This window comes from Netta rufina (assembly GCF_964035555.1).
Source record: "Netta rufina genome assembly, chromosome: 7".
Lineage (NCBI taxonomy): Eukaryota > Metazoa > Chordata > Aves > Anseriformes > Anatidae > Netta > Netta rufina.
In genome coordinates, this window is record NC_140130.1 from 8,490,134 (window position 1) to 8,605,001 (window position 114,868).

General features: G+C 43.3%; 1 protein-coding gene across 2 annotated transcripts; it reads right to left on the reverse strand.

Moving 5' to 3' along the window:
- Positions 1 to 24,772: 24,772 nt before the first annotated feature.
- On the reverse strand, positions 24,773 to 107,533 carry RNLS (renalase, FAD dependent amine oxidase; the record flags this gene model as incomplete). Of its 2 annotated transcripts, XM_084290037.1 has the most annotated exons (7): positions 24,773 to 25,113; positions 31,459 to 31,634; positions 48,056 to 48,229; positions 105,480 to 105,638; positions 106,815 to 106,957; positions 107,231 to 107,324; positions 107,422 to 107,533. In XM_084290037.1, 7 exons carry the CDS (start codon positions 107,531 to 107,533, stop codon positions 24,961 to 24,963), a joined length of 1,011 nt encoding a protein of 336 aa, XP_084146163.1. In that variant the 3' UTR covers positions 24,773 to 24,960. The 2 variants fall into 2 exon arrangements, with proteins under 2 accessions (XP_084146163.1, XP_084146164.1); XM_084290038.1 differs by lacking the exon at positions 48,056 to 48,229.
- Positions 107,534 to 114,868: the final 7,335 nt, after the last annotated feature.

Genomic DNA, 114,868 nt, shown 5'->3' on the forward strand with positions numbered 1-114,868 from the left:
CCTCTCATGATTCAGAATACTCTACCACTTGGTCTCTGTGTTTAGCAAGGTCTTGCCCTGCTGAGCTGTCTCTTCTGCCTTCCCTAAAGACTTTGTGCTGCTCTCATGGATGGTGACGGTCCCACTTCTGCCTTTTCTCCAAATTTTGTATGTAACATGACACTTCATTTTTTGACTTTTCACACTTAAGCAGCTGGTGAAGGTTTCCTCCTACCCTGGAGCTGATTATGACCATGTGCCCTTGTGCCTTTTGCCTCAGCCTCTCTGGTGACTTCTGGCATGCCTGTACCTTGGAGAATATCATCTCAAAACTTCACTTGCTGCATATGGCTTTGAAGGGTTCTGTAAAGCCAGTATCTGCAGGATCTAGGGAGTCTGGGGAGGTGGCACCATCTGCAGGTGTTGGGACAGGATTGCTGTGTGAGAGCTTGGGTTATGATAGAGACAGCTCTACTACCCTCCTCCAGGATTATCACTGCACTTCTCTCCCAGTTTGCACCAGTGGGTTGGAGTAAGACAATCACCTTCCCCTCTCTGTGCTCCTGCATTTGGTGAGGCTCCTTGGTGGTGCACCAAAGATTGGGAGGGAAGTGTTTTATTGCCTTCAAGGTTTTTCACCTGTTTTTGTTGCCTAACTTTGATAGAGAGGATTTTGCCCACCATTGCGAGTTCTCATGAATGAAGTCTGAAGGACTTCCCAAGGAGATGTAGATATCTGCTTACTGCAAAAGGAGCATCTTCCATGTCTGTTTGGATAAAGGGTAGAAAAAATCCTCAGTTCTTCAATTGACTTTCTGGACAACCCATGTACAATTGACATCTCCTGTAACGCCACAGAAGGAAGCAACATCTCTGACCTTTCCTCCCCACTTTGTCTGGCTCTATGTCTGTCAAAGATCTCTTGTCTGCTTTTCATAGTGACAGAGCTGCATCAGATATGCCCACCAGAGTCACTGGCTGTTGACCAGCTGTATGTTCATTTCACTTGCCTGCAAGCTTGGAGGGGTCTGAAGATGAAGGCAACAGGCTGTAACTATCTTGGATACTGGATTTTACTGTGGATACTGGATTTTACTGTGTCCTTACCTTGATGACTGGTGAGCAGCTGGACTATCCAAGAATGAGGAGTTTTGGGCAACTGGGCAATGCTCACAGTCTTTTTCATCTCGCTTTTGTGAGATTGATAAATGTCATGTGATTCACTGATTCCTGTGAAAGGATAACTCTTGGTCTGAAGGAGAATCATAGAATCATTAAGGTTGGAAGAGACCTTCAAGATCATCTGGTCGAACCACAACCCTACTACAAATGTCACCCACTAAACCATGTCTTAAAATTGTGGTGGAGCCCAGTTGTTCTCAGGAAAGTTCTGTAGAAATCAGTTTCTTACAGGTTCTCAGATCCTGCTGTTCCCATTAAAGTTCATTTGACATAAGGCAGCATGGTGAGAAATTTCCTGGACAAATTACAGAATCACAGAATGTTTGAAGTCAGAAGGAACTTCTGGAGGTCAACTGGCCCAACCCTTGCTCAAGCAAGGCCACGCAGAGCAGCTTGCCCAGGACCACATCCAGAAGACTTTTGAAGATTTCCAACTTTTGTTGATTTCCACAACATCTCTGGGCAACCTTTATGTTAAAGAAGTGCTTCCTGATGCACAAGAGACCTCTTGTTCTTCTTCTTGTCATGTCACTGGGCATCACTGAAAAGAGCCTGACTCTTTGTGCCCTCCTTTCAGGTGTTTATAGACATTGATGAGATCCCCCTCGTCTTCTCCAGGCTAAACAGTCCCAGATCTCCCAGCCTCTCCTCATAGTGGAGGTGCTTCTATAGAAACTTTTTTTCTAAATCATTGTCCTGGTTTCAGTTAGAACAGAATTACTTTTCTTCCTAGTAGCTGGTGGAATGCTGTGTTTTGGCTTAGGATGAGAAGAGTGCTGATAACACCCCGATGTTTTAATTGTTGCAGAGCAGTGCTTATACCAAGCCAAGGACATCTCAGCCTTTCGCTCTGTCCTGCCAACAGGCAGGCTGGGGGTGCAGTAAGAGCTGGGAGGGGACAGACCCAGGACAGGTGACCCAAACTAGCCAAAGGGGTATTCCATACCATCTGACGTCATGCTAAACAATATATAGGGGTGGCTAGCCGGGGGGAGGGGGCCGGACTGCTCGGGGTTAAGCTGGGCATCGGTCAGCGGGTGGTGAGCAATTGCATTGTGCATCACTTGTTTGTACATATTATTATTATTTTCCTATTATCACCATTGTATTATTATTATTATTATTATTGTTATTATTATTTTGTTATTATTATTTTCCTGTCTTATTAAACTGTCTTTATCTCAACTCACGGGCTTCACTTTCCATTTCTCTCCCCCGTCCCAGAGAAGGAGGGGGGAGGGTGAGCGAACGGCTGCGTGGTGTTTAGCTGCCGGCCGGGTTAAACCACGACAATTCTATATAGTGGTGACCACTGTAGGAATCTGTGCTCATCATTGAAATAAAACTCAGTTATAAACAACATAAGCATTGTAATAAATAATATTATTTGGAAAAAATAATACTAATCGAAGTGTCCTGAGGAGGAAGTCCAGTGTGCAGCTTGCAGAACAATTGGTTCCTTTGCAGCTCTCTTTCCCAAAGCCTCCTTCCCTCCTGGAGTCAGCCTCCCAATGCATCCCCATGGCTAAATGCCCAGGGAAGCCAGCAGCTCCGGGGCAGGTTCTTCCATTGCTACAGGAGAGTGCAGAATTCATGTCCATGAAGCACACCAGCAGGCCTGAGGTGTCTGAATTACTTTATTAAACCTGTATCTTGTCTCCATCCAACCCATCAGACCCATAGAAACAATCCTCAATGTTGGCACCAGCAGAAGGAGGAGACAGAAGGAAACATTTAGCAGCTCCTTGTCATTAGCAAAAGGCTGATGCTGTCCATAGCAAAAGGCTGATGCTGTCCATACCAAAAGGCTGATGCTGTCCATACCTTCACAGAATCACAGAACAGTTTGGATTGGAAGGGACCATAAAGATCATCCAATTCCACCTTCCCTTCCCTTCCCTTCCCTTCCCTTCCCTTCCCTTCCCTTCCCTTCCCTTCCCTTCCCTTCCCTTCCCTTCCCTTCCCTTCCCTTCCCTTCCCTTCCCTTCCCTTCCCTTCCCTTCCCTTCCCTTCCCTTCCCTTCCCTTCCCTTCCCTTCCCTTCCCTTCCCTTCCCTTCCCTTCCCTTCCCTCCAGCATGCCAGCTACGCCACTGAGTAACATCACTTGTCACTGGTCTCCACCTGGACATTGAGGTGGACAAGCTAGCTATAAAATACTGGTCTAATCTCCCTGGGCTGATATTGCTTCAGTTTAGTTCTAACAGGTTTATCACCCCCTCAGGAATGGAGACCAAACACATGGTCTCCTTAATCCAGGAACCATGAAGTGTCCAAACTCAGCATGACCTAACAGATAGAAGTTTCCAACTGTCATTGCAGTTGAATAATTGTTAGAAATGTTCATTAAAAAAGGTTTGGACAAGGACATGTCCCTGGCTCAAAGGGGTCTAGGAGATGCTGGGGCCAGATCCTGCTCCCAGGGGAACAGCAAGAGCACTGGAGGCACCAGCAAAAGCTGCAACACAGAAATCACTCTTTATTAGGATCTAGGCTTTTCAACACAGTCAGTAGCAACCTGGAAGAGAAGAAGTTTGCTGCTGATGCTCTGTTTTGCATGATATCAATGCTGTAGGACAAAGGTGAAGGACTGTAGATCCAATAAGGAGGTGCAAAGTGATGCACACAGGAAAAATAACCTGAATGCCACATATGAGATGACAGGGTCTAGCAGATTATTGGCATTCCAGAATGAGATCCCAGTGCTTTTATAGATGTCCTGTGAAAACACCAGTAGCATCAGAAAAGCCAACAAAGCTTAGGAAATCATCAGGAAAGGAAAAAATAATATAATGACACTGCACCATAATTCCTCCATACTCTATGTGTTTGGATGCTGGGTAAGGTTTTGGTCTTCCCCATCTCAGAAGGGGTAAAACAGAACTGGAAAAGCTTCAGGGAGGATGAAGGATGTGGAATGGTTTCTGTAGGAGTGACTGCATATGCCAGTTCTGTTTGTCATATATGCTGACTTCAACTGATGGTAGGTTCAGACCAGAAAAGAGGAGTGGTTTCCTCTCCAGACTCATGGTTCCCCTGCAGGGTTCCTTCATGCACAGTTTTGAGAATGAAATAAGTTTTTGTGAATTCGAGGTGGGGGGGGGGGGGGAGAGGGAGGAGAAGAGGGGGGTTGGGAGGAACAAGTTCATGGATGAGGAATTTGCTGAATGATACTGATCATTCTTCAGATGACCTATTGCATAAAATCCCTGAATATCAAAGTACCAGAAGCTGTGAGAGCACCCTGTGGTCTTCCACAGGGAAAATTCCCTGTGTGGTTTTCTTATTCTTATGCTCTTCCCCATATTTTTGGCCACAGTTCAAGACAGTATCCTGGGTTTAGTGGATTTCAGCCAACATTTTCATGTTCTTCTGACACAGGAAATCGAAGAGACATTCCCTTGTGAAGACGGATGTAATGAGCAAGGCATTGTGCACGAATGATTTCTGTTTTACATCCTTATTCAAGCTAAACATTTAAAGATGAAGCCCAGAGTTCAAAGACTGAAGGATGGAAAAATTAATTGTGTGGAAGTATAAGGAAGCATTACGTTTCAGAAAACTCATGTTATTAGGTTTCTCAGTAAAGGAAAAAAAAAAAAAAAAGATATCTCACATTCAATCATTTATGAACTGAATCAGTAAGCAATACTGACAAGACAAAAGTCACTTGCACCAAAATGCTGTATAAGCAAAGAAACGCATGCAATTTTGCAGTGTGTTCACAGCATGTTTTGCCAGCAGAAAAGGGTCTCAGTCTTCTGGGTGATTCACTTGCTGCAATTTGGCTTCACTTCAGGGGTGAGGGTTTCAGAATTACTCACAGCCATGCTAACGAATCGGAAGTCGTATAACGAAACATGTTGCAGCTTTGCCCCCTTTGAACCCACAGACGTTCTGAGCAGATGACTTAAAAATGAGACCTTGCCACTATTTTTTTTTCCAGCTTGATTCAAGTTTCCTTCCAGTTTTGCACTAGTCCTTACTTTAAACTTATTTGTTTGCTCATGGCTGATATGAACAATGACTCAATAAAACAATCTCAGTGCTTCACTGTGAAGAGGCAAGTGGGCTTTAATTATTGATGATACAGTGCTTTTAGTCACTACCCAAGCCTTGCCAGCAGCCACAGAGATTTTTCCGTAATACCTTAATGCAGAGTGTTGGGGGCATGGCCTGAATGGGACACAGCAGAGCAAACCAGAGGGAAGCATTTTCTCTAGGGCAGTGTTGCTCAAACTTCTAACAGGTGTAACTCCCTGATGCATTTGGATAATGCTTTCAGACATGTGGTCCGTTTTTTTTTTTTTTTAAGGTGGTCCTTTGAGGAACCAGAAGTTGAACTCGATGATCCTTGTGGGTCCCTTCCAACTCAGGATATTTTATGATTCCCATTTGAGTCTACAGATGCTTTTGCCTCCCTACCTTGACTTTCTACCTAAGGAAGAAGTATGGTAAATGAGAAGGACATGTATTTGTTGGTAGGAGATGGGAAAAAGTGATGGTCCTGTCCTGAACTGCCTGGCTGGTGTGAACACTTGCAGCTGGGAACTTCTCATTGCTTTGCTGCAGAGGAGTTTGGTTTCTGGCCAAACCCAAGAGTACTAGAAACACATCTCCAAGAGATCTTACTCTCAAGGGAACATCATCATTAAGGTCGTCCTCGTTGCAGTGGGAGAAAACAGTGGAAAACCATTACATTCAATTTGCTCTAACTGTACAGAAATGCATTCCTCAATGTGCTTTTATTTCATCTTTTCTGTATGTACTTAGCTAGCTCTGACTTTTACAGTCCTGAGATAACTACAGAGAGCCAAGTGGTGCTACTTTTTTATGATCTTGAGTGTTTTCAGTACAAGCTCAATGCACATTTGTTGTTAGAACTGCATATATATGTGTGGAAGCATGCTGCCTTTCCTGAAACTAGACTCTAACACAAGAGAGAAGAAAAACAAAACAAAACAAAACAAAAAAGCCCTCAGGCAGTCTGTATATCTAAAACACTTATGAAAGGAAAGATTTTAGAGCCAAATTCAATTAATTTTAAAGCCTCTGAATGTGTTCTTTTTCCTTCCACAACTCTGTCATTAAAAAGCTACTATGCAGCCTGCATGGAGATGGATAGTTTCCTAAAGGAGTAAAATGTTTGCCCACCAAATCATCGAATCCTCCAGCAGAAGCTGGAGAGGTCAAAGGAGAGACTGCCTACACTATGGTAGAGATCCTGTTGGCATAGTTGCCTCGGTCTTGCAGGGCTGGGAGTTGTGGTAGAAAATACCTGCTGGGATCTAGTTCATTGCACATGGGCTTGCAAGATAACTGTAGCTGTGAAAGCCACACAAAGCTTCTCTGCCTCACCAAATTCTGTTTCCAGGGGTAGATGCTGAGCCCCAGGGCATATCACATGAAGTCACCAGCCTGGTGCATCTCTCCTGCAATGGGGAGGTGTGGTGACAGCAAAGCAGCCATGTAAGGTTTCCTCCTGTAAGGTTTCCTCCAATTGACTTATGCTTTACTATCAGTGAAATGGAAACAAGAGGCTTTAGGATGAGTTGAAAAAGGTTGCCATCCCCCTGTACCTGCCAATTCCTAGGCACTGCTTCCAGATCGCAGCACAGATGTCACATCTTCATGCTGCCTTCATGGATGGTGACTCCTCATTAGATCTGGCTGGAGCTCTGCAGGCACCAAGGCGGTGTGAGGCTCATTTTTGCTTTGGGTTGTTTTTCTCAGCATTGCAGTCATCTCTTTGTGGTTATTGAGGAGGATGAACAGCTCTTGCATGGGAATATAGTTTTCTCCTTGTCCCTCACAGGACCACTGGTGACAGCCTCTCAAGTCCTCATCTTTTCTGAGATGGGGAGGCTTGGCATATTTTTCTCCAGTTTTCAACTACATGACCACCTTTGTTTGTTCCATGGAGCTTCCTTAGCCAAACAAATATTTTTATTAATACTCATCAGCAAAAATATAAACAGATAATGAATTATGTCCACAGGCTCTGTTCTGATTATTTGACCTTTAGTTTCTATTGACAACAGCAAAGTAAACAATATCTGTAGTGTCTCAATGCTGATTTCAGCCAGGAATAAACAAGAACACAAAATGCATACTGTGAGCTATAAGCTATTGAACCAGAGACCTAAAGCCATCAAAACTGGCAGCTGCACTAAAAGTGTCGATGCCAAGGGAGCAATGATTGTCCCTTGCAAAACGTTGCTCTTCGCTCATCCAGGAGGCAGGGATGGGATTGATTAGCATGGATCTACCTAGTGGTTATACTCTTGAAACATTTTTAAAAAGCGCTAAACTGAACTTGAGACAAGCATCTTCCCTCCTGACCATCAGGTCAGGTTTTCAGATGAACTCTGGAGCCAGCAGTTACTTTTAGGAGAGTAAATGGGAAGTGATGCCTGTGAAGGCACCTTCTGGGTATCTACATAGATAAATATCCTCATCTGAACACTTGGGTAGACCTCGTGGGCTCTGAGGCTGTCATCTACGATCCCTGAGGGCAAGACAACACTGTTAAATGTGTAGTCAATTCACTGATGTCCCAGCACTCGCACTATAGTCACACAAGGTCAAGCTCTGCCCCTGGGTCTCCCCAGCACACCCAGAGACAAGTGGTGATACCAGGCTAAGAACTGAAGACACAGCCTAACCAATGATCAGAGAACCTCTAACAGGATAAACCAGAAGGTGCAAGGCTAGTTTTCTAAAAACTGTTGTGGAGGATCGCTTTGACAGACCAGAGGTTGAATGTTAATGGAAGTTGGGGCCTTGATAAATAAAATAAAATAAAATAAAATAAAATAAAATAAAATAAAATAAAATAAAATAAAATAAAATAAAATAAAATAAAATAAAATAAAATAAAATCACCTTGTTAAGAAAAATGACCTATGATTGAATTAAAACAGGATGACAAAAAGCATGAGGGCCTTTGTTATAGCTGCAAAGTAGCCAGCAATTTATTGGAATGTTTTGATTTCACCATGTTTTTTTTTAAGAAACTAATGCCTGTTGCTAATCAGATTTAGCTCTGCTTTGGGCAACAGGTTGGACTAGATACCTCCAGAGGCCATCTAGCATTAAATGATGATTATTAGGCAAGTGTTTTACCTACAGTACTGGGCTGGCTCACAGAGGACTTTAGACTCAGCAACCGCTTTCTGCCACCTTGTTTAGTTACATATCATAATTTAGGGAACTCAAAGCTACAGCTTTTCATAAAATCACAGAATCATTAAGGTTGGAAAAGACCTCCAAGATTACCTGGTCCAACCATCCCCCTACCGCCAATATTACCCACTAAACTATATGTATGTCCTTGGGCACCATGTCCAACCTTTCCTTAAACACTCCCAGGGATGGTGACTCCATGTCTCCTAATTTCCAACCTGAACCTCCCCTGGTGAAACTTGAGGCCATTCCCTGTAGTCCTATCACTCCTATCACATAGTCCTATGAGAAGAGGCCAACCCACAGCTCCCCACACCTACCTTTCAGGTACCTGGAGAGAGCAATGAGGTCTCCCCTGAGCCTCCTCTTCTCCAGACTAAACAACCCCAGTTCCCTCAGCCAGTCCTCACAGGACTTGTGGACCAGGCCCTTCACCAGCTTCATAGCTCTTCTCTGGACTTGTTGCAGGGCCTTGATGTCCTTCTTGTAGTGAGGGGTCCAAAGCTGAACACAGTACTCGAGGTGTGGCCTCACCAGAGCAGAGTACAAGAGGACAATCACCTCCCTGGTCCTGCTGGCTGCACTATTCCTGATACAAGCCAGGATGCCGTTGGCCTTCTTGGCCATCTGGGCACACTGCTGGCGCATGTTCAGGTGAGCATCGACCAACACCCCCAGGTCCTTTTCCTCTGCACAGCTTTCCAGACTCCCTACCCCAAGCCTGTAGTGTTGCATGGGGTTGTTGTGACCAAAGTGCAGGACCTGGCACTTAGACATGTTGAACATCATCCCCTTGGCCTCTGCCCATTGACCCATCCTGTCCAGGTCCCTCTGCAGGGCCTCCCTACCCTGTGGCAGATTGACACTTCCCCCCAACTTGGTGTTCTCTGCAAGCTTATTGAGGGTGCATTCAATTCCCTCATTTCCCAATGCTGAGCTTCTTGAATGAAGTCCTGTATGCCTGCCATAGAATTTATGGGAGAGAGCTGTCTCTGGCTGTTGCTCTGAAGAAACCACAGCTCCAAATTCAGCTCCTTCAGTGGATAAATGCAGAGCTTGTCAAAATACCAAGTGAGTGACCATCCTTGTGCTGGCTGGTTGTGGTGGTCCACTGAACGCATACAGCACTTCCAAGTTTACAGTATGAGTCTATGCCTTGGGTCTTGTTTAATTTTCTGACATCTCAAGACAGTAATGTTTGCAATACTTCACAATTTTGCTACAATAAACAGACACTTCTAATGCTGGAATGAGAAAAAAGACTTGTGGGAGGTGAGGGTTGGAAGCCCAGAGCTCATCTGCCAGCACCACCCATGGAGAGCTCATTGTGTAGGAGCCGTAATCCTGTCAACCAACTGGTCCTGGAAGGAGCTAGGCCAGTAATGGACTGAAGTGGGATGAACAAGAGACAAGCTGGGGCCTTGTTTGGGCTCTGCAGAGTGGCCTCTCCAAAAACACTATGTCCACAGAGACATTACTGAGGATCTCCCTACCAAAAGATCTTCGAGGCAGGATGGTATAATCTCCTCCTTATAGTCAGCTCCTGAGGAAATCACCCCTCCTGTGTCTGAAATGAAGGGCTCTCCAGCACCTGATTACATCCACTTTCCTGAAATGCAGCATTCAAGGTCTTTGCCCCAAGCTAGGCCAGAGATTCCCAGTGATTTTTGTGAGCTGCCTGAGGAAAAAAAAAAAAAAACTTTTTGGTTGGGTCAAAGAGGTCAGTTTTCATTCGTGTCATCATAAGCACAAGCCACTCTGCTCTTTTTCTTTTTGAGATGAAATAACCGATATTAGTTTTTAAAGAGTAATTGTTAAGGTTGATATGCTGTCTTGCAGCACGTGCATTGCTTTCTGAGTTCATGTTCCCCAGGAGTTTGTTCCATATTTTTTTTTCCTCTGCCTTTTCATACCTTTGTGTCAAGCAGAGGCAAAATAAGCAGAGTTGGGTTTCAGGGTAATCTTTAGAGCTGATCAGAAATTTTCCAGTAGAAGCAATTCCCATGCAACAAATAAATAAATGTCTATTTGATAAACTTGAAAAAATTTTCAGAGGGTAAATCCCAATGGATCTTGCTCTGGAGCAGTGGCTGGCTGCCCAGCTACCCCAGAAGGTGGATTTCCACCAGAACCCCCCAAATCCCCTCCAGCCCCTGGGACCCAACTGGGCAAGAGGGACCTTAGTCCCCAGTTTTGGAGCAAAGCCAAGGGAATCAGTGATTCAAGAGGCTGGGGAAGGAGCTGGGATGGTAGCTGGGAAATAAGTTCTTGACTGCTCCAGGGTGGACAGCCAAGGTGTTACCCACTGCAGGCAGCAGCCCCAGGGGATCTTGGAAAAAAAAATAATTAAAGAGTTAAAAAATTAAACAAAACAAATAGAATCGGTAGGTTTGACTTTTCCACCTAATTGCAAGTCCAGCTGTGTGTTTCAAAGTACTGTTGGTGGGTATCCAACAATGCCTGTGCTGAGACGAAGCAGAATTCATCTCACCTTGATGGTTTTGATGGAGCCATGTTTTCCTCAAGCTGCTGCAATCAGCCTTGATCGATGCAGAACAACAGTAAGTGCCACAGGTTGTTATGCATTTTGATGCAGGTATTTCTTAGGAATAAGTCTCAGGACACTACATATTTGCAGACACCTCTGTCCAAAACCCACTCTAAACATTCACACAGGGATTTGCTGGCATTTCCCAAAAGCCCTTAGTAGGGAGTTGAGGGATCCACAGGTTTGAGGGTGCTGTTAGATAAATAAATGTCTCTTGAGAGCCTTCACCTTCTCCCAAACCCACCCACCATATGTCTTGGGTGTGACTGCTGTGTCCCAGGCATTTTACCCCATGGAGGGATTATTTGAAAGAAGAATGTGGGCAAAGGATGTTTGTGCCTCTGAAAGCCAAGGTCTGTCATGCTACACGTTATACGCATTTCCAAGAAGAGCTGCCCAAACCAAGAGGAACAGCCGTACATGTATGTTCCTATGTCTCACAGCCTGGAAAGGGCAGCAGCAAAACTCACTATTCTGTGTCTGAGGTTTGCACTGCATTTCAAGAAATGGCTTGGATTGGTTTTAATAGTATTTTAGCCTGCTTGGACAGTGTTACCTCTTCCTCTGAGCTTTCTTCCTTTCTGTGTTGGGAACTTTTCTGCTTCCACTCCCACCTAACCTGTCTCACATCTCTCTTTAAAACACAGCTCTGTGACGGCATGCAGAGCAGGGAGGTAAAATTCCAGATCCCATTGCTTTATAATCAGGGAGAATAATGTTAATTCACAGCTAGTCCAAAGAACCTTCAAATGCCAAAGAACCCACAACTAAAGTGAATATCTTTGAAGACTGTGCAAAGAGCCCTGATTTTATTATAATGATTGCTATTATCGAAGAATAATATGCACATCTCAGTTAAATGTTCTTATCTGAACCAAGGAAGACTAATTAACAGGCAACTCCATGCCTGATATAGTTGGAGGGTTACAGTAGCTGCCTGTGCCACACTGACCTTTTGGTAGATGTGAACTGGCTGGCTCTCCCGTCCCTCCCCCACAGGCTGGGACAGCTGTAAACATCCCCATAATAATGAGACAATTGTAATATCCTATTCATTTTCCATTAAGAACCAGCTCAGTGAAGACCTAGGTGGCCTGAGGGGCTGAGCAAGCAGAGCCTGTCCCTGCCCTCCTGCCACCACCCACTGCTACTTACCCTGGGACTGGAGACACCTTGGGGTGGAGATCTCCTGTCCAAGCCCCTTCTCAAAGCCTTGCCAACACCACAGCTCCTCAGGGCTGTGTCCCAGCACACTGGGGCTATTCCTGAAGATAGAGATTCCCTGCCCACATGGGAAATGCTGTTTCCTCAGGGCTGTGTCCTGTGTTGCAGCTTGTGCCGGTGCCTCCAGTGCTCTTGCTGTGCCCCTGGGAGCAGGGTCTGTCCCCAGCATCTCCAAGATTCTTTCTGCACCATACTGCCTCTTTGCCTCTCACTAGCTTTCCCCTGAGCACAGGAGAAAAGTGTGGGGAGGAGGACAGGAAGATGCTGACGTGTGTGGATGGATTTCAGTTTGGACACAGTCCAGAAAGGAGCACCAAATATTAGTAAACAGTGAAGGAAACATTTATGTGTTTGGTGGTAACTCCACTTCTCTATGGCAGCAAGCTACAGTGTTTTTTTCATTAGAGAAAAAGACCTACTCAGTTGCTCTGCTTAAACTGGAGCAGCTCAGAGCCTGAACCCCTTCAGATCCCAGCCATCAAATTCATTTCTCTCTCCCTTGGGACACATCAGCAACTCCTGATGATGTCTGTGCAGGGAGCCAAGTCCTGCAGAGCAGAGGGTGCATGCTCTTGTCCAGGGACTTACAGGACCCTGCAGCTGTCTCCAGCATCACTATAATGATCTAGGCTGAAAAGGAAAGGGTCAAGATGGTTGGCCTATTTTGTTTCTTGAAAGAAGATTATGAAGCAGTTTTCTTGCCATGTGCTAAAGAGGGACTTACTGCGTGCCGATGAGATCTTTAAAGCAATGAAAAAGGGTAAGGGTCTAACTAGTCCTGGAGGTTCAAGCTACACCACCTGTAAGGTTAGAAGTGAGACCCAAGAGTGATTCAAGCACTGAAACAGGCAACTGAATGATGTTTCACAATTTCTCAACATCCTCAGATCAACCCTGGAAACTTTTCTGAGAAGAATAGACACTAATCTTGCAAAAACTAGGGGAAGTATAATGGCACATGATTTTGGAGAACTGAATTGATGGCTCCTTCTAGCACAGAGAAGTAAACCCTATGTTTCTACACTCTTCACTGACTTTCCCTCAACAAGATCAAATTTGGGTCAGTGGATGGTACATGGTCCTTGGTGGTACATGTTCACAGACCAGTTTTGGAAGACCTCAGCTGGACACATGTCCCACACAGGCCCTGATGGATGTTGATGGGATGGAGGTGTCCCCAGCATCAAGAAGAGCAAAACTGAGAGAATGAGGATCAAAATGAGACCTGAAAACAATTTTTGATGAGACAGCTTCTATACTGGACAAAATGCTTGCCTGACCAACAAGGAACTGCAAATATGAATGACAAGAAGAAAGAAGCAGCAGGATTTGCTTGATTTTATGCTAAAGTTTATGAGATGGTGTGAGAAACCATATGACATAATAGTCTTGCTTGACTTGAAATGTCTGATCTTAGCATAGCTTATTAGCATGTCTATGGCTTAGCATTGCTAACTCTGTAATTTCAATGCACTCTCCAAATAACTGATTTGTATAGCACTTAATATGCTAGGAACTGGTTTGAGTCAGAGAAGTGATGTTCAAGGTAAAAATTCTTATTTAGGTAAATCGTGAGAGCTGGACCACTCTGGTTGTCCAATCATGTGGCTGCTTGTCCACACATCAGCTTGCGGATTTGAGGCCAGAGAGCAGCAAAGTGTCATGTTCCACAGGTAAACCAGTACTCGGCTACCAGCTCAGAGCAGTACAGAAGATTGGGAAGGTAAAAAGCACACTAGTAAAACATCATCAATGACATCTGCAATAATAATTTTGAAATGCTAATGTACCCTGCCTCTTACACTAATTTGCTTTATGTGCTGCCTAATCCAGCTTTTTACCCAATAGTGTATGTTATGAAAAACTAAAGACACACATTGAGTTGCTCTTTGTCTTTCTCAGGTATTTGCAAGTTATAGCAGCTAAGAATGAGAAGGGAGGGCAGCATGGCATGATACTGATGAAACAGGGAGAGTTTATGCTGGGCAAGCTCTCCTGGTCCTCTCTTAAGCATACTACATTGTGTTAGGATTAGGGTTAAAATTAGGGTAAGCAATGCTTTCATAGTATGACAAGTAGATTTACTCTAGATGGGACCTATGGAGGTCTCAAGTCCAGCTCCTGGTCAGATCAGGGCTAAATCCAGAGTTAGACCTGAGTGAGGTTTCTTTATAAATTGTCCAGCTGAGCTTGTCTTCATTTCTGTTTTAAACATTCCTTTTCATTTTACAGGTTGAATGTCTTGCTTGCGGCTGTGATCTGAAAGAGCAACAAGAGGTGTTGTAGCCATATTTCGTTTAATTTCATGTGGTTTTCCCAGTCTTGTCAGGAGTCCTGTCCATGTGAGAGAGCAGCTAGGGAAAGGAAGAAGATGACTGAATGTTTTCTGGTTAAATGAGTCCTGCAAGTCAGGAGGGAGAATACAGCAAACAACGTTGTCTTGCAAGGAATTAGCTTAGTGAAATAAACATCTGACCTTGTCCAAAACCAAGGCAAAAGCCATAGACCATCTTGTGGTGGAGAAGATGGGTGCCAATTCTGAGTGCTACTTGGCAGTGAAGAAGTTACTGGATCTTTTTGGAGAACTGTCCTGAGACTATCGAAGTTACTGGAAGGCCTTCTGTTATCCCCAGCAACAGAAGATGCTTCCTTCTATTTGATTGTAAGCATTTCACCTAGCAGTGCAGTTACAATGGAAAGCCTTGGTAAGTGGAACCAGGAGTATACTTGTAGATGGATTCCACCCAGTTGAACCCATGCTAGTCCTAGGAAGAACCTTTGCAACATAAGTTGGCAGAGGCATATGGGCCAGTAGGAGCCTTGTTCAGCAGGTTAGGGAAGGTTTCAACCCTTCTTGTTTCTCCATAGTCGGTTTAGATGACCAAAGCCATCAGGAAGGGGCTCAACTCATAAGGTGAAAGGTAGAAGCTGACTGAGCTATGGAGCTAGGCTTCTTCAGGTGAGAGGAATCACCTCAAATATACACTACATCTCTGGTGATGCTAAACGATATGCACGTGAGGTCCTCACTGACCCATCAGTCTTAGCTGTTTTGGTTCCTGTGGATCATCCACCTGTTGGGTCAACCACACTGATACACTGGCCATGATGCAATTATCAATAGTCGTTAACAGTAATTACTCCACTGTTGTTGTTACTACTAATAGTGATAATAGTAATAACAGTAGCAATAATGGCACACTGCCATTATTAAAGGTGCTACTGACAGCCACCTTTGTGGCTGTTGCACTTATGACTCCTGAAAGACCTCTGGGCTGGAGAGAGGGATTGTTTTGCCCAGTGATGAACAACATAAAAAGGATAAAGCACACAGCTTCCAAAAGAAAGGGCTCAGCTCTGCACACGTGGGCGGCTGAGATGTCTGGAAGAAAGACTTCAAACTGACACACATGGTATCTATCAGTAGGATGGAAGGATTTTTCCTTTGCAATTATCGCTCCATCCCTACATGCACTGTCAATATGAACAACTCTGGGGTGGTATGCATGTAAGCTCTGCTTGCTTGCTGACAGTTAGACTTTTCTCCATCTAGGATGTATTCAGGTGTGTTATCAAACAGATTTACCCAAGGCTGCTGGACTGGGTTGCATTTCATTTTTCAAGAAGGAAGGAAGGGAGCTACTGAATCTACTTACAAGCCAAAAAAATTGTACATTGGCTATTAAGGACAAAGTACACCATTGGGACCCACAGTGTGCCTCTCTCTGATGTTTACCACCAGGTGTATAAGATTAGTGATGGTTTAGAAGATGCCATCAATGCTGCTAACAAATGACATGTCCCTTTGGGAACTACTGTCTCCAGTGAGATGACATCATGCAAATCACCTCCAGCTTTTGCCATTTGAACCTCCTTCCTACACCCTTGTCCTACCATTTCTGGTTTATAAAGATAAGGGGCTTTGGGTGCAGAGAAACTGCTAGAATAGCAGCTCTCCCCCACCCCACCTCCTGAAAATACAGCTCCTTCCTACTGCTTTGGAGCCTGGCTCCATCCCGTAGGATGCCTTCACAGAGTGTGGGACTGCAGCTGCCCCTGCAGCTGCCTGGTCCGCCTTATACTTCAGCTGGGTCGATGCATCTGGATCCCTTTTTATGCCTTTCCCTAATGTCAATGTTTTGCTTTTTTATGAATCACAAATAAAGAGGAGTGTGGCACCTGAAGTCTCAGCAGTGCCTGAGAGTTGACTCTTCTCTGTGGTTTTATTTCTACAGCCAGCACACAGCTGTCAATGGGACCACCACCATGGTGGAATTAGATGAAATACTGCAATATAGCAATTAATGGGCAGAGGCCTGTTACCTCCTTCACTTCTGGGTCTGGGTTGGCCAAGTGGAGCAGGACCCATCCCATGGGGCAGGGTGCTCTGAGTGACCCTCCAAACTGCAGCTGGAGTGCCGCAGAGTGAAAGAGATGGATGCAATTTGGGGTTCGGCACCTTATCAGTTTGCATGGGTGGGCAGAGCACAAACAGCATCACCTGGAAGTAACAGCCTAAGTAGATTAGGAACAATTCATATGTGTAATGGGTTAGACTCCCCGTTTCCCTTCTGTGGCTTTTCGTAATGCAAGGAATACCTGCAGGCTGTCTTAGACCTTAGTGTGCTCTGGTTCAAGTATGTTTTGTTTGCTGTCCTCACTTGGTTGGCGTTGGGAGACATTGCTCTTGGGAGGTGGAAACACCTTCTCATCCTGGGCATCCTTCATCCCAGGAGTAAGGGATTTTGAGTGTGCAAGCTGGCTGCCCTGAAGGATGTCCACAGGAGTGTTTTTATCATAAACCACCAAAAATCAACCCAGAACGTGTGGACTGGTTGGGGAGAGAAAAGCCCTGCTGACCACCCCACTCTGGATGGGTCCAAACAGGGTTTTGGGAAAGAGACAGAAAACACAGCACCCACAAGGGAGTAAATCCAGAAAGGAAATGTGGCTTCCAGAAGCTGGCCTACTCACCAATCCAGAGACACGAAGCTAACACAGCCTGAGGAAATTCCTCACACAGCCTCCCCATATCTGTGGCTGGCCAGGGAAGTCAATGCTTGGATTTATGGAGCTTTGCTGTTCGAGCTCACCTCTGGTTCACCTGGCACAAGAAGATAAGATTGCCAGTGCATTTCAATGAGGTTTAAAAATAGTTTTTACCCATCTGCTCCGCTTGATGGGCTTAAATGCAGCTAATGAAAATGCGCTAAGACATAGATGGAGCCTGGCTCTTTTGCTAGCAATAGTCAACTGGGAATAAGAGCTACTTCCTTATAGCAGATGTGTAGCTCAAAGTTCACCATAAGTGCATTCATTTCGAGAGCACAGCGCACATTTTTCTGCAAGAAAACTAGGCTTAGCCCTTCAAGAGACTACAGAACAACTGATTTTATTATTCAAACAATAAAGAGAGTGACAAAATTAACTCTCTGGTCACTCTCCTAGTGGGGATTTGTTTAATACCCTTGGGTTTTGCATATATGTTTTGCTCATCTGTATTCAGATGAGCAAAAATCTGAGGATGTGGAAAATCTGAGCATGCCATCCAGTGTCCCGTCTCTGCTTTTCTCACTAGTACATGAGCTAAGTATCATATTCCTTCAAAAGTCATTCATTGTGCTAAGGCCAGGTGGAGCACCACGCTCCACCACCAAGTCCTCTGTGTTTATGCTGCATCAGTGCATGCAGCTGGGGGTTTTCATCTACAAATAGGACCTCCAGGTAAAACCAAAGCAACAAATCATGCTTCTTTTTTCTTCTTCTTCTTCTTCTTTTTTTTTTTTTTTTGTTTCCTCTTTTTTCTTTTTTAAATTACCCATACATACAATACTTGCAGGCAAGTAGAGCAAGAGGAGAAGTACCATGAAAAACAGGTATTCTTAGATGTCTTTGAGGAAAGAAAAGAAATTTAAGGCATGGATTACTTTCCTACAACTGCTAGCAAACAAAACACTTCAACTTGTAGCTATTTGCTACTTGTTTGGTCCCAAACCATGGCAGCTGCTTTGAGGACTGTGAGAATAGACGAGGCTGAACACAGTACCAGTGACTGGAAGGAAGGAGGTTTGACTCCCGGGGGGATGGATGCATGCAACTCCATATCATGGGCCCACCTGGCTTCATGTTGCTGGCTAGCCATGGTACTGCGATGCCAGCTACAACACTGGTAAGTCACGGTCCCTCCTGTATGCAGCCATGCACCTCCACTTGGGGTGAACGGGGGGGCAGGTACCTTTGCAGAGCAGGAGGGGTGCAGGGAGCAGACAGATCCCTTGAATTTGCTGTCACTGTTTGCAGCACATGGTCCTGGAGATGCAAGTGCAAGGAGCCCTTTTGAACAGCAAAACATCTGGAAGTCACCTCCAGCCAAGTTCTGGTTAGAAAACCTGATTTTCTCCCTAACCCAGAGCTGTTACATTCTACAGCCCCTCCCCCTCCCTTGTCTCTTCCCCTTCCCAAATCCTCCAGCCAGGGGACACTGCCTTAAATCCTGGATCGTGATACATTAAGGGTTTTGTTTATACCCGCTCCAATTCTTTGTGGTTCACTTTCCCAAGCTGATCTCCAAAACCTTCTTTTACATAAAAGGAGAGAAGTCTTTGCAGTGCCCAGGTGTGCTAAGAGAGACAGCAAGGGTGCAGGGTGCTGACATGCTGTGTTTTGGACCAAAGTTGCTCCACCAGCTTCATAGAAATAGCACTTATAATTAAGTGCTGTTATAATGGTTAATTAATTATAATGGTTAATTAATTATAATGGTATAATTACTAAGGCTATTATAATGTATAACTTATAATAGCCTTTAACACATCTTTGAGTAGCTGGACAACAAAAATCCAGCAGTAGATCTCTGTACCAGTAATGAAACTCAGTGAGACCCAGCTTCTTCTGCAATGGGGAACAGCCACACACATTTACTGTTCACCCAGTGGCAGATGCAAACTGAGAGGCTACATTCCACTAGGTTTTGGGGAGCTGGGCTGGGATTTTGTGTACAGGCCTGCACCTGGGAAGGAACAACCACATGTATCAGTACAGGTTGGGGGACGACCTGCTGGAGAGGAGCTCTGAGGAGAAGGACCTGAGGGTCCTTAGCCAGCAGTGTGCACTCATGGCCAAGAGGGCTAATGGGATCCTGGTGTGCATTAAAAGGAGCATGGCCAGCAGGTCAAGGGAGGTGATCCTCCCCCTCTACTCTGCCCTGGTCAGGCCTCACCTGGAGTACTATGTCCAGTTCTGGGCTCCCCGGTACAAAAAAGACAGGGATCTCCTGGAAAGAGTCCAGCGGAGGGCCACAAAGATATGGGGCCTGGAGCATCTTCCCTATGAGGAAAGGCTGAGAGACCTGGGTCTGTTCAGCCTGGAGAAAAGACTGAGAGGGGATCTCATCAATGTATATAAATACCTGAGGTGTGAGAGACAGAGGGATTTGGCCAACCTTTTTCAGTGGTTTGTGGGGACAGGACAAGGGGCAATGGCCACAAGATAGAGCACAGGAAGTTCTGCACCAACATGCGAAGAACTTCTTCACAGTGAGGGTGATGGAACGCTGGGACAGGCTGCTCAGGGAGGTTGTGGTCTCCTTCTCTGGAGATATTTGAGGCCCGTATGGATGCCTACCTGGGCAGCCTGCTCTAAGGAACCTGCTTTGGCAGCGGGGTTGGACCTCTCTTGAGGTCCAACCCCTTCCAATCCCTTCAATTCTGTGATTCTGTGATTTTCTGTGTGCTGATAAGGTGGTGAATGAGGAGGGCTGATCTTATCCCCTTCCCCTCTGCCACAGTGAGGAAAGTATCTGTCAGGGCAGAGGCTGTGACCTATATGCCGGTGCTGATCATCACTTGTCAGCACTTCTTTTTTGGGGCTGAAAAGGGCAGAGGATGGCCAAATTTGCACAGGGCTCCATGCATGTGCTGTGAGCATCAAGCCCACGACCCAAAATGCACCAGGGAAATGAGATCTCAGCCCTTGCAGCAAGGCTTCAAAGAGCTTGATGTGCGTGATCTCCTGGAGGAGAGATCTGAGCGGCGATAGTGCTGAGAAAGGAAGGATGTTTCGGCACTGGCACAAGTGAGGGAGGAGGTGCCACTCATTTCAGCAGGAACCTGGTGCTGAAAACATAATTTCAAGCTCAGCTGTGGTTTACTGCAGTGTCCTTGTGACTGGCGGGGTGCTTTGTGGCCAGCACAGCAGGGAACAGGGTCACCTTCACACAGCCAGGGTGCGAGCAGGCCCAAGTGATGCTTGTCTGTGCAGCTCCACCAGATCCTCCAGATCTTTGGAGCCATCAGAGAGGAGGGTGAAAGCCACAAGTTGCTCAGTGCATGAGGCTTTTCCTTGCTGGGTTTCCATATATTTTCTTCCATGTAAGGAACATTTCTCAGCCTTTTCTGAAATATAATCTGGACCCACCTTGGGCTGGAGTCAGAATTCTGTCCTGCAATGGCTGCATCCCAAGCTGCCCTCATGGGGGTCATGCTTGGTAAGGACCCATTTGCTGTCCTGTGGCTGCACTGGGAAACACTAGCAGTATCACCACTGCCTGGCCTGGAAGGTGAAACCTAAATATCAGAGTTAAGCAAAATCCTGACGCGGCTCACACTGAGGCCACGTGGTGAGACAGGTGGAGTGGCAGCAGGCGGCTCTGGGATTTGGGGGTTTCAGCTCTGCCTTGCAAAGCAGCTTACAAGCAGCATGTTCAAGCTGGAGTGTGGATTAAAGGCAAAAAAACAGCTTTGTCCCCACAGAATCTTGGCATGCCGGATCAATGCACTCACTTGTCAGCTCAGAAAGTGCCCTTGTGCCCCCGAGAGCTCCAGGGCTGCTGACCCCTGCATCAGCCTCCTGGTTGTGCTGCATTTTGCAACACAGACTAGCCAAGCAATATATCCCAAGGGCAGGAAGACCATGAGCAAATCTTGGCCTCCAGAAAAGCAGGCCTTGCTCCAGTGGCTTTGGCTGAAGGGATGTTTCACAGCTCAGTGCTATGGGAACCCACTAGGTATGTTCATCTAGGAAGTGCCTCCCATCTGCAATCACCTTTTAAAAATTAAACAACAAAACAAAACAAAAAAACACACACAAAGAAACAACAACTAAAACAACCAACCAAAAAATCCTAAGTCAACCTCAATTTATTTTCATATGCGTGCACAAAAACACAGCCTGGTTCATTAGAGACATGCAATTTGTGAACCAAGGAGCTGGGCACCTATCACCTCTTCCTAGCTCTTTTTAGAAATGGGCTACATTCCTACAGACTGCATCCATCACAGCATCTTTGTATCTTCCCCAGGGGTGCACAGTGTGTTTTACAGATCTGAGAGAGTTATTCTAACTAACAGCCACCTCTGTTAGGTGCAAGCACAGTCACAAGAAGACATATACTTTTCAGCCTGGCAGAGGCAACCCCGGACAGAGCAGCTGGGATAGAGTTGCCCCAACAGTAAGCCAGGTGTGGGGACATGTCCACTGGCCATGGCAGAGTCCTGGCCTTCAGGAGGTCTTCAGAAGGGGCTTACAGGCTTGGGCTATTGAACACATCCACAGCTTCTCACCTGAGAACTAGTCCAGCCTAGAGCTGAATGTTTTGCCCCCAGGCTCACCTCTTCCCACCACAACTTCTATGGTGGGGGCTATCTGCCCACTCATGGGACACCAGACAAGCAGATCTGTCCTTGCTGGAACTGCAGATGTAAAGCTGGGAGCGATGGAAGCTCTTTAAGCATGCCATTAACATCACTTCTTGGGGACAGGCTTTGTGGCACTGGTGGGCTCAGCCAAGTGATGTTCTCTGGGTGGAACTTAAAGCAACTGTGAGTTAAAAGGCTTCAAGCATTTATGACCCAGTCTTTCCCTGTGATGAGGAAGACAATAAAGCTGAAATGCTTTAATTCAGCTGAAGTATTTGGGCTACTGGAAGGATACATTTTGATAGATTGGCATGCTATTGGGAATGCTGGGAGCAATTAGCCTTTGTTGCTCATCATGATTCAAGTTCAGTCAGGATTCTGGCCTTAAAATCTCTGAATCTGTGATTTGTTTATTATTGGGTATTTCAAAGTCTAATAATGACCAAAGCTGTAAGATTGCTGAAAGGATGCAGTCAGAAACATCTCCACTTATCTGTCATTTGTGGTATTTAAGTGTGCTTCTATTACCATAGCACTGTGAATGCATCTTTACTCCTTGAAGCATGCCTCTTTATGAGGCAGCTAGAGGAACAATGTAGCATTGGGTCAAAGATGGCTTATTTTCTGTTTTCTGCATGTCACACACTTTTCAGGATTAATCTTTATTTGGATTTTCAGTAGTTTGACTCAATTCCATTCAAAATTGAAGGAGGGGAAGGAAGTACAAGTTTAGTGTGGTTTAATGCAAAATCTCTGTGTATTAAGGCTTGGATGAAAGGATATTGGTGGGATGGGTCCCCACTAACCATCACCATCATCACCACCAGCAACAGCTGGCCCCACTGTCATGGTGGCACCTTCCAGGGGAACTGAGTACCCAGTGGTAAATCCTCTTGTATGGTCCAGCACCACAGAATAAACGTTTTTCTTTTGGCAACCAATTTCTGGAGGATGCCTAGGCCTGGATGGAAGCTGAGGAGCAATCTGAAAAATGTGGCTTCATTGTTTTTGTATGCCATCCTCAGTGAGCTATGGTTCATTAATTAAGGTTTTCCAGCACTGCAAAATCAAACTGCTTCAGCTTGGACTTTGATTGCTTCTGAGCTCTCACTAGATCAAGCCAGTACTAAATTCCTCAGCAGATTAGATTTATTCCATTACCATGTGGCTCTTCTTGGCTACCTTCATCCTTGGAAGACAGGAATTCATGTGTTCTTGTAAAAAATTTGTGCACATAATTGCTCACCACTCTTTCATGTTTCTGAGCAACACGCAGTGACGGAAACCTAAGGTCTGGAGCTGATTGATGCCTACACAATAATAAAATGTAGTTTTAAACTTGGGTTCTGCAAGGAAAGAAGAAATAAATCAATAAAACCAGCTGGTGTCATGAAATATCTTTCAAAGATATTTTAAAAACTAACTTAAACCTTAAACTTTGGTTTCACTTAAAATACTCTATTAGAAATGGTCAAATGCAGCAGGAAACTACTGTGTTCAGTTGCCATGAATACAGGACATTGTATTTTTGTGAAATGTGGGTATTTTAGAAAGAGAGGCTTAACTGTACTTCTCTAATGGATGCAGGGTTAAAATTTTGCCTGCTGTAAATAATATTTTGATAATTTTAGTGCTGGAGTACAGAGAGGTGCTGAACTTGTGATGCATGACTGAGGAGGAAGGGCAAGTTAACATCAAATTTAGAATAAATGATTTGTTAATTTCTAAGCACTTTCAAAATTAATTTCCCAGAAACACAGTTTCGCAGCTTAAAACTTGTAACTGTGACAGATAGTATTTTCAACACAATTACACTTGCTGTTTATTTTAGGATTTCAAATCAAATTCCTTGTTCATTCATTCATACATGTATTTATGTTCTTCCCTAGACCTGCCCCTGTATTTCTACACCAGTTTTGCAAAAAAAAGTATAGAGCTTCTAGAATTCACCTTATTTTCAGACTGACTGTTTACTTTAAGTGAGTTTTTACGGTGGCAGTGATTTAATTCTAAGCCAGAAATGTCCGCAGGTTTCTTATTAACATGCTGCCATGGAATACACTTCAATTACTTCTCCTCCTCCTCCTTTGCCAGAGAAAGCAGCCAACCCACCTTCCACATTGGCTACGCCTACCTGATTGCTCATTCACCTGGAGGTAGGAAAAAGCTGCTCCTCATGCAGGGCAGCCTGGAACTGCAGAGAGCCATAATGCACTAGTAATGCACTCGCCACCTGGCAAATACTGAACTATTTAAAGTGCATCTCTTTTCTTTTACTTTTACCTTCTTTTATCTTTTACTGTGTTAAACTTGTGTTACAGCCCAGATGTCAAGGTAAGTCCCAAGATGCCTTGGTACAGCAGCCCTATTTCTATGAGAGCATTAGAAACATGCACAGCTTCTATTTCACTTTATCTCCATCCTTTATTCTTCCAGCACTGCTGGGCTGATGTTGCTTGGACCACAGCCAACACTGGTACCGTCGTTTCAGTGGCACATCATTTCCAGCAGCAGCATCAAGCTGTTGAAATAAATCAGCTCTTCCACCACCCTGCAAATGGGGCTTCAGAACACTGAAGGTTAAGAGAGCTGAGTGGCAGAGAACTACAATCCCTTACTTTTTTTTTTTTTCTCCAAGTTTGCCATACTTGGAGAAATAGACTTTGAGTAGATGTTGTTAGACTTTGTGGAGGCTTTCCAACTTGAGAAGCATAGCAAGGCATGCCCCATCACTGATTCACCATGGCCACACCTGTGACCACTGCTGATCTGCACTGACAGAAATGACCACGTCTATACCTCTGATCAATCGCACATGTTCCTTCTTTTCATGTTCAGAGCTCCAAATACTCAGAACAACAGCGAACTTTGTAGCTCCATGGGTTTTTACGCTCCTTCAGGTTGGGCTCTTTTCCTTTACATTATTTTCGTATGCTGTAAAAGCATCAGGAGATCTGACAAGGCTGCTGGAACTTAGTGGCTCTGACTGGAGATTTCAAGCAAAGTAACCACTCATAAAGCACATATCCTGGAAAATTTAATTAAGTTCCATTCCAAGCATTATTACAATACACCAATACATCTTCCTTTATTACTTCATTAATTTCTGCAAGATAGAGGCTAGTGGTGTTAATACTAAACTAGAATGCAATCCATCATAGTTAAATCCATCATAAATCTAGACTATGTTTAGCAGATAACTGTAATTGTTATAAATGAGACTTCACAGCCTCTGCAAGACTCATGGCAGAATCTATGCAGCCATCAAAGTTGGAACAAGTAAATCCATCGCCCCCACAAATCAGGAGAGGTTGAGTATGAAGAATCATGTGTCCTGGACAATTGGGCACAGATTTTGTAACCTGAAAAAGAAAAGCATATAGGAGATGGAAAAGAAAGTTATTTTATTTATCTGAATTCCATGCCAGAAAAAATAGAAATATTAAAGAGAAATGAGCCTTCATATGAAGCACTCCTTCCATCCAGATCTTAGTTTCTACCATTAACAATCAAAGTGCTGTAGTAAAATATTTATCTTGTGTATTTAAATAATTAGAATAAAACTTTCCTGCATATGGAAATTTTACAGCCCTGTCCTGTCTTATTCTCAATCTGTTGCAGAAGAAATAAAGCCTGATCCTGGACAGACGAAGTGTGGAGATCTCTAAGCCAAAAGGAATGATGGTTACTTCCAACTTATCAATCAATTCCACTCTTGATCAAGATTTTGACCTGCTGGCCTCATGGCCTGAACTGTTGTTAGCACACATAAAATCAATACACTGAGTAAACATAAATTCTGGGGGATTTGACTACTGTGTTTCTATAGATGTTGTCTTTATCTGCTTTCTCTAAAGTTGAACTAACCGGGGCTTTGCTGTTCTTCATCATCTGAGAACACAGCTGCAGGAAAATGTGCAAGTGGTAATACAGCAAAGACATTTAATTCAAATAAACCAAGTCCCCTGCTCTCTAAACTCACAAAAAGGGCAAGCATGGGAATGAGGCACTAACAGTACCATGTTGGAAATCCGGTCAAGGAAATTCATGGGCCAGATCTTGTGGTCCTACAAGAGACAACAATCATGACACAGCAGCATAGAAAAGCCAGTGGATTTTTATGTTATCCCATGGAGCTCTCTTGATTTAGAATCACTGTGATGCCATGCCATGACTTAATGGACAGCAGGTCAGTAACAATGAACCACAGAGAAGCCAACAGAGACTCACATAATCTGCCTCTGTTCCTTTTCCCTATATATTTGCTCTCTGTTGGTTCTCCTGAGATATGTCGGGTGGGATGGCAGAGCTGGAGAAGGAAGAGGAACCTGCCATTTCTGAGAGAGCCTGCAACACAATCAGCTTGACCAGATGACCTTCCCAGATGGGAAGTGAGGTGGACTTCAGTGGAATGACAGTCATGATAACCTGTCTGTGCTCCATGCATATGTCTTGAGACTCTAGCTCTCCCGCGTTGATCTCCTCTTTTATTGGAGTAGAGTAGCACTAAAGCTTTTTAGGTATCACCAGAGATACAATCAACACTTTGTAAATAATATGATGACAAGTTCTGAACAAGGTTGCTTTGATAAATATTTACAGAATCACAGAATTTCTAGGTTGGAAGAGACCTCAAGATCATCGAGTCCAACCTCTAACCTAACACTAACAGTCCCCACTAAACCATATCCCTAAGCTCTACATCTAAACGTCTTTTGAAGACTTCCAGGGATGGGGACTCCACCACTTCCCTAGGAAGCCTGTTCCAATGCCTAACAACCCTTTTGGTAAAGAAGTTCTTCCTAACATCTAACCTAAAACTCCCCTGGCGCAACTTAAGCCCATTCCCCCTCGTCTTGTCACCAGGCACGTGGGAGAATAGACCAACCCCCACCTCGCTACAGCCTCCCTTGAGGTACCTATAAAGAGCAATAAGGTCGCCCCTAAGCCTCCTTTTCTCCAGGCTGAACAATCCCAGCTCCCTCAGCCGCTCCTCATAGGACTTGTTCTCCAGGCCCCTCACCAGCTTCATCGCCCTTCTCTGCACCCGCTCAAGCACCTCGATGTCCTTCTTGTAGCGAGGGGCCCAAAACTGAACACAGTACTCGAGGTGCGGCCTCACCAGAGCTGAGTACAGGGGGATGATCACTTCCCTAGCCCTGCTGGCCACACTGTTTCTGATACAAGCCAGGATGCCGTTGGCCTTCTTGGCCACCTGAGCACACTGCTGGCTCATATTCAGCTGACTATCCACCATCACTCCCAGGTCCTTCTCTGCCTGACAGCTCTCCAACCATTCCTCTCCCAGCCTGTAGCTCTGCTTGGGGTTATTGCGCCCCAGGTGCAGGACCCGGCACTTGGCCTTGTTGAACTTCATGCAGTTGACCTCAGCCCATCGGTGCAGCCTATCCAGATCCTCCTGCAGAGCTTTCCTACCCTCAAGCAGATCGACACACGCACCTAACTTGGTGTCATCTGCAAACTTACTGAGGGTGCACTCGATGCCCTCGTCCAGATCATCGATGAAGATATTAAAGAGGACCGGCCCCAGCACCGAGCCCTGGGGGACGCCACTAGTGACTGGCCTCCAACTGGACTTGACTCCATTCACCATGACTCTTTGGGCCCGGCTATCCAGCCAGTTTCTAACCCAACGAAGCGTGCGCCAGTCCAAGCCAAGAGCAGCCAGAAAAATTTTTTTAGAGCACGAACGCAGACCCCCACTACCACAAATTATGCAGTCGAGTTTCCCGCATTTGGGGAAATCGCAGGGGTCAGCACACCCGGAGTGCAGGGGACGAGCCTCGCCCTGGGAAAACCACCTGCCTGATCATGGTGTCTCCCCTGCCAGGTAAGTATATTTACTTACCTGTATTTAATGTCATTCTCAATGCATGAACCGTATTTATTTAAAAAATAGTATTCCAGGCACTATACCCTTGATTAAACTTGTATTTGTGTATTTGTGGAGTGGCTTTTCTACAATTTAACAGACTTCGCTTTACCAATATCTATTAAGCTGAAGCTACATCTAACTCACGGAGAAAAGATCTCTTTTCAGTATTGTACTTTATGACAAATTTCAGCATGTGTCAAACAGCAGAGTAAACGCACAAAGCACTTGTGTTTTAACCATGCTTTGCTGTGTCACGTTCTCAACTGTTTCAAACCTATGTACAAAGACCAAATGTCCACATTGTACTAAGTCAGTACATCCTAGAGCAGCACCGATGTATCTCAGAAAAGAGGTAAGGTAGCAGGAGCAGCACTGGTAAGCATGACACCAAAGCAGGGTCAGTCAGAGAAAAAAAAAAGGATGAGAAGATGATGGAGAACTTGATGATGTAGTGATAAGGGGAGGAAGGTGGGAATTATGACAAAAGGAATGACAAAACAAGACCCATAAGGATGAGATGTTGAAATAGAAGAAAATATCTAGAATGACAGAAGGAAGAAGGAAGCACAACAGTAGGGTAGAGTAGAAACAGAGATCAAACCAAAGAGATCATATAGCATGATATGGAGAATGCAATTTTCTTTCCATCGCTCCTTTATTTTATGCCTTATTTTTGGTCCAAAGATATGTTTTGGATTCCTGTGCAGTAAACCATTACCTTGTCTCATTGTGCAAGCATTAAGTCCAGTGAACAAGATCTGGAGTCCAAGATATCTTGTTGAGCCCAGGGAATTTTTCCATTGACTCACATGTACATTACCATTGGCAAGAAAAAGACCCAGAGCCTGAGAGCTGCCATGGAAATCAGTGCAGTACCAAAAATGATTCTCACTAAAAAAGCATTAGTTTTAGCCTGTATGCATATGCATATGTAGAGAGGAAATGTGAGACATAATGCACAGGTGTACATTGCCAACAGCAGACACTGTGAGTCTAGCCAAGTCTAACCAAAAATCCCAGACAGCCATAAATGCGGGGGAACAAGAAGCCAGCAGAATGGATCCACTCTCCCAGCAGCAGAAGGGTCACAAACACGGACAAGGAAGACATGCAGCATTACAGAAACTGAAAGTAGCAGGGAACTGAATTCTAGCCACTGCCGTGCTTCTAGTTGCCTTTTCCAAGAACACATCATCTGCCAAACACCCACATTTATGTTACTGGCTGTACTGTGTGTTACCAGAATGTTAGCATCTTCTTTAAAGGAAGAAAGTACCTGAAATGAATTTGTAGCCAGTTGTGATCCATTCATTCATCAATTACTCAAGTTGATGGAGGAGTCTAGTTGTGTACTGTCAATCTGGGAAGAGATCTTCTTTCTCTAACTTTACATCAGAAGCTAATTTATGCCTACAATTTTCTATTAGATTGAGGGCACAGAGAACATATAATGAAGAGACGTTTAGCAGGAAAAGGCTTCTGGAGTGTTCTTCCGTCTTTAATACCCAATGCTTTTTCAATGCTGGCTGTACTGAACAGTTTCTGATTTGTTATACTGATCAAAGGATCGATACTTTCAAATCTCAGACGGCATCTCTTTGCCTGTGTGGCAAGGCTATGCTCAATATAGTAATATTATGCAATAATAGTAATATAGGAGTAATCATAAATAGAGTGACTAGGAAGAGGAATGATTCTATCCCTTTTTCGAGTTCCTCTAAAGGTGCTGTACAAAATGAATTCCAAATTACCGTCAGCTATACGGCACAGCCTGTTCCATCTCCAACATTGGAAGACTTCAATGCTCAGCTAGACAAAGCCACGGTGGAGATTAGATCCAGTGTTGACAACAGTTCTGCTTTGAGCAAAAGTTTGGACTAGAGACCCAAAGAGATCCTTTCAGAGGTCTTCTCTATAGAGGTTCAATTTCTGTGATTCAGTGTTTTGCCAATCTCCCTTACAAAGTGACTGTCAAAGGAACATGGTGACTAGGAAGCTGCTGGCTCTGAATGCTAATAGTGTCTTATTGCAATTAAAGCAGAGGATACAGAATTGCAGCTGTGCTGCTAAGTAGTGTCAGTAGAAGTTTGGAAGTCCTAGTCCCTCATCTGCCATGGATAATTGTAATGTCTGTGCTTTAATCCCAGGATTATGTTTGGTGATGTGAAAGATGCTACAGATGGATTTAATTAATAAGCAGGATAAATCCAGTCTGAAAGAGTCAGGGGAAAGGTGCACCCATCTTATCAGTTTCCTTTGCTTCCTCGGCAACAACTTTTTATAATTGAAAGTAAAGATAGCTGTAAGAGAAAAAGGGAACTCTGTCTCAGATATTTAATTTAGGCAGGGATTATTTTATAGGGTCCCCACCTGGCAATAGATATCTTTTGTTGAGAAAACTGATCTGACCTATGCTAACTTATTTGCAACCTAGGATATGTTCACATTCACCCACCGAGTTAAAGATTGGTGATACAGATATAAAACACATGCAGATGCTGAAATGGGTGATTTTGATTAGTAGCAGCATAGTATAGTAGGCAACAGTGGCAGAAGAAACTGGGAAGAACAGTAAGTTGTACAGTGTTTTGGTGTTTGAGAAAATAACAGATAATTGTCCAGCAATATGATGTCTGAATCTAATTTTTAAATAGGGGAACCAGGACGCATACCTAGTAATTTAGAAAGATGACAAATTTGAAGCAATTGTGGAAAATAGGTGTTCATTCCTGTTCCAACTACCTCTAAAAGATGAAGCAATAGGTATAAATGTATAATAAATGTTCTCTGACCATAAGGAAAGAAATTAATTTGCTATGATTCAGGAAGCATAGGTGTTTGATGAAATATCATTGTAATATTAGGAATCTAAAACATGAAAGTATATATTAAGATCATCTTTATACGTCAACTGATAACAACTCCTATGTACTGAGAAGTAATTTGCAAACTACCAATACCTAACTCACAGAAAAATAAGCTTTGTGCTAATGAGACCAGGCTCTTAGATTGGATGCAGATCAAGGGGTATGAGCTGACTTCACAGCAGTCATCTACAGTATCTTTTCCAGACTTCATAAAATGAAAAATTTTTAGGGAACTGTTTTACGTAAATATTTTGCATCAATTTCCACATTCAATTTCACCAGTGTAATTTAACTTAAGAGGCTTTGGGTAAACATGTAGATATACTCCAATACTTGAGGAAATTGCCAACTATTTCCTTGGATTTTTAAGAGAAGTCTGTAAAATATACATATTTTGCTATTATTACCCTTAGGTAGTTTACTTTAGAATACTTATTGTATAACATACTGTTGAATTGAACTGGGCCAAATAAAATAATAACAAATTTGGAGTATGTCCAAACACAAGAACTTCTGCTACTCTGTGGTAGGGTGGGAATTTTGCTAATAGTATCACATACTTTCGGATGCAGAAGAGACAGACTTAGTCATATTCTTAAATACCAACAAAAATCCCAGTGAAGCATGAGGGATTTGCTTCCTCCCTGTGCACTGCTCCCATTCCAATTTATCAGGAGTGTTGCAAACTTACCACTAAGCCAGGTCCACTATGTGAAAAGATTACTAGAAATGGTTTGGCTGTACCTGGCCAGCCTTGAATGCTGCTCAAGGCTATGTGGAGGAATGCAATAAGGATATTGAATGACTATATCCTTTCTTCTTGCTCCCTGAGGATAAAAACCACTGGACTGTAGGATGTCCTGTTTCTTGTGATGCCCTCAAAGTCTGTACTATGGCATTAACCAGGCAGCACCCTCCCAGATGCTTGTTCACCCATGGGTTACCTGTGAGTATCTCCATTTCTGACACTTGACACTAGCTGGTTTGGGCAGAGATGGCATAATGCTTTCCAGGTGGCTGAGAATTAACTGCTGTACCTCTGCAGGGTCTGAATCCAGGTGCTCACTCCCAAATGTCACAGTTGTGTGAACTACAACTGAAGGTCCAATTTCAGGAGACTCTGGAATAAAGAAGAGAGAGACTTTTGAAAGATTACTCATTAATATTTGTCTTCCCTTGGTACTGCCCATTGTGCCTCTAGCCTACAAGTCACTAAGAATCTGCAGTACCACCCTGTTCTTCCAGCTGCAAAAACACAAGGAATAACAACACAAGTTGTTTGCGAGAAGTACAATGAAGAAATCCAGGCTTTTTGAAGAATTTGCAGTGGTTTTCTCATTGCAGTAATCCTGTATGTTCCTAGAGGAGCCCCAAGGTACCCCCACACCCCATAGCTAGCAGCTGGAGGAAGCAGTGTATGAAGTGAATACACTGGAAGCAAACTCTTCCTTTCCCCCATAGGTCTGACATCGGCACAAAGGCTTAAAAGACATCAGGGTGGCAAGGAAGAGACAGTGACAACAGGACAGAGAGTCAGCATGACTGTGTGACCTTGCAAATACCATGATGTGGCTGCCAAGAACTTGGGAGATCCAGCTGGCAAGCTGGCCAAGTCCTGGCCTGGCTTGAAACCAGCCCGGCAAACAAAGTGCCACCAGACTCCTCCTGTAAACTGGGATCAGCAACAAATTAAGATTAAGGCACTGGATGATGCTTTGTTTTGTTTTGTTTTGTTCTGAGATGAAAATGAAACTCCAAAATGACAATTTGAAATTTTATCTCAGAATTTTGATTTTTTTTTAAATTTCCTTTAAAAGGGTGCAAACAGGCAGGAGAAGGTGCGCCATGCTCTGAGCACTACCATGTCGCTGTCCACTTTCCTGCTCCACTCCCTACCAGCCAGCAGCAGCCGCACAACTCAGTTTTCACTAAGGGACTTCCAAACTGCCTGAAGTTAAGCTTTGTGATGGAGCCAAAGCATAAGGAACTGAAAGCCTGTTGGTACAGACCCACCACTTGAGCATGACCCGTTCCCCTGTGCGCTCTGCTCCCCCTGAGTCTGCTGCAGGTCATGGAAGCAATCAGGGCCAGCAGGTGAGGACAACAACGCTGCAGGAGACCAAGGCGTTACAAGGGGCAAATCATCTCTTCTGCCACTCAGCACAATCAAGTCGCACAGAAAGTATCCTGTAAACAGCTGCTAGATGTATCTGCAGTTACCAGGACACAAAGGAAGCAACCTTTCATGAACAACAATGAAGAAATTATCTCAGACACCTTTAATGGGACAATCTCTACAAGACAGACATACTAGAGTCACGCACATGAAATCATCAGGAGATGAAAATGATCCTTAAGGCAAAGGACAAAAAAAAAAGTAGTGTTTGTTGCATTATTGTGAAAAACATCTGCTCACTCCATAATTGGTTGCATATTGGCCACGCAACACAATTTACATAGTTGAAAGGCTACAATAAAGCTAATACTTTACTTTCAGGGATGGGAAGAGGGGAAACAGAAGCCAGGGCAGGTTGGCTTGATAAATCAGTGCTTCCTCTTGGCCTGCCCATGTGAACCCAATTTTAGTTTTGTTGCTCTAGCAACTACCAGGACATCAGCATGTGGTCTACAAGCAAGCATGTCTACATGCAAGTTTTGGCGAGCATTAAAGCTTCAACACAATTTCTCTCCTTGGGCAAATACTTGCAAGTGAGCAAAAGTCAAAGAAAATAACTTATCCCTTAAAAATACACCTAGCTGCAGCACAGGGGGAGGAAGCAAAGGCAGTTCAAGTGCTATTGCTAATCCCAGCAGACCTGGAGATAGCTGAGATTAGCGATAGCTTCGTTATTGCTGGGGTAGGTAGTTTATGGGTTCTCTGTAGCAAGCTACTTCTGTCCACACCAGTGTGTTGGCTTGTCACCTTGCAGACTTGCTCATTCATGCTACAGTCTCTGTACCTTCCCTTTTCATGGATCTCCTTTATAAGATCCAGACAGACACCTCCTGCACCGTGAGCAGAGTGGGAACATGATGTCAGTCATGGCCATGACTGGATATGGCTTCCTCTAGTCGATGAAACTCCTTGATATTTAAAAACATGTCAAATCATCTATCTTTCCAGCAATAAAATTGATTAAAAATAACACAAGAGCATGAGGACAGCCAATAAGAGAATTTCCCTATAACATGGGATTTTAAGGCTCGGTGATTTCGCTGTGCCAAGGCACTATGAAGGCCCAGAAGATCCTTGTGTGAGTCCTTCCTGCTGGGACTTTTCCACTTTGAATGAGACAGATGCATTTGGAGGAGCAAGGGCATGACCTGGATTCTGCTGTATTTCAGCTGAGGGACTGAATTCACAAAGCTGGTAGTTAAATTAAGTGATTCCCTCTCACCCCATTAACCAGAAACACCCTCCTTTGGAAAGCAGAAAGCCTTTTCCAGCTAAACCTTTGTTTGAACTACCACATATTCTTAGAAAATATATTTCAGTTTCAGCAAATGAGCACTTTCTGACCAAAGAATCCACATGGAAAGAGGCAGTTGAACACTTTCCAACCAGTTCTGGCCATTGCATATCAGGCTTGATCAAAATCTTTATGTTTAATTTGTCAGTGAGGATATACAGGCTTCCTCCTCCAAGAAGACAGCATATTCCAGCTTTTAAAAGCAACATTAATTTCCTTCTCTGGAAAACTTTGGGCTGATCATTTCAGATTACACTACAGAGGCACAGCAGGACTAAATGCCAGCATCACAACATGAATGAAACTGATGGTTTTCGCTTCAACTGGAAGGATCCCTTTATTGAATCTTTTTCTTGGGTGGGCCAGCTCAGCCAACACTTACTCTTGAGAACTGGGAAAATGTGGGAAAATGGGTAGGGAGCTGTTTCCTGGTTGTGGTCGGGAATATATTGTGAGGCCACATCTGAAAGCACCAAGCCGTGGTGCTGCTTTTTCTTAACATTCTCTTTTTCCAAGTGAGGCACTTGTAAGAGTGCCTCAATTCAGTTTACAGGCTCTACTTTCAGCAGGTACCGCATCTCTTTTCCTGAGTGGTTTCCTGAAGCATCCAGAGACTTTTAGTTTGTTTCCTATTTTAATAGAAGAAATAGAAGAAATAAGTCTTAGCCATCAGGGGTGAAAAGGCCCGTGATCTCCAGATTTGGGATGAGGCAGAGCAGATCAGGGCACTAAGACTATATAGTGAAACAAGGTCTACCCTTGCCTAGAAGCAGAGACTCAACCAAAGAAAGCATCTTCTTCTCCAAGCTCTGATGAAGTGATTGCCTAACATCCAGCCTTAGACTTGTCTTTCAGAGATTCCTCCTGCCGCCCTCAAGCCTGGTTTCATAGGCTAGAACAGGACATACTTCTGTTCACATCAGCTTTTCCAAATGTCTGGAAAATCCACGGGAATGCTACTCCCGTGCAGTCTGTCCTTCTCATTTTCAGATGGAAAACAGGTATTCTAAATCTGACATTTCTACACAGAGACTGTCAGGGACAGAAGACCAAGTGGGGAAGCCCATTGGGTACCTTGGGATTTATTACAGTGCACATGGTGTTTGGCAAATTCTTCCACACAAACTTGGTAAAAAGGCTCATTAAAAGATGTCTAAGCATTTTAATAACATAAATATTCATTGCTTGCTGTGACTTGTTGTAGCCAATGATTCTTGGACAGGGCCTGCTTCTTCCAAATCTCTCATCTCTTCCATAGCATGTACAAAACAAGTTTCAGGAGAACAGGCAGTTCGTTGAGTTTTTAATTCCTCCTTCAAGCTACTCATAGCTTGGAGAGCTTCCAGAGGCCACTGAGTCACAGCCTTCCAGTACTGAAATGCGCAGACTGCAGGGGTAAAGTTTAGCCTCAAGACTTTTTCTTTTCTTTCTTTCTTTTTTTTTTTTTTTTTTTTTTTTCCTACAGAAATGCTGGCTAACAGAAAAGTTTAAAATAGATTTTTCCCTGAAAGCAACAGGGGTATCTCAGCCTTGATACCTTAGAACTCTCTGATCAGGTATGAATGACTGTTCAGCTGTCGCAGGAGTAAAACTGGCACTTTCCTCCCAGTGTGTTTAGATCAGGCTGCAACAGCTAGTTTAAAAACCAAGGTTTCTGGCAGGACTTTTCCATGAGATTTTAATTTTCTTTATTTGTGGCAAGAAGCTAGCAGTCCATGGCCATGCTAGCAGATGATGAAGTAGCATGGGAGATGTAGCAAGCCAGAGAACTCTTGGCAAAGTGAGGGGTAATGATCTGAAGGCAAATGGAAGCAGCATAAAAGCTTTTATCTGCTCCCAGTTCTCCCCCCTCTCATCCCAGCTGCACAGCAATTAATCTGATCGGTTGATGTGGTAGAAGGCATAAGACACTGGGTAGATCAGAGCTAGAGTGAGACAGCAGAGTTGGCTGGAGCTTATGCCTACTTAATTAGCAAGCAGCCACTCAGCCAGTGTTGGCAGAGTCCTTGCCATCCAGAGTTGCTGAGGGATCCTACCAAAAACTCAGTTGCAGAAAGCTTGTGCCTGGTGCTCCTTCGTCCACTGCACAGTCAGCCCAACAGGGTGTGCACCTGCCCCAGCCACTATGGCCTGTCCCCACTCACTCACAGCAGGATGAAAAGGACTTTATTTGCACAGATCCCCTTGAGGTTGCAGTCAGGGAGGGGAGTGCTGGCAACATCTCGTGCAGCTGCAGCAACTTGTGCCCCAAGTTCAGACTCTCCTCTTCCCTATGGCATGTGGAAGATGGAACGCCAATACTACAGGTTTTCTTTGTTTTGGTGTTGGTTTTCTTCTTTTCAGCGTGGATTTCTTTTGCTCTGCTGCATCACACAGGACCAACACCAAGAGATGAAAAGTGAAGAACATAAACACTTTCATGCTTCCATGTAAACAGAAAAGTACTGTGTGATCTTTGGCATATTGCCCTATCCAGCCAGCGTTCTGTCTGTGACAGTGAAGTTGTCACAGAAGTTACTACGTCCCTGCCAGGCCCTGCAGCAGTGCTGTGGCTATGTGGACCTTGCAGATTCTGAAGCTGCTGGCTCATGGCGATGAGGAGAGGGCCAGAGCCAGCCTCTGATGTGGGATACAGATTTAACAAAATCTTCCTCCTTGGGACATCTTGACCACCATGTTTTGGCTGCCATCACAACCTACCTGCAGTCATTCTGAGCAGCCTGCAGGGCTGAACAGAGTAGTAGGAATGAAGAACAATTCTCTTTTTTTTTGTCTCAAAGTCAACATATGAAGCTCCACCAGTCCCCCAGAAGTTAAAGACATTAGGGGAGACACTGAAGCACTTGTGACCAAAGTACAGCTGCACTATCAGCCTGACTAGCAGTATTTTCTCCTCTTAGCAATGGATAATGGATAATATGGCTTCTCTGAAACCATATCCATGGAAAAGGAGAAGGGATGAATTGAAAAGAAAGGAGATGAAAAAATAAGTGAGGAATTGAAAAGTGAGGATCTATCTGCATCTTCCACATCCTAAAGGGAAGGTGACAGAGAACACAGAGACAGACTTTCTTTAGAAGTCCAAAGCAAAAGGACATGAGCCAATGGGCACAACTGCAACAAGAGAAAATCCCAACAGGACATGAGGAAGCAGCACTTCCCCATGTGACTGGGGCTTCCCTGGCCCCAGGCAGCGTGGGGTCTAAATCCTGAGGGACAGCCCTGACTCACCTTGACATGGCCCTAAGCAACCAGGGGAGTAGAAGATTGCTGAGCCTGGTGGGATTGTGAAATCTCTGAAACCAGATGAGGAAGGGCACCAACATGTAGTAGTGTGAAGTACAAACTGCCACAGGTAGAGGACATATCAGCTATCTGGAAGGGGTGTCAAGGACAGGAAGCATGTAAGAAATTAAAACTCACTATCCACTGCATTTCAGCCAGTTGTAACAGTGAATTAAGCACTATCAGTCTGTCTGTTTTGAACTCTCGAGGGAAGCTGGTGTTCCTCCACAACCTGGAGATGAGGGGATGGGTATTTGTTTGGCTAGCAAGCAGGAGAGGAAGGCCATCACCTTCTTGATATTTCTGGACTGTCTCTACACTCTTCATCAATTCCCAGCTGGAGAAAACAAATGCTATGGAAAGAAAAAGAAGAACTGACTGCTGACAGGGAGAATTCATGCAGTATTAAGCCTGCTAGGAGTATAATCATCCAGAAAAATATTGGGGCTAATAAAAGATGCTCTGAAGAAGAGGACAGAAAACAGAGCCCAGTGTCATTCTCCCAGCACAGTGCTTGTGGCTTGTGTGTCAAGAACATCTGGGGTTAGAAAGGTGGCTTCTAGCTCTGAATAACACATTTAATGCAGAACAGTAAGATGAAAGAGCACAGTATCCTGGGTGAAGCTGCTCAGCAAAGCTGCTCAGGCTAGAAGCATACCTGTCACTATTACGATAGGATAAAAGACATGTCAGCCAAGACCCTGCACTCACTCTGTACTGCAGGATGGTGACAATACGAATAGCCTGTGGTGCCAAGTCCTCCCACAGAAACCTTGTTCTGCCCTGGGAAACATTCACATGATATTAAAGGCATCAAGTCAGCTCGTGCAGTGGCCATGTCCTCCTTATCATCAGTGTCAGGGAAGGAAGGGGTTTAAGATGAAAAGGGACACAGATTAAAAGTTTGCTGAGAAAACCAAACCAAACCAAACCAAACCAAACCAAACCAAACCAAACCAAACCAAACCAAACCATAAACATCCCAATAAAACAATGCCACACAACTTCTCAGAGAAAACCTAATGTTGACTACGTTGTCCACCGAAATATATACTCTCCCTTGTAAAATACAAAAGCTACTTCTGTGCTGTGTAATTGACGAATCCAAGCCTAAGTCAGGGTTCAGAGTCCCTAAATTCAAAAGACATTTTAGAGATATAGGGCAATTAGCTGTGATCCCTAGGATCAACAGAGGCTTGAAGCTGAATGCTTCTTTAGCTTAGAGAACATTCTCACAGCCTGAAAGTTGTAGGATCGACTTGGCAAGTGGTCAGCACAGCCATGTATATTGTTCTGGGAGTGTGATGGGTCAATAAGCAACCACAGTAGGGGAGGATTCAGTGGGCAACACGGATTTCTGTGCTTCAGGAAGAGGGCAGAGCATGGTGCTCCTGGGACTATTTTAATTGTAGAGGGTAACTTGAGAACCATCTGTCTGCCCTTGAGACCAGCAGTGAAGACTTGGCACAGATGGAGAGCAGCAGATACCACTTCTCTTACCATCTCCTAAGAAAGCAGAAGCCAACTGCATTTATCCAAACAACTAAATTCCAGGAGTGAAAATCATGTCTGCAGCCCATCAGGGAGCATGTCTCACAGCTACTGAGCTACAAGACTTCGAAGCAAGAAACCCTGAACCATAATAGATGCAGCCGCTCTCAGTATCCAGCAAAGTGCCATGGACGGGGCAGACCGAGAGGCTGACCAGCCTCATGCCTAGAAGTAGTTGGGCTAGCCTGGGACGAGAGCACACTTGAGAGTGTGAGGCAGCATGTGCTGCAGCTGGTTGGACTCGCTTCCCAGTTAATGTATCAGTATGTTCAGTAAATGATCACCAGAACACTGCCACAGAACCACAGGATTTAGGTAGGGAGGGACCTCTGGAGGTCTCTAGCCCAACCTCTTGCTGAAAACAGGGACAGCTTCAAAGTCATACTGTATTGCTACAGTTCCAGGGCTCAGTTGAATGGCTGGGAACTCTTCCAGCACTGGCATGAACAGCACATTGCTCCTTCCTAGGGGATCTACATATGTCGGTTTACAACCTAGTCTGCAGAAGAGATCTGTGTATGGATGCAATAGGCATACATCTTCCACAGGAATGTTTTCTTCCTTCCTAGAGGAAGAGTGTCAAGTATTTTTCTCATATTCCTGCCCAGTGACACAAAACCTAGAGTTAAAAAAACAAAACTTGTTTGCTTCCTGCCCCTAAGGAATTTCTAATTTGCCTGGGGGGATGTGTTTTGCTATCCAAAACACATTCTCATTCTATATAACATGAGGGGAAGGGAAAGGGTTTTATCATTGCCGTGTCAAACAAACCCTAAAAGCTAGGCTGTGAAAAAGTGCATGGAAATATTGTTGGTCAGTGCAGAGAGCAGCAGACAAGCTGGGCTCCTTCGGATACCGGAGTGGTATCCCTGCTCCCTGGGAGGGACCAGCAGGATGAGTTTCTCTGATGGAAGAGAAGTCTACAAGCAAGCCTCATAAAACTAGAACCAAAATGAAAAAAGAATAGTGAATAATTTCAGCACACCTAGAAAATAAGCAAAGAGATGGAGATTTCCTTTCAAAATCCTACACTGCTGTTTTGCAAAAGAGACAGATTCCTGAGTTATCCTTAACAGTTTTCATTGTTTGTATGGCCCCTTATTCTCCATGGAGTAGAATCTGCTGCAATTCGCAAGGCACAGCTTGGAGGACTTCCTTTAAAGAACAGCATATATTATATTCAGAAATTCAGCATTTCATTTGACTTACAGATCGTTTCTCATTAGTTTTCCAAAAACATGCAGGGTAGGCAGGGGATTACAAAACAATTGGCCAGGTAATAAGTGTAAAAACCTAAATAACTCTTTAACGCTACCAAACTCATATTTTGGTACTGAGAAGATAAAGGAATCTTTATTTTAAATTTAAAAAGGATACTCAGGAATTACACTGATCCTGAAAACCTGTAAAATAAATCTTCCCTCTAAATTATATGACCTCACAATCCTTACGCAAAAGAAGTAAGGGAACTGCTTCCATTGTTGTGCGTCATCTATCTTTAGTCCTTCAAATGCAAAGAGATGCAAAAACTACAGCATTGCAGAAATGAGGTTTGAAATAAATTATTTCATATACTGAAGAATTTCTACCGTCCCCCCGACCAGTTATAAATATTGTTGGGGTGTTTAAAGCAGCCAATCACACAAATATTTAATATTCATACATACTGCATAGGGAATTCAACATACACTTCTTGTAGGCTCTTCTTTATGCAACTTTAGAGCACATTACATCTGTGGATGGAGACACAGTTTTACGATCAGCTGCTGAGATCCTCAGATGATGCAAAAAGCCTTCCTTCTCAGAGGCCTGGTAATGGCTTATAATGCTCCAAATTACACTGCTAATGGCAACATCAGAGAAACAGCTTTGTTACTGATTCCTCTGCATAAACTGGGAAGAAAACAGATGTCACCCATAGCTATCAGCAAGGAACTAGTCAGAGTCATGACAAAGCCAACTGATGGCAGCACTCAAACTGCAGCCACCTCCGAAAGACAGGTGCAGCCATCTTGCAAAGCCAGCCCTGGGCTCTCTGTGCTGCAGGGAAGAAAGGCAGGGGAAAGGGCTTGTATTTCTGGAGAATTACAGACCTGCCACTCTGCCCAGCCATTTGAAACTCACCGCCTCTGGTATCAAATTGATCTTGCTGAGGATGTGCCACACTACCCTGTATGCTGAGGATGTACTCCTCATAAGCACTGCATTCACCTCTGATGTGCAGCAAAGCTAATTTTCATCTTAACACTGAAGTAATAGAGGGATTGATGCAGGCAGGCACAGAAGAAATCCACACCACTGAATATACAGGGACATTCATGCATTAAGGTGCTGGCTCTTTGGGAAGGATCACTATCCAAAAAAGCTCAGCTGCTTCACCCAGGACACTGAATTCCGACATAAATCTGATTTCTCTTGCTGAACACTGACATTTTCATTGTTACCATCATCCTCCTCAGATGAGGAAGGCTGAAGAATGGAGGAATGGGGTAATGATGAGTGAGTGGAACATTTTGCTAAAAGATCAGCAATGGCACTGAAAAAACAGTGAGTGAAAAAAGTTATCATAGAATCATAGAATATCCTGAGTTGGAAGGGACCCTTAAGGATCAAGTCCAACTCTTGACACCACACAGGTCTACCCAAAAGTTCAGACCATGTGACTAAGTGCACAGTCCAATCTCTTCTTAAATTCAGACAGGCTCGGTGCAGTGACCACTTCCCTGGGGAGCCTGTTCCAGTGTGCAACCACCCTCTCTGTGAAGAACCCCCTCCTGATGTCAAGCCTAAATTTCCCCTGCCTCAGCTTAACCCCATTCCCGTGGGTCCTGTCACTGGTGTTAATGGAGAAAAGGTCTCCTGCCTCTAGACACCCCCTTACGAGGAAGTTGTAGACTGTGATGAGGTCTTCCCTCAGCCTCCTCTTCTCCAAGCTGAACAGGCCCAGTGACCTCAGCCGTTCTTCGTCCGTCTTCCCCTCCAGGCCTTTCACCATCTTCGTAGCCCTCCTCTGGACACTCTCCAACAGTTTCATGTCCTTTTTATACTGTGGTGCCCAGAACTGCACACAGTACTCGAGGTGAGGCCGCACCAGCGCAGAGTAGAGCAGGACAATCACCTCCCTTGACCTACTAGCGATGCACCCCAGGACACGGTTGGCCCTCCTGGCTGCCAGGGCACACTGCTGGCTCATATTCAACTTGCTGTCTACCACGACCCCCAGATCCCTCTCTTCTAGGCTGCTCTCCAGTGTCTCATCGCCCAGTCTGTATGTGCAGCCAGGGTTTCCCCGTCCCAGGTGCAGGACCCGGCACTTGCTCTTATTGAACTTCATGCGGTTGGTGATCGCCCAGCTCTCCAACCTATCCAGATCCCTCTGCAAGGCCTTTACACCCTCATTCCAGTCCACAACTCCTCCAAGTTTGGTGTCATCAGCAAACTTGCTCAAAATACCTTCTATTCCTACATCCAGATCGTTTATAAAAATATTGAAAAGTATTGGCCCTAAAATGGAGCCTTGAGGGACCCCACTGGTGACCGCCCGCCAGCCTGACGCAGCCCCATTTACCATAACCCTTTGGGCCCTGCCCGTTAGCCAACTGCTCACCCATCGTATGATGTTTTTATTTAGCTGTATGGTGGACATTTTGTCCAGTAGGATCCTATGGGAAACCGTGTCAAAAGCCTTGCTGAAGTCCAAAAAAAATCACATCAGATGGTTTCCCTTGGTCCACCATACGGGTGATCTTATCATAAAAGGAAATCAGGTTAGTTAGGCAGGACCTACCCTTCACAAACCCATGCTGGCTGGGACCAATGACTGCTTTGTCCCCCAGGTGCGCCTCAATAAGTTCAAGAACCATGATTTTACCAGGCACTGACGTGAGACTGACAGGCCTGTAATTGCTAGGGTCTTCTTTCTGACCCTTCTTGAAAATCGGCACAACATTTGCCAGCTTCCAGTCTACCGGGACTGGAAGTTGTTGCTGTTCCTCTTATTGAAATGTTCTGCAGGTCAGATCAGCTCTTCTAGATGTGCCCGTCTTTGCAGATGGGTGCCAGTAGCTCCTGGAGTGCCTCCAGAAACAGCAGCTTATGCTGGAAGCAAAGTTATTGCAGAGATGAATAAACTCACCACTGTGAAAGCCTGCTTTTACTGTTTCTCCAAAGAATTTAGCCTATTGGTCTAAAAAGATGGAAAATGATGTCTGAACTGGCCAAAGCAAAGACGCATCCATTCTGATATGCTTCTTCCTGCAAGGGCCAATAGTGAACACATAAAAAAGAGAGTAAGAAAAGCCAGATGCAATGTGATTTTTATTTTTTTTTCTCTGGCATTGTCTCTTTGTTACTGACAATGTGCAGCTGGAGATTTTCTTGCATCTCAGATAATATCTCCACTGTTGTGTTTAATGGGAAGTACCTGATGGTTAATAGCATTTACCAGTATTGTCCACCTCAGCTACCTGATTCTAGCTGTGCAGAAGAGGAGGACACAGCCCAAAGGAGAAAATTACCCATCCTTTCCTCACCTGGTCATTTCTGTTGGTTCAAAGCACCAGCGCTGAGAGCAATGAATATGTAATTATAATTAAATTATCAAATAGCTATCTGCAGTACCTTTGATGGTTCCAAAGGAAATTCAACCAGAGTATTTGGGACATATCACTAACAACTACCTAGAAACTACTAGAACATCAGTGTTGACACATACCTTTCTCATTGAGATTTCCCTCATATCATGGGAGAGATCTGTTTATACAAGTGAATTTTTCCAAGAAGAGCAAATTGGAACAAACTGGGGCCAGCAACTGAAGATGATTTCTCTCCCGTAAGGCCCTCCTCCTTGTGACTTATAAACAGTCAACCAGACTCCTTGACTGTGGTGTCTTTCGTGGTGAACTTGAGTTTTGCAGATCTGAACTTTGTTCCAGGAAAAGTAGTACTAGGGTGAGAGAGCAGTGCATGTTAGTTGGAGCAGTATTAGTGGCTGTGAGCATTCCAGCTGAGCACAGGAGGATTGGAAAGCATGCCTGTATCATGCTCAGTAAGGATGTGCTGATATACAGAAATGGAGCAATCACGAGAAGAAGCAAGAGTGGTCACCAAATTATTCACTTTTCTTCAAACACATGCATGGCTCTGCTCTTAATGGAAATACACAGACTCAGGCACTCAAACCCTATTAGACAAATTGGGCAAGGGGTACTGAACATGAAATTTACTTATTCGTATGCCATTATCACAATAACGTAGAGGAACGCAAGGTCCTGTGTCTGTCAAAGGACAGCCCCATGCAACAAATCACAGAATCATAGAATTTCTAGGTTGGAAGAGACCTCAAGATCATCGAGTCCAACCTCTAACCTAACGCTAGCAGTCCCCACTAAACCATATCCCTAAGCTCTACATCTAAACGTCTTTTGAAGACTTCCAGGGATGGGGACTCCACCACTTCCCTGGGAAGCCTGTTCCAATGCCTAACAACCCTTTTGGTAAAGAAGTTCTTCCTAACATCTAACCTAAAACTGCCCTGGCGCAACTTAAGCCCATTCCCCCTCGTCCTGTCACCAGGCATGTGGGAGAACAGACCAACCCCCACCTCGCTACAGCCTCCCTTGAGGTACCTATAGAGAGCAATAAGGTCGCCTCTGAGCCTCCTCTTCTCCAGGCTGAACAAGCCCAGCTCCCTCAGCCGCTCCTCGTAGGACTTGTTCTCCAGGCCCCTCACCAGCTTCGTCACCCTTCTCTGCACCCGCTCAAGCACCTCCATGTCCTTCTTGTAGCGAGGGGCCCAAAACTGAACACAGTACTCGAGGCACGGCCTCACCAGAGCTGAGTACAGGGGGACGATCACTTCCCTAGCCCTGCTGGTCACACTGTTCCTGATACAAGCCAGGATGCTGTTGGCCTTCTTGGCCACCTGAGCACACTGCTGGCTCATATTCAGCCGACTATCCACCATCACTCCCAGGTCCTTCTCTGCCTGACAGCTCTCCAACCATTCCTCTCCCAGCCTGTAGCTCTGCTTGGGGTTATTGCGCCCCAGGTGCAGGACCCGGCACTTGGCCTTGTTGAACTTCATGCAGTTGACCTCAGCCCATCGGTGCAGCCTATCCAGATCCTCCTGCAGAGCTTTCCTACCCTCAAGCAGATCGACACACGCACCTAACTTGGTGTCATCTGCAAACTTACTGAGGGTGCACTCGATGCCCTCGTCCAGATCATCGATGAAGATATTAAAGATGACCAGCCCCAGCACCGAGCCCTGGGGGATGCCACTAGTGACTGGCCTCCAACTGGACTTGGCTCCATTCACCACGACTCTTTGGGCCCGGCTATCCAGCCAGTTTCTAACCCAACGAAGCGTGCACCAGTCCAAGCCAAGAGCAGCCAGTTTCTTGAGGAGAATGCTGTGGGAGACGGTGTCAAAAGCCTTGCTGAAGTCAAGGTAGACCACATCCACAGCCTTTCCCTCATCCACCAAGCGCGTCACTTTGTCATAGAAGGAGATCAGGTTCGTCAAGCAGGATCTGCCTTTCATAAACCCATGCTGACTGGGCCTGATCGCCTGCTTGCCCTGCAAGTGCTGCGTGATGACTCTCAGGAGGATCTGCTCCATGAGCTTCCCTGGTACTGAGGTCAAACTGACAGGCCTGTAGTTTCCCGGGTCTGCCCTCCGGCCCTTCTTGTAGATGGGTGTCACAACAAACCATTCTGGAAAGATTCTTCTACAAGTTATGGTGGATCCACCACTGTATTTAAGCCACCAATGATGGCAAATCACATGAGAAGCACAGCCAGCAGATCTCAATTATTTATCAACCCTCTCTACTTGGCATCCACAAAGATGTACCTGCAGTGCTGTGTCCAGATAGTCCTTATCCCCTGCAGTGAATGACGATGTGGAACACTGAACAAAAACAACATGAAGAGCTCCCAAGGGCTGGAGCACACAGCCTAGAAGGAGAGATGATGAAGGGAGCTGGGCTTGTTGGACCTGGTTGGGGGAGGCTGAGGGAGCAAGGGATCTAAGAGCAGCTGCACTGGGTTTATGTGGGGAGAGTTTGGTAGCAGGAGTGCTGCAGGGGTGGCCTTTGTGAGAATAGACAAGGAAATCTCCATGTTAGAGAAGAACCAGCTCCACCCATCTTCAAAATGGACCCATCACTGGCCCGAGCTGTGCCACTGAGTGATGTTGGTTGTGCCTCTGGGAGAGCAGATTCAAGGCTTAAAAACATTGTGCAACAGCACAATGCTGGGAGGGATGAGTGAGAAAATGTGAGAGAAACAGCCCTGCAAACACCAAGGTCAGTGCAAAAAGATGACAGGAGATGCTCCAAGCACAAGAGCAGAAGTTCCCCTGTGGCCTGTGGAGAGGAGAGGTCCCTGGTGGAGCCGGCTGTCCTTCTGCAGCCCATGGGTCCCATGGCAGAGCAGATCTCCATGCTGCAGCCCGTGGAGGAGCCCACAGTGGATCAGGTTCGTGGCCAGAGCTGCATCTCATGAGGGACCCATGCTGGAGCAGTCCTGTGCTGAAGGGTTGCACCCTGTGGTACAGGCCTGTATAGAACAGTTCAGGAAGGACTGCATCCAGTGGAGGGACCCTACAGTAGAGGATGAAGTTTAACAAAGGAAAACGTGAAGCCCTGCAACTGAAAGGGGGCTGGCCCATGCAATACTACGTGCTGAGACTAAGGGAACAGAAAGCAGCTCTGCAGACAAGGACTTGTTGTCCATATGGTTCAGAAGTCATCAGCGTGCCTTTGCAGTAGTAGTACTGCAGCCCCACTACATCTCCATCCCTGAAGATATTCAAAGGCCAGGGCCTTGAGCAACATAATCCAACTTTGCAGTTGTATCTAACTTCAAACCTTGAGGGGAGGCAGGACCAGACAATCTCCAGACAATCTTCCAACCTGAATCACTGCAATTCTGACTGGCAAGGGCATTCGACATAAGCTGCAATATCCACAGGCTGACCCTTGGGAAGTTCAGACTGCAGATGAAGAAACACCTCTTTCCCCAGTGGAGGTGCAGCCCTGGGAAAGGTGCCCAGAGATGTGGGGTATCTGCATCCTGCTTTAAAAAAAAATAAAAAAATAAGCTAGACGAGGTGCAGCTGCTCTGATATTGTGTTCGCATGGTCCTGCTCTGAGTGGGAGAAGAGATTGCTCTCATCATGTGTACCCAACGCCTGAAACAGCGTGCGTGTTTGGATATAAGGGTGACAGGCACGGTTTGCAGTGCCCTGCCAACAGGTACTAACACCACTGGTGTTTATGGACTACAGTGAATCCTGACTGAACAAGGAAGACTAGAAACAGAAGTTTCCTAGGTCTAACTTGAAACATGCTTTAGCACAGTGAATTTCATAATGTGTAAAAACTATCCCTTGCATTAAGCAGCATAAGATTATGGAAATCTTTCCTTAGTCTGTGGCAGTGCATCATAGCACTTCAAAGGTGGAGAAGTTTTCATCCCCACTTCACTAATGTGGCTAAACTTGGTAACCATCACAATGTGAGCAAGTAATAGAATTGGGAAGAATTTTAAGTTCCTAACTTACTTGATTAAACTCAAATGCTAGCAGATATTCCTGAGATACTCTATGCCAACATACTTAGCAGACTGTTTAGTATCTGAAGTACATTTAATAAATAAAACATATAGCTATTTCACTGCCACCTTCAAGAAACAGATGAGAAGTGTCTGAGTTGTGGGATGTTCTCCAAACTTTACCGAGCAGCTGTACAACGTGCAGCCATTTCAAGGATTTTCCGTCATTATAAAAGCAAACTAGCTAACTGTGAATTAGGCTGAACAGCCTCAATTATATAACTTGTTACTACTTCCAAACATGCTCAGTGGAAAGAACAGGAGTTGTAAAGTAATGGATGACGGGAGATAAATTGGCATGTATGTGAATCAACGTTTAAACAAAGGAACTCCAGTTCTTTCTTGGAATAACAACATTTTGATGTTTTGAATCCCCTGACACTGGTTTCATAAATGAAGTAACGTAAACCATGTGCTGGGTGATGATTTTCTGAGGACCTTCCCCTTTTCATTGTGTATTTTATTACAGGCCAAATGTGACATAAATTGCTATCCACTGCAGCTTGGAGTTAAATACTTGCTCTGTTCAGAATAGCAACACTCAATTAAACAGCATTTTTCATGATCTACACCCTCTATTGTCACTATCTTTAAAGGAAATAATGGGAGCACTGACCTATATTGCGTTTCTTATTATCGATGGAGATGAAGCGTATGCAGGGATTATCGGTGATGTACTTTGCAGCCCAGGGGACATCAATACACACACCAGCTTCATAAAAAAGTCCCAGAGCGTAGCGGGATGAGTAGTTTGTAGCTTCCAGTTGCTGCTTTTGCCTTTCATTAATTACTGTGGGAGAAACAAAAACAAAAACAAAAAACCAAACACAATTCAGACAATTCCTTTTCTCTCAGAACATTAAATGTATGAATCCTGTGGTTAAGCTTACTCCTTCCTGAAAATGCCCAGGCTGCTAAAACAAAGAATCTAATACTAAGCCTAGTGTTTTGCAATACTTTTTCTGGGACACCTCTTCATGAAGTTTTAATGGCACATTATGTAACATAGCCCCTTCTGGTGCAATCTTCCTCCATCTGGTGGTGGTTGGTTGGTTGGTGGGTGGAATCTCTCCACTAGTCACCTCTGATTAGAAATTTGATGATAGGTGACTTTTTCTCAAATCTTTCCTCAAAAGGTGAATACATATTTCTTGGTGGGAGTCAGAGGTCACAGTTTGTCCCTACTACATAAAGTGAATGCACAATTTCATCAAAAAATCATAGAATCATAGAATATCCTGAGTTGGAAGGGACCCATAAGGATCATCAAGTCCAACTCCTGGCACCACACACGTCTACCCAAAAATTCAGACCATGTGACTAAGAGCACAGTCCAAACGCTTCTTAAACTCCAACAAGCTCGGTGCAGTGACTGCTTCCCTGGGAAGCCTGTTCCAGTGAGCAGCCACCCTCTCAGTGAAGAACCTCTTCCTGATATCCACGCTGAACCTCCCCTGCCGCAGCTTGATACCATTCCCGCGGGTGCTATCACTGGTGACTAAGGAGAATAGAGCAGTGCCTTCCCCTCCACTCCCTCTCGTGAGGAAGCTGTAGACCATGATGAGGTCTCCCCTCAGCCTCCTCTTTTCCAGGCTGAACAGAACATAGCACTCTTGAATTTCTGGGAAAAATAGTCACCCTGCAACTTCTATGTTGCAATTCAAATGAAGGAAAAAATCTCTACAGCATAGCACTTTAGCACTGTATTTTTGGATTATAGTGAAATATCCAGACTATTAGAATATTAGTGATTGAAAACAAGTGAAGAATTTATCCTAAATATATATATATATTCAACACAGTATCTGTCTGTGGGGACAACCCGACAAAGTCTCAGAAAGGAGAAGACCTCACAAAGGGTTCAAAGTGAAGTCCAGTTACTTCAGCTGAAAGCATTTTAAGGTAGTTAAGAAAATTTCAGAACAATTATGAATCCATTTCTTCATGTGATTAACTCTCCTATCTTCAAATTACAGTAAGATATGCTTTTTGCTTCAATTTTCTAGTCTCCATAAAACACTGCCCAAAGTAGTTTTAGCCCCACTGTGCATTCAAATACTCTTTTATTTCATGCCAAAGAAGAACACTTCAGTTTGACCAATCGTGGAGTTAGGTACCACATCTCTCTTTGTACTACAACACGGATGGCCAAAGCATCTGAGAGCTGGAATAGCAGAGGCAAGAACACAACATCATGGAGGTCTCACACTCGTACATGAAACTACAATCCCTATCAGCTTGTTTAGAGATTCAATATCAAGAAACAAAAGACCAATCAAGGTGCTTAATTTGATGTGAAATTTAGCCAAGCCTGACATGATGAATGTGTTGTATGATGAAATTAACAACTGATGGCTATATCCACTGGTGCACTTCTGACAGGCAGCAAACCACATAGGGAATGCATCAGGGATCAGCCCTGTCATGATCAGGGTTCTCGTGAAAATGTCTGCACACCCAAACAACGGCTACATGCGTTGAGGCCCTGCTTCAAGGACATGGTTGAGCATTGCTCGTTGGTGAGAAGTAGAGAGTAATTTCTTTCCTCTGTGCTTCCACATGGCCTTTTCTTTTTTCTTTTTTTTTTTTTTTTTCCTGTTTCCGCTTTCCCTTTAGTTAAATTATTTAATAATAATGTTCTCTTGATAATTATTTTTCCCTTAATTAAATTATCCCTATCTCAACCTGTGAGTTGTTTCTTTCCTTTTCTTCTTCCCCTCCTTTTCTGAGGAGAGGGAGTGAGAGAGCGGTTGTGGTGGAGTTCAGCTGCCTAGCAAGGTAAAACCACCACACGTAGAGAAAAGTAGGCTGCTCATGGAAGCAGCTGAGTCACCATCCCTGGAGATACTCAAAAGACATGTAGATGTGGTGCTTAGGGACAGGGGTTAGTGGTAGACTAGACAGTGCTAGGGTAACAGTTGGACTTGATGTCTTTTCCAACTGGATGTTTTTGGACGTCTAGTTGTTGGACTAGAGGTCTTTTCTGACCTAAACGATTCTATGATTCTGAAGTCCCATGCTGGGTAACTGTAGTGGGTTTACATGGCAAGGTTTTGGTAGCAGAGGGCCATAGGGGTGGTTTCTGTGAGAAAGATCTAGAAGCTGCCCCATGTTTGGGAAGGGCCCCATTGTTTTCCAGAGCTGAGCCAATAAGCGATGTTGTTTTGCGCCTCTGTGAGAGCATATTTAAGACGGGGAAAAAACCACTGCACCACACAGCAGCCGGGAGAGTGAAGGGAGTGAGAAACAGCCTTGCACGCGCCAAGGTCAGTGTAGAAGGAGGGGGAGAGGTGCTCCAGGCACCAGAGCAGAAGTCCCCTGCGGCCTGTGGTGAGGACCATGGTGAAGCAGGATGTCCCCCTGCAGCCCATGGAGTACCACGGTGGAGCAGGGTTCCACGCTGCAGCCCGTGGAGGAGACCACGGTGGAGCAGGTGGCCCTGCACCGACGGAGGCTGCCGCCTGTGGAAGACCCCTGCCAGAGCAGATTCCGGGCTGGACCTGTAGCCCGTGGAGAGGAGACCACACAGGAGCAGGTGACCTGGCAGGAGATGCTGCCCGTAGGGGAGCCAGGTTGGAGCAGTTTTCTCCTGAGGGATGGACCCCGTGGTACGGACCCATATCTGGAGCAGTTCTGGAAGAGCTGCTGCCTGTGGGAAGCCCACGCCGGATCAGTTCATCAAGGACTGCATCCCGTGGGTGGGACCCCACAGCACAGGGGACGAGAGTGACCAAGAAGGAGAGAAGAAGTGCTGTAGACTGACCATAATCCCCATTCCCCTGTTCTCCTGCGCCGCTCGGGGGGAGGAGGTGGAAGAGGGTGGATGGGGGGGAAGGTGCTTTTGGTTTCTTTCCTTTGTTTCTCACTTCTCTAGCTTGTTAGTAATGAGCAATAAATCTTACTATCTTCTTATGCTGAGTCTGTTTTGCCCGTTACAATAATTATTGCGTGATTTTCTCGTCCTTATCTCAACCCTTGAGCCCTTTTCACATATTTTCTCCCCATTCCTCTTTGAGGAGGGGGAGTGAGAGAGCGGCTGTGGTGGAGCTCGGCTGCCCACTCAAGCGGAACCACGACAGTAACTAACATGGTCCTCAAGGGGGACTCCATCCTTGGGTACTGCTGCAACTTGCCAGAACCTCTGTGTTTGGAGCCGTAACGTAGGGACTCCTGAGTCATGCCATGCCTGCCAGGGGCAGGCATCCAGCAGTGCTGGCATAGTGTTTTCCTGTGGGATGCACATCTGAGAATACATTCATTCACATTGAGAGGTCCTTGCAACAATTGCCACTGAATTTAAAGCCTACACACCACTGGTCTGCATCAAGGTCCATTCCCACTGCTACTGGTGTGCTTGCTTTTCAAGCAGCATCAAGGCTGACTCTCTTTAATACTGTAGAAAACATGGCAGGGGTCTGGCTGCTGTTTTAACATGCAGGGGCTGTGTTTATACTAATAAATGTAAAGAGACCGTTCTCCAGCACCTGATAGCAAACTCAAGGGTGCAGCCATCTCAAACTGGCATGGCCACATCCCAGCTTCAAGTTTGCTGGCACAGACACTTGAACAGAGCATATCATAGAATCACAGAATCATAGAGTCATAGTCATAGAGACATAGAATGACTCCGGTTGAAAGGGACCTCAAAGACCATCTGGTTCCAAGCCCCTGCCATAGGCAGGGACGCCACCCACTAGATCAGGTTGCTCAGGGCCCCATCTAACCTGGCCTAAAAAACCTCCAGGGATGGGGCATCCACAACCTCTCCGGGCAACCTGTGGCAGTGCCTCACCACCCTCTGATGGAAGAATTTCCTCCCAACCTCTAATCTAAATCTCCCCTCTTTTAGTTTAAAACCATTCCCCCTTGTCCTGTCATTATCTGCCCAAGCAAAAAGTTGCTCTCCACCTTTTTTATAAGCCTCCTTTAAGTATTGAAAAGCTGCAATGAGGTCACCCTGAAGCCTTCTGATCTTTTGCCTGAACAGCCCCAGCTCTCTCAGCCTTTCTTCGTTCCAGCCCTCTGATCATCTTCATGGCCCTTCTCTGGACCCACCTCCTTCTTGTGCTGGGGGCCCCAAATGTGGATGCAGGACTCCAGGTGGGGCATCATGAGGGCAGAGCAGAGGGGGACAATCACCTCCCTTATCTACTGGCCACTCCTCTATTGATGCAGCCCAGGATGCAGTTGGCCTTTGGGTTGCAAGCATGCACTGCTGGCTCATGTCAAGCTTTTTGTCCTCTAAAATTCCCAACTCTTCCTCTACAGGGCTGCTCTCAATTAGTTCTTCTCCCGGTCTGTCCTCCTGTCCAGGATTGCCCCGACCCAGGTGCAACACCTTGCACTTGGACTTGTTGAACCTCATTCAGTTCACATGGGCCCACTTCTCAAGCTTGTTCAGGTCCCTTTGGATGGCATCCCTTCCTTCTTTTGTATCAACTGCACCACTCAGCTGGGTGTCATCTGCAAACTTGCTGAGGGTGCACTTGATTCCATCGTCTATGTCATTGATACAGATGTTAAACAGCACTGGTCCCTGGACAGACCCCTGGGAGACACCATTTGTCACAGGCCTCCACCTGGGCACAGAGCCATTGACCACCACTCTCTGGGTATGACCTTCAAGCCAATTCCTTATCCACTGAATGGTCTACCCATCAAATCCATCTCTCTCCAGTTTGGAGATCACGATGTCATGTGGGACCATGGGGTATCTGCTCCATCCCTGTGTTTCTCTAGCTGTTATTTTTTTTCTGTAATGTCTCCACTCTATTCCTCTCCACATCATGAAGATGACTAACCCAAGAGGCAGCTTTCTGCTCTCTCTCTTGATGTGACCTTATGTCAGAGTGCTGTTGATCCTAACTCATGTTCCTGGCTGGTCTCCCCCACCCCATCACCACCTCTGCACCCACACAGGCTTTACCTAATCACCAGCATGCCAGAGGATCGAATTCAGATGCCATCCCAAGTCCCTTCTGAAATAAACCTTGAAATAACCCCCAAAAACCTGCAGATTCATTTCATGAATTCATTTCATGAATTTCATGAATTCATTTCATGAATTTCATTTCATTCATTTCATGAATTCATTTCATGAATTTTAACATAAATACTTTTGGGGACAGAGAAACATGGGGGGCAGATAAAAGCAACGATCCAGCCATGATCCAGGAGGGGAAAGGAGGAGAAATAAGGCATGTGGCACTAGAGGTGGTGGTAGAGTTGCCAGAGGAAGCCAAAAGACAGGCCTGCCCCAGGAGACAAGACTAGCTGATCAAAATGGGCTTTGAAGAAACCACTCTTCCTTCTCTGGTTCAATTCCCTCTCTGAGTAGGTGTGGAGACATCTGCTCCTATACTTAGATCTTTTCAAGGAGGATCCATTCACAGAATCATGGAATCACCAAATAGTTTAGGTTGTGAGGGACCTTAAAGATCATGGGCAGGGACACCTCCCAGTAGATCATTCCTCCTCATGGACCTCAGGAACTGCCTTGAATGGGCTTCTGCAGCGTACACAAACACACACGCTGTCCAAGGAAGAATGACCCCATACAACACACTCAAGAAAGAACAAGAAATGGCTGTTGCAAGAGGTGCTCTTCAAAGACATTTCTTCTCACTTGACCTTGATCATGTCCTAGCTGAGGAACCATCATGTGGACTTCCTGTCTGCACATGTTGCCTGGATCATCAGCGCTGAAAGCCCTTCCATGGTGCATTCTGCCTTCCTCCAGGCCAGCTGCTCCCCTAGGACCCAGCACACTGACATCTCCTGGCTGTGCAGGGACTCCAGTGCAGCCTGGTAGAGCCACCCTGGGCTGCAGCAGAGCACTGGCTCCCATCCCAGCTTTTTATGCCGTTTACTGCTTTTACATTCACCTGGACACTGGCAGCTGTGTGCTTGCAGCCCTTGGCTACTGGGTGCCAGGCTTCCTTAGTGCTGTAAGTCTCCCACAGGCTGTCATCTCCTTCTTCTTCCATCCTTCCCCTCTTCCACAGCTTTCTTTCAGCTCCTGAAGGGCCCGTAATGCACACAGAAACCTTTGCAATGTGGGAACGCATCTGAGATAGATGTGAACTGCCTGGCCTGGGGACTGCATTGCCCAGCAGATGCTGAGAGCTGCCTCGATCCCTATCCCACCCCTGGTCAGCAGCGCATCTTCGCTGCTGCATAGGAACATACCAGTGGGCTAAAATTTGCTTGTGCATGGTTTGTCACATGGAGCACTTCAGCAGGTACAACACAACCTTCACAACCTAAGCATTGCCAAAGCTTGGCCAGCCAGTTGACTCTAAGCAACTCATTTAAGATTCAATGGCACTTTACGGACCTGTCTTCACAGGCTATGAAGTTGCAGAAGATCACTGGGGATAGATGATGAACACTGGTGCAGTCATCAAAGATAAGGAACAATTCCATTGACCTGAAGTACATATGTGCATGTGGAGCTTGGCAGGGGAATGCTGGTGTAAGCAGATGAAGGAAGGCAACAAACCCAGCTGAGCAAGCTCCCAACAGAGGGAAGAAGGGGGAGGGCAGGCAGTTTTCAGAGAGCAGGCACCAAGCACAGTCATGGAGCAGTGACTTGACAGACCACAGGGCTGTGAACAGCTAGGATGGCTTGTTCACAGCAAGGGAAGGAACAGGTTTTGGAAGAAGTCATTTTTTTGAAGTCATGGGGTGATGGAACAGTTCATAGGCTTTCAGGGACAGTGGTAGCTACTCGCTGGTCATGGACAAAAATGAACCACAGACTGGGTTCTCCTCAGACTCAGTTCTGCTCTATGGGACAGGTTGAACAGGACAAGTTGTTTGACACTCAGTGTGGTGGGGCCTGACCCCACAGATAAGCCAGAGACTGAAGGGAACCAGTCCCAAGAAATGGGACGGAAACAAAAAGGTGGTGCTGCAACATTACCCACCCACCCTCTACCCTCTACCTTACACAAGAAGCACACTACACCGTTTTCCTCTCTCCACTTCCACAAACAAGCTTTTGCAGTTCTGGCCAGTATCAATCTGCATTGTGCACATTCAGGTGCACCGTGTCTAAATGTGCATGGAGTCACAGCTGAGTTCAGGCAATTCCCGGGCTGCTTGGGGTGTACCAGTGCCTCCGGTGCTCTCACTGCACCCCTGGGAACAGGGTCTGGTCCCGGCATCTCCAGGGGGAGTTATCTGTGGGGAATTCCCCAGTGCCTCCTCGCCAAAGACACATTGTCCAAAGCATGCAGCTTTATAACACAAAATTAAAAATTTTATTAATTCATTTGCTGATGTATGTTTGCTAACCAATTCACTTAATTATTGCTTAGTTTAAAAAAAAAAAAAAAAAGCCACCCTGTAGTTCACTGGATTCTAAACTACTGCAAATTTACAGGGAAGAGGAATTTTACATAGCTTGAGAAGACAGGCAACAAAGTGATGTCAAGTTTGAAATCAAACAACAAAAACCTGAACTGATTTGTATGATGACTGATGTTTCTTGCTTGTTTCATCCTTTTTATGTCTTAACAAGGACAACAAGTTGATCTGAGGACATGAACAGAGCTTTCATTTTGAATTTCCGTACTTTTATTGGTTTAAATGAAAACCAGACTGTTGTTTTAATGTTGTGTATGAAACCACAAAATAACTATTAATTTTTCCCATTCCAACAAAAATGGTTAAGATGATTTTAATAACACTTTGGAAAAAACAGCTTTCAGACCATGGAATTGTCTAGCATACAGAAGTCAGCCATAGTGATATTTTTAAAGCAATGTATAGAGACATGAAAATTGTACATTTTCCACTGAAAAACTTGGCTACAGCTGCACTGGGAATGCCACTGAAGTAAATGTCCTCTGGAGATTTCATCACATCAAAGCAAGGGGTATGTATACTTTATTTGCTGTTTCTCTAGATGCTGACAGCAGAGTGGGTTACTTATCTATAGCACTCCATAAATATAGCCAGAGCCTTTTATCTGCTGTTCCAGTACTTTACTGTCACCTCACTGCCTCGCTCGTACTGTGGGAAGGAGAGGACCCAGAGATCCCATCAGAGTCAACAAGAAAGAGGAGAGCCAAGGCTTCTGCTGGCAGGCAAGGAATACAGGCACCGTGCCATTCAGGAGTCCAGGACTGAGCCCAGCCTCCCATCACTGAAGCCAGGGAAGCAAAAATAAACCCATCTGTTCTGGTGGCCAAGAACTGATGATGATGACCATGGTGTCACTCTGGGTTGTTCAGACATTTGCCAGGAAATAGAGGAGGGGTTAAAATATGCACCTTTACCTGAAGAAAGGCACTGAAGAAGTGAGGTAACACCTGGAGCACTCACCACCAGAACGCAGCAGGTATCAGAGGCTCTGGCAAGGACTGGACTTGCAACTGCAATTTTAAGCAAGCAGAGACGGGAAAGAGAAACGATGTGAGGGCAAAGGTTTCAGGTCAGTATGGTGACATTAGCAGACAGTTCTCATGAAGTTTCATGTACCTGTTGCTGTAGGTCACAGCTGCTGCAGACAGGGAGAACTGCACGGAAAAACAGATGGTAAGATGAGATGCATTGAAAAAAGACATGTTTTGGAAAGTTTTGCTATTCCTAATTCAATAATTGTAAAAGCTTGTGTATTCTTATCTCCCAATCATGCTACCATGTGACTTCAGATGGGATGCTTGCATCCAGCTCTTGCATGCACATAAGGATGTGAAGGCAAACTTGGGTAAACAATTTGAGATCTGGTTTGAAATACTTCCAGGGTGAGAGGGAAAATGCTCTATTTTGTTTCACTGTCTGGTTTTGTTTGGTAGCACAGAGGATGCTGCAGCCTGATGACTAGCAGTTCTGAAGAAGATGACAAGCAGCCAAATATAGATTCAGCTTTGTCACTTTTCCCGTGTCCTCCCAACTCTGTGCAACTCCTGTTCCACATGGGCCTACTTGTTGTGCTTAAGCCATTCCCACAAGCAGGTGTGTTCTATGGCACCAGTGGTTTCTGCTCAGCAGAGCAATCCTGCCGGGGCTGTAACAAACCAGGAAAAATGAAAATACCCTGAAGGACACTGATTTGTGTCAAGGGGTGAAACAACCCCCAGCATCCATCCCCAAGAATCACAAGAGGCAAAAGGCACTTTTACAGCCACCTTTTACTCCTCTCTGCTTAAGTTTTACTGAGCAAAATTTCAGTTGAAGCTTTGCCAGCAACTGTGGCTTATGCAGTGTCTCTGCACCAATTACCACTTTGAAGTATTTGCCAAGAAATGTCCCCTTCACCTCCTGAAAGGCTCAGCATCAAGGATGGATAGCATGATGCCCCCGTGTCCCAGGAGGAAGCCCCCTAGCTTTTGTCACAGACCTGTCACTGACCCCCAGCTTTTGGAACCTGAGCTTTCCCTTCATGAAGCACAGCCAGTCATGCACAACCTCTGGTCCCCACCTGTGGCTGGATGGCAGAAACAGAAATAAAAATGCTCTGCCACCGTTGATCTCTCTCTCACCTTCTGGAAAAATTTGCCAGACATATAGATTTAAGAAAATCTGCCTAATTTATAGATAATTTTGGTAGGTTTCATATGTTTGCCAGCAGATGGATTAACTGAAAATTGAACCTTTTACATGGAAAAGGAGCCCTGAAATCCCCTAATACTCAGTTTGGCCCTTGAGCATGAAGGCTTCTTCCAACCTTCATATTTTCTATACTTCATTTCTATGAGCATACACTCTTTTCACAGCTTTGCTCTTGATAACCCTGCAACTGATGCTATCCCCCTACAGGTTTTATTATTTCCTTGCCTTGCTCAAGGTTTTATTTGCAGCATCTGACTTACTGATGTGCTGACACAAATCTAAATACATCAATCAGATGTCATCATTGACACAAATATTTTTAACTGTCTAGTGATCATCACTAGTTAAAAAGTTTAAAAGGAAACACTGTGGTTAAACGGTAACATATATTTTTAACCTGGGCATATTCTTAAAGGATTTTAATAGGAGGCTCACAGGCAGCTCAGCTAAGTACCTGGAGATACACCATTCATTGCCACAGCTGACAATGCGCTACCATATCTCTGTTTGGGATATGCATTATTCAGAATGGCACGTTACCATACCCTGCACACAGTGAAGCCTTTTTGGCTGGCAACCCCTTTCCCTCAGCAGGCTTACAGAGACCTTGTACTCTCCAGAACACAAAGGTGCTGCTCTGAGATCCCAGCTGAGTGGGGACAAAGGGCAGACTTCTTAGGCAATCCCCCACTGCATGGTCATTGATGCTGGCACCACGCCACGCCACTGGCCCTCCACCACTGCACTGACCATTTCAAGAAGCAGGCTGTTCCTGCTTTTGTGTTTGCATAGGAGGGAGCAGAGGTTATGAGAAAGACTGTTCTCAAGTTCAGCTGCCTTATCAAACAGCTTGAGATTTTAAAAAATGCATCCTAACAGTTAAATGCAACCATGCCTGTATTTGCATCGAACTAATGAACACGTTGCGATATAGTTTTCATTTTCTTACTATGCTCAGCTTTTGCTAGAATAATCCTGTTTGGATACAGTGCAATGCTTTGTCCTGCAGGCACAGTGTCCAGATTCAGGAAAACAACTTAAATCATTATTTCAAATCACTGCAGACCTGACTGATGTGACAGAAAGCTGTTTTATTTAAAGTGTGTGGCACATGAAAGAAATACGAAGGTGTACTTCGAATGATTATTGAGTGGAAAAGAAAAATGCTGAAAAAAGAGATGGGATAACTCTTTATTAAGCCTCTAATGATTTTGAGAAGAACTAAGAGCAGTCCACCAGCTGCCCTAGAGAAGATGATTAACAACTCACTCATTATTAAACCAAAACCTCTATCAATTTGCATAAGAAACATTTACATTCATTTCCTACGCTGCCACACGCTGCATTTGAGTCAACTTTTGCTACAGTGAAACGGAACTGTATCACTGTTGGAACAGTGGACAAGGCTGGCCCAAGGGCAGGTGGCCAGGTGCTGCTGTCACTTGGGGGATAGGCAGGTGGCAGAGGAGAAGGGATGGGGAGATCCTCCGTGGGACATTTGCTGAGGCAAGGGCAGAATTGCTCTGGGAGCTGATGCGCTGGGGTGTGCGCACAGCCCCAGCTGCAAGATCCTCCCTTTTGGTGCTGCAGGAGACACCAGCAGCTTGCTGCAAAACTGTGTTTGCTTCCCCTCCCCTTAACTCGATCCCCAATTTGATACTAAGGTCATGCTTTCTCCAAAAAATCGCTGATTCAAATCACTAATCCTTTTTTTCCTTTTAATATAATTCATTTTTAAAATTTAACAATCTTCCATCCTCCTGCCCCAGTTTGGTAGCTTGTTCTCAACCTGCAGGCTGCACACACAACTGAGGAGCGCTGCGCTGTTCTCATCAGCCTGTATGCATGGGGTCTAATTTACAGGATTTTAAGCCTATGCTTACATTAGACTATTTTTTGTTGTTCATTTGTATTAGTACTTTTGCATTTGTATTAACGTTTTAGACTTATTCTTTCAATGACTGGGTTGTGAGTGGAGAAGATGATTCTTAACCAATAATCTACACATCTCCTTAGCAGTGCCATGGTAAGCAATACAGGCCCTGAAGATATATACACTACGATGCCACATTCCATTTTAATCTCATGAAACCGCAGCGTATGTGATGTCCACACACAACATATCAGGGAAATGCTACTCACTGCAGTTTATTTTATCAATGGTCTTGATTCATTATGAAACCACAGCGTTTTGCAAAATTAATCACATCTTAGTTTATAATATCAACATCTGTCTAAGATTCCACCCTAGGAAGAACAGGATGTGATATTTATAAGCTATAAAATAAAGTAAAAATGAAGGGGGAGATGACAACTGACTTCACAACCAAACTACTTATGGTTGTATCACCACATACCTGGGGGATGAAAGCCAGTCTCGTTCAAAAATTCAAAATGGTTCGAAATTAGCATGCTTTAGCTAGGAAACTTCTTCCAGATTTTCCTGGAAGGAAGCAGAGAGAAATACCTCTACAGAGCCACCATGACAGACTGACTCCTTCTAAAAGGAAACAGGATACTTGGGGTTTTCCAGGAGACTGGACTTACTTGTAAATTTGAGTCATTTACAAAGAATTCCAAGAAATTAGGCAATAAAGGCCAAATAAAATGTAAATAACACACACACATTGTAAATATATATGTAATACGCATCTACATATACTACACATAGGCACACTCTTGCTTCCACTTTCTAATCATTTATAGATAGCAGAATATATAAGCTATACCATCATATAACTCTCATGAGCATGTCTGCAAACACAGTTTTCATACTACAGGCAGAGCAATACTTACTATGTGGTGGTGTGGCAAAGTCTGCTAGTTTCTGTGACTGACACTGAAGTTGACAGAAGACATCTTTGAGAAGATCAGTCTTATTTTATTCAGTTACCTCACTATAGATTTAAGATCTTATCTTCGGGCTAAGAGACTTGAAAAAGTTTAGCTAAAAAATATAAAATAAAGCTCATTGTCACAATTAGTCTGGATTAATTTACACATTCATCCAGGTTCATCTTCCTGTTGTTCCATGTCATTATAGAGGACTCAGAAGAGCTTTCTTCATATATCATTACAAAGTAGTACACACCGTTCTTTTACTCTCTCATGCCAAAATGTAAAAGCTCATTACTTCCATAATTTGAATCATAAAACATTTAGCAAATAACTTATGCACCTATTGTACACTGCATTGAGCTGCATAATAAAGTGTGAGAGGATTTATTTTCTCGGAGTACAACACTAGTTGCTGAAATAGCATTAAAAGCTTTTCAAGGCAACAAAGAAAAATGTTGGCTTACTGCTCTGTGTTTTGACTCGGATGGAATAAACACATAAATAAATTGAATTAGATCTGCCTGATGTTTGCAGCTTCTGTGTTGCAGCTCCCCGCTGACTACAGTGGAAGACCCTAGTAGCATGCGAAGCTGAAACACAGCAAGCAGAGGCTCACCCACAAGATCTTAGTTCAGACAGAGTCCTTGCAACGCGTTCCTATTACTAACCTCAAGTCAATACCTGTAATACAATATCAGACAGTGGTAATGCATGCTCACAGAATTGTAATGCAGCTCTACAATAATGGACAACAAAGATACATGTATTTCAATTTAAATAAACACTGGATAAAATCCTTTCAGGCATTAATTATTAAGGAAGAATTCAGCCAGCCACTGGAAAGTGACTTAAGATTAAAAAAAAAAAAAATTCCCTCTCCTTTTCAAGCAGACAAGTACGTCTAGTTTATCATCAGGAGGACATAAAAGGAAAGAATAGGCAGAGTTGGTGCACCTCAAAAAAAAACCCACAAGAATAGTGTTCAGCTTACAAAAATCCCCCTGTGGGAGTTTTGAAGGGATTTCTCCCCCATTCAGGCCAGACTCATTAGTAAGTTCCAGCATTACCTCTGTTTAGAACTTTCCTCTTTTTATTTTCTGTATCAGTCCAAACAGCTTTATTGGACTTAAGTTCTTGTACTGGAAGAGAGGTTTATACTTTCAGAGACTGCTAATACTATGCAGCTGTCTCTTCCAGGCTGAAGAATCCCAGTTTATTTAGTGATCCCTTGCAGGGAAGCTGCTCCAAGCCTCTGGTCATCATTCCCTGTGGTCATCAATCTCTGAACCTTTCTGAATGATGAAAACACAACTGCACTCAATACTGAAGATGCAGGCACATCGGAGATGTATATTGCAGCATCATTACATCCTCTTCTGTTCTCTATTTAATTCAGGTTAAACATTCAAACGCTCCTTGGGAGAAGCTAGCTGATATTTTTATTGGACCTCAGGCTCTCAATCAAGTTTGATCATGCTGAGATCAGGTCTCTGCATCTCCATACATTTTCCAGGTGAGGAAACACCATCAGAAGAAACTTGGTCTTATGAAATATGAACAGGAGCCTGAGCAGACACTTCCTTGCCTCTGTCACTAACCTGCAATGTGGCCTTGTGCAAGGCACATAACTTTCCCATGCACAGGTTTTCTAGTAACGAAACTAAAATAATAATGATCTTTCTCATAATGTTGTAGAAATTAATTAATCACTTGCATCTGGACTCTAAATTCCTTCCTAAATAGTATCTGTAGTAGAACTGAAGTAGAAGATACACTCAGGAAGTGGTCTGCTGCCATCCCTTCCTCTTGTGATAGTGGAGCTACAGTTTCCATATATTTTCTACTGCTAAGAAAAGTGTGTTAACTACCAGACCATTTGTCTGCTGCTTTAACTATTTAAGAAAAATGTCTGCTGGGGAACTTAATGACTTTACTCTTCTGTAGGGAATTTTTGGTCATCGATTCTACTGTTACTTCTCAATATAATAGCTTTGTTTACTCATTTCATCGTAAACAGTTTCTTTTCATTATTATTATGACCATAAGTTTCTATCTGCAACATAGTCAAGCTTATATGTTTCCATTCTTCCAGCAGATTAGTTTGGCCTGAAGTTGCTGATGTATTTTATCATCAAATAGGTTACCTTACAGCTCTGCTGGTTTCCACTCTTTTCTGCTGAAGTAAACCTGGACCTACTAATGAGGAACACAATGCATACTGATACATCTCTTGGAAAGGAGAGTTTTGAGCGTTTTTGGATCTAGTGAGAGCAGTGTTCTCCTAAAATGACTCTCCTGATGCATGGGCAGGAGTATCTGCAGTCACACTGACCTTGTAAACCACTTCACCAAATAAACAAACTACACTGTATTCACTGATTTTGCAAAACCTTGAAGTAACTTGGACACCTGACTTTCCTAAGGGATATAAGTCTTGATGGTACAGTCAAACATTTACATTGATACGAACATGATTTAGTGTGTGTTATTTATTAATCTGCAAAGAATTATTCCATTAAGAAGAGGATGGGAATCAGCTGTCTAATCTATTCTTCTTCCAACAAAGCAAGGCAGGGACCAGTATTTAGGCAAACAAAACATAGCAAACGTCCACAAATGAAACGGGATTCTGAAATGAGCCTTAGTATGAAGAGTCCTGAAATCACCCAAGAAAGGCAGATTTGCTGCAAGGACATGTTTTTCCCTGTTTGATAAAGTACTGCCCTCTCCCGTGGTTTGGTGAGCTGGAACCTCAAGAAATAACAAATCATATTGTTCATGTCATCACATGATAAGGAAGGTGTCTACTAATTAAAAGGAAAAGGGATCGTCATTAGAAAGCTGCTGGTGAGAAGCAGAGGAACAGCACTGGCACAGAGACAGTATCGAGGTGCTAGAAAATTCATGACAAATCACACAAATATTTGTAGAAAAAAGGGCTAAATTATATTCAGAGAAAGTCTGTGATTTTCTACTGTTGAGAGAAATCTTCTCATCATGAGCTTAAACACTGAATACATTTAAATGTAATTTAGACTCCCAATGAGGCTTTCAAGTCAATGTTTTCAAAGGCTTACAAATTATTTTAGAGGATAGGCTCATATTCCAATAAGCAAAGACTGAGAGAACTGTGCTAGCCTTGTCAATATGCTTGCTCATAGAACAAGTACTAGGACGATGCAATAGGTTTCAGATGGAAGACAGGAAGACATAAAGCATAAAGTGTGAAAGATTCAGAAGGATGATACAAGGCAAAGACACTATTTTCTCACCTTATTATCAGAGAATGCAAATACTTGCTAAATGTAATCCATCACAGATACACATGTGTAAATGCAATGCCCATACGAGGCCTATGCTAGCACTAGCGGCTTTCTGATAATCGGCACTTTGCCTAATTACATCTAATTGCTACTAGTCTCAGAGGAAGGCTATAATTCACCCCAAACACTTATCACAGGCAGTCAGTAATTTTAGGGGATTGTAGGTAAGGAAACAAAACTGTAACATTTATTCTTTCAGGAAGAAAATACTAAAACTTGCTCTGTAGAGAAGTTATTTTATATAACATACTCTCTGATGGGAAGGTTTGTTTTTAGAAGCTGTCTGCACTGTAATAATTAGTTCAATAAAATTTGGGACACAAAGTTTCAGGAATCCATATCCTGAGATAAAGCTATATAGTATTAGAGCATCACGAGTGATGCTTTTTGTAATCATGTCATAAACATCTACAGATGAAATTTTGGATGTAATTTAAAACTTGATATTAACAATATTATGTACAAAATGTAAAGAATCCCAGTACATTTGTTTTCATTTCAGAAATATTCAAAAAGCTTTGAAAAATAATGCTAATTCACTTGCTGGGGAGGAAGAGTCTATTGGACAATGGGAAATGCCAAGACTTCACAACTACCAGACATTTCCTGCACTAATAATTTCTCATTCACCACAGCTTTCAGAATTCATTCCTCCTTTCTTCTCTAAAACTTTCCCTAGAAAAACTGTTTTCTACTAATCTCACATCAAGTTACATTGTCTTTAATCCCATCCATGACAACTGTGAAATATACAATAAACCCCTTCACATAAGTGAAAAGATGCAGGATGTGAAATGTTACACCATCCATGTGAGATTTGCATTTTTTTAAACAAATATTTTGTGGCTGTATATATATTTTTTGTGTGTGTGTGTGTGTTGTTCATATTTTTCCATGCAACTGAATTAGTTATAGACTTCATGGGGCTTTCCTCCCACGAGTTCTAATACAGCAGAGACTGGAAAAGCTGAAACAAACATTTTATCCTTTTACTATTTTTAGAAGCATATTTGAATTCTTAAGTGCATATTTTTGTAACTAAAAGGATGAGGGAGAGAGGAAAACATACTTTTCAATATATTCCAGCACTGCAAACGTAAGAATCCGATGTGGGGGATGGAAAGGGATTGGAAGGAGAGAGAAGGGAAGAGTCCATAACTGAATAAAGAAATGCAAGTGAGAGAAGTAGAAGAGATGAGAATCCAAGTACCAGGAGGTATGTACAGGAGAAAGACAACATGTATTTACAAGGCAATAGGGGAAGAGCAAAAGACAATGTAAAGCATGGTAGAGATAACAGATTTACAAAGGAAAAAGTTTAAGGAAAGTCACTTTTCCAAAAAAGTAAGGGATTAGTTGAGAAAAATGTGAACTAAAAAGAGGAAAACAGAACTGAAATAAGACAGAGGCAGAACAGAATAAAGGCTCACAACTAAGATTAACAGATACGTTTGTGCATTTCCATAGCAGATGTTCTGTCTCCCTAAATTTAGAAGAGACAACGGGATGAATCCTTTTACTGAATTGGCAGGGTACTTTATTTTCAATTATGTGGTTTAATAATTAAAGTTGCCTTGGCTGGTGATAAATGTCTGAAAGCCTGTACCATATTCTGGTACTTTCACTCTGAGTACTGCGGTTTTTGGAGATACTGCTTAAGCAAAAAGAGTTTTTCTACTTTCTTCAACTGACCTAAGTTTTACAGCATATGCTGGTTTGAGGCTCTGTGCATTTTCTTAAGGTCCGAACTACAGTCACATACCTAGGCAGGCTCTTCAGCTCCTGGTGTTTTCATACTAAAATTTAAAAGAATATTTCATATTGAAGTAAGGGACACAAAAATGTGCTGGTGGAACAGATCTAGTTTGTTGGACACTGTTTGTTGGACACTGTTACTGACAGGAGTCCATATAAATGTAAATATTTATGTAAGGTTCACAGATGTCACAGTGAACTTCAGAAAACGGACAACTAACTTACTTTGTTTCTGCATTTAGCTGAGCCTAAAAACAGTAATCTTTGCCTTTATGTGTCACATAACTCAGGTAAGTTCAGCTAACCACACTGGCCCTAACATTTAATGCATGGTTACCTGCAATTGCAGAAAACTAGACATCACACCCTCAGCTCTGCTTCCCCAAGGATATTCTACAGGCAGCTTTTGCTTACACATGTTGCTCCTCACTAGCTCTGTATTTGGAACTGTCGTGGTTTAACCCGGCCGGCAGCTAAACACCACGCAGCCGTTCACTCACCCTCCCCCCTCCCTCTCTGGGACGGGGGAGAGAAATGGAAAGTGAAGCCCATGAGTTGAGATAAATACAGTTTAATAAGACAGCTCAAACTCATTCTTCTTACGGGTTACTTGATAGAGCGGGTTTACAATCATACTGTAATTTGGGATGTGCATTCTCCAAAACCCCACAACACCTAGGAAAGTCTGTGTTTCTTTTTTGTTAGTTGGTGGAGACATAGCTGTTATTTTGTTGATCATATCCATTGGGATTTGACGACGTCCATCTTGCCATTTTATTCCTAAAAACTGGATCTCTCATGCAGGTCCTTTGACTTTATTTTGTTTTATGGCAAAACCGGCTTTCAGAAGGATTTGGACTATTTTCTTCCCTTTCTCAAAAACTTCCTCTGCTGTGTCACCCCACACAATGTCATCGATGTACTGCAGGTGTTCAGGAGCTTCCCCCTGCTCCAGCACAGACTGGATCAGTCCATGGCAAATGGTAGGGCTGTGTTTCCACCCCTGGGGCAGCCGATTCCAAGTATATTGGACTCCCCTCCAATTGAAAGCAAACTGTGGCCTGCACTCTGCTGCTAGAGGGATAGAGAAAAATGCATTAGCGATATCAATTGTGGCGTACCACTTGGCTGCCTTTGATTCAAGTTCGTACTGGAGTTCCAGCATGTCCGGCACTGCAGCACTCAGTGGTGGCGTCACTTCGTTCAGGCCACGATAGTCCACTGTTAGTCTCCACTCGCCATTAGACTTTCGCACTGGCCATATGGGACTATTGAAAGGTGAATGAGTCTTGCTGATCACTCCTTGGCTCTCCAATTGACGAATTAGCTTATGGATGGGAATCAGGGAGTCTCGGTTAGTGCGATATTGCCGCCGGTGCACAGTTGTGGTAGCGATTGGCACTTGCTGTTCTTCGACCCTCAGCAACCCCACAACAGAGGGGTCCTCTGAGAGACCAGGCAAGGTAGATAATTGTTTAATGCCCTCTGTCTCTAAGGCAGCTATACCAAAAGCCCACCGGAACCCTTTTGGGTCCTTGCAATATCCTCTTCTAAGATAGTCTATGCCAAGGATACATGGAGCATCCGGGCCAGTCACAATACGGTGCTTTTCCCACTCATTCCCAGTCAGACTCACTTCAGCTTCCAATACAGTCAACTGCTGAGATCCCCCTGTCACTCCACAAATATAGATGGGCTCTGGTCCTTTATAGCTCGATGGCATTATAGTACACTGTGCACCGGTGTCTACTAAAGCCTTATACTTCGGTGCGTCTGATGTGGCAGGCCATCGAATCCACACAGTCCAATAAACTCGATTATCCCTTTCCTCCCCCTGGCTGGAGGCAGGGCCTCCCTAATCCTGGTCAGAATCTTCTTCGTTTCTGTGTTTGAAGGACTGTCTGCTGGAAGTTGGAGCAGCAAACTTTTCAGAGAATCCCTTTTTCCTGATTGTTTTCTTTTGCAACTCACATACCCGTGCCTCTAGGGTCGCGGTAGATTTTCCATCCCATTTTCTCATGTCCTCTCCATGGTCTCGTAAGTAAAACCACAGGGTGGCACGGGGTGAGTACCCACCATATCGTCTTCCTTGTGTGGATGAACGACTACCCCTGATAGCTGAGACACTGCTCTGTACAGGTACGGAAGAGAATAATCTCTCTTCAAGTTGGTGAACCTTTTCAGAAAGTTTCTCCCAAGTGTTCTCTTTTGGTCGGTGGACACTGGTTGGTTCAGGTGGGGATGAAGATAGATTCTCTTTAAGTTGGTGGAACTCTTCAGAAAGTTTCTCCACAGCTGAGACGCAGGCTTGTAAGGAAGAGGAGAGACTTTCTTCGTACTGCCGGAGTTGTTTAGCCACTTCATCCACTGTGGGTTCCTCATCCTCTTTCCAGGCCATTATTGCCAATGAGCTGGCATATGATGGTGGTGCACTCCGTACAAACTTCCGCCACATGCGTCGTGTACACCTGACTTCATCTGGATCTTTGGATGTTTGTCTGAGGTCTGGATCCTCATAAATCACTTCCCGTACGGCTAATTCCCTCAGGTACTGGATTCCCTTCTCCATAGTGGTCCACTTGCCTGGTAGACATAAAAGTTCTTCCTTGAAGGGATACCTTTCCCTCACAGCTGAGAGGAGACGCCTCCAGAGGCTGTGAGATTGTGCTCCATCTGCAATTGCTTTGTCAATGCCTGCGTCTCTAGCAAGGGATCCCAGTCGCTTGGCTTCCCTGCCATCTAATTCCACACAATTGGCTCCAGTGTCCCAGCATCGGAGCAGCCAGGTGACAAGCTGCTCACCTATACAGCGACCAAAATCTTTTCGCACATCTCGTAACTCACGCTCGTTTAGGCTTCGGGTAGTTACTGCTGATTTTTCAGCATCCTCATCTTCCTCCTCCAGAACCCTTGATGGCCCAGCGTCGTTGTCGTCTCCGTCGTCTCTATACCTAGATTTGGCAGAAGATTCTCTGCGTTCTAAACGACCTGAATCTCTATACCATTTTTTCACCTTCTCTACAGGGGCAGCTTGCACTGCTACTGCTCGTTTCTCTGACCTTGTTCCAGGGTCTGCCACAGAGGTTGGAATACCCTCTGCAGGGTCAACTTGCACTGCTACAGCTCGTTTCTCTGACCCAGCCACAGGAGCTGGAGCAGCTGCAGGAACCGGAGCTGGAGCGGCTACAGGAGCTGGAATTGAAGCGGCTGCAGGAACCGGAGCTGGAGCGGCTGCAGGAACCGGAGCTGGAGCGGCTGCAGAGTCCACTGTAGGGGTCACAGTGGCCGTTGGATCTGTCACGGGACTTGGAGTGGCTGCAGGGTCTGTCACTAAGTTGATAGCAGTATCCATGGCAGCTCGATAGGCATGAGCCAGGCCCCAGCATGTTACAATGATTTGTGTTACTTTGGAACTGCCAGAATCGCGACACCTTTTTTTTCAAGCATTCTGCCAGTTTTTTAGGATTTTGCAGTTGTTCAGGGGTGAATTTCCAAAACACTGGGGGTGCCAACTGCTCTAGATGCCTGCCCATATCCTCCCATACTCCCTGCCACCCACAACTATACTGCTTCCGGGCAGATCTCCGGATGAGCTTCCTAAGTAGTTGTTTAACTTTAAGCAGAACCTGAAGCGCATTCAGGAGGCAGAACAACAAGACTATGCTGGTCTGAGTATCCCAAGGATATTCAATATCTTGGAGAGCTATTGTAATAAACTCGGAGGATAAGAGGGTGGTGAAGGAGGAAGGGAGAGTGATCAAGGAGGATACAGGGGTGGTGAAGGAGAAAGGGAGAGTGATCAAGTAAGAAAAAATATCTTCCCCTTTCCCCTCCACAGATTGACTCCCTAATGAAAAAAGGCAACAGATATAATTGCTAATAGTTTCCAAAATACAGCTTCCAAAGTATAGAATCGAAGATGTTACTGAGTACAAATACCAGGTTAGAGTCATGGCCAGATATTTCATCATCTCATAAGCCACTGATACAACACACAGTACCATAATGGTCTGAAACCAGGGCCCGGAGAGGATAAACAACATGACAGAGAGCACATACGGAAAATAACGTGCTATAATACTCAATTTGGAAAACAGGCGCAGCACAGTTGAGATTAAAGCAATCAGCATTATGACAAGTGACTATTAAGCAGGTCTAATACTTATACCAATTTTAGTTTAACACACTCTGGTCAGATCTGCCGTTATCTCAACCTTTCGTGCCCCACGTTGGGCGCCAAAAAAGACTGTCGTGGTTTAACTCGGCCGGCAGCTAAACACCACGCAGCCGTTCACTCACCCTCCCCCCTCCCTCTCTGGGACGGGGGAGAGAAATGGAAAGTGAAGCCCGTGAGTTGAGATAAAGACGGTTTAATAAGACAGGAAAATAATAATAATAATAATAATAATAATAATAATAATAATAATAACAACAACAATAACAATAATACAATGATGATAATAGTACTACTACTAATAATATGTACAAACAAGTGATGCACAATGCAATTGCTCACCACCCGCTGACCGATGCCCAGCTTAACCCCGAGCAGTCCGGCCCCCTCCCCCCGGCTAGCCACCCCTATATATTGTTTAGCATGACGTCAGATGGTATGGAATACCCCTTTGGCTAGTTTGGGTCACCTGTCCTGGGTCTGTCCCCTCCCAGCTCTTACTGCACCCCCAGCCTGCCTGTTGGCAGGACAGAGCAAAAGGCTGAGGTGTCCTTGGCTTGGTATAAGCACTGCTCTGCAACAATTAAAACATCGGGGTGTTATCAGCACTCTTCTCATCCTAAGCCAAAACACAGCATTCCACCAGCTACCAGGAAGAAAATTAATTCTGTTCTAACTGAAACCAGGACAGGAACTCAAGTGAAAAGTAAGTTCAGAGGGTTTGTATTGGGTGCCTCCCATTATCAACCAGAAGTTAGCAGACCAGCTGTGTCTGTCATCTTCACAGCTGAGGGTTACAACTGGTAATTGCTTGAGCTTCAGTACTGCTTGTATCCACAGCCTTCAGATTTCCTTGAAAGTTTACAGCAGTAAGTAGTGACATTTAATTTGTTAAGATTTTTTTGAGTTACTCTCTGTAACTTCACATTTGATAATAAAATATAAATTAAACAGAGAAATGATGTCACTCCCTCCCACCTCCCTCAAAAATAAAATAAAATAAAAAAAATACAGGGAATACCTCAGGCTCTAGGAGACATTGTCTGAATTTAAAAAAGAGTCTTTAAAGATTTCCACTGTAACTGAAGAGAAGACTAATCTAGGGAGCTGCTTTTCTTCTCCCAGTGAATATACTACGTGAGTTGTGATTTACTCTTCCAAAGCACAGGACCGCACCAGAGCAGATCTCTTTCTCCTAAAGTATCTTAAAAAATATTATATTCTGTAATTGAATGGTCAGCTCCACCACCAGTCCCAAACAAGTTTTGACTTCATTCTGCATTTGCACAAAACATACCAAAAGGCCAAGACAATAAATGAATAAGCCTTAACAGTGATTTAGATCACTAGCAGATGCAATTGTAAACATACTAAAAATGCAATGAATGCATAAATGTTCCTTTGTATTATGACCCAAATATAGAACAAAAGGAAGAGGACTTTATCACATAAAGATGGAAAACAAAGCACCTTCAAATACAGAAATACAGTACTGAGAAAGCTCTTACTATTTATAAAGACTTGACCAGGAACAAATAATAAGTAGCTTCCATTTGAAACTACAAAAGCAGCTGGCTGATCTCTGTGTGGCCCCTTTGATGCAGACTTTTTAACATGTCTTGGAATTCTAGAGAAACCACAGAGATGTTAAATGGTTTGAATATTGTGCCAAAAGGAAAAATAAAAGTGACTCAGGTAGGGGAAGGAAGGAAGATTGGCCTGACATCAATCCCCAGGCATAGTGAGTGAAATTTGATGTGGAGATCACTCAGTAAAACAGGCAGAATTAATGACAACAACAATGTGACTCCAAAATAGGTCTTCCTGAACAAATCTAACCTCTCTTCAGAGTAACTGTCAAATTAGTTGACAAAAGCAACTACATATTGGCAATATGTGAATCTTTGTATGCCATGTAACTTAGCTCTCTATGCTTAAAAGACAGCATAAATGACACTGAACACTGACAAAACATATGCCAAGTGGGTTAGGAACTGGTGGGCTGTCAGGTCTTGAAGTGCAGCTGTTGGGTATTTCTAGCAGATCTCTACAGAGACCAATAAGAAGCTTAAAAGTATATAAACAATTGCTGAAAAATTAATGGCAATGAAAGTCACTAATGGCAAAGTCTATCTGAGCAGGCAGCCTTGTATGATCCATAACACTATGCAGGAAGCTAGAGTAGGAAGCAGGAGGAAAGCTTGAATTTGTGTACTACATTTATCAGATGGATAGTGAAAAGCTGTGTTAAACTCTACCCTCTGACACCAATCCAGATTTCAATGAGTTAGAAGCCATTTCATGCTTACTCACCTACGCATACACTACTCCTCACTGACTCTGAGCAGAAATTATGGGATGAAGAGTTTTCGAATGTTGGCTTTCACAGAATAGTTTGGGTTGGAAAGAACCTTAGAGACCATATAATTCCACAACCACCCTCCCCCCCCCCCCCCCCCCCCCGCAGCCACAGGCAAGGACACCTTCCACCAGACCAGGTTGCCCAAAGACCCAACCAACCTGACCTTGAACACTGGCAGGGAAGGGGCATCCACAACTTCACTGGGCAGCCTGTTACAGTGCCTCACCACCCTCTGAGTAAAGAATTTCTTTCTAATGTCTAATCTAAATCTACTCTCTTTCAGTTTAAAACCATTACCCCTAGTCCTATCACTAAACTCTTTGATGAAGAGTCCCTCCCCAGCTTTCCTGTAGGACCCCTATTAGGGGCTGGAAGGCTGCTATAAGGTCTCCCTGGAGCCATCTCTTCTCGAGGCTGAACACCCTCAGCTACCTCAGCCTGTCCTCACAGGAGAGGTGATGTAGCCCTTTGATCATCCTCATGGCCCTCCTCTGGACTCGTTCTAATAGGTCCACGTCCTCCTTATATTGGGGGCCCCATAGTTGAATGCAGTACTTGAGGTGTGGCCGAGTACAGGGGGACAATAACTTCCCCAGTCCTGCTGACCACATTATTCCTGATACAAGCCAGGATGCTGTTGGCCTTCTTGGCCACCTGAGCACACTGCTGGCTCATATTCAGCTGACTATCAACCAATACTCTCAGGTCCTTCTCTGCCAGGCAGCTTTCCAACCACTCATCTCCCAGCCTGTAGCGCTGCTTGGGGTTATTGCGCCCCAGGTGCAGGACCCGACACGTGGCCTTGCTGAACCTCTTACAGTTGGCCTCGGCCCATCAGTCCAGCCTATCCAGATCCTCCTGCAGAGCCCTCCTACCCTCAAGCAGATCAACAGTCCTGCCCAACTTGGTGCCATCTGCCAGCTTACTGAGGGTGCATTCAATCCCCTTATCCACATCACTGATAAAGACATTGAAGAGAACTGGCCCCAGTACCAAGCCCTGGAGGACACTTCTAGTGACCAGCCTCCAGCTGGATTTAACTCCATTCACCATGACTCCTTGGGCCTGGCTACCCAGCCAGTTCTTAACCCAATGAAGCATACACCCATCCAGGCCTTGAGCAGCCAGCTTCTTCAAGAGGATGCTGTGGGAAACAGTGTTAAGTGCCCTACTTAAGTCGAGGTTGAACACATCCACAGACTGTCCCTTGTTCACTGAGCACGTCACCTTGTTGTAGAAGAAGATCAGATTTTTCAAGTGGGATCTGCCTTTGATAAACCCATGCTGACATGGCCCGATAACTGGGTTGTCTTTTAAGTGTTGCATGATGGCACTCAAAAGAACCTGTTCCATGAGCTTCGCCAGCACCAATGTCAGACTAACAAGCCTGTAGTTCCCCGCATCCTCCTTCCAGCTTCTTGTAGTTGGGCATCACATTTGCTTGCCACCAGTCAACTGGAACCACCCCTTGACAGCCAGGACTGCTGAAAAAAGGCTTGGTTGATTGATGCACTGGGAACACATAGACCATGCTCTCATAAGGAGAAGGAGTTCAGAGGAGAAACACAGAGTTTGCTGCACTGACATTTACAGCTGTACCTCTAGACAGGAGCTGTGAAGAAGCAGATGCTGCTGCCTCCCACCCTCACCCTACTGGACCAGTCCATATGACCTACATAAGTCAAGAGAAAAACACAACTTCCCTGCATATAACAAAAGACCTAGTATCTAAGCTAGAAAAAGGGATGCTCTATTATCTCTCAGTGATTCTGGTTCTTCACACTGTACACAGTTTGTCAGATGAAACACAGTACTCAATTACTGACTAGACACAAGGCCATATAGATAAAATAGCTGATATTATTTAACAAAACTGCTGTCAAGAACAGCTACCAAACAACCTCTCTTTTAAAAACAGTAACTGTCTGGTGTTAGTGAATAACTCTTAAGAAATGGGCAGGCCGAGGAAATTCCCATTTTGGCAGTAGAGCCATAGTTAAAAAGAAATCTTGTTTATACAAACTTTGAAAGAGAGAGAGAAAAAAGAGAGGAGAAAATAACTTTTATTTCAAAATAAAATATTCAGTGTATCCCAGGTTGTGTAGTTGGTATGGAAATGTGTTGGTAGCAACCTTCAGGGTGTGAAGAAAGGATGTGAACAGCAAACAGCCTCAATGTATCATGGCAATGTTGCCTACTTGAACTTGACCCTCTGGAATTAGTGCAGCCAGGTACCACAGATAGCTTGTTCTTCTTCTCTTCCCAGAACGGATTCACACAGCTTTTCTGCCGTACCACTTGCAGCTTGGCTGACTGGCTAAGGGGAAGACGGGAGCCCACAAGCAGCTACGCATCTGAGTTCAAATACCATGATGCCCAGATCTGTTCGTGCATCAGTGCACAGACCTGCACAAAGCGCTGCTAGCACTGCCATCTGCTGCAAGTGAACTGAATGTCAGCCAAACGCAGCACAAACACAGCTCACAGAACAAAATCACCTTCAGTTCTCAGGCATGGGTGATCACACAGAAAGCTATTAAGGGCAACTAACTATCTTTGCTGTGTGAAGCACTATGTTGTTAATGTCATCACTAAACTTCAGTGTCCCCAACTCCTGGTGAGGCATAAGTGTAGGGCTCTGCCTATCTGCCTTGACCCGATTGTTTTCTTTCTTTTGCACTTTAAAGCTTCACTCACCAGTTACACAAAATATAAAAGTACTTCTTCAGACACGATCAAAGCAGCTCAGAATTTACGATGACTCTTTAAACCTGGATTTAAAAAATAAACTCAAACCAAACCCACCATATGTTGCAGAATAAAAAACTGATACCACTATAACCACATGAAAAATACTATCATGATTCCTGCAAAAATGGTATTTCTATCTGAATAGCTGTCTTGCACAATCAAAGCTCTCTAGCAAAACATTGCCAGAGAAAACTCTCACAGCCCCATAATAGCAAACAAACCTGTGACAGGCAAAGAAAAAGTAAAGAATTATAGTAGAATTATGTCAGCAGATTAAAAATCTTCTGTGGAATAATATTACATTTAAAAAAGACCATGTTCTTGAATAAGCACTACAAAATTGGGACCAAATATCTTTGATTCATAGCAGAAATCCCCTCTGTGGGGAATTCTACTGTGGGAAGTGAAAAAACATCTAGGTTGCAAAGGAACTGCACCACTTCACTGGAAAAGATGATACCCATCACTTCCTCAATAACATTAACTCTGCCATTTTATTATGTCCTATATCATTGTTAATTCATATCTAAGAAGGAAAGTAAGTTTCAGAAGATCTAAAATGAACACACTGAAAGCTGACCAGAAGTGCCACCATGTCTTAAAGTTACTGTTCAGCAGGTTCACTCTCAATCACTAAGAAATGACTTATTTTAGACAAATCCCTTCATTCTGCAGAACCTGAACTTGTCACAAAGGCAGCAGAAACACACTGAGTGAGTGGTCCAGTCTTCTCAGACAATCATTCCACTTCCTTCGATCAACTTGTGTTATGTTTAAATAAAATCCAGAATAAGCAACTAAATGTTATCACGTTAACAGTAAGTTAACAGCATTGCTTTTCAACTTAAATAGATAACCCAAAGTAGCAAACATCTTCTGAAGGAATAAAAACCCAAAGAAAATCACATTCCGTGATTCTGTGAAAATCTTGTTACATTGCAGATCATCCTGCTGGAAACCTACCGGCACAGTTCCTTATCCTAAAAGAATCTCAGAACGATCAGTTACTGAAGGGAAAATCAATTACAGCTCAGTCTGTTCTACAAGAAATCACGCCATCTACCTAAAAACCAGCCCAGCTATCTTCAGTTTGGGAAAAATGTGCCTTTACATCACATGCAAAATCCTAAAATTAAGCAATGCACAGACATCTTCTGTGCAAATGCACAGACATCTTCTTACATATAACATGTAAACAAACAATAAAGACACTTCAGTATTCACACGACATTGAGTTATATGATGACCATAATGGATATATCATGGTTAAAAATATCCTAAGCAACACAGTCAATGCTTGCTGCTTAAATCTGCATTGTTTATTAGACTGAAATGTTTTATTTTTATTTAAAAAAAAAAAAGCTTATACCTATATGATTGAAGAAAGACTTCTTTGCAGCCATACTTACAAAAGAAAAAGCTTTTCAAATTAAGAAAACACTGTAAGGTTGAAGCTTTCCTAGTCCAAGTCTCAGCCTGCAGTAAATTTTGCAGTTGAGTAATAAACCCTTTTAAAATATGGTTTATTATGGAAATACTGTCAGAACCTTAATTAAAGTGGGCGCCACAACACTGGAGCTGCTTACACAATACATGGATTCTGCAGAAAACATCAGGCACTCATTGACCTCTGCATTAAGTGCTTTTATTTCACCATCCCGTTTCAAATGGCATTGTCAATAAAGTCACCTGAATGAGATCACTTCTATATCCCACACCACAGTCCATGGAGTGCTCAACAGAATAAGAGTGATTAACCAGTAGCTAATGTCACCAGCAGTGGTCTGAAACCATGAATGTGCTTAAGTCTCCCACAACAGACCAAGGAATCATTGTTGTCTGTGAAATAAAAAAGGACCTTTAAACCAGACTTTCAGGTCTGAGATTTAATTCAGCTTTGGCTCAAATCTGCTGCAATCACAAAGAATTACACTCTCATGTCAACAATACCTATGTCTCATCAAATTTTAATACAGGGTGAAACACTGGCCTCATTGAAGTCACAGAAAATTCTGCCAATGGCTCAGAGCTCCAGTTTTACCCAATGTGAATTAGAGAATCACCTACTCTTCAGGTGATTACAGCCTTTACAGAGGCTGATAAATAAAAAAATAATCTTAACATCCTCTTGTCAAAGAACTCAGAGACTGTGTATAAAACACGTTTAGTCCAATCAGTACCAGAAGCCGAGTACTCTGGTTTGCCTCTCCCAAGCAGGACTGTTCCCAGCACCCAGTGCCTCCCATCTTACTCCAGCCTTCATTTCGGCATGCGCACCATGTGTCTAGGCTTAATCCCACAGTTCCTTATCCCAAGGCAAACAGGGTTCTTTCCCAGTCAATTATGTTAATTGCAAAAGAACTTGTCTCTCCCTAGGGAAATTGTGGGAAGATGACTACATCATCATGCCAGAGATTCTGGCCACATCCTCAATGCCACTGCAAAGCTGTAGGGAAGGACAGAAAAGAAGAGCCTTTTGCCTCCAGGTTTAACTAACACTGTCACCTGTGCAAGAAAGCTGCTCTAAGGAGGAAAGAAGCAGGATGATGAATGTTGTCTGAACAGACAAGGTCTCTGAACACTATTTTGAAGGTTTTGTTGTGTTTTTGTTTGTTTCTCTTCCAGGCATATTCTCCTCTCAGTTCCTGCAATTGTTATCTGCGCATTAGTAAATGTCCCCACTGCTAACTTCCTTTTGTATTTGGTCTTTTCAAAAGCATTTAAAGAGAGCGCTGGACACCAGTTCTTTTGTGATGAGAAAACCAGTGGTATAAAGTGTCTTGACATTCACGTTTATTCAGTGAAAAAAATGCAGAGTTAGCACATGCAACAAACCCTGTTCAGGAATATATGAAGACAAAGGATTGGAAAACGTCTTCTAATGAAAAGCTCACAAATAGAAGGCCAAGTAATATGCAAATTGCTCTGGGATTGCATATTTATGGGAAACAAACATTTGATAGCTTTCTGCTTTTGCAGACACAAATCTAATGAGATCTAATGGCTAGCTAAGGCTAGACTGATTTAAAGGCCTGACATTTCTAATAGTAAGAGTGTAGTGGGTTTATGTGGCAACGTTTTGGTAGCAGAGGGCCATAGGGGTGGTTTCTGTGAGAAGGATCTAGAAGCTGCCCCATGTTTGGTAAGGGCCCCACTGCTGACCAGAACCGAGCCAATAAGCGATGCTGTTTTGCGCCTCTGTAAGAGCATATTTAAGACAGAGAAAAAAAATACTGTGCCACACAGCAGCTGGGAGAGTGAGAGGAGTGAGGAACAGCCTTGCACGCGCCAAGGTCAGTGTAGAAGGAGGGGGAGAGGTGCTCCAGGCACCGGAGCAGAAGTCCCCTGCGGCCTGTGGTGAGGACCATGGTGAAGCAGGATGTCCCCCTGCAGCCCATGGAGTACCACGGTGGAGCAGGGTTCCACGCTGCAGCCCGTGGAGGAGACCACGGTGGAGCAGGTGGCCCTGCACCGACGGAGGCTGCCGCCTGTGGAAGACCCCTGCCAGGGCAGATTCCAGGCTGGACCTGTAGCCCATGGAGAGGAGACCACGCAGCAGCAGGTGACCTAGCAGGAGATGCTGCCCATGGGGGAGCCAGGTTGGAGCAGTTTTCTCCTGAGGGATGGACCCCATGGTACGGACCCATATCTGGAGCAGTTCTGGAAGAGCTGCTGCCTGTGGGAAGCCCACGCCGGATCAGTTCATCAAGGACTGTATCCCGTAGGAGGGACCCCACAGCATAGGGGACGAGAGTGACTGAGAAGGAGCAGCAGAGAAGAAGCGCTGTAGACTGACCATAACCCCCATTCCCCTGAGCCGCTCCAGGGGAGGAGGTGGAAGAGGGTGGATGGGGGGGGGAAGGTGCTTTTGGTTTCTTTCCTTCGTTTCTCGCTTCTCTAGCTTGCTAGTAATAAGCAATAAATCTCCCTATGCAGAGTCTGTTTTGCCCGTTACAATAATTACTGCATGATCTTCTTGTCCTTATCTCAACCTTTGAGCCCTTTTCATCGTATTTTCTCCCCATTCCTTTTTGAGGAGGAGTGAGAGAGCGGCTGTGGCGAAGCCCACTCGAGCGGAACCACGACAGAGAGAAACAAACCTTTCAAGGGAAAGGAATGGAATACCCCCTGTTCTTCCCAAAAGCCTAACATCAAAAAACATAGCAAACCCCACTAACATACGAAGAATTGTTTCAAGCATTCAACACTGAAGATGTATATGCCAAGACTGGGTATTTTTTACTTGACTGACCCCAATTAAAACAGTCTTCTGGCCTGCAGGAGACTGTTTTATCTGGTCATAGTGGTCCCTCTGGGCTTTCCAATCTATAATCTAATTTTCAATCACAGAACTGGACTACTACATACTCTCCTTGGTTCCATCCTTGGAAGTGTTATGCAGTACAGGATGTGGTAAATGAATGCACATAAAACTTATTTTTAAAGCTGGATGGGTTGAAATAGGGAGGAAAGACTATTTGTGGGTCATTCAAACAAATGTACTGTATTTGTAAATGTAAAAAGTTAGCTCATTGGAAAACTGCAGGAATTGTGAAATGATCAACTTAATTCATAAAGACAGACACAAAAAAAAGTGAACATTTGCTCATTGTTTTCCAGTGTGGCTTCAGAAAATAAATGGTAAAGAACATTTTAATAGTATGTTTCAAAGTCTAGATAAAAACTGTATGAAAAAAACTAATGCCAAATTTTGGGCAACTTATCTCTAAAAAAGTTTTTAATTCACATTCTGAATATAAATGAACGTACTACTGTGAAATCAACAGTCTCCTACTTTTTATATGATAAGCAGACCTCTGTTTATTAAATATGAACCAGCCAAATTTCATTCCATGAGAGCTGTATGTGTAATTACTTTAAGTTTTTCTGGAAGGCAGCATGCAGTTTTCTGGACAGACAGTCATTCTTTTAATCCATTGATTTCTGTACTTTATGAGCTTATGGGTGGGAGCTCCTTTAAAGTTAACAGGAACGAACTATACACACAAAAAGCGCATACTTACAGCCAGACAAACAATAAATAGCTCAATGAGGTCAGTGTGATATTGCAGCAAAGACTTGTCTAGCGTGTGTGCATGTTATTTACAAGTTCAAAAAGTCACATACATTTTTAACAAACCAAAACCACATTATGTCTTTATTACTGTTGAAATTTAGAGTAGTAGCTTAGCAGATGGGAATAAAAAACAAAGTAGAAGTTTACAATGTCCCATGTCTTTTTCTGCATGACAGATTTAAACCCCATGCAGCTCTGTAAGCAGACAATTCCCACTCTTCGTTCATTCAGTCTGGGATTCCCATAAACTACAAACTCCCTCTACTATAACTAGGAGAAACTAAAAAAAAGAAAAAAATGCAAATCACTGCCCAAAACACATATCTGTCTGTAGCAGAAAGGAAAATGAAAATAATTAATCTACTGCAGTTTAAATTACACATAATTATTTTCTCTCACTTCAGTTAGCATAAGAGAAACAGAAGAAGTCCGCCTGCTTTGTGGTTAAGTCGCAATGCATTTCACAAATTCACACAGTTCCTGCAGCAGATTTAAGGCTCACGAGTTCTGTTCATGTTAAATTAGAAATTCCAGTTTTGAAGAAATTAGTAACTCCTCAAAACAGAGAAGTGCAAATGTAGCTGTTTATCCACCCTACAAACCTGTTTAAAATAAATCCAGTTTGTTAAGTAAGGAAAGGAAGTAAAAATGTCAGCATCACCCCTACCACATTTCCTCCAGTGGTGCATGTGGGGAGCACATCAACATGAAAAGCATGCAGTGTTGTCAGTCCACAGAGAACTGTGGTTAGCTGCATCTCTGAAATGGCTGGGCCTGTGATCAGGGTAGGTCCTGCTGTCCCCAGCTCCCGATTTGAAAAGGAAATTTTGCTGCCAGATTGTAGTATTTGAGAAAGGCCCTGGAGGGGGATTCCATGGTAAGGGCCCAACTATACTAAAACGCTGAACAATTTCACAGAGGAAACTCAGCTGCCACTGGGTCAGAGCTCATTCTGGCTCTCTGTCTCACAGGCTTTACATTTCTGGGATATGTAAGAGTAACCTCCACAACAGAATCTTACTGTTGGCCTCATTTCCCCTTATACAGCTGCGTTTCTAGTGCATCCATCAAAAGCTGACCCACTAAAGCCCTCTCTGTAGATGGATGGCTGAATTTTTCAGTGGGGGAGTAGGCTTAACACAACTCTTTCCCCTGTATTTGCAAATGAAAAGGACCATCAAAATGCAATACCAAAGGGCATCACTTCATCTGGGCCTCCATGACAGAAGGAAACAGGACAAAGTAGTAATTAATGGTGGTTTCCACCAGAGCACATCTTCATATTACATCTTCATACTGTCACATCACTCACAGCTCTGGGACTTGCAGGTATCTAGCACCATCTTCTCCAATGAGCATCTCTCTACAGAGATGGCAGAGGTCTTGTATCCTCAGGACCAGCTTCAGAACAGGGGAAACATGCTTCTAATTGAACCAAGCATATGTAAGGAACAAGGCTACAAAGACAGATCACAAATTTTAAACTGATAGTGTTGCCAGCTCCAAAATGAAGCTATTAATTCCCCAAAGAAAAACAAAATGGCTGTTAAATTGCATAAAATCACTGTGGCAGCAGCAGAACTTGTTAATACTCTGTGTGGTATCCTTTATTTTACTAGTGGAAGTTACAGCGATTTTCATTTCCAGTGAACCGTTCCCACTTACCCTACTCTGTACCTGAAACTACAAGTGCCTTTGCTACCTGCCTGGTTGTTTGACTTGCAGCTGGTGAGTCCCCTTGTAGCAGCACAGAAGCAGCTGTGAAACACTACCATGCCCCTTACTTACTTTGGCAAGTTTCTGCCAATACCAGCCAGTCCTGGCAGCTGCTCAGGGATGTCTTAGTCAGTCCTCTCCAGCAGCCATTTCAGCCTGAAAGGTCTGCTAAGGGCTGTCAGAACAAGCCCCAATTTTTTTAAATATATAAAAGCTTGTACTAGGCTTACATTTGAGAAAATATTTCATGCATTCATATTAATCAGTAACTCAAACATGAATATTTATGACATTCCTTTTATTTTTAATTCTTATGAATTGAAGATACAGGTTTTAGCCTGACTGCAAGCAAGACTATAAAAGCACAAAACCTGACAACTGGGGAAGTGATTCAGGCTACCTGAAACACCGCAGGCTTCCCCATGCAACTCTCTGCATGCAACCCACAGTAGTATTGCCAAACAAAAATTAAGACTAAGGCCGACACTCACAGATAACATCGCTGCATCTCAGCTTTGGCATCATCAGACTGAGCACGCCATCTGGCAATTTTTCATCTGGAAGATTGCGCACATCACAGACAATTTTCAAGTTAACATGGATCTGTGTACACATGAGAGATGGAAGAGCAAAGCTGTTCAAAGTTCTTTTTACTTGCCTAAACAGGCCCGTGTTTAAAGGCAACATGAATAACTCTGATGCTGATCTACGTGCAGTGGTTAGCTTATTCTAAAATGAAATCTTTATCCTGATGTGATCTGATCACTGTATTGTTTATCCAGTCATACGGGATTCACTCCAAAATTTCAGATTGTCTGTTCAAAATTACCTGAGTTGAAACTTGCTATGATCACATCTGGTTTACCCAACAGCTGTGTCTTACCAACTCAATTAAAAGAATTAAAACAAAGCCCCAGTACAAACTGAAGTCACAAGTAGACCTCACCTTCAAAACACTGAGCCAGATTTGCCCCTCCCACAGTCCTTGTGCAGCCCAGCTGGAGTCACTTGTATTTCTCATGGTCATAAGGGTGGACCTAAAGGGAGTGCTTCATTTAAAATGGTCTGCAAGTGATAAGCAATAGCTAATTAGTGCCCATCTGATCTGCTTAACAGAAAAACTCAAACAGCTCATCGTATTTGATAGTTAAAGACATTCACAGCCCCTGTTGCAAAAAAAAGCATGATTAGATCCCACATTAAAACAGGATTAAAATCACTTAGCATGTTCTATGTTTTGGGCTTGGCAGAACCTAATTTATCAAAGAGTATGCAAGATTTCCCCTTGCAATTCCCCACTAATTACAAAAACTATGTAAATTCAATTCAAAAACAAAACAAAACAAAAAATCTCTACATAAGAGATTTTGGTTTACTGCGCAGTCAGAGCCCTGTTTTAATTTGGTTGCCACAAACCTGAACTTCTCCTTCTCATCTTCTGGCTTATATCCTGCAAATATGTTCCACTGGCAACCTTGAATCCCACCTAAAAGGGCTTAATTTACTTCTGTTCTCCTTGGAATCAGTGCAGAGAAGAGACTGAAACAGATGAGATATACTGGATAACAGAAAAGGAGAAAGAAAGCTATAATAACATGATTTGTAAGGAACTTTTCATGGACAATCTTCCTATGAGGAACTATTGGCATTCCAGATGTTTCTGTTCAAAACTGTAAGACTGTTAACAGGCAATCTTCAAATATCACACGCACACTTAGCCAACCTTGGGAAATTCTCCAGTGAACTAGTGAGTCTTACAATTTCAAATTTCATATATACAGATATATGTGCATTTCTGTATATATGGACACATATACAAACAATGTGTATATATACGCCTACATATATAAAAACACACACCCATTATATATATACACCCTTAAAAACTGTGCAAATCTAAAGCACGCCTAAAGCTAGTGGAAATCAACCAGGCTTTCTCCAAGTCTTTCCACAAGTAGTCATCAGGGCTCAGGTGCTTTCAAAGAAACCTTTTACAGAATGAGCCTGCTAAGCTGCATCAGATCACTTCATACGGAAGCAGACTGAAAAGTGAAACAAAGGCTTTCTCTGAAATGGCCAGCACACTCCATTTTGCAGGGGTCATTCCTAATGCTCCGAAATTGTGCTTTCCAACAGTCTAAACAGCAAACCTCTGCAGGTACCTTTTCATCTAGATCGCTGAAGTGCACAGTTCTTACTAAGGCTCAAGGAATGTCTGAAGAGGGCGAGAGAAACCAGAGGTGTCTGCTCCCATGCTCAAAGGTAACAGCTTCTAGAGCACTGCTCCACTCCTGTGCTAAATGCAAACTGTCATACCAGCCACCTGAGCTGTACATTAAATCCCTACATACTACAGCCCAGACACAAGTACATTTGAATGATCTATAAAACAAGAATATGCCAGAAAATTACCCACAAACTTGTTTTTGCTCTAGTTTCCAGAATGCATAATCCCTTTATGTTTGTGCATATGAAGAATATGCAACACTCTCTTCAGCGTTCTAAAAATATGTAGAGGAACATCTAGCAAACATCTAGTGAACATCTTCAAATCTTGCGTAAGATTTGTAATCCTAATAAAATTGATGACTCATGATTTGTAGCCTCAATAAGTGAAACTGCTGACATCAAAATCATTGCCAACAGTGAGCTGGCATGATAATTATGCCCATTTATTGTTAGCTAGCCACCTGCCTCCCAAAAATAGAACCAGAGATACGATGTCTAATTAGAGGTGTCTGAATTACCAGGGTTCTTATATGAAAATACTGATGAGAATTCAGCAGAAGGTTTCCACTGCAATATAAGAGTTTAGTAAAATATTCTCTGCAGTATCCAGAGTATTAAAACCTTAATTTAAAGACTGGCCCCATGAAAAACTTACGACTTGCAAGTTTTGCCCTTTGATTTACAGATAATTCTTTCCATTTTGTGTGAGGGTGTTTTAGACACCCTGAAATGAAAATGCATCTCAAAAAGGATCACAGTCATCAGGAATTTGTAAAGAGAAGATAAATGTTATAAACTGCATTGAGAGTTTTTCAAGTAAAATCCAGTGTAAATCTCAACAGTTAATGAACAATTAATTACTGTGCATTCCTAAAAACATTGGAAACTTAAGGAAGGTCAGATTGCACATAACTATTTGTAATGAAAGCACACCTACCACATCTGTGCTGTACTGGTTTACTTCCTACTTTGTTAGAAAACATCTCAAGAAATTGCAGAATTGTTTATGACATCAGACGCCATATCTAGATGCACCTTTTAAGTCAACACAAGTCCAAACTAATTCCTTCAGCAAGGACCTGATGTCCCTTTCTGTCCCAGCCAGTTGTGAAAGAGCGGTGGGTTCCTTAATGAAAACCTGCATTGCCTGCTTTTGAAGAGTTTAAGCATCTATGTTGTGGAGCTTTCTGCATTAAAGATGCTGAATTTTCTCTCTAACATTGTTAAATCCCCAGCACTCCTGTTTAAGAGACCTTTTGCTATTGTCCTTCTGACTCTGACAATAATTACAATCACCAACTGTAAGCTGTCCCTTTCAGTGTTTTTTTGCAGCCTCTCCTGTCTCTGTGACTGGTATCCTTTTGCACACTGTCTCCCACAAGTGAAGGTAGTTCTCCTGTTCTCAACCTGCAAGGTGAGAACACATGGGCAGGTCAGCACTTACCATAAATTTAATAGGGAGATTTGTCCTAAGAGGAACAGAGCAGCCTGGATGAACAGTGTTGCAAAAGGATGATCACAACTTGGGATACATCATACAGGGAAGCTTGAGATATTGCTTGCTGTCTGAGTGGCACAAAGGTCTTCTAACCTCTCTCACTCCAGCCTTTGGCGCCTCCCTTCGTGGTCTGCTCCCATGTTCTCCTCGTTCTACCTCCATGTCCCCACATTGCTCATGGTACCATGTTCCACATCACATATTCCCACCAGGCTTATTTCTCTGACTCTCTCCCACACTTGTGCCAATTGTCCTATCATACTTCCTATAGCTCTTCAAGCAGAGCTAGCATATAGTGAAAGGACTTTCAGACATCTCCCAGAAGCAAAACATGGCACTGGGGATTACACAGAGGAATGAAAGCCTGGCAAGTGGCTGGGATGCAGAACAAAGTCTGGCTTCACACAGGAGAATCAATGCTTCACTCTAACATGTGGGCAGGATTTATTTCTCTGCCATTTAGACACAGCAGAAGACAAATTGCCAACAAAGCAACAACCCCAGAGAGCTGAAACACGCAGCACGAGTGTATCTTTGCACAACATACCAAACCCACCTTCCTGGAGTTGTTCTATGATGTACCACGGCATCTGGCAGAGAGACAGCAGCCAGCATGGACAGCTTAATGACAGCTAAAGCACAGGGTGCACTCTCAGTGGGGCTGCCATTGTCATCAACACAGCATTCTTTCTAACCATTAAAATTCTCCCACAATGGCTACTGAAATCATCAGGCTAGATTAGTACGGGTTTACTTTTACTGGAGGTTCTCCCCCTGCCAAACCCTGCCATGTATTTAAATGCAAAAGGTGATAGATGAGAATGTAATCACATTATAAAACTTTTGGAGATGAGAAAGATCTGACTTTCCTAGACTGTGATACCATAGCTATTCCTTTTCATGCTACTGCAGAGTTGATGAAACAGATGACTCACACACACACAGAGCACAATCAGAGTGTCCTGCTCACCAACCTACCAGCATCTTCCGTATCTAAGTTCTGGTAACACTAATGTACATGCACAAACCCACCACTGAATCTTCTGATGATTAGATTTGCTTTCACATGTTGATGGAAACAGAACTTCCTTGTACAACAGCAACTGAGGGTCTAGGGAACTGGTCTGGAGGCTGTGCAGTTCATTTCCCAGGCGAACTATAAAAATCATAAAGATGAAAGCAGTAAAAACTGTTAAGCACGACAACCTTCAAGAGCACTGCCTCTCTCAGAAATGCAGTTCTTAGTAAAGCACAAATAGCTGGTAAACCATTCAGGACTCATCCTGCAGACACCTGTAAGCACAACTTCATTTTATACACAGGGATTAGACATCATAAGAGAAGAACAAAATCTATCATTTCCTAAAGGTACTTGTTTTGCAGTCACCGCAAAATTCAGCAAAGTTTTTCAGGCATTCCAACCCACAATGGAGACATTTGATTTAACATTTCCTTACAGATTGTTATTTTCTACAGCGTAAAATACTACCATTGAAAAACTTTACATAAAGTACTAAAACCTAGTCACACCACAGAACGCATTACTTGCACCACCCCAAAAGGAACATTTATGAATATCAAAATGAAGCCAATTTTGGTACCAACTGTTTCTACATAAAAGGAACACTCACTCTGATTTCCCCAAACAGGAAAAAAAAAAAAAAAAAGGAAAGACATTTTTGATCATATAAAAATACAAAGAACTGATATAACCAACAAGGAACTGTGGCTTGTGTGTGACACTATTAATCTATCTTGACTGAACTATATATATATATATATATTTATTTATTTATTTTACTGTACTACCTCCCCATTTTGTTTGCTGTTGAGGACAGATAAGTGCTACTTTCAATATCTTGGCATGGGACTTTCACTAAGCACTAGGTACTGCAACAGCAAAATCTCAGTCCCTCACGTTTTGTAGAATTTTACCTCAGGCCTATTTGACTAAAAGCTCTCAGCTCCAGATACGTGTTGGAAAAACAACTACTCGGAGAACTAATGTTTTCTCTGTAGAAAGTGCCAGCTTGGTCAAACAAGGTATTTTTAAAATTCTGACAAAATCCCACAAGCTTCTGCCAACCATATACTAGGAGGGCAAACATGAACTGAGACAAAGAACACCACTTCTGGAACGTGCAGGGTATTTAAAATCAGAAGCATGACTGGTTAAGTGAGGCACATCTCTTCTGGGCTCCCAGCACAGAGACAAAAGGACCACAAGAAAGTTAAAAGTGTTGGTGCTGGGGACTGCTTACTAACTGGAAATAAGAAGTAGTTTTTATACAAGCAAGCATTTAGGAGAAAAACATCCAGCACAGATCCACAAACACAAACTAGAATTTTGACACTGAGCAACTTGTAGCTTGTAAGCAGCAAAAGTGGATTCAGCTTTCTAGCAATGAAATTGTTTGTCCTTCTCTAGTGATGATGTAAAAGCTACCAGAGGACACAAAGAGCTTTGCTAAAAGAAAGTAATGATTAACTTGCCACAAAGTTGACCAGACTCCATTTCTGAAGGATGAATCTCAAAGGGATTCAGCAATGAATGCGAACTTTTCTAAATAATATTTTATTGAATGTTGTAATAGACTCAACAGTTGTACAGGCTATTGCAAAATTTATTTAAGCTCTGTATCTGTGGAAGTAATAACTGTACTTTAAGCTTCGGTCTCAAAAGTAAAAAGGTGGGCATAGAAGGGCTCAAGCACCTTTACTGATGCAAGACCCAACTTCAGTCAAGAAGAGATCTCCTCCACCATCCTCTCCAAAAACAGGGCTGACAGCACAGAGAACCAAGCAAGATTCAACCCAAAATGTCAGGAATATGCCTTGTTGCACACGACTTGGTCACCTTGCTCACCTCTGTGGCACAGCTAGGCAGCAAGCTGAACCAAAGCCCGCAGTGTGCACAGCAGAATTCATATGTACTCATCTCTTCGTTCCAAGATGATGGTGTCAGAAATGACAAAGAGCGGAACAAGTGGCATACCATGGTGGCAAGAGCTGGGAGAGCAATGCTCAGTCAGAGCAATGTTTCTAACATTGCCAGCAGTAGACAGAAGAGCAGGTGGAAGTCCTCAAGCATTTAGCAGATGTAAAGTCAGAGTTGTTCAGCACTTACAACATCAAAATAACCTGTGAGAAGAGAGTGCTTTAACTACCATCCCGTGGTAGACTGATCCTGGAGGACACACAGATGGCTTGATCTCACGTGGTTTGACTTTTGACCCAACCCCTGACTGGAGAGGTGTCCAAGAAAACCAGCCTGACACCTAGATAGGTGTTCAGGGTAGCTTCAAGGGCTTAGGAAGACTCAATCAAACATAGCACTCCATAAAGGCAAGAAGAAGATGGACATTTGCTGCAGATGGTTTAGTCAGTCTTCCCTGGGGCAAGGCTACACTGGAGATCTAGGAGGGATTGTGGACAGAGACTGAGATTACAAAGTGGATAGGAAGATCTTCCCTTACTGATGTAAAAATAAAAAGCTAGTCATCAGCATCTAACACATTAGAAATTTTCATATGGAGAAAGTCAGAAGGAACTTGTTCTTTCTGATAAATATTCAGAATTATTATGTTTTCTTTTTAAGGGACTTTTTTTTTTTTTTTTTTTTTCAAAATTGGCTCACAGCTGTGTCACCTTTCATGCCATTTTGTCAGGTTTACTAAATTAACTTTTTATTTACTCCGAAGTGTCTTTTTAGAAAAGACTTAAAACTGTGCCAGGAAATAAAAGTGCTATTTTTTTTAGACATGAAGGTATCTTAAATAACTATGTTACTGTGCCTTTGATCATTTATGGATATAAGTGAGGTACATGCTGTTGAGAGAAGTCATACCCTCTGTTAGTTCAGCAGATACAGCACAAAAAAACAGACATGCTTTCAGGCTCACTAACCTTCTCTGTCTTTTTCAAGTCTGAAATAGAAGCCATAAATGGCAAGCTAAGTACTAATTGAGAGCAATTGCTCTTACTGTAACTTGATTATAAGTAACAGTTTAGAAAAAAAAAAAGATGATGGTTGATAGTAATTATCTTTCTCTTCTGCAATACTAACACATTTATCATCCTCCTCTTTGCTAACATCCTTCTACTAGATTGGCATCAACTACCTTGTCTTTCAAATTGTTTGACTAAAATACAGCTGTGCCTTCCATAGACAGGGTGTTACGTAAGCTACATTCAGATTTAGTTTTAATTTTGCTTGTGTTCTTTCTCCCTGTAACAAACCCAACTGAGTGTGCAGGATGACATGAACAAACTATGGAATCCAACATCCTCTTTCATTGGTGATGATTAATTTGTGACAGTACTATTTTAACAATAGGTGTTTTTTTTTCCTCCTATATACTATTTCAGGATTCTCCTACTCCTGCTTTATTATGTTTCTGAGAAAGCATATGTTATTGCATACTCACACAAATATCCAGCATAAACTGGTAAAATGCTTTTTTTCATTGTTTGCTTTTTTAAGATGCCCAGCATTTTCCATCAATAAGACCCAGAATTTCTTCTGCTGACTACTTGTCACCTCTTCCTTTTATTCATGAGTTCACGGATTCCATAATTTATTTCCTCTTTTTCTTTCTGTTGGGACTTATTTTTGTATGGGCAGTTCCTTATTTTATTTTATTTTATTTTATTTTATAATTTTACAAAGTTTTCCCCAAGATAACTACCTAAAATCAGAAATCCACAGTTACTCAACCTGTGTTGTGTCCTGCCAACTTGATGTCAAACGTTTGCTGCACAATTAAGACAGACTGATTTAAAATTTTGAGTAAAACAAATACATGTACCTATGTACCTAAACTGCAGCTAAACCTACACAAAAACTGCAATGTCTTTTTTCAATTAAAGACATGCTTTGATGTGTGCAGAAGTGACAGAGAGATAAGAAGCTCAAAATACTTTCCCATAGGAAGAAACATGTCAACTTTATTGCAGTCCAAAAGACCCTGCTCCTTTTGATTCAAAGACACTCATTCAGCTTATACTGTCAGTATAACAGAACTAGATAACAGAGGACCCAGCACAAATCCTTACTAGAACAAGCTAATAACATTAATGGGGAGAGAAAAAAAAAAAAAAAAAAAGAAAACCATCACCCTCGAGTAGGGTAGTAGGTTTTCCTACAGCTAAGAATATAAAACTATAAGGCTGCAAGTAGTGATTGTAACAAAACATGATGTGTCAAAAGTTTCAAGAAGAAACTCATAAGGCCTTCCAGACCTCATTAATAAATTCCATGTGAGTAATTTTTAATCTGTTCTTCATGCAGAGAATGGGTTGACTCAAATGATTTGAATGTAAAACTGAAATAAGGTTTTATTACACTACAGGCTTCCTCCCCCTCACTCCCCTGATTTCAAGGCACAATTTCTCTGCAAGCTCTGTTATTGTTAGGGACAGGGATTTAACTGATCACAGCATCACACAAATTTCATGACCCTGGCATCCAGTTGCTAGCATCAGTCAACATTATGCTTTTTCAAAACAAAGTTTGGACTCTGCAGCTTTTAAGTGGAACAGATGTCAAGTCCCCCATCCCATTGTTCTTTTGTGCAAAAGCAAGGTGGCACTCAGAGCATCCTTTTTCTTTTTTCATTTCTACCCTTTTTCACAGTATCATAATTACACGCTCTTCTAATGTATGACGATTTTGATTTTAATCCTATGCAATATATAGATTTTCAGTTGTACTGCAAAAGATTTAGTTGGGTTTTTTTTGCACATGATGGCTTCATGAATATTACAACATCTATCTTATACCACCGTTTTCATGGTTCGTATCCTATTACTAAAACTGGCTGCATCCTTTCAAATATGAGTTGCCAGTGAGTTGTTAGCTGCATTTCAAAGCAATGAGATAGAGAATTATGCACCACAAAAATAATTTATTATTACTCATCACCTTGGGAGATAATATGCTTTGGACTTGTGAAAGCTGATCATTGTCTTCCGCTTCCCTCTTTCATAAAAGAGATTTGTGTGAAGTGCTCAAAAACACACAGACTGCTGACAGTCAATAACATTGCCACAACTGAAAGGGAGAACCCTAATAACAGAGCTCAGTGAAAATGCATGCAGAAGCATGCATGCCTAATCATATTGCAACTCTAGGTTTAAGAAAAAAAAAAAAAAAAAGAAGCAATTACAGGGGAGAACTTCAAAGTCAAAACTGGAACTAGAAACAAAGTGTACTAACTTTTTTTTGTAGCTGTCTGTTGTTCCCTTTTTATATCATATCTGCTACAGAATGCTGAAAATGAAACATAAACAGTTTCCAAATAATCTATTTTTAAAAATCTGTTTTAACAGTACCAAGAGATATTAAGCACTTGGATGTGACCAGATGAAGATGCTGCAGTTTATCAGCATTTTTAAGTTAAACATCATGTAGTAGAAAACACAAAGAAGCAATACGTTCATTTAAGGACAGATTTTCCTGTTCATTCAGGCACTTCAGTATTTGTGCTTGGACTAGTTCCTGTTACTCTCTTATTCTTCAAATATTCCCACATCAGTGAATTTTCTGATGGAAATTCACTATTAGTCTACATGCAGAGATCTCTCAGGAATTACCTGCTCTCATGCAAAGGAACATATTTTCCATCAAGAAGTATATGTTTTTTCTACCATACAAAAAATAAATTTATTTACCTTAGTGAAATAACGTTTATCCTCAATTTAATAAACTAGTGCCACCTACTTTCATGTTGTTTGGTTTTTTTTCCCCATAAAAATATGAACACACACATCAGAAGTTTTTGCTTGCTTGCAGAGTGAACGAGAGGGAGTGTGCTGCACAAGTAAGTCCTGTCTATGTGTGCCACAATCACATTATAAATAAAACTGTATGAAAGAGAGTATCAGCATTCTCCTTTTGCTGTATGCTGAAGGAAGCGTTGGGGGTAGACACCAATACAGGAGTGAGAGCCTGCACACACGTGTTTATTAAAAGCAGAGAAAAAGACATAAAATGGAATAGTTTCTCTCATTGTTGGGCAGGCTGAGTGCATGAGACACTTCACATTAACGAGAATGACAGGATCTGGTTTCCTTTCCCATTTTCTCACTTGAAACAGTTGTGAAGTTGTGTCAACCAGTACCTGCAGTATACGTCTGATGTTTTCATGCCTAATACTTCAGTGACATTCATAGTACATACCTGAAGATGAAGAGGCAAAAAAATATATATATATCCATTTTGCTAGTAAAAATAACTCAGTAACAAATGTAGTCTATAGTCTGTTAGAAAGTGCTGCAATTTATCCTATCAGTTAAAGCCCTTGATCACACACCCTGCAGTATCAGTTCAGAGAAGCTATGAAACCACCAAACCATGTTGTTTATACATAAGTAGATTTCTGTAAAACATGTCTCTGACACACAGTGCTAACAGTTTCTTTTACTGAAGCCATGTTCTTCTTTTTCCTTCCTTATCTTCTTTTAAAATACATGCTTTGGTGACAAAGGAAGACTAACACAGAACATGGTGAAGAAAGATTAACTACCTCATTTTTCTCTTGTACCACAACTTTTTAGTGATCTAAAACATACCAAAGAGAAAATGACAACTCTTCTTAGTGTAATATGCCTCTATTTTATTTCCAGTTATGAGTTATGCAATGATCTCTCCTGTGAACAATGTTCCTTGCTTCACAGATACTAGACAATGTGCAGAGATGTAAGGCTGACTACTTGTTGCCATCATGGTATTGTTCTATCCTTTTGTATCCTGCCTCCTATTAAGGTTGCCCTTAATGGAAGTGCAAAACAAAAGCAACACTTTCTAAATGTTGCAGTTCTGCAATGATGGAAAAATTCATATTGAGAAAGCAAGTCAGTAAGCCTACGATGCCAGAATATTATTCAAATGCTTGAAAAAGATAGTGATGATTCTCAGGGGTCAGTACTGGGACCGACTCCGTTTAACATCTTTTTCAGTGATACAAACAGCAGGATTCAGTGCACCCTCATTAAGTCTGTGGGTGGCACCAAGCTGTGTGGTGCAGTTGACATGCTGGAGGGAAGGGATGCCATCCAGAGGTACCTCACAGGGACCTAGGCAGGCTTGAGAAGGCTCTTGCAAACCTCATGAGATTCAACAAGGCCAAGTGTAAGGTCCTGAACTTGGGTCTGGCCTTCTTCAGGTGGAAAACAGATTGAGAGCAGCCCTGAGTAACACCTAGGAGGAGTATCTAGGGGTATTGGTGGATGAGAAGCTCAACAAGAGCCAGCAACATGCACATGCAGCCCAGAAAGCCAACCATACTCTGGGTTGCACCAACAGCAGGGTGGGCAGCAGGGTGAGGGAGGGGATTGTCCCCCTCTGCTCTGCTCTCGTCAGACCCCACCTGGAGCCTGTGTTCAGCTCTGGGGCCCCAGCACAAGAAAGACATGGATGTATTAGAGTGAGTCCAGAGGGAGGGGGCAACAAAGATCATCAGAGCACTGAAGCACCTCTCCTGTTAAGACAGGCTGAGGGAGCTGGGGGTTCAGCCTCAAGAAGAACAGGCTCCAGGTGGGGTCTGACAGCAGCTGAAAACAGGGTAGATTTAGACTGGATATTAGAAGAAATTTTCACTGTGAGGGTGGTGAGGTACTGGCACAGGCTGCCCAGAGAAGCTGTGGATGCCCCACACCTGGCAGTGCTCAAGACCAGGCTGGATGTTTTTTCCTGCAACCTAGTGTACTGAGAGGTGTCCCTGCCAATGGCAGGGGGCTGGAACCAGAGGAGCTTTAAGGTCCCTTCCAATCCAAACCATTTTGTGATTCTATGATTCTACAAAAACTCCTCAGAGACTGTGAAAACATAAATGGCCACAGCATTATACAGGGGAAAGTGTTTCTTTAAATTAATTCAAATATATGTAGTAAATTTTGTGAATTTTACTAAAGGTTATGCTACATTGCCATGTATCTAGAAATTGGCTGGTCTGTAGAGCAAGAATGCAGAGAAAGCACCAGATAGGCTTTCTTGTCTCAAAATCTAGTCCTAATTGAACTTACCCTCTGTAAGTACCTGTGTGGTAAGCGTTAACCTCCATTTGTACAGGTTGAAATACCAATAAAGAGAAGTTAGGTTTCCCTCAAAGCTGAAACAGAATGGGCATACAAATCACATTCACAGTACAAGAGTTGTTGTTAGACTACTTTTCCATTAATAACGGGGTTTTTCCTTCAGACAATTTGCCTGATATTTGGATATACCTAAAATATAAACCACTAAGAGAAAAAAGTCTGGAATGGATAAAAAAAATTAAAGCAGCATACATTTGTTATGCCTCATCCACAGCCATTTAGCCCCATCATATATCTTCAACTGTATCACGTGCTCTGGATGTCTTGCCTATTTACTTGCTTTTTTTTTTTTTTTTTAACCACATATTCTTTCAGTTTGCATGTCTAAATCCTTTGGAAAGTCTGATATGAGAGAAGGGGTGCAACCAAATATGCATGTGTTATGAAAGCACACATAAATTAAGCAAATCATACATGACTACAAATGGTCTCTATGCCATGATTTATCCAACTTTCATAAATGAGAACATGCATATCATGCACACAGTTTTAGACATACAATCAGGTATACAATGTAAAAACCCATTTTCCCACATTTTCTTTATCTTGTTGTTGTTGTTTTGTTTTGTTTTACTTTCTTAAAAGTAAGCCTCCGCTGCATATTACCAGTATTCAAAATGCATTCCAGCAAAAAAAAGATCCTTGAAAGTTATTGACAGATCAGCTACAACATAGCAGAGGATGAAAAAATACCAGATGGAGCAGAAGGAAGAATTCCTTGACATTAGTACATAATACCAAATGCTGTACTTAAAAGCCAAACTCTCCCCTCCCCCGGCACAACAAGCCCTTCCTTGGAAAACTGTTTTTCAACTATTGATGGTGACTATTGTCAGAGTTCGCAATTATAGTCAAAGGCAAAAATCTGATCTCATAAAGTTCTGCTCAGACTTGCTTAGCTGCCTTGAAAGTGCCACTTAAAAGAAAGAAAAGGCAGGTACTTACTGAAAACTGAAATCTAAAGCCCATGAACCATTATAATACTTAGTATTTTAATATTTGACTTTACAGAAAACTGCAACCACAGACAGGGTGATGAAAAAAAAAAAAAAACACAAACAACAACACATGGAGATGATATCTACAGCTAAAAGGAAACATGACAGCAAAGACTAAACACTCATTTAAAAGAAGCCAGGTATCTATGCATCTCATTGCCTGTAAACACATATGTATCAGCAGCAGCTTCACTAACAGATTTATGAGAACTTAAGAAAAAATCCAAAGCCAAAAACTTAAAAATAGCATTAATATGAAATCCACGCCAGTAAGTCATCTGAAAATCCTGCTTAGGTTGTTTCCAAAGCCCCACGCTACCATAGCATTTTTAAGCATGTAGGAGATGTGAAAGTTAACTGTTTTCTCTTACAAGCCTTAACTGAAGCTGTCCACAAGGAAGTGTCATACTTTTTCCGCCATGGGATTACTATGTCATTTTATCGCCTCCTAAAAGTTAAAGAAAAAGAGCTGAAGTGTTTTATTTCCATTCTAAAGATCTGACTCTGTTTCTACTTCTTGCAGCATATGGGAAGCAGGAAGTATGGTATTGTGACTACTACCATAGAGGAGAGCTAGAAAAAACACACAAACTCCTGAAGAATGAAGGGGCAAAAACCTTGAGGAGTTGAAGTTAAAAAAAAAAAAAAAAAAAAAAAAAAGCTACCACATCTTTGCTTCCCAAAATTATGACCCTTTACAGGCTTTTAAGCAATACACAAATTAAGAGTAGAATACCTTCCTAGAAGTATTCTGACAGCATCAGAGAGCATTTATTGGTTTTCCTGGAAAAAGGTATACAAGTGCTCCTCCTGCCAAGGTCCTGTTGCATAGGCATGACACAAACAGACTTACTTTTATCTAAAGACATCTATTACGTGATGCCTTTAGGAATTATTTAGGAAACACTAGCAACCTATGAAGTGCTAACAACACAGAGATGAAGAAATGCCAAAATTCACAACTTATACACACAGGAGACAATTTCCATTCTCTCTCAACCTTGAGATTCTGTTTACGATTCCATGCCATACTGTGAAGGGATGATATGTTTCTGTAAATGCAAAGGAACACTAACATACAAAATATTAAGAATTACAAGAAATTTGTTTGTTTTGTGTTTTTTCTTCTCCCCAAATTTAAGCAATCCACTTCATGAATCACACTGCTTAAATGCATGTATGGGAAAGGACACTGAGGCCCCTAGAATTTTGATTATCACTATTCAATTCTTCCAATGGTTCTTTGCAGATAAACTTAAAACAAACATTCAAAACCCAAACTTGAAGAAACTCTCCTCGTTTTGTTAAGAATTGCATGGCATTTTCTTCAAAACAAAAAATTAAGCTTGTTTTGGTAATTATATCTTATGGAAGCAAGGAACCTTTTTACCTGGTCAGTCACAAATTCTAGTAGTAGTTCAGCTATTTAAAAACAAGTGTTTGTTTCAAACTTATTTTTTTGCCTGCTTCCAACTTGTCTTTGAGCATAACAGGTTATAAAATGGGAATGTTGGTTTTGAGCTTATTTTTGAAACAAGCATTCCTAATTCAAATTAAGTGAGTGCTTTTGATGAATATAATTCCTATTGTGCTGGTGAGAAAAGAACATGCAAACAGCCAGAAAAGGCTATTTCTTTTATGCTTCATAAAAACATACATTGCTTTCTTGTTCCGCAGTCACTTAACAGTCTGCAAAACACTTAAACCACTTGCTGTCTGCACATTGTACACTTAAAGTTTGCCTCCCTGTGTTTCCATAGGTAGCTAACCTGTTCAGCCTTCAGCTCACACGTTGTTCATTGTCGCTCCCTCCTAACCACTGCTTTTGCAGACACAATGCAGCAACAGGGACTTTGCTGCCACATGCGGCTTAGAAATACTATGTTCAGCTATATTTCAGGGTTTGCATTAAGCAAACAAGATTAACTGTACAAGGCACTGAATTTGAAACAAATCATTTTATGACTGCAGTTACTGTATATCTAAGTGACCAAGAGCTCAGGTCATGTAGTCATAAGATGCTGAAGTCCATGCATATATTTTGTTCTGAGCTACTGTCCAAAAGCTAGAAATACTCACAGAATTATTTACTTAAAGTCTTTTAGCTATCATTAAAATAAAGCAGAAGCATCTCCTATAAAGCACAAATCAATGAGAAAAGATCAATAAATTCTTCTTTACATACAGGTATACGCTTATCTTCTTATATCTATCTTAGAGAAGCACCAATCAGACACATTTCAGCCCAGTTTTATTTTTAAGCCATTACTTCTGGGAATAGACTCATAGGCTACTGGTGCAACAGAACTGACTCCGGACAGCCTTGTTTTTCTGAATAAATTAAGTAAAAGAACAGCTTTAATCCCTTTAAATAAGATAACATGTTCTTTACATTTTAATAATTTGTAGCAACTGAGTTTGTTGATGAAGCTCCATATGTTACAGCAAAGTCAAAGTCAACCAATCACATCACTTTTTCTCACCTAACCTATTCCATTTCCTGTATCAATTAAGTGGTGGGATTGTGAAACTGCCTGCTTACCCTGTTAGAGAACAGTGGATTGGGAAAACTACGATGCAAATGGTGCTTCCTAATCTATATTCGAAATGTAATTCAACCCACCTTGATCACCCTACAGCAAGTCTTGACCTGCAAGATGCACATACAGCCACCCACCTGAAAATTGTTAATAAGCTACAAACTTGTGTTTTCAATTTTCTTGCCATCAAGTTTTACACACATGATGGCTTCTCATTTGGAGCAAAGTAATTCATAATTTCAAAGATCAAAATTTCAGTAGTCAATCAATAAAATCAGGCACAAAAACAAAGCCCAAAACAACCTTTGTGCAAACAGGAAATGTTTGAAGTTTACAACATCCAACTGCTATGCTACTATTAGCTAGTCCAGCCATTATGAATGATAGGAATTAGAAGGTGAAGCAATACTGAAAGTTGTTCTGCCAACCACATCTGAAATAAAGTTCTCAACCCCTTGAAACATCCATAGATACGAATTCATGGCAGATGCTAGAACAGTTCCTAAAGAAAACAGAAATTATGATAAGTGAACAAGACCTGAAGGGCTTTGGGAAGTCTCACATCTGATTTTTATTACGAAGCTCCAACAATATTTACATTCTTCAAACAAACTATTAAGGTATATGACAAATGAAAGATTTTGCCTCCAGGCACACTACTTTATGAAGTGCAGTCATTAGCACAAACTTCAACCTCCATTCCCTGTCATGCGATTTATGAATCAGTCTGGTGACCACCGATGGTCATCTGCTAGCCTTCAGGAAACTCATGTGGGTCAGAACAGTGGGCTTGGTCTTGTAATTAGAAGTCCTGGAACAGAATTCATTCTCACAAACACGCCATGGACATTAAAAAAGTTTTGAAAAAAAATCATGCTACAATGAAATTGAAGTAAACCTGAAGAACACAGTATCATCAGTAATTTCTGAAACACTGGGTAAGGAAGCCAGATTCTGCCTGCAAATGAGGTAAGAACTACACTAGTCTGAACAAATTTTATTTTTTTAAACGGAACACAGTCACAGGAGACCTTCACAGTGTTTTGACTATCTCTGGAAAGGTGGAAGTCAAATAAGGCTAGTGCCAAGGCAGCCAAAAGTAAATGTGGGCTTATAATACATTGGAGCTAAAATACTATCAGATTATAATATTCTGGATTGAAATTACAGAAGGAAGAGGCCATTGTTCAAGGAGCAAAGAACAGGGTATAAGAAAGGGTACAAAGGAAATGCACCTTTATCCTGAAGTTTCATCTTCAACTGTCCTGACTGCAGATTTCTCACCACAGAGGGCATTCCCATCTCTCTCAGGTTGCTCAGCTCTAGAGCTCACACAATCACAGACTAAGTTGGACCAACTTGCTGAGGCAAGCACAAACCTTTTTTGTTATGGGATGTTTCTCCTAGTGTTAGTTTTCAGCCACATCAGTGAGCTGACCCATCAGACACATTCAAGGCCAACAATATGCACTGTAATACTTCTGCAAAATAAAGGTTTACAGATGTTATCAGTGTGAGGTAAAGATAAACTTTATAAAAAATAGTCTCAATTACAGTGGTGTGAGTGAACAACAGCTATTAAAATTCTGTAGAAATCCATGAAAATGCATCTAGCCTAGGGGCACTGCATAGAGCATGAAAAAAAAAGTGTTCCAGTGAAGACTTCCATCTGCCTATCTGATTATAATGAGATTGTGATAATGATAATGTGATTATTTTTTTTTCGTGAAACAAAGATGAAACACCTGCAATTAAGACTACTGCAAGCATACCCTAGACTTAAAAAGATTTTCAACTCCATAAAAACATTCAAGTTGTAGGTTTCATTTCAAAATGATGGTTATAAAATCCTCAGAGGTAGCCTAGGGTCACCTTAGCCCACATCTCTCCCACATTTGCCTAGCAGATATGGTAACAGGAAAGGAGAGAAATCTTTTCTAAATGTGTTTCCACACAAGTTTAACCACTGTCCCCACCTAAAGATGAGCAAAATTTCAAACAAAAAGATTTTACTCAAAGTGAGAGGTGAAGAACTACATTATCAAAAATCAACTGTAAAGAAATTTACATTAAGGATTTAAAAATTTAAGTCTAATATAAATCCCTTGGCTAGACCTACCGAAGAGGAAGTTCTCAGTAGCACATCCAGGCTTCTTACAACACAGAAACCATCAGCTCATTAAACACATGCACCATGAAACACGAATGAGGAAGTTTCAGAACTATTCAGTTTGTTCACATTTTGTGGCAGGGACTTTTTTTTCTTTAGGCTCACAGTTTTGGAAAGATTTCTGTTTAAACACAATCCCTAGACAGTACCAAAGACTGTCTGTTGGGAAAAACTGAGAGGTATCTGTTTATTGTTCAGATAAACAAGTTTCAGAGCATTTATTTCTTCTGTTCCAAATACGTCCTGTGTTCAAATACCATCACCTTTATTATTTAGAAAAAAGCTAACATGTGCATATACACATGGGCTCATGTTTAGCTGATCTGATATTCCTGGGGTGCCAATTCTCCATTTGGAGATATACTACTGGAGCAACGTGAAGTTGGTAAACAGGCATTAAATAAATTTTCCATGATTATGTCCCCTGGTGTTGCAGCATTCTGCCAACCAACACAGACATTAAGGGCAGGAAGAGAAGCATGTTCAGGTTACAATACTTACAGATAGCCAGAGCATGATAAACTACATGTTTCAACACAGAAAAGCTGATTTGCCTCACAAGTCAAAAGTAATTTTTTAAAAGCAATTCAGCTAAATCAGCACAATCTGCTGCCTGTATAAGGTGCAGGTGCTCTGAATCTCTCCTGGGACTATGCAGGAAATCTAAGCTCAGCATTCGAACCACAGATTCATGAGCATTTTTTTGCCTATATGGCTCAATCAGTTGCACAGATCCTGTGCTGTTCTCCTCCCCTTGCTCAAAGTGCATATTGTGCCAGTGAGTCTGCGGACCACATGGTGAGCTGAAGATCACACACACAATCCTGCTAAAAATAACCTTTTGGGGCAAGGGTCGGGGAGGAAGCTACATTATTGTGGTCCCACAGACAGTTGTGCTGATAAAACTGTCTTGCTGGAGGAAAGGTAGAACAAGTAATAGAAGACTGCTGAAGGAAACATTTATGTAACATTACAAGGCACCAAAGAGAGATGCTCTGATGGTGTGTGACCCCTCTGCAGGCTTCCTATTAGGAGCTGTCATCCTTGATAGGCCAAAGAAAACTGGAGGCTCCCCTAGAATGGGAAGCAGCTGCCCCACTCCCTTCCATTCTGAAGACAAAGGCAGCAGGCTTTTTCTTTTCCAGCACTGTATCCTTGTAAAAAAATCCACTGTATTGGAATTTTTTCCTCTCCAGATTTGAAATCTGTCAAATCAAAATTACAGCTTTTTACCAGACAAAATTGCGGCAGTGTTGACTGACAATAAAATGCAAAGCAGTCCTTTATCTAATACTATGCTATTTCATTCTCCTTTGCAAACCTCTCATGCTCACAAACATCTAGCTCAATCCTCAGACTTCTCAGATGAAGAGGGTCACTGGAATCAGTGTGGCAGCCTGTTTAATTTTTGATAGGCTTTTAATGTGTTCTATTAACAACTGTGGGAAGAAGTCTATTATAATCACTCCCTATTAAAAAAATAGCATGCACGGCATACTGTGATTTTTCCTGATATTGTGATTTCAGCTTCAGTAGTTTTTTGTTTGGTTGTTGTTTTTTTGTTTATTTGTTTTTAAGGTATTCCCTAAGCAGGAAGGCTATACCTGAGCTGCAGAAGGCAGAGAGCATATAACAGCTTAGCCTGCTTTAAAGCCAATGGTGTGGTTCCTAACTCCTCAACCCAACAAAAACAATATAATGTGTACATATATAGACATACTTCCTGGATTGGCAGGTCAGATCTACCTACAGGAGGGAACAAATTGCTGCAGCAGAAGGTAAGCACCAGAGCTGGCACTAGCAGAGGGAAGTAGGGACAGGACCTTCTGTCCCTACCTTTTACCTAATAGGTAAAATTCACAGCCAGAAACCAAGCACACTAAGAGGAATGTTACAGCTAAGGAGAGCTGCCCTGTATCCTGCATATCATTCCAACAGCTCTCCCATAGGCAAGGACACAAGGTTTCATGTCAGAGTAAGACATCGTGCATTTCTGCCAGAGCACTAAGAATCCCAATAGCCACTGTCACGTCTCCAGTGACAGCAATTTTATCGTATTTTACCAACACTGATCCTTCCATGATGACAACCTCAGTCAGAACTGGGATGCACCCATTTCAAATGAATGATGTGTTTTTAAAAGATCGCATTAATATCAACAACTACTCTCATGCAAAATTAGTAACTTAGTATTTCCAGAAAGTACAAATATTTGCACTGTGTGACCTCAGTTTCTAGGGCCCAATAAGTAACTAACAATTCAGTGTACATGTTTACATTATACATTTTAGATGTGTTAGGTAACGAGTGTAAACTCAAGGTCTGGATAAGCCCTGCTAAGATTGCCTGAAACTGGAATTACAAAATGGAGAATTTACCATCATCCTATCCAAAAATAAACACATACAGAGAAAGTGTTCAGAAAGAACTTAGGACTCATGAAAAGTTAGCAGTGTTTTGCATTCCTAATTCACATTTTAAAGCCTCCCTGTGTAAAGGTAGTCCTATTTTATTCATATCTTCTCATCAGCTTGTATTATTTAAAACATGTGGGACATTTACACTGATGAAAAAATAGGTCAGGCTTAAAACAAAACACACATAACTGTAATTATAAATTCCAAGTAAAGCAACTTAACACAAACATTCTGAACGCACAAATATTCAGAACACACAAATAAAAGCTACTTGAGATCTTTAATTGCAAACTTCTTACTAGAAACAGAGCTGAAAGATAAGTTTGTTGATCCCATTTGAAAATGCGCAAAATTGCAACTATTGATTCTTCTAAAATCAGCAACCAATAAAACAGCCCAGCATGTCTGAAATACTATAAGTATTTGTAAAATCTAGACCTTTCACTTTCAAAGATTCTGCTTTTAAGCACGTCTATTCTTCTTTTGACGCTGAATTTATATTACAAAACTCAAACACATTTATTCATCTTTAATTTCCACATAACCACAATAATTACTACCAAAATATGCAAAGTCCAAATACATGTAAGCCCAGTAGATATAGTCATGCAAACAGGATGTCCTAAACATTATTTGATTGCTGCCACCTACTGTTGTTCCAAACATGTTGCAAGGAGCTAACCATTTTCCCCTTCTGCCTCGACCTGGCAACTTTCGAACCACTCATCTCCCAGCCTGTAGCGCTGCTTGGGGTTGTTGTGCCCCAGGTGCAGGACCCGGCACTTGGCCTTGTTGAACTTCATATAGTTGACCTCAGCCCATCGGTCCAGCCTATCCAGATCCTCCTGCAGAGCCTTCCTACCCTCGAGGAGATCGACACACGCACCTAGCTTGGTGTCATCTGCGAACTTACTGAGGGTGCACTCGATGCCCTCGTCCAGATCATCGATGAAGATGTTAAAGAAGACATTCACTATCAATCCCTGTTGGAAGGGACGCTGGACAGAGCCACCACAGTGCATTATTTGCCCTTTTAGTCGCACCACCAAGCAAACTGCTACCTTCTTAGGCTGTCCCAATACATTTGTAGAGTCTGGACTGTTGAGGTGCTTGAAGCCCTGACACATGTGAGCTGATCTAACTGAACTGGAGTAGCTTGAGAGCCAGCCATGATGGAAAACACCTCTGAAGCACACGTATATTTAAACACATTAAAATCCAAGATACAGCACAACACAAAGAGCCAAGATCAGCTCTTCGTCTTTAGAGTGTTGGTAGAGCTGCTACAAACCAGAGAGTGGAAAACCCATGCATTTTAAAGTGTCTACTTCAGGATCTAGCAGCAAAGAGCAACAAGCCCTGTCAGACCAGAACTGACTCAAAACAGTCATGTGGCTGCCCCACACTGCTGCCAACACACTCAGTTCAACGAGTTTATGAGCCAGATGCAGCATGTTCTTGGTACAACAATGCAGCTGAGGTGATAAATCCACAGCCCAGTGCACTTCACATGGCTTTCCAGAGTCAGCACAGGCCTGGCTAGGCTTCCTGGCCTCTGCTCAGCATGAACCGTAAGAGCTGCACTGAGATTCCTCTCCTGGAAATCCTCATGAGGCCCTTCTGCAAGGGCTCCTTAATGTGGATCAAGTCCGTGGTAACTGCATCAAATCTGCTCCCCTGCAGGGCAGCACCTCATGCTGCAGGGAGCATGCTGTAGACAGGCACCGAGCAGGGCTCACCAGCTGAATTTCAGAGAAAAGCTGGTGCTAAAAGTCACAGGCCAAGAAAACACACCTAAGCTGGGAAAGCTGTTCAGACTGGAACTTCCATTCCTTTCTCAGCACAGAGCTGCTCTTTCTAAGCCTCCATGGCACTGTTAAACACATTTACCCCCATTAAGCACCAAAGTTTAATTAGGACTTAATCATGTTTCGGAAATAAAACCCCCAAGGGGACAGCCAGAAACAGCAAACAAGCTGGAGGGTCTGAGATGCTTTCATCTTCTAGAGTTAAGATCAAAGAGCCCTGCTCCCTGCTTTTTTGTCCCCGGAAGGCCATATGATTTTAGTCCCACTGAATGCCCTAAGGATTTTCCCTGCAGCGCATACGTTATTCAAGTCTTACTCCCTGGTTCATCCCAAGTGCAAACATACCAAGAGCAGCAATGAAAAAAAAACAAAAACAAAACAAAACATCAGACTTCCACAAAGAGGTAGCAACAAGGAAACAACCATGTCCAGACTAGCTGAGGATCTTGTCCTTTTTGATAACTATTTTCAAGCTACAGAAAGACTATCCTGAAAAAGTGACTCAGAAAAAATTTGCAGAGATCTTTTTCCATCTAGTATTACTGCTCATTTACTGCTCATGCACAACACATATAGCCTCGCAACTACCCATCTCCTATCAGTTTGAGATTCATCATATTCTGGCAGAAATTAACAGGCAGCTCAGACTGTTGAGGGCTTTTTTACTATACATGAAGCTCAATCATCATTTCAGGCTCAATACCTGCAGTTCTGAGGTACAAACTTACTGTTTACAATGTCACCTTGTAGCTGAAGAATTTGTGGAACAGGAATTGTGAGAATAACTACATCAAAGAGTTCTGGTGGTCCCGTTTTCCTGGAGATTTCCCATTTCCCATCTCGAAGGGAGATGTGAGTTACATGGTATTCATAGAAGACATCTGCACCTGGTTCAAAAAAGAAGAGTTAAATACTTGTAACTGGATTCCATGGAGAAATACACAGTAGTTTCCCTTAGTAAATGCATGGCTTTTAAGCAGCAAAGCACACAAATGATCTCTGGGCAAAGTTTCACAAATTAGGTTGCTGAATTTAACAGCCACCATAGGACATTTAAAGAAGAGATCCTCATTAGTTGAAAAATTCTTGTAACTCTCTTGTGCTAGGGCTGGCATTCATCCGACTCCTTACTGACATGATTCAGCTCAATAAACAGGTGGAAAACTATCAGCTGCTTTCAGACAGGTTAACTTCTTGTGGCTTTAGTGAGCTGAACTACCGCAGCATGAAATCGGATGAGCACAGGACGTGGCACAGGGTAAGGGAACAAAGCATACATTCAGGAGCTGAAAGAGAGAACTGTCCCCCTTAGTATATCCCACATATAGGAAGACAGTAGCACAATTATGTGAAAGATTAGGGACTCAAAAAAACAGCTAATTAAAAGAAATAAGTCCCATAAAACATGCAAAGCTTGACTGCTCTTAAAACTAACATTCTTCAAACCAAAGTTAAATCAGTTCACTAAGCAGTATAACGTGGTTCTGCCACATTCCACCTACTGTAGTAGTTACAGTTTAAACTCTTCTCTTCAAGTCTTTTCTGAAGAGCTTTCAACACAGGAGGTTTACATACTAAGTGCTTATTTCTTCAAAACACAGGATGTAACTCACTACTATGCTCCCAGCTGCTCATGGAAAAAAAAAAAAAAAAAACAGTGCTCACTTTATTCAAGTTGTACGCAGCTTAAATATCTTCTCAATCATCTGTGCAAACACAGTGTCATCTTACTCCCACTACATTATTTCTGTCCTAACTGCATAGGACTTGCTAACCAAACAGGATAACTACAATCTTGTCTATTGGTCCTACAGCCCTTACATCTGTAGACATTTTTCATATGCCTGCAGCGCAGCTGAAGTCAGTGAAGCACCTGCAGGACTTGGAAATTTCCAAAGCTCACAAACACGTTTAACTATTTAAGTAACTTCAAGACATATATAAACAAGTAAGGAACTTGAACAGTTTTTCAAATTTAAATCTCCAACTAGAACATTCAAGAATGCCATCAAAAACATTGGAATTAAAAACTTTAATTGCAAACAAAGGCATCTAAAAATTACCTGACTGCTTTAAATAATACTTGACAACCGCGGAGATGCCCTGAGGTGCCATGTAATTGCAAGAGTCTTTCTTCTCTACCATTCCTTCAATGGGTGCAGTCAGTGGTTTCAAGATGCCGTGAGACAGAAGCTCATCAAAGAAGCTTAAAAATAGAAGTGACAGAGATGAAAACACTGCACAAAAACCAACGCCAGCTGTCATTACTTTCTGCAATTAAAGAGAAGCCCGACTGCTGAAGCAATAAAAAACTGCTCTGTAGTCTCCCTGTTTTTCATGCAGACTATGCACGACCGGACACGACGCAGAAAAGCCCCCGACCGGCCACAGGGCGGAGAAGGGGAGCGGGGGGCGAAGGCAAGGGCCGGGGGGGCCGCCGCGGGGAGGCACGGAGCGCTCTGGGTGCGGGGCCGCTCACCTGCCGCGCCCCGCCCGCGGACTGACGTACTGCGCTCCCAGGTCGGCGCTGCAGGCGGCGCCCCGCGCGCTGCGGCTCGTGCTCATGCGGCCCCCTGCAAGCAACGCTCAGTTCAGTTCCGTTCCGTTCCGTTCCGTTCCGTTCCGTTCCGCCCCGCCCGGCCGCCCCCAGCCCCGTCCCGCCGGGCTCACCTGCGCCGCGCGCCTTGTCCCACACGACGACGCGACCCCACACCGCCCCCCGCAGCAGCGCCGCGCAGGCGCCGCCCGTCAGCCCCGCGCCCAGCACCAGCACCCGCGCCATCGCCCGCTCCGCCCCGCTCCGCCCCGCTCCGCCCCGCTCCGCCCCGCTCCGCCCCGCTCCGCCCCCTGCCGGCTGCGGCCCCGCCCCTGGGCCCATAACCCCGTGCCTGGGCTGGTAAGGCTGTTTTGGCTTTTGTTTGCTTGTTTTCGAGCCCTTAGGTTTACTGTAGTTGATCAAGCGCGGTGTTTGAGCCAGGGGAGGCAGTACGCTGCGATTAGGAGCATGGGTGGGATGTGTGCTAGAACTCATCTACCGAGCTTGACCTGCCATGGGAAATTGTCCCACAGCATTCAGCCTGGGAAGTGGAGAGTGGCACTGTGTCATAAAGGATACGGTGCATGCTAAGCCATCCCTGCACCGGTTATCCAGGCATGCTCGGGGCTTGATCCACCCTGATGAAGATCATCTTCTAAAGTAATCAAAACCTGCCCACCTGAAGGTGCTGCCTAGCCAGAATGACTTGAGGGTGTGACAGCTTCCAGAAAGTGCTGATGGGCCATCTCCAGCACCTAGAATTTTCCTGTAACCATACCTGGCACTAGCTTGAATTTTGCAAGAAGCTATGGCTTAGTGTTAGGAAAGAGGGATCCCAATGTACTGAGAGCGGAGTAGATAATGCTGAGGGGTGGTGGCAGGTAGGCACCTGGAGAAGGATGGAGTTTTCTTGATGATGGTCATAGCACACTAGTGGATACCAGTAGGCAACAACCAGCATTTTCTGAATTTATTAGCTTGCTGCTGCAGCTTCTTGGAGCCCACGGTCAGAAACTGAAGGAACTTCACCTCACCTGTTGTCTTTATAGAACTGCCCTTCCACCTTTAACACACTGCCAACAGTTTGCCTTGTAGCTACCATTCAGGAAAACACATTCCTATCCTGCCAGCCTGGAGAGTGGGTGACTGTGAAATGGTTGGATTACTGTCCTTAATGAGCTGCATAGGTGAGGGAAGAAGTGCCAGAGAACTGCAGATAGGAGCATGGGAGACACTATAACCTGATGCTTCAGCACACATTTTGCAACAGATTGATGTAAAACCCCTTACACCAAGCTCATTGCATCTAAAGGACTGGGTTTGCCTGCTGAGGGTGTTGATGGTACTCACTTTGAATGGGAGCTCCGGAGTTGGCCTCGAGGCAGATGTTGTTTAATAGGCACTTCTTTTAGAGAGTTTGGAGCCCTTGTCACCCTTTGCCATGTGAGTTGCGGCATAGTGCTGCTCAGTCTAGGGCTTCCTAAATTTTTTTGTTGTTGTTTGTTTGTTTGTTTTAAGAAATTGACCAATCAGCTGACCCTACAACATGTAAGCTTCAGGAATTCAGACTGCTGGGAGGTTTCATCTTCTTGATACCACTGGCTACACCATTCCATGCTGGAGGATATGTCACTCTCCACAGCACCTCCTGCAGGGAGCACAGGTCAGCACCTTGCTCTGCACTCAGCCTGCTGTGGGTGCCCTCCATCTCTTGGTGCACTGTGCTCAGGAAGCACTTCACAGCTGTGCCTTTCTTTTTGGTACTTAGGACATAGCTATGGCAAAGCTGTAGCCCCCTGTGGTCCTTGGGCCCAGGGTGCTCCTGAGCTTTGCATTCAGCCTTGCTCAGAGGCATGGGGTCCTGATTGGAAATTGATTGTAGCTGCTTTCCTCTAAAAAAAATCTGATGGATCATGCAATTATATCTCTGCCAGTGGGCTGAGTAGTGGTTTGTTGCTTGTTTATTCAGGAAAATGAGATTTCTCAAATCTCATAAATATTTTGCATAAGACCAAATGACCAAATACATTAAGTTTGCTTGGGAATGGTTTATTTTACTGAAGGTTTGTCTGGATTCTCACTGGCAGCTTAATTTGTGAGAAAGTTAAGTAGAGTTTCTTGGTAAAGAAAGTCTACATTGGTAGAGTTTCTTGGTGCATTTTCTTGGTAAATTGTGTCCTGGTGGAGGTAAATAAGAAGGTATTGACAAGAGAAGAGTATTAAGATAACCAAAAGAGAAATATTAAGGATCAAGACAGAACCTTTGGCAGTGATTTTATAGAAAAAGATTATTAAACTTGAGTGTAATAGGTGGTGAAAGCACCTAAACAAGATTAGTACATAGCACTCTGTGCTCACTTGGTGACCATTATGGACTGTTAGCAGATAGAGTAAATGAATCACAGAATCACAGAGTCACAGAATTTCTAGGTTGGAAGAGACCTCAAGATCATGGAGTCCAACCTCTGACCTAACACTAACAGTCCTCCACTAAACCATATCACTAAGCTCTACATCTAAACGTCTTTTAAAGACCTCCAGGAATGGTGACTCCACCACTTCCCTGGGCAGCCTGTTCCAATGCCTAACAACTCTTTCGGTAAAGAAGTTTCTCCTAACATCCAGCCTAAAACTCCCCTGGTGCAACTTCAGCCCCCTCGTCCTGTCACCAGGCACGTGGGAGAACAGACCAACCCCCACCTTGCTACAGCCTTCTTTAAGGTACCTGTAGAGAGCAATAAGGTCGCCCCTGAGCCTCCTTTTCTCCAGGCTGAACAAGCCCAGTTCCCTCAGTCCTTGTAGGACTTGTTCTCCAGACCCCTCACCAGCTTTGTTGCCCTTCTCTGGACTTGCTCAAGCACCTCGATGTCCTTCTTGTAGCGAGGGGCCCAAAGCTGAACACAGTACTCGAGGTGTGGCCTCACCAGAGCTGAGTACAGGGGGACAATCACTTCCCTAGACCTGCTGGCCACACCGCTTCTTATACAAGCCAGGATGCCGTTGGACTTCTTGGCCACCTGAGCACACTGCTGGCTCATATTCAGCTGACTATCAACCAATACTCTCAGGTCCTTCTCCGCCTGGCAGCTCTCCAACCATTCCTCTCCCAGCCTGTAGCTCTGCTTGGGGTTATTGCACCCCAGGTGCAGGACCCGGCACTTGGCCTTGTTGAACTTCATATAGTTGACCTCAGCCCATCAGTTCAGCCTATCCAGATCCTCCTGCAGAGCCTTCCTACCCTCGAGCAGATCGAAACACGCACCTAGCTTGGTGTCATCTGCAAACTTACTGAGGGTGCACTCGATGCCCTCGTCCAGATCATCAATGAAGATATTAAAGAGGACCGGCCCCAGCACCGAGCCCTGGGGAACGCCACTAGTGACTGGCCTCCAACTGGACTTGACTCCATTCACCACGACTCTTTGGGCCCGGCTATCCAGCCAGTTTCTAACCCAATGAAGCGTGCGCCAGTCCAAGCCAAGAGCAGCCAGTTTCTTGAGGAGAATGTTGTGGGGAATGATGTCAAAAACCTTGCTGAAGTCAAGGTAGACCACATCCACAGCCTTTCCCTCATCCACCAAGCGCGTCACTTTGTCATAGAAGGAGATCAGGTTCGTTAAGCAGGACCCGCCTTTCATAAACCCATGCAGACTGGGCCTGATCACCTGGTTGCCCTGTAAATGCCGCGTGATTACACTCAAGATAATCTGCTCCATGAGCTTCCCTGGCACTGAGGTCAAACTGACAGGTCTATAGTTCCCCGGGTCTACCCTCCGGCCCTTCTTGTGGATGGACGCCACATTGACAATGTTCAGTCTCATCAAAGAGGTTAAAAAACAGGGAAAAGACCCAAACTAATATACCAACCTAACGAAAGATTCTGTCTGCAGAGCATTAAGTATTAAAATGGAAACTTTTCCACTGAACATAAAATCGGGGATGGGAAGGATGCATCTCCTGCCATTTCAAAATCTTAGTTCTCTGAATATCACATGAAAGTGATTTTTAGAAGGACTTGGGATAGGAAAGAATGCCTCCCTGAAGGTGGTGTGGTTTTCCCTATTGCTTGCCTTCATTTCTGAAGCCAGAACGCAAATGCAAGAACTAGTAAGTCATCTCACTATGGGTAAAATTTTGCTGTTTCAAATTTATAAACCTGATCCCATTTGTTTTCTGCAACAGAATACTAAAGATGTCTAAAATAATAACCAAGGAAAACATTTGCCAGTCTAAGCCCAGATCAGTCACCAGACCCAAAGGCACCTACGTTAAGGTTAAACTGATTGCCAGGTCGCAGCTGTTCAGCACAGTCATGCACAACAGCTCTGCCAAGGAGAGGAACCCACAATGTGCACCTGTAAGATGCTTTTGTTGAAGCACTTACCTACAAATACAGGGGCCTAATTTTCAGGACACATCTTTGAAAGTATTGCCATAGGTGCCCAAACTATTCTGTTGCTAAAGAAACATACTACACATTTATGGGACCACTGTTTAAAAATACAATATGGAAACACTTAAGTGTTCTCAAGCTGGGGTGAGTACTAGTGTGAGAGTTAAGCTCCAGACTCACACAGCAAAAGGGTGAATTTCTGTGAGGGGCGACTTTCCACTTCTGATTAGCCATTTCAACACTCCAACTTGGGTTCTTAAACATGGGTGTATCAAAGGTTAATTCCAGTGCTTGCTACTGGATCAAAGCCTCACCTATTCCACACAGCTGTTCCCATGCACCATCACTTATTTTACAGCCTTTATCTTTACATTAATGCTAACAATTCATCAATCAAAATACAGGTCCATGGGGAGCACTTGAGTCTCCAGCATGTAGCAAAACTGATGTGAAAAGACTGCAGTTATACAGAAGATAAAGATGCTTTTCACAGCATCTGACAGTTCCAGCACCAAAGCAGATGAAATGAACCATTCACCTTAACTACATCTTCTGAAGGGGACTTGCAAGGATTTAATTCTCAAAACAAATTGCCCTAACAATGTTTTCAAACGGGGGCAGAAATGCACAGTTGGTACATACTTAGTACATACTTGAAGGTTTTCTGCTTTCAGTGGTTTCTGGTAAATTTTATTATCTTTTTTTACTTTATTTCAAAATGTTTAAAAGCATTCTCAATCAATGTAAGAGCCTCAGAGTGCCCATAAAGTCATATGATGTACATATGCCACAGATAGTTAATCATCACTCAGTCCCCATCCACTGAAACCTCATGGTAATTAAATGTGTATTAAATCCAGTTTATTCCAGAATACTCATCTTTTACATGGCCATGGCATCTTGAAAATAATTTCCAATTTACAAGGAACATACGCCTAACTCCACTAACTCAGTCTGTCTACTCCCACATTTTCACTTGCTGCTTTAACAAAGTGAAGAATGCAGTCAATACCCAAGCACATTCTTCTAGACACTGCTCTCAGAGTGACATTGAGCAAGTAGGGTACCAAGTACATGATTTTCATGAAACAATACATTTTTACCTTAGTATATTATCAGACAGTACTACCATTTACTCTTTTCCCAGGACATTCACTATCAATCCCTGTTGGAAGGGACGCTGGACAGAGCCACCACAGTGCATTATTTGCCCTTTTAGTCGCACCACCAAGCAAACTGCTACCTTCTTAGGCTGTCCCAATACATTTGTAGAGTCTGGACTGTTGAGGTGCTTGAAGCCCTGACACATGTGAGCTGATCTAACTGAACTGGAGTAGCTTGAGAGTCAGCCATGATGGAAAACACCTCCGAAGCACACGTATATTTAAACACATTAAAATCCAAGATACAGCACAACACAAAGAGCCAAGATCAGCTCTTCGTCTTTAGAGTGTTGGTAGAGCTGCTACAAACCAGAGAGTGGAAAACCCATGCATTTTAAAGTGTCTACTTCAGGATCTAGCAGCAAAGAGCAACAAGCCCTGTCAGACCAGAACTGACTCAAAACAGTCGTGTGGCTGCCCCGCACTGCTGCCAACACACTCAGTTCAACGAGTTTATGAGCCAGATGCAGCATGTTCTTGGTACAACAATGCAGCTGAGGTGATAAATCCACAGCCCAGTGCACTTCACATGGCTTTCCAGAGTCAGCACAGGCCTGGCTAGGCTTCCTGGCCTCTGCTCAGCATGAACCATAAGAGCTGCATTGAGATTCCTCTCCTGGAAATCCTCATGAGGCCCTTCTGCAAGGGCTCCTTAATGTGGATCAAGTCCGTGGTAACTGCATCAAATCTGCTCCCCTGCAGGGCAGCACCTCATGCTGCAGGGAGCATGCTGTAGACAGGCACCGAGCAGGGCTCACCAGCTGAATTTCAGAGAAAAGCTGGTGCTGCAAGCCACAGGCCAAGAAAACACACCTAAGCTGGGAAAGCTGTTCAGACTGGAACTTCCATTCCTTTCTCAGCACAGAGCTGCTCTTTCTAAGCCTCCATGGCACTGTTAAACACATTTACCCCCATTAAGCACCAAAGTTTAATTAATGTCATTGTGCATCACTTGTTTGTACATATTAGTAGTAGTACTATTATCATTATTATCATTTTCCTTTATTTTCTGTCCAAATAAACTGTCTCTATCTCAACCCACAAGCTTCATTTTCCTGATTCTTTTCCCCATCCCAGAGAAGTAGGGGGGAAAGTGAGCAAATGGCTGTGTGGTGCTGAGCTGCTGGACAGGTTAAACCACAACAGTCCTTTTGGCACCCAATGCGGAGCATGAAGGGTTGAGATAACAACAGATCTGACCAGAGTGTGTTAAAACTGAATTCCTATAAGCATTACATCAGTTTAATAGTTGGTAATCACAACGCCAATTTTTGTGATCTCAGGTCTGCTGTGCCTGTTTTCTGAACTGAGTTATATGGCACATTACTTAGTGTATTTGTTCCCTGTCATGTTGTTTATCGCTTCTGGGGGTTGGTACAGGATTACTATTTTGCTGTACTGTGTAACACTGGCTTATGGTATCATAAAATTACCAGCCATGAGACTAACCTGGTATTTGTATTCAGCATCCTCCTACGAGGAGCGGCTGAGGGAGCTGGGCTTGTTCAGCCTGGAGAAGAGGAGGCTCAGGGGTGACCTTATCGCTCTTTTTAGGTACCTCAAGGGAGGCTGTAGTGAGGTGGGGGTTGGCCTGTTCTCCCACGTGCCTGGTGACAGGACGAGGGGGAATGGGCTTAAGTTGAGCCAGGGGAGTTTTAGGTTAGATGTTAGGAAGAACTTCTTCACTGAAAGGGTTGTTAGACATTGGAACAGGCTGCCCAGGGAAGTGGTGGAGTCACCATCCCTGGAAGTCTTCAAAAGACGTTTAGATGTAGAGCTTAGGGATATGGTTTAGTGGAGGGCTGTTAGCGTTAGGTTGGAGGTTGGACTCGATGACCTTGAGGTCTCTTCCAACCTAGAAATTCTGTGATTCTGTGATTCTGTGATTGCCGTCAACTCCGTACTTTGGGAGTTGACCTAGTTGACCTACCTCAGAAACTGTTAATAATTACACCTTTCACGCTTTTTCTTCAAGGAGCCAATCTACGGAGGGGTTGGGGAAGATGTTTTTTCTCACTTATTCAC